Genomic DNA, 144179 nt, shown 5'->3' on the forward strand with positions numbered 1-144179 from the left:
ACTTTGAGTTCTTTGGGCTCAAATGACTGGATACCTTGGTCTTTACATTAACCGAGACTGGGAAGATTTCAGGGGGAACAGAGCGGGGCATGTACGGAAGGGAGGCAGGAGGAGGCCAAATCAATAATTCAATAATAATTCAATTTGGCACATTTTAATCTTGGGATATTTATCAGATATTCAAGAGGAGATCTCAAGTTAGTTGCTGGATATGCAAGTTTAGAGGACAGGAGAGAGGAACGGAGGTATATATAAATTTGGAGGCTTTGCATGTTGGATGGTATCTACAGCCATGATACTGGTTGCAATCACCTAGGGGTGAACATGGATTAGTAAGAGAAAAGGCTCAAGGGCTCCACTTTGGAGAGATGAGGAGGAACCAGCAAAGGAGAACAAAAGTCAGCATCCAGTGAGGAGTGGAATGGTTGCACGATATTCCAGCCTAAGGAGGATCTGTCCTTTCCTTAGCCATGCAGTTAGGGAAGGACAATTAGGTTGTTTTCCATAGTACCCTGAGGACAATTAGGTTGTTTTCCATGGGACCCAGATTCTAGAACTTCCTTGTTCCTTGCACAGACATCAGCTATATGTTAGCACCTGGTGGGCTGGGACCCTAATCGATGCCCTGGGAACACTCATTAGGTCAGTGACTAATTCAGTATTCTGTATAATTTATTATAATTAGACTTGAATTGGGCTGAAGTTAACCTTTACACTGTCTCCAATGAGAGAAATTCATTCAGTTCAATCCAGTAACCCTCATTAATTGTCCAAATTAGCAATAAGTTAGCTGTAAATTAGTTCATCTCTATCGGGTAATGAATAGCGTAAGCAGTATTGGCAGTGAGCATAGCTAATCTGCTCACAGAAGGGAGCCGCTTACACAGGCTGTCAGGCTGTCAGGCTGTCATGGCTTGGCTACAAGGACAGAAACTCTCACACTATGGTTTTAACCTCATCTGCCCTAGAGCTGACTTCATAAATGCTATGAAGAAACCGCAAACAACAGACAGAGTGAGCTCATAGGCTCCGGGACCATCCAGGCCCGTGTAGAATCCCATCTCCCCTTCATTGGTGGTGTGGTCTTGGGAAAAAAATGCCTTAATCTCTCTGAGCCTCAGTTTTCTTATCTCTATAATGGGAGTATAGTAATAACGCCTACGCAGGGAGTTGTTAAGACTTAAAGGAAATATGGTATATAAAAATCATGGCACAGAGTAGGTACTTAGGAAAAATGAGTTTTCTTCCTTTTCCTGCGAGTTTAGTCTTCAAAGCCCTGTTGAAATACAGTCTTCTCTAGAAGGAGGAATTGGTAATTCCCAGTTACAGTGATTGCACCCTTTGGGATGCCTGTTCAACATGCAATCTTTGCCTCCATTTTATTTTACTGCCCTCAGTCTTGAGGTGAACTTCGGTATTTGCAGGCCTCTCACCCTGGAAAGGACCAAGATCTCATTCGTGGGTGTCTTTCCCCCTGAATCGTCTGCGTGGTGTGTAGTCCACAGGGTGTGCTCAGTATTCTTACCTATGACATTAACTGTTTACACAGAGTTTCTATTTGGATTAGTTTAAGTAGTAATTGGTTAGCTGAGGTCATCACATGCGTTTGCAAGTAATACAATGGCATTTTAAAAATTTCTTCAAATTCATTGTCTGCCCTGCTGTCTCTATTAGCCCGAATCAAGGAAGGTTGGCTTGAGAATATTTTATGGGACTTCCCTTTTTAGATGGGTTTTCCTGTATCTTTAGTAATTAAAAACCACTATCTAAACTGAGAACCAACCGCAAATGCTACTTAGAAAGAATTACATGGTTTTAATTTCTCACTAGGCTTGGTTTCCTTTTTTTTCTTTTTTATCTTTTATTTGATTAAGTGACCTCAATCCCCAGCACACACACACAAACTTGAAAACAATGACTCACTTATTAGGTTTACTTGTGTAGTTATTGATAAATTCTAGACGACGTGGTTTATGATTAGGCACAGTTTTTCAACCACAACTGCTGTTTTTTAATGTGTTTTTGGACAGAACAAAAACCCCCCTTGAAAAAATAGATACCTGTGAAAGACAATTAAAATGATAATGCTTCTGTGCATATATTTGGACTAGAATAAGGTACTTCAAGTTATTGCATATTCATAAGACTTCTTGTGTAAAGTGCTAAGAGGGATGTAAAAGAAATGATTAATCACTACGATGTATTAGAAATACAAAGCTACCATTTATTTATTTTTTCCTGCAATTTTATTGAGATATAGTCACATACCATACAATCATTCAAGTGTCAATCAATTGTTCACAGTGTCATCATAGAGCTGTGCATTCATCACCACAAACAATTTTTGAACATTGTCATTACTCCAAAAAAAAAAGAAAGAAAAATAAAAATAAGAATAAAAATAAAAGTAAAAAAAACACCCAAAACATCCCACCCCCACCCCCCCCCCCACATTATTCATTTACTTTTTTGTCCCCATATTTCTACTCATCTGTCCATACAGTGGACAGAGGGAGTGTGAGCCACAAGGTTTTCACAATCACACAGTTACACCATATAAGCTGTATAGTTATACAGTCGTCTTCAAGAATCAAGGCTACTGGATTACAGTTCAACAGTTTCAGCTATTTCCTTTTAGCAATTCTAATATACTCAAAACTTAAAAAGGGATATCTGTATAATGCATATGAATAACCTCCAGAATGACCTCTCAACTCCATTTGAAATCTCTCAGCCACTGAAACTTTATTTTGTTTCATTTCTCTTCCCACTTTTGGTCAAGAAGAGTTTCTCAATCCCATGATGCCAGGGCCAGGCTCACCCCCACGAGTCATGTCCCACATTGCCAGGGAGATTTATACCCCTGGGAGTCAGGTCCCATGTAGGGGGGAGGGCAGCAAGTCCACCTGCCAAGTTGGCTTAGAAAGAGAGGCCACGTCTGAGCAACAAAAGAGGTTCTCTGGGGGTGACTCTTAGGCACAATTATAAGTAGGCTTAGCCTCTTCTTTGCAGTAAAAAGCTTCATAAGGGCAAGCCCCAAGATCGAGGGCTCAGCCTACTAAATTGGTAGTCCCCAGTGAATGCGAGCATATTAGGAATTCCCCAGGTGCAAAGCTACTATTTATTGAAATCTTACTATGTATCAGGCACAGTGCTGAGCATTTTACAGACACTATGTTCACATCCCTGTGAGATAGGCACTGTTTTAAGCCTATTTAAGCCAGCCTGGCCCTGGCATCATGGGATTGAGAAAGTCTTCTTGACCAAAAGTGGGAAGAGAAATGAAACAAAATAAAGTTTCAGTGGCTGAGAGATTTCAAATGGAGTTGAGAGGTCATTCTGGAGGTTATTCATATGCATTATACAGATATCCCTTTTTAAGTTTTGAGTATATTAGAATTGCTAAAAGTCTGTTTAAATCCCCGGCTTCCCATTCCAAGGTTTGTGTACTTGGCTACCTCTGGGAACCATTTTGTGAAATAGATTCAAAGATGCAACTTAAATAGATTGTCTTCCAGGTGCCTTCAGTCTAGTAAGAGTCAAAATAGATGAAAAAATAACTAAAGGAGAAAGTAGGGCCTTAAGGAAGACAAGAAAAATGCTGCAGATATTCGGAATAAGGAGAGATTGTTTTCTAAAGGCTATTTCCTTTTCCTTCAACTAAGTTTCAACCAAGCCATCACCTCCTCTGGGAAGGCATTCCTGACTGACCAAATGCCCCTCCTCTGTGGTTCTACACCTCCAAGTACTTATCTTGTCAGAGCCCTTCCTCCAGAGAAAGTGCTGAAATGCATGGGCGGTTAAATGTCTTTACACATGGTAGATACTAAGTCAGTGACTGAGATGCATGCTTTATGAAGGATGCAGTGTGTGTGAGAAGCTCTGAGGGATGGGGAGCATCTGCATGTGTGGTGATGAGGGTGGCAGTATGGAGATCATGTTCAAAAGAAAGACTAGTTTCACCAAGTACACAGAGGCTGACAAATACCAGGCTTCATGAAGAACAGTGGAGAATGGTTTTCTTTTCCAGGTTAGGTTCAGGAAAGGCAGCAGTGAGATAAGACTTGGGTTGCAGGCTGGGGTCAGATGTCGAGAACCTTAAGTTCCAAGCCATGGGATTCACATTTTTTATTCTTGAATCAAAAGGAGCCCTTGCAAGTTCTTGAGCAGATTTGTGATTCTGAAAGATTAACTGGGCATATAATCTTTGGTATATGTTGGGATGGAGCAGAGCATACTGGAAAGTCTTGGAGCAGAGACAGAGCTGGTTTGTACCCTAACCTGGTGACTTACTGGTTTGCCTTGGACATGTACCATAACCTCTCTCATTCATACTCAGTTTTCTCATCTACAGATCAGAATAATGAGAAATACTTTTAGGATTGTTATGGAGATGAGAGAAAGAGCAAGTCATGGGCTTATCTTAGTCCCTGGTAAGTAGCAAGAGCTCAAGAGAGAGCTCAAGATTAAAATAGATCAGAGAAGGTAGAGACTGCAGAAGATGGATCTCTAGTTAGGAGATTTGTGCAAGTGTCTGGGGAGTTTCCAGGAGGTCCTGAACCAGAGAAATGGAAGTGAGATAATGAGGAGGACAGAGGTGAGAGACTTGCAACTCATGGGAAGTAAGAGTCAGAAAGAGAGCAGAGAGGAGCTCTGAAATGACCGGAAACACAAGTATCAAAATATCTTAGGGTCTTACTGAAAAGACAAATTTCACGCACATGGGAGAATTAGGGCACTGAACCCCAAATGAGACAGTGAATGGTAGGGTATTGGATATACAAAATAACCAATAATAAGTCATCACTAAAGCAGCTGTAGTTTACTGCATACCTGTTTTGTGCCAGGAAGTGTGCTGGAAACCAGCATATATTTTATCATTTAGTACTCATTTTAGAGTTCAGGAAACTGAAGAGCAAAGGGATTTAATATTTTCCATGATAGACATCTATTAGGTGGGTTGAGCTGGAATCCAAACCCACATCTGGCTGACTAGAACATGTACTTTCATAATCATTCTACAAATATGTAGGTTAGACCATGAATGTTCAAGACAAGAATTAAGTTGGGGTCCCTAAAGATTGAGGTAGGTTGCCATAGCATGAATTGGCATGTTTAGAATCAGATCCTCTGTCCATGGAATGATGAAGAAATGAGCATAATATGGCCAGGGTTATATTTTACTATCTTTTCTCCTGGAGAAAAAAAGTAATGTGATTCGTGGTTTTTCAAAAATAAAGTTGACTGTAAAGCACATATATTTCCAGATCGACTCTCATAACAATATAAATTCATGAAGAACAAAATCAGCAATAAAAACCGAGTTAAAAAATTTACAAAAGTGGCAAAGTTTGTGGCAGTGATAGGAAGTGTTTGCACTGTTGTTGTATCCTAGCATTATTCTCTAGTCTCTTCTTGTCTTCTCGTAGTTGGCACTCTTTTTTCTGCTCCTTGGTCCATCAGAATTTCTCCCAGCCTTGAAATTCCTTTGAATATCTCCTATAAGTTTTCCTTGTCTGTGACTCTCTCCTGTCACTAGCCTACCTACCCCCACTCCTCCCCATCCAGAATTTACTTGTCTAACAAGGCTGGGTTGCAGTACAACATTTCACCACTAGGTGCTACCATCAAACACATGAACTATGTCAGTGTTGTTATATTGAAGTTCTTTAAAACGAACCACAGCCATGTTTGCTCAAGCCTTTCTTTCAAAGCTTTGCCAAAAACAATCTTACCTAAATTAGTGGATCCTTTTCAAAAATTGAGTGAGCATACAAAGAAGATATTAGGGAGAAAACACTTTTATTTAACTATTAAAGCTTTAGGCACCAGAAGTAGGGGATGATTCATAGCAAGTGCTGACAGTAACCATGAACAATTTGCCAACGACACATATAGATTGAATTTGGGGGAGCAGTAAAAATAGAAAGAATTAAGTGCATGGGTAAAAGTTTTGGGGAAGGTGCTTTCCAGGAGTCTTAATTTATCAGGAGCTTTGAAAATGAAGCATCACTACCACATGTCAGGAGTGGCTTTCTTAGGTAAGGCAGTGAGGGGCATTCAGCAGAGCCCTGTGGGTTGTCTATGAAGAAGTCCCCCAAGGGTCTGGAAAGTCCAAATTCATCCTGAAAGCAGACACATTTGTTTAGCTATTTGTTTGCTGGGTAAAAATGACCTTTACGGGACTGTTTTTTTTTAAAAATTCATTTTTATTGAGATATATTCACATACCATGCAGTCATACAAAACAAAGCATACATTCATTTGTTTACAGTCCCATCGCATCATTGTGCATTCATCACCAAAATTAACCCTTGACATTTTCATTACCACACACACACAAATAATAAAAATAAAAATTAAAGTGAAAAAGAACAATTAAAGTAAAAAAGAACACAGGGAGCCTTTTTTTTTTTTTTTCTCTTCCCTCATTTTTCTACTCATCCATCCATACACTGGACAAACGGGAGAGTGGTCCATATGGCTTTCCCAATCACATTGTCACCCCTTATAAGCTACATTTTTATTCAATCATCTTCAAGATTCCTGGGTTCTGGGTTGTAGTTTGATAGTTTTAGGTATTTACTGCTAGCCATTGCAATTCATTAGAACCTAAAAAGGGTTGTGCAGGACTGTTTTTAGCTGTTCTCACGGAGGGGCAGTCCAGCTGGTTTGATGGCTAAAACATGTTTGGGTAGGAGTAGGATTGGTCTTTCACAAATACCCTTTTTAATCTTCTGATGCCACAGCTCAAGAATCTTCAGTGGCTCCCCAAAGTCCACAGGCGAATTCATGAGGTTATTACCTAAGAGCCTGACACAGCATGACCTTGCCCTATTTTTCCCATCTTTGCTATTCTTTCCTATCCTAGCTACAGCAGAGCTCTTCCGTCCATCCACCAAACAAAATGCCACATGTTTGCCTCCACCGTTTTGCACTCCATCATCAACATCCATGTCCACTTCCTGCCATGTCCTTGGACCTGACTAGCCACACCTGTCCTTTAAGGCACAGCTTGCTTTTCAATTTTAGAATTTTCCTTCCTGACTTTCTGACCCCACAATGAACTCTCCTTCTCTTACATTGACTGGGTGAACTCAGGGTCCTTCCAGCCCTGAAATCCTAAGTTTGTGAACTGGCACCTGCATCACTACTCTGTCATTCGTATTTGTTCTTCCCAGTTGCCATCTTACAATCTGTAGTATAGATTTCATTTTTAATTCATCTATATAATCAGATCCCAAACTCCTCTGTGGGCCAGACTATATGTTGTATTAACTATGTGGTCCTATTCAAGTTGCTTAATTTCTCTGTTCCTTGGTTTCCTTTTCTATACAATAGAGATCATAAGGCTGCAAGGAAAAGCCCAGCTGCATTTTGGACATTTTGTTTCAAAATCTCTTCAGCTAAGTATCCCAGCTCGTTGCTTTCAAATTCTGCCTTCCATCCAACTTTTGCCAAATTCTCTGCCACTTTAAAACAAGGACTGCCTTTCTGCCAGATTGCTATGACACATTCAATATTTCTGTCTAAGGCCTCATCAGAAGTATCTTTAGAGTCCATATTTCTACCAAGGGTCTCTTCAAAGCAATCTAGGCCTTTTCTATCAAGCTTCTCACAATTCTTCCAGAATCTTCCCCTTATCCATTTAAAAAGCCATCCAAACATGTTTTGTATTTGCAAACTCAGCAGCACCTTACTTTCGGTACCAAGGTAATAGGGTTCTCTAGGGAAACAGAACCAACAGGAGGTATCTGTAAATACGAGATTTTATAACAGTGTCTCACACAACTGTGGGGATGCATGAGTCCAAATTCTATAGGGCAGGATGCACGAGTCCAAATTCTATAGGGCAGGCAGTGAGCTGGCAACTCTGATGAAGCTCTTTGATGAATTCCCCAAGAAAGGCAGGCTGGCTGACTGGAGAAAAAAGAAAGTTCTCTCTTGTCTCCCTTAAAAGTCTTCAACTGATTGGATTAAATCCAGCTGATTGAATTCTCTCATTTCAGAAGACACACCCTTTGTTGATGTAATCAGTCAATTGACTAATGATTTAATAAACCAGCCACAAATGTCCTTGCAGTAATGGTTAAGTCATGTACTTGCTTGACCAGACACCTGGGCACTATCACCTGGCCAAGTTGACAGATGAAACTAACCATCACAGTGTCATATCTGGAAATGTTTTTGAGAGTACTCTGTAAACAGTAAGGCATTCTTATTTCTTATGAATTTAAATGTACTATATTATATTGTGGTCTACATTTTGGAAATCTGGAAATCCATATTTTAATTCAACAGACTATAAATTAATGAGAACAATCCGTCACCTGACCTTTGAGTAAATGGGAGTTGGTGTTTTTATTTCCTGTCTTTTAGGAGCTGGCAACTGGTTAAGTCCATAGAGATTAAATGCCCTGAAATGGATCAGGAACCTAACAGAGTTAGGTTCTTTCAAAGCAAGGACTTGTGACCTTAAGTTTGAGAAAGGATTCGAGGGCTACCTGTGGGTAAAGAGAGCACAGAAGTGATGGGATGTAGATAAGTAGTTCATGAGAATTATGAGATACACTATTTGAATTTTGGATTATCCCAGCACGTCTGAGCTTACCTTCCAGCCCCTGAAACCAGGATGCTGCCCATGATGCAGTAGCAGTCTTTCATTTCTCAGTGTGTGGAATACTCAGATGAAGTCACTGTTCAATTAATGTGGAAAGTCAGGAGTGTTTTGACCTACTTCCAGGGAACTAAATTTGATACAAAGTTCATTTCTTCTTAACAAGGACTCAGACTGTTATTCAGGATAAAGGGAGTATTCGTATGAAGATGCCAAGATATTAAGTAAGAGGATATTAATCCATAAGAGAAATGTGGATGGCAAGTTCAGCTGAATGGGCTTTGGAACCAGACTTGGGTTTGAGTCCTGGCTTTGCCACTTATGAGCTGTGTGATCCTGAGAAAGTTATTTAACCATTCTAAGCTTTATTTTCATCATCTGTAGAATGGAGATAAGTACAGTCCCCATCTCCTAGGGTTGCTTTGAGGCGCAAATGAGATAATGCCTGTAGAATGCTTGGCATGCATTTAGGTGCTCAAAATGTTAGCAACTCTCACCATCATCATCATCATTATCACTATCACTGTGACCTCTATCATCATCATCATCATTATCATCTGCCTTGACTTCCCCACTTGCTCCTGTGGTTCAGTGAGGTCCCTCTAGATTCTTCCATTTCATTCTGGCTTGTCATCTCCCATATCTGAAATAATGTTCCATCTTTATTTCTTTTAAAAAACATTTTAATGTCTTCTAAAAACTTATTTGGACCAGCCACCTGAAGCTGACTGTTGAGGGGAGAAGTGGACTAAGCCTCTTGATCCCCAAATAAAAATGGCCCAAAATCCCACCTGGCTTTTCAAGATTCCAGTAGTTGGGGGAGAAAGTATGGACCCTGAAACAGTTATGATACAGCACTTCTTTGGCTGGGTTTCCCTTGCTTCTCCCTCGCACGCATCTAAAACGGTGCTTGGAATCCCACAGTGCGTACACTTCACATTTCTGGACAGCTAGTCTTCTTGGCTACTCTGTGATAATTTCCATTTGCTCACTATCTTCCACCTTCCATTCTCTCATTTACTCATTCATTTATTCACTTATTCATTCAATGAACAGTTACTTGGTGTATGTTATGTAACAGGCTAGGGGTATAAAGCAGAGACATGGTGCCTATTCTAATGAGACATATAGTATAATGAGGGATGTTAAAAAGTAAACAGACATTGCAATTCAGATAAGATAGTAAAGGCTATAATGAAGCCTTTCATTATAATGATAGGGTGTTGGGAAGCTTAGAAGAGGGGTTCCTAAGTGGTCTCACTGAATCTGAGGAGGAGTCTAGGAAGGATCTGCCCAGTAAAGGAAGGAAGTTGAAAGTGGTCCAGGCAGAGGGAACAGCAGGTAGCTAAGGGAGAACTCCATCTCCCAGCTCCCCCAGGGACCAGCAATCAGTAGTGCCAAGATTGGCTGCTCTCAGTGGTCTAGCCCTTCTTATTTTTACTTCTCTTTTCTTGAGAACTTGACCATAGATCTCAGGCATGAGACAATCCGAATGACAGCCACCAGCTAATCTTGGAATTCTTTCTCTGTGGCCTTTGTGTGGTCCCTTTCATGCAGGGATGCCTAGAGGTCTCAATAAACCCAGCCAGGACTCTCTGTGACATGCAATTCTATATCCTACCTTAAACTGATCTTCTCTCTGTCTTTCTCTCTCTCTCTCTCTTGCACCCCCTCCCCCCATTCCCCTGGTACATGAACCATGCTTGGAACTGGAAATCAGAAAGATGTCTAAAATCATACAGCAAGTTGGTAGCAGGGACAGGGATTTGAGATAGATTACTTCTCTATAAACAAAATCCCTGTATACACAGTGAATTTTCAGGCTTCCAAAAATTTTTCCGTGCTCTTTTCTCTACCTTGACTGCCCTTCCCCACCTCCTGCAAGGCTCATCTCAAAGATCGCCTCCTCTGTAAACGTTTTGCACAATTCCCCATTCCTTCTGCCTCCTGCCCCACCACCCCAAATCCTAGAAAGAATTACCATTTGCCCCTCTGCACTCCCCAGCATTTTGGTGAAGCCTATTTAACCTGTCAGTTATACTCATATACATTGGTCTCCTCTGCTGGTTATAAGGCCCATAAAGACTGACACTATCTCTTAGTCATCTCTGTATCCCCAGCACACAGTAGGTCCTCAATGACTCTGAATGATTAAACAGAAATATCCTAGAGATTCCGAATCTTATTTGTGTCAAGTTGCCTTTCAGATTAAACAGATCTGCAAGAATTGTTTTTTAAACCCCAGAGAAAGTCATATCCCCTTCCAAACAAGCTTTTATCTTGACAGCACTCTTGGAGCTGGAGAGTTGTGTGGACTTGGCTGTTGGGCAATGTGCAAACAGAAAAGTCTTGTGGTGGATGGACGGGAGATTGCGATCAAGTACGTGGACTTGATAAAGCAGTATTTTTACAGAAGCAAACACAAACTATGGTTACCTCAGCAGATAAATCCTGGGACTCCTCTTTCTGTCTTAAACAAGAATTCTTTGGTCTTCTCCCAAATATCACCATGTTATCCTCTGCCTTCAACTGCAGTTTTCAAATCCAGGGGTCTGAGGCTGGGCCCACAGGGTTGGCTCAGTGATGGGCGATTACGCAGCCTGAGCAGGGGTCTTCCCTTACCTCAGTGTGGCATAGAATCAGTGTAGCAAAGATTTTGGAGACTGAAAGAACTGGGTTCAAATTCTGATTCCACCATTTGCAAATCTGGGCCAGTTTCTCTGCCTCTCTAAGCCTCAGTTTCCATAGCTCCAACGTGGGAAAATAGGGCTTTCCTGGGAGGGTTTTGGAGAGGATTAAATGTGGTAACAAAAAGGGTAAAAAGCAGAACCTGGTATATACTTTGCACTTTGTAAAGTTTAGTACTCTCTCCTTCGAGGGCAGTGGGGCTGCAGAGGCAGGCAAGAGGTGGTGAGATACCCCTTCTTGAGAGTGTGAAAGCTGTTCAAAGCAGCAGCATTTTGCACTAGTGGCCACTTCTTTTGCTCTGTTCCTTTTTTTTCCTTTTTCGGAAAAGGCAAAGGTCAGTGCTTTGCCCTCTGGTTGCCGTCTGGTTTCCCTCCTTGCTGTCACTGCAGCTGCCTGAAACCACCAATTGTTCTTTTTCTGAATGGAGCCCTGGGGGGCCTTGCCTTCCCACCGTGGTGGTGGTTTACGCCTTCCCCGCTGTGCATCCTTACCCCGTCCCACCCCCCTGTCGCTGTTCAGTGACCATTTCCCAAATACCCGGAACCCGGGAGGAGTACTGAGAAGAGCGACTATTCTTTGACTTTGGGCCCAGCACTTTGACCCCAAGTAGCACATCCTGTTAGAACAAAATCAGTATTGAAAGTGGTAGGTAATTATAACACCACACACCCCTCCCACCACATCCCCCACCCTGTCACATTTCTCCTAGAATTGCGAGAGAGGTGAGGTTGGGGTGAGGCTCCCTTTGGCAGGTGACAAGGCATCCAAACAGGCCAGCCTTCCCCTGCCCCAGATACTCGTTCCTGTATTTAAGAAGGTATTTTATCTACTTCTTTGAATTGTTCATCTATGCACATAGGACACAATTTAAAAAGGTACTGAGTGGTTTCCAATGAAAATCTCCCTCCTACTCCTGTTCTCCAATCTTAAATTCTCCACCCCGGAGATAATCCCCTTGCTAGTTTCTTGTGTATCTCTGCAGTATTCTAAGCATATATGTTTACATTTTTTTACACATAAGGTGGCATGCTATATACACTATTTTGCACTTAGTTTTTCTACTTTGTGTAGTATTCTGCAGCTCATTTCCATTTGGGTGGTAGACATGGAACTCTCTCCTTTTAAACTGGGGCATAGCACTCACTCATATGCATGAATCAGAGCTTATGCAACAAGTTCTTTACTGATGAGTATTTAAGTTGTTTGCAAAAATGAATAAGCTTGTGCATACAGCATTTCCCCTGATTTGTTTCTATATCCATTAAGAAAATATGGAGGTGGAGGTGCTGCAAGCTGGTCAGGAGTGCAAACAACTGGAATTCCTAGAATGTTTTCCCAATTGGTTGTGTCCTTTTGGAGAACTCTCTCTTCTGAAGACGTGGCTCATAGGTCTTACCTGACCAGCACCAGCCAGGGAAATTTGCTCTTGTATCTTTTGAGTTTCTAAGAGGTGGTTCCCAAACTGTAGCTATGTCAAGATCCCCCAAAGGCGGGCTTATTAAAAATCAAACTGCTGTCTCCCCCACACCAAAGTTTCTTTTACAGAAGGTCTGCAGTGGTGTCTGCAAACAAGCATGTCAAACAAGTTCCCAGGTAATGCAGATGCTCCCAGTTGTCTATCTGGGATAGACAAGTGTGATCCAGAAGTGGTTTCCCCCACTTGCTTAGTGCATCTTACTGACCACTGCTTAGGCATCTCTTACTCAGCCCCTTGCCCATTAGCTGCTCTTGAAATACACACCTGTCTTTCTTCTTTAGGCTAAAAACTCCATGAGGACAGGGACTAGCTACCTGTCTATTCAGCGCTCTATCTTCAGGGCCTGGCACAGCTCCTAAGAACATAATAGGTGGACTATAAATATGTGCAAAATGAATGCATTGAAGTGATTAATTTGCCCTTCTCCTCACAAGGCTCAACTCCTTAAAGCCAGAGTCTCTAGGTCCTTAAGTCTCTCTTCTCCATCTCCGTTGCCACCAGCCTTCTCTTAGCTGGTCTGCTGCTCCTTAACTGGTCTTCCCAGTTCTACTCTCACCTCTCTTCTATTCCATCTCCCTGAGGCAGACAGTAGGATATTTTAATAATGTTAATTAGAAAGATTGACAACTACTTTCATTTTCATCAATCGGGGCTAGTTAAATAAATGATCATATATCCATATCAGTGCATACAGAATTTCCTGATTCTTTTTTATAGCTGCATGACCTCCTGTCTCCAAGCCATTCAGTTAATTTGTGTTGTGCATCTGGAGGGGTAGAACAGCCTGATTTGACTTTAAATGATATGATCTAAATCTCTACATAAATCACATTCTCAGTAAAGTTTTCTCTTTTAATTGATAGTTCTCTATTAACACGAATTGCCCCAGAATCTTCATTAAAGGATTTGGAAACATCAGAGTGCTGGTTGGTGGAGGATTTCTTGGGGGAGCTGGTGACAGGACTGCTGGGGCCAGACATGGAGGACTTCATTGGTCCTGATCAAGAACCTGGCCTTTCACAGGCTCCAGGAGGCATGGAAATGTGCAAAGTGGGGGGAATGGGTTGTCATGCATTTTAGAGATACTCCTCTGGCTGCAGCATGAAGCTTGGCTTCAAAGGAGTCAAGGCTGGAGAAAGAGAGAACATTCAGGAAATTCTCCCAATAGTCAGGTGAGCAGTGAGGAGGGTCAGGCAGAAGAAGGGGGAGGCAAAATTGACAGGATTTGGTCTTTGACTGCATTTGGGGTCTGTGTTTGTGTGTATGAGTGTGTGAGTGTGAGAGAGAGAAAGAGAGAGGATGTGTGTGAGAGAGAAAGAGTGTTGTGGGTTTGTGTGTGTTTGTGTGTACGAGAGAGAGAGAGAAAGAGAGGATGTGTGTGTGAGAGAGTGTTGTGGGTTTGTGTGTGTTGTGTGTACGAGAGAGAGAGAGAGAGAGAGAGAGAGAGAGAGAGGATGTCTGCGAGAGAAAGGAAGCATGTGTGGGTTTGTGTGTTTGTGTGAGAGTGTGTGCGTTTGTGGTTCATATGCACATGTGTGCACACATGCCGCAGAGGTGATGTTTCTGAGAAGGAGGAAAGTTTAACCATGACTCCATAGTTCTTGTTTCCAAGAACTGGATAGTTAGTGGTGTTAGTAGTGTTGCATGTTGAGTCTTAGAATATGGAGTAGGAGGTTTTTGGAGGGGTGCGGAAGATGAATTCAGTTCAGACCATGGGGTCTTTGGGGTGCTTGTGAGAGAAGTCCTGCAAGGACTTAGACATTTCAGTCTGAGGCTCAAAAACGAAGTCAGAGTGGGATCACTATATATTTGAGTTATTAGTATACTCAAACGGAATCATCCAGGAAGAGCACAAACTGAGAGAACTCCAGAGGGCTCAGAGATCACCAATGTTTGGAGGTGGGGAGAAGATGTGGATTCTAGAAGGAGACAGAGAAGGAAAAGTGGAAATGGAAGGAAAACCAGTAAAGGGAAAGCAAAGAAGGGTTGAAGACCAGTGAGTGGTCAGACAAGAGGGTTGCTGGTGCCTTGGAGGAGAGAAACTGCAGTGATACGGAGGGGAAGGTGAAGCCAGGGAGTGAGCCAACCCTCTAGAAAGTTTGGATGAAGAAGGACAGAGAATGATGAGGCTGCAGCTGGATGTTTCTAGTCTGGCTTAATTGAACAGTACTTGGCTTTTGCTTGCTTTGAAAACTGATGGAATTATGTAACTACTTTTATAATCTATAGCTTTACCACAGAAAAATCTTGAAAACATTAAAAGAAATGACAAACCCAAAGCTTAAAAAAAAAAACAAGAACAACATTCCAAGATTATCCTTTGAGTTTTGTGGCATTTTCTTCCAAGTTGTGAGACAATCATTGCAGGGAGGCAGGGAGAGTGATCATTTTAAGCCCTCTTTTAAGCATCTGCTAAAGTAGCCTGGTGGTCAGAATTAATTAAATATCAGTGCTAGAAAGAGCTGTATGAATTGTTTTCTCCAACCTCAGTCTAAGGCCAGTGGCCTTGGGCAAGTCACCTCACCTCTGTGGAAGCTGGGCTGGGTTTCTCACCAGTGCAACAAGGCCCTTGGATGAGGACATCCCAAACATGGCTTATGGAGGCTTGACAGCTGTCAGCTGGGGGGATTCCACTCCGTTCAGCCCCAGCTGGGCCCAGCTCAACAAGGAAGGGATGAGAACTTTAAAAACCCCGTCTCTCCACACCTTTATCCTTAATGCAGCAAACCTGCTCTCCTGTGCCAGGTGCCACATGCCAGCATACCACAAGCTTCATGGCTGATTAGATTTCTAAAAGTTTGCTGGCATTTCACTTTTCCAACTGCTTTCCCCGAGGTCAAAATAAAATTGCTTTCAGAACCATCTCTAGTTGAAAGCAAACTTTAAAATGTATGCATTCCCAACTAGATTTTGTTGTTAACTTAATTACCAGCCACTGCAGAGCAGTGGCTGTCATCTTTAGCGTGCATCAGAATCACCAGAAGGGCTTGTTAAAACTCAATTGCTGGGTCCCAACCCCAGAGTTTCTGACTCAGTAGGTCTCAGCTGGAGCCTGAGCATCTGCATTTCTAGTAAGTTCCAAGGTGATGCCGCTGGTCCAGGGATCACACTTTGAGAACCACTGGTGTAGGGGAAAGACCCCTGGTTTGCAGATCACAGATGGCTGAGCCTCAGTTTCCTCATTCATTAAATGGGGACATAGAGACCCAACAAACCCAGTCCATAGATTAAAGGAGCAGGAAAAGGAAGACAAGGTGGAGGAAAAAAGAAAACCAAGATTATTATTTTGTTTTTGTGGTATTTTCTTCCAAGCTGTGTGCAGACAGCATTGTTTCAAGTGTCTGTTAAAATGACCTGGCAGTCACGATTCCTTAAATATTTGTGCTGGGAAGAACTGTTTGGACTGCTTCACCCAACCTCAGTCTACAGCCAGTGGCCTTGGGCATGTCACTCCTTTCTGTCTCATTGGCCAAAACTGGATCGTGCTTTCGCCTTTAGAACCACCTTAATTTAAAGTTTCTCTTTCTCACTTTGAGACCCCAAGGAACTTGAGGACTGGGACTGCCTTTTAAAAATTTTTTGGGGGGATGGGCATATAGCATAGTGGTCAGGATCAGCAAAACTAGGTTCAAATCTTGGCTCTGCCACTTATTATCATGGGAACTTGAGCAAGTGACTTGCACTCACGGAGACCCAGTATCTCATTGCTAATGTGGAAATAAAAATAAAACATATCTCCCAGGATAACTGTAAGGATTAAAAGAAATAAGGATATAGGTGCTTGGTACGCTTTTGGACACAGAGTAAAGACCAGTAAATGGTAGTTATTGTGCACTTGAAAATGCTGAAAACAATGCAAAGCACATAGTAATTACTCAATAAATGCTGGGACACACCTGAAACTGAATAATGTCCAGGTAGGCAGCTAAGGTATTAAAAGAATAACCCAAACTACCAAGAAAAAGAGCACAAACAAAATAGCCTGTCTTTCCCTTGAAAGTCTTCTGATTCTCCCTTGTCGGCAGCAGTGGGCAAAGACCCCACTACCTTGGGCAGATGAGGAGAAGAGCTGGCTCATCCTATGGAGGCATGGCCAAAACGGTTTGTCTGCAGCAGCAGTTTTTGCAGCAGGCCCTTCGCCAGATCCTAGATGTGGAAGAAAAGTCAGAGAAGCCGAGAAAGGAGGGGGGAGCAAGGAAAAAAGCAAAGGAGACTTTGCAATTATCTCCCCGAGACTGTTTAGAATGAAATGTTCTTCTCCGCCCCCTTTCCTTTTCATGTTGTAATTTTCCTCACAGAATGAACACAATGGAGAACATATTCCAGACTGCCAAGCTTGCTACTAATTCCAACAACCCAGACACAGGAACAGATAAGGAAAAAAAAAAAAAAAAGCAGAGGCAATTTCTTTCCCTGCAGAGATTTGAGAGATGGAAGCTAAGAAATCCAGTTACATTTGAAGATAGCATTACCTGCCCACTTAATGGTTTGGGTATGATCTGTACTTGATGCTCAGCAAGTTTCAGTGGCTGTTTTCCTTGCCCGGGGGGAGGTGGGGATACTCGACCATGAGATCCTGCCCCCCACATTCACTTGAGAGGATGGGGGTGTCTTTCTGGTATGCTCCACTGGGATTCTCATGTAAGTGTTTCATTGTCCAAATTTCCTTCTCACCTTTTTCCAAGAGGTGGGGAGGGATGCAAGCACCACGGCTCCATCTCAGGGTGCCAGGTGGTTCTTGGAGGGCACCGGACAGAGGGGTAAGAGGGGCATCAGGACACAGGTGCCCTCTGACCTCCCGGCCTCCTCCCCTTCCCCCCACTTTATCCCCTCCCTTCCTGTTTTCATGTTCTGCCTTTTACCCTATGCCTAGACTAACACTTCCCAGCCCTTCAACCTGAAGCTTAAATGAGCAGCCAGGTTGGTTTTTGATACCAATCACCAAGTTGCCCTCATGAAAGGTTATGTATTTCCTTCAGCAGCATATAAAATTATATGGAATCAGAACATCCATGTTCCTTATCTCTCTTTGTTTTCATGTGGCCCTGCCTGATGGAGCCGCTTTTGCAGGACATCTTTTGCTGCCAGTGAATAAATGAAGTGCTGCCCTGCCACACCTCTATTTCCCTGAGGACCCACATCCATCTTGCAGGGGTCGTGTGCGGTAAAGCCCAGTGGTCTCCGCCAAGGCCGTCCCGGAGCAGCCAGCCACCAGCTCCCCACTAGCTCCTGGCCAACGCGTAAGTGAGCCCAGCCCAGATCAGAACTGCCCATCCCACCCGCTGCCTCAGGAGAAGTCATAAATGTTTGTTGCTTCAAGCCATTGCCACTGACTGAGTGTATATTATGAGCCTGAAATTGCTAACTGCAGAGAAGACAAAGATGAATAAAATATTATCCCACCCCCTGAGTGGATCATGATGAAGATGGGAAAGAACTACAAGGTCTATTTTACAGATGGGGAAAACCAAGGTTTGAAAAGTGTTATAATTTGTTTACAAAGGTGCTGTGACACTGTGGCAGCACTGAGAGGAGAATCCCAGAGCTTTGCCGTCCTTAGCTTAAGTACTTATTTAGAGGAAAAGTGTTAACAATAGAAACCTGGAAAAGAACACTTCCTTTCTTGTCCCCACCTCTCCCTTTAAATCACGTTTTCTTTCTTTCTTTTTTTTAAATTTTAGCACCTATACGATATGCATGGCACTTACTTGGCAGTGTGAAGGGTATAAACAATTTCTTGTCCTATCTTCACTTACAGTTTATTTGAAGCTATAGAATATAAATTCCCCAAATTTTAATAATAGTGTAAGAGCTAAAGGGGGACATTCATGAGCTAAAATGCAACTGTTGTTTCACATGCATCCCTCATTTAATAATAATTGTATCCTCTAGACTTGAAGCTCCTTAAGTCCAGGGCCTAGCACTTAGCAGAGTACCTGGCACATAGGAGAGGCTCAGAAAATAATTCATTAAGTGAATAAATACATGAAGAGTGAAACTGATTGGGTGATTAGATAGATAATTGATTTGATTTTGCGTTAAGTCCATTTCTAAAGGGCAATCCTTTTTTTTTTCCCCCAACTTTCTTTTGACAAGCAGAATCAGAGCCTTTCTTGTCTATAAAGAGAGAACTGGCACCTGTCAACCACTTGCTATGTTCCAAGCACAGGGCTTGGCCTGTTGCATTCTTGATGACATGTAATCGTCTTAGTGATCATAGGAGTGAGGTTTTATTACAGATATTGTACAGATGTAGATACTGGAGTTCAGAGAGGCTTAGCAACCTGCCAAAGATGAGTCAGTGAGTAAGTGGTATAGACACTTGCACTGATTCTCAAACTTACTCTTTTTTTCCCTTCTTTCTTTCTCAGAGGTAACATTCCATCATGAACGTCACCTAGCCCAATCGCTCACCCAATGGCCTGGGGACCTTGTCAATTTGGTAATTATTTGCAAATACTTTTAATAAAGGGAGAGAAGAGGAAAGCCACAGTCAAGAAGAGAAGCCATGCATTTTTCAGATGGAGAACAGAGTCACAGAGTTTATGGGGTCCCAGTGGGTAGATTAGCATGTGGGGGCTGTAATGACAGGGTCCAAAACATTCCTAGATTGAAGAGTTTGTGCATGCCTTCCTGCTTTCACTGCTGGTCTCACCTCTGATTTAATTATATGCTCATGGTACAGATGCCTCTAGGACTGCAGGTCACATCTTGCTTTCCAGGAAGGGTTATTGGTTAGAGGACTCACAATTCATGGAATGCAGGGGAAAAAAAAGACATTATCTTGTTGTTTTGCAGTGGGGATAGATGTGAGTCAGTGAGAGCCATGAATCATTCATTAATTTGTTCACAAGTTTTTACTGATTCCTCTGGTGGACATCTATTGTCTTTGTTCATCTTAACAGCAAGATGGCCCTTCAGAGTGGACAATTATTAGTTCAGGGCTTGGCATAGAATTTAAGATGAGAATATGGAGTCCAATATAGGGAACTAACAGGCACCTTCAGAGAAAGAGCTGAAAGGATCTTGAAAGACTGGTGCATCCAGGGGCCAATTTACCCACCATGCTGAGACAATCCTCTTGAGAAGGAAGCCAACACAGAAGAAGGCAGAACTGAGATATGCAGAGAGAAGTATTTGAGCACCTGGATCCTGCCACGCTGAATCCCTAGAGCTAGACTTTGCAGTCGCTTCAACAGATATCTTCAGTGCACTCAATTCTGGAGTTGGGAGCAAGCAAAGCCTTGGAGGCAGAAGTTGTGGGTTTGAATGCTAGTGCTAGTGCTGTCATTCATTCTTTCTAAATCTAGTTATGGGATCTTCTGGTCTTGTACCAGGAATAAGAACAATGATAAGCTGCCATTTTATCCCACAGGGATTCTCATCGAGTGGGTCATGTGAGCTTCTAACTGACTGCATAACTTTGGAAAATGAGTTGATCTCTCTGAACCTCAGCTTCCTTGTCTGTAAATGGGGGCTACTGAATTAATGCTTTCCTCCAGGAGTTATGAGACTAAAATGAGCTGGTGGATAGGAAAGCACTTTGTAAATTGTGAAGGGCTCACTCCCATAAACTCTACAAGGGCAGGATCTATGCCAGTCACCCCCATATCATTTGAGTCCTTGGTCACAGAGCCCAACAGGCACACAATTAGTGTGCAACATGTTTGTTGAAAGAGTAAAATGACATATTATTTATCAAATCCTCTTCAGCTTGATACTCATTTCCCCCCCTCTCTTTTTATAGCCTGGTTTAAAATACATCACTGGGGAAGATCTAATGTTCTTTGCTATGGGAAACTCTAATCTAGAGACTCTTTGGGACTTTTTTTTATTACCAATGTATCGGTTAGTTATTGCTGCATAACAAACCACCACAACACTCAGGCTTATAAAAAAACCTATTTATTATTTCTCTCGAGTCTATGGGTTGGCTGGACAGTTCAGCTGATGTGGGCCTGTGCTCAGTGTGCCAGATGAGACATCTGTGGATACCCTCATTCTTCAGCAGCCTGATCTGTTTGAGTTCCAAAAGAAGGCAGAATTGCACTAAAGGCCTCTTGGGGCCTAAGTTCAGAACAGGCCCACTTCCTCCACATTCTGTTTTCCAAAGACAGGCATAGGGTGAGCCCAGAGTCAAGCGATGGTGATGTGGGCTTCACCTCCCGATGGCAGGAGCTGCAGAGGCATGAGGAGGAGAAGAGAGCACACTTGCAGTGACGCTATCAGATAACCTGTGTTCTAGACTGGAGAAATGACTTATGCTGTAAAGTCAGGAAAGAAAAAATGTGGATCGTCTCCTTTCTTGTCTGTTCATCTGTCCCCTGGCCCTGGCCTGGGGAGGCTTTCATGATTTCTGTGCCTCGACCAGTGCAGAAGCTGCAAGCAGATCTTTCTGCCTTCGAACCAATTTGGCAGACATTTATTTAGCACATTCTATCTCCCCAGTGCTGTACTAAGCTCAGAGGCAAAAAACAGAGGTTCTGAGAATATAGGCCCTCCTGCCAGGGCCGCACTCCAGGAAGGGTATCAGACACGTACTCTGCCATCTCTGCAGCAGACTGATAAATGCCCTGCATCTCCACTTTGTCACCAAGGTTATTATAATAAAGTTCAGCTCAAAAATCCTAATGGCTTCATGATGCATACAAAATAATAACTTTATTTCTTAGTCTGACATTGAAGGCTTTCATGAGTTGCTCACAATCTCTCCAGCCTCTTGCCCATTACTCTTTGGAGAAAACCCAATGTTTCTATCCCATCAGAATTCTGCATTTCTCCCAGTTTCCCGATGGTAATTTTTATATATATATAATATTTATACATATTTTAAAAATATATACATAATATTTCCTGTACCTATATATCTCACCCCCTCATTTCTGGCTGTTGAAATCCCATGCATGCTATTAAGACTCTGCTAAAATGCCAACCTTCTCCATAAAGCCTTCCTTTCCCCACCAACTTAGACTTAATCTCTTCTTTTCATGTTCTCCTACCTTCTACTAAAACTGTGATATTACCATATTCCTGCGTTTTCTATTGCACTAGATTGCAGTCCCCTGAGAGCAGACTTCGGTCTTCCTCACCTGGTAGCCAACAAATTACCTGGCCTGTAGGTGCTGAGCTGGTGCTGTCGACCTGACTCGAATCTTCCCACTTCCCACCGCCTGCTCTGCAGCCACACCTGGCGAGTCACGGTCACTTTCCAGGACTGGGTTTAGCCAGAAGTGTAAGCTGCTCTTGAGTTGGGTTCTGCCCTAGGCCACTGAATGGGCATGAGCTACAGGCCTACAAAAAGTCTTTCTCTGTTGCAGGGGGTGAGTTGCTAATTGTAATTCCTCCCCCGGGCACTTTTCTGAGGCTTGAACTCACATTGCCTTGCTGCCTTTATTACTAGGTAACTGGCAGTTTAAAAGAGGCCTGCGACTGTCTTGGTTTATTATTACAGTGTGAACAGCCCTCGAAAACCCAGTGCTCTGATGATGACAAGAATGACTCTTCTTCATTCCTATTTTGAAACCTTTGTTTTTGACGAGTGGCTTTCCAACTGCAGTGTGAGTAAGGGTCATCCAGGGCCCCTGGAAGCATGTGAATTCCTGGGCGTTATCTCTAGAGTTTCTGAATTCATAGGTCTGGGGCTGGGCCTAGGACTATGTAATTTTCTCTGTCTCCCCAGGGGTTCTGCTGCTGACCAACTACAACTACTACAGACTTATAAGTAGTAGACAATGAAGAAAAACACTGACTGCAAGTTGGCAGCTGATGTGATACCAAAGTGCCCATCACATCCCAGAGACAAGGAAGTTCTCCAAAAGCCTCTTTCTTCATGCTACTCCTCTCTGCTCAAGAACATGCAATACCGAATGCCACCTCAGTGTCTCCTCCAGATCAGGTCCAAACTCCTCTCCATGCCAATCCAGTCCCAACCCTTCCTCATCCACTTCCCTCCCAATCCTGCTTAATCCAGATGCCCTGTTGAAATGGGTGAACTCTCCTGCGGTTTATATCACTCACATTCCAGCTCTCCTTGACCCCTCCCCTTCTCTAATGGCATTTAATCTCTACTGCTTTGCTTTCTGCTTGGTTCGTCTCTCATCTCCTCTCCTTAATTAGGAATCACCAACATTTTATTGAATGGCTTCCATATACCAGGCACTGTCCCAACCATTAGTTTATTTAATCCTCAGATTAGTTCTTGAGAAAGATGTTATCATCATCCTCTCTCCTTCAGAAGAGCTTCTGTGACTTGCCCAAGGTCATACAGCTGATAAGTAGACTTCAAACTCAAAATAGACTTGATCTATGTGCTATTTTCCATACCACTACTCTGTGCCACTTATGTGAAGACTATTTCAATCACATTCTTCCCTCAAGTCTCCAGTTAAGCCCTGCCTTCTGCACTGAGACTTGAGCCTCATTTTCCTTTCCATAAAAAGGTCTGGGTATGCCTAGCTGGAAGGTTCCAGTGAGAATTAAGGGCAGTGATCTATCTAATGTACTCTGGATGGTGCCTGGTACAATCTGGGTGCTTAAGTAGTACAATTGCCCAGGCTCCGTTCACCTAGAAACCCACACAAAGCCTCTTTCATCAGGGAAGACGAAAATCACATGGCTTTCAGGGAATGATGAAATTCAATGATCAGAATAAACTTTCTGCCATCCAACACAATTTACTCTTTTCCTGTGGGATGGAGGTAGCATTCAAGGATAAAGATATTAGCAACCAGCCTTCCTGCAGGAACATTTTTTAAAAAAAATCTGTTCAAAGAGCAATCTCAGGACAGCCACAGTCGTGGAAACAGAATCTGGCAGGTGTAGCTGTGCTTTGGATTAGAGGCCTATTTTCTCCCAGCAGGGAGGAGAAAGGCTGCGGTTGGGCAAGATGAATGGATGGGGCTGATTTGTCACGGTTGGCAAAGGGCAATTCTCCCAGCACCAGGGTCAATCAGGCCCTCCTATTGAAGGCTCTCGCTATCACTTTTGAGTGACTTGGCAGCCCTTTTGTGTCACCAATGGGGGCTTCTCATCTGCTTGGGTGATCTGAAAGTGTGATGTAGCTAGCAGCAGCCCCAGTCCACAATGAAGAGCAGATTCACTCGATTCTTTGTTCCTTCTCAGTGCTTGGAGTTTTCCCTAAGAAGGGCTCCTTGCCTGCGTTTTCAGTTTTGTTTGCTTGGTCAAGTGTGGAAGAAGCTGTTACTTATAGTCTCTCTGGAGGAAAAGATAAAACACAACATTGGGAAACAATACTGAATGCTGCTTTGATCATCTGTCATTGTGGTCACAAATAAGAGGGTGGGCTTTGGAGCCAAGCCAGCGGGGATTCAAATCCTGGCTCAATGGCAGACTAATTATATGTTCTTTGGCAAACCACTTTCTGCCTCAGTTTCCTCAAACTGTAAAACAAGGATGGGCACGCCTAACCTCATAAGGTAGTTGCAAGGATTAAAAATAGTTAAGGAAGATATCTGTCTGGTGTATATGAAACTTCAGTGAGAGGCAGGAAATTAAAAAAAAACAAGGCAGGCTCTCTGAGCATTTATGGTTGTATGCAGTGGATATTTCTCTATTTCAATTCTGCCAACATTTACCAAGAGCCTCACTGTGAATTGGGGAACGAGGTTGGCCTCTGTGGACATGAATATGAAGAAGATGCACTCCTCGTGAGGAGTTCCTGGTGAATCTATAACCAGTGTTCACAGAACACCTGAAGACCAGGGGAAAACCAAAGCCCAGATAATTTAAGGGACTCAGCTGAAGTCCCAGAGCTAGTTATTTCCAGAATCCATTTCCAAACCTCCTGACATTACATCCAATGCTTTTCCCACTGATCGGCCGCTCTTCTTTTAACAAAAGAACAAGGCCAGTTACGTCATTCTGAACAAAAGCTCTGCTAGAGGCGAGCCATCTAGGGACCTGACCAGAGTGGATTATTGAATATAATTAACCAAATAAAAGCAAACTGAAGGACTAAATATGATGACACTGGAGAATGGAGTTACCGCTTGCCAGGGGGTAAGCATCGCATTTGCTGGCTCTGGTAGCCCTGGGCTCCCCCTTCCTCCTCCAGACACTGCGAACAGGTCACTGTGATGAGCCAAGAGATGGGCCTCTGGTGATGTCGGCTTCCCCTGGGCACTGGGGCCCATTCTCACGGGCGCCTGACTCTCTCTCTCTATCGCCCCTGGATTTCAGCACAGGAATAACTCAGCACGGGCCAGCCTTCTGTCCTCCTTCAGGCAGAACCTGGTTTTCCCCAGGGCAGAGGTTCCCGGCTGCCTCCCCTTGCCAATCCAGGTGCGTGAAACCACAACTCTCAGCTGGTTCAGACCCAACTGAAGCTTTGCTGGCACTTTCCAGGGGCAGGACAGCAGCTCACCAAATCTCTGTTTCCTTAGGAGAGCTAGGATGAGAATTCATGTTTGCACCTGTGCAATATTTTTTCCCCTAAGTTTCGTTAGAAAAAAATTTCAAACATGCGGAAAAGTTGAAAGTACTCACCTCCGCCACCAATGTTCTACCGTTATCATTTTACTGTATCTTGCTTTATCATGTATCTATTTATCCTTCCATCAACCTGCCTTGTTTTTAAAAATAAAACTCAAAGTACTTGCAGACATCAGAACACTTTTCCCTTAATATGTCAACATTTTTATTGTTATCTGGTGTTCAATATTTGTTTTCAATTCTTTTTTTTCTTTTGAACATATAATGAAATATACAAATCTTAAGTCCATCATTGATGAGTTTTCACAAATGCATATACTTTTGTAACACAAACCCCTCATGAGATAAAAAATATTGCCGTGACTCCTCCAAACTTCCCTCATGTCTGTCAGTCTCCACTCCTGCCCGTACCCACACCAGAAGCAATCACTGTTTTTATGTGTTTGACCATGTAGATTAATTTGTCCTATTCTAGAACTCCATATAAATGGAATCATACCATATGTTCTTTTTTGTGTAAGAGTCTTTTATTCAGCATAATATTATGAGATTCAATTCCTACCTATTTAGACTAGAGGCCACCGAGATTGCTGAGAGGATTAAAAGGGATATGGCTACACTTGGCACATAGCGGGCATGTCATAGGTGCCAACTACTGCTGCTGTAATTATTTTGATTATTATTAGCATTTCATTATGTTTGCTTACGTAGGCTGCAAACATATGTGGGTTTGGTGGTGGGAATCAGCCACCAAGGCAAGCCACTAATTCAATTTCTTCCTCTGGGAAGTTTCCCTTAGAGGATATTCTAGACCCTAACATTCTAACCCTGGTATTTCAGGGCTCCTTGGAATTATTCACCAGCTGTTTCTGTCTTACTTTCCCAAAAAGATTGTAAGCTTTTTAGTGGCAGCAACCACTGTGCTTGCTACTTCTTTTTATCCACTCCAGTACCTAGTACTATGCTAGACATGCATGAGATAATTAATAGATGCATTCAAAGCTAAGTAAAAATCCAGGCTCCACCTGCACAGGAAACACCTGTTTAGGAAATCAAGACCAGGCCCCTGAATGGATAGGCTACATTGCTTCTAGAGTCTTTGCACTGCTCAATTTCATATCACCAGTTTGGGTTTCAAGAGTTTTGGGTTGGAAATCTGGCTCTATAGTGGACCTGTTTTTTGGTGGGGTAGCTTCACAGGCCCATGTCTCTTGATTCTTATCACAACTCTGCAAGATAAATATTATAATCTCCATTTTACAGATGAGGAGACTAAGGCTCAGGGAAGTAGCTAATAAGTAATGGATTTGAACCTGTCCTTTCTGATTTATAAATTTCATGCTCTATTCACAGAAATCTGGTCCTCCTGACTTATTTTAGGTCCATATGGAAGAGCACAGTAAAGGCCAAAGAGTCAAACAGTTGATGACGTTGCTGGAACAGGGTTAATGAATAACTGACTCTAGCATGTACATCCACTAAAACAGACATGAGTCTAGCATTTTCGCATTGAATATTCATTTTTATCCTAAGGCAGTCCCATCAGGTAGGTGGAACAAAAATTACTGTTGCTATGTTACAGGTGTGGAAGCTGAGGGTAAGAAAAGTAAGTGATTTATCAAGGTCATGAATCTAGGACATGACAGGTGGTTACTGGAGGTGAGGAATGGGAGGAGGATTTGAAAACAGGTCTCGTGACTTTAAAGTAGAGGTTGTGTTCTTACCTTCTGGAGGAAACGTATGCTTGAACAAAAAGATTTGAATGTGTTTAATCATTAATATTTCCAAGGAGGTTGTCAAACTAGTTCCAGATACAACACACTTAAAATTATATGTGCCAGGCACTGGGTCCGTTGACCATAGTTTTCAGCAGACTTGACGAAATGAATTCTACCTGTAAATGATGCTGTCCCATCACATATGTGTCTTGTGAATGACTCAGAAGGCTGACGGCTTCACTTCCTTTATTCTGTGAGCTCAAGGCCTGAGTTGTTTCATCAAATGAGAGTTCTGCTTTACTCCCCTCCCAGCCAATAGCTGTAAGATTGGTGCAAAGCAAGCAGGTGAGTGGAGTCAGCTCAAGTTTAGCATCAGGAAAATTGGCTCCTCACAGGCTCCTAGGGACCACTCAGCATCCTCTGGATTCAGCAGTCACCTATATGGCCACTAGACCCAGGAGTGGGGCCTTATTTCAAGAATTGGCAAGTACAGCATGGTTTTCCTTCGGCCACCGTCTACCTGGTTGTGTAGCATGACGCCTTTGTTTAGAAAGCAACATAGAAATTGATGGATGGGGCCCTGGGAGGAAGTATAAGGAATAGAATGAGAGGGAACATAGACTATACATACATTTTCACAGAGTCCCATGACCATCCTGTAAGGAAGGAGCACAATAATGATGAGGAAACTGAGGGTTCAAAGAGGTTTAGGCAAATTCCCAAGGTCACCCAGGAGTGTGCAGTGGATGACGAGGGGGGCTGACTCACCCCAGTTTGTCTGGATTTAGCCCTGAAGGTCCCACATCCCAGGAAATCCTTCAGGCCTGGAAAGGTGGTCTCCAGAGGTGGATCCAACATTCTCCCTCTGCTCCAGACACCATGTTCTTTAGGTCCACGCCCTCTTGCCTTCCACTCACGATGTCATCTGGTCTTCAAACAACCTTGTGGCCTTGGGATTGGGGTAGTGTTTTACTCAGAGAGGTTAATGACTTGTCCAGGGTCTCATGACTAGTCACATGACTCAATCACATGTCTAAGTCACATGATTAAGCAGAGGCGGAAGCAAATTTGGAATCCAGCTCTCTCCTGCTTGAGCCTCCCCTCTACACAACTGTCCTAAAACTATTTGAAAGGGAAAGGTCAACAGGCATAAAGAAGATTCAGTGGCTTCTCTGTGGACTCTGCCATCTGTTCTTGGGAGCCTTCAGGCTATTCTACTTTCAAGATTTCAGCTTTTTATTCTAAAAGGTTTTTTTTTTTTTTTTTGCTTAAAATCATTTTTATTCTGCCTCTCAGCAACACTTCCATTTGATTTGGGTAAAAGACCACAGACCCAAACATAAACGCAAAACAAGACGTCAGTAACAGAAATGAGTGTCCAGCATGCTGGGCTGATGCTAGAGCCTCTATGGGCTGAAAATCACGATTCTGTCCCAGATAGCCTCCCGGGACAAGTGCTGGCACACGAGGGACATCTCAGTGAAGTGACAGATGGAAACTGATGTCCACTTACTTTTCTGGGGGGATAGGTTCCAGTATTTTAACAAACGCCTGAGATTTATAATAATACTGTAAGAACAGTACTTTGCATTTTGTATAGCATGTAATGCCCCAGGGGCATTTGCTTCTCCCCTCTGGCAATTAATCCTCACAGCAACACTGTGAGGTAAGTAGGCAGCGGTTCTTATCTCCATTTCCCAGATGAAGAAATTTGAGGCACAGAGACGTTGGCACACTTGCCCGAAATCAGCTTGCATGGCTAGTTAGTGGCAAAAAGGGACTGGAACCCAGGTCTTGACTCTCAGCTTTTTGCTCATTCAATTAGAATAAGTTACCTTCTCTTTCTGCTTAAAAAAGTTGGTTACGTTATTACGGTGTTTCTAATGTTATTTCTTTGAGTGATTTTTGCCATATATCCACATATCCTCTGTCATGTTATCCACTATTTTTTTAAGTCCACATACTTTTCTTAAATTTATTTTAAGAAGAGGAATGCTCTATCACTTCTGTAAGTGGAAAGCCATACATGAAAGGTAATACACAAAAATAAATACATGAAAATAAAACAATGAGGCCTGCTCTTTCTTTGTTAAAAAGGAAAAAGAGCCCAAATGTCAGAAAAGTGCTAAGGACTTGCTAGTATTAAACAAGAGACTTTCTCCTTGCTATAATCAGAGTTGAAAAAGAATAGAAAAGGGGAAAACTTTCTTCAGGATTCAAAGTCGCTAAATATGTCCGCGAACTATGTAAAATTATCTCATGTACCACCAGTGGTACACAACATGCACGCTGGCAAATGCTGGGTTAGCGTGTTCTGGCAGGCAGAATAACGTAAACCAATACATTCACACTTAAAGGGTTTACATTTGACAGAAAAGAAATACAATGGGTGGCATCCAGGAAAATCAAAGATCTTGCCTGAGGCTTGATAAGAAAAAAAGGAGGTTGAATAAAAGCACATTCTATAATCACCGCCAGTTTATTTCCTAAAATGGGATGGAAAAGTGCTCATGTGCCTAGAATTGACCAGTAAATATATTCTCAGGGTCTGAGTGAAGAGTGAGGTGTGGTCAAGGTGACCCATGGTGGATGCAAGCAAAGGGACAGTGAAATTAGGAAAAGTGAGGACCAAGACAAAAGGCCAGAAAACTCCTTGGCTTGAATCACTGATGACAAGATGGGTGAACTTTGTGGGGGCTGATGGAGGAGGAGATACTGAAGATTGGAGCCAAGCTACATAGGATGTAACAACAAAAGGGAAAAAAAATCCCGCAAATTCACAATTATTTTAGACAACATTAAACATGCTGCAGATGTTTATGACTGGCATTGTAAACACCAGCACCCATTACTCTTCCTAGAAATGTCCCTTGTTCCTCAAATCCGAACCATCCCCTACCTCCGACGTAGAAGCAATGGGATTTTCTGAGGCTCATCTCTGGAGAAGAGGAATGGATGCCACGGCCTTTGCTAAATGGAAACACTGACATTTCTTTTTTTTTTTTTTCTTCATTTACAAGTCAATGATTCTGGCTGATCTGGCCATGATGCCTGGTTTTCCTAAATTTTGGATTTTTTTTTTTTTTTTTTTTTTTTTAGTTCATTTGCCAGGGACCTGCCTCTGGAGAGTTCTGGAGGAAAAGATTTCACAGTCTGAAGTCAAGGATCCATTCCTCAGAAACTCCTTTGCGGCGTGTTTGATTGAGGTCTGTCCTCCCTGCTCACGCTGACCGCTGGCTCTTCAAGCTTTCCTTGTGAAGTGAACTGTGCATGAAATGCTGATGATGAGAAGGCCAATAATGATGGAGGCGATGGCCACCCACTTGGCGTTCTGCCCAAGCCTCGTGGATCCTTTGATGTCCCCGTTGTCGTAGCTGTTTAGAGACATGATGGAGAAGACGAAAGCCACGATGTTGATGGGGTACGCCGGACAAAAACACGAGATGATGCTGAGCCACAGGTAGTGTTTGAGCTTGGGCAAGTCCTCCTCGGTCTTGTCATCCTTGGTGTTGGCTTCGGAACTGCTGTCCAAAGCCCTCCTGAAGTCCGAAATGGGGGGGAACTGAGATATGGGCGAGGCAGGCGGAGGAGCACACAGTCAGCGTCGTCCCGGGCTCTCTCTAAAAGGTTTTTAAGACTTTCTGACCCTGGGCATGATGCAGGGTGGCAGGGCAGGGGGGCAGTGGAGAATGGTGGTAAGGACAGCTGGACTCAGAACTCTGCAAGGAAGCCAGCAGTAATAGGATCTTTATCATCAGGCCCCTGGAGACCACCTGGGCATGGTGGTGGAGCCAGGGCCTTGGAAGGGAGGCCGGCTCAGAGAGCCCATCCATCCTGGGGAGGTGCCATCCTGTGTGTTGGATTTGACCTAACAGCCAAGATCAGCAATGGGAGAGGCCCACACTGGGTGTGTCCTCTTTCCAAAGAGTGTCCTGCACAGGCGTGCCTGCTTTGTTTTTTCCCTCCCAACGTGTTTATCACATTTGAAATGAATTATAATGCCCTATATTTAGTCATCCTCTCATGCAACATTTAATGAGTGGCCATTAGGTACCAGGGCACTGTGCTAAGTGCAGTGGAGTGTGAAAGAATGAAGCATGATTTTTATCCTTAAGGAACATCAATCCATTGAGAGGACAGATACGAAAGCAACAAATAGGCTTTCATATCCACAGGAGTTAATGGACTTGGAAGTTTCTCAAATCTGAATTCCCATTCTTACTTTGTGGCCTTGGACAAGTTCCTCAATAATTCCTGAGCCTCAGTCTTCTCTTCTGTAAACTGGGTTAATAACGCTACCTCACAATTGCTGTGAGGATCAAGGATGATGGTGTGTGACTAGTGCTAAGCCCAATGCCTGTTACAAGGTAATTAATGATACTTAATTTTCCAGTTCTGCCACTTAGCAGCTCTGTTAGCTTGGGTAAGTCAGTTAATCTTTCTATGAATCAGTTTCCCTTTCATTAAGTGAGCATAATGATAGTAACTACCTCATATAATTGTTGAGAAATTTAGATAACACACGCAAAGCTCCTAGAACAATGCCTGGCATAGGATCTGAATTTGATATATAAATAGTTACTATTAGCACCAATACTAATGGTAGTGCATGCTACAACAGCTGTGCACTAAAACAAGGGCATTCTAGGAGAGAATTCCAACAAAAGAGGAAGGAGGGCATTTCAGGAGAGAGCTGGTGTGTAAGGTATGGGACGGTGAAGGCTCATAGCATTCTAAAGATCTGGTGCAAATTGGGAGATCAGGATAACACAATGGGCAGAGGGTGGGTGGGCTTTACAATAGGCCAGAATACAGGTTCTGCTACTTATTAGCTGGGTGAACTTTGGAATGTGACTTAACCTTTCTGAACTTCAGCCTCTCAGCAGCAGTAGATTGTTAACAGTCTAAGGATGAAATGATATAACTTTAGTAGTTGCTCAGCCAGTGCCTGGCACAAAGGAGGCCCTCCAGAGGTGGCAGCCAATTTGTAAATGATTTTTTACTGGAGGATTGATAAAGGGTGGGAGGGGACCAACGGAGGGGGACGATGCTGCAGGAAAATTGTGACCAGGTTGCAAGATGCAGTTTGTGACAATTTTAGAATTGGAGATTTTATTCTGGAAGCCAAGGGGCAGAACGGAAGGGTTTTAAGCTGGAAGCCAAGTATCGACAACTCCCTGATGCTCCCTGATGCTCCCTCTTGATGTGGCGATGTCTACACTGCTTCCAGCTTCGGAGTCCCACATCCCTCGGTTTCGTCAGAGTCTAAATTTACCCTCATCCTAATTATTCACACTGTGGCTCATCAGCTTGGGAGCAGAAGAGCTAGTGGAGGCCAACCCTGGGGAAGAGGGGAGGAAAGAAAAGAAAAGAAAAGAAAGAAAACTCCAGGCAGCAGGGCCGCCCAGTGTTCACCGCAAGTTGCGGTGTTGGCTGGTCCCCCTGAAATAACTCCTAAGGGCAGAGTTGGCTCCTGTGCCTTTGAACGTTAAAATTAGAGCAAACCAAGATTAAATGCTCCCGAGAAGCTGACCAGCCTTAAAATTTTCCTCCTCCTCTCTTTTTATAACTATGACCACAGTAGTAATTCAATTGGAAACATATTCCAACCCTGATTGCGCCAACCCTGGCACCAGATCATTCCCAGGGCTTGAATTTTTTTTTTTTTTTTTTTGTTATTAAATACACACTGCTGTTATTTTCTGCCAGGGCTAAAAATACATCTGATGGAGCAGCAAAGTCTCAGCTGGGGCCTCCTCCCTGTTTTCATGGAGGCCAGGACAGGGCAGAACCAACAGAGTGACGCAGTTTCCAATGAATTTAGGTAGCACATCGTTTCCAAGGAAAATGGCACCAGATATTGATAAAATGGTAAAAACAAAGACAGAGTTCTGCTCTGAAAGGACCAGTAATGAGCGTCCATTCCCAATCTCATTGACCGCCAATCTCATTCTGCTCCCGGTTACCGCACTTCACAGCTTCAAAACACTTGATGCTCGTTCAAACCCCCTAGGCTTTGCTGATGCTGTTCCCTTGCCTGGCATGTTTTTCCTCGTTCTCCCTCTGTGGGTTTGTGATTGTCTGGTAGTCTCAGCTCCAGCACTCCCCCAGCTTCTGAGCCCATTGTCTGATTCAGATGCCCTTGGTCTGTTCCTCTAGGCTCCTTCTGCTTACTCCTGTCAGAACTCATCCCCTGCATTGCAATCACTGGCGTTAGGTAGGCCTGCCCACTAGAGGCTGAGCATCTTCAGGGCAGGGGCTGTGTCTTCTTGAGTGTTACAGCACACCCCCAAGCTCCAGGCACAGCCCTGGGCCTAACAGGGCTGGGAAAAGGGTGAGGCAAGTGAGGCAGTCGGCACACCATTTAGAGAGACCCCCACTCTCAGGTGCTGATCCTGCACTTGCAGGACCCCAAGAATGATGCAGCCTTTTGGTCAAGAAGTCACTTTCAATCCCTTGATGCCAGGACCAGGTTCATTCCTGGGAGTCGTGTCCCATGTTGCCAAGGAGATTCACTCCCCTGAAGTCATGTCCCACGTGGGGGTGGGGGTGGGGGCAGGAGGTTAATGAATTTATTTTCCAAGTTGGGCTTAGAGAGAGAAAGGCCATATCTGAGCAATGAAAGAGGTTCTCTGGAGGTCCCTTTTGAGCATAATTATAGGAAGGCTCAGCCTCCTTTTACAGCCATAAGTTTCACAAGAGCAAGCCTCAAGATTGAGGGCTTGGCTTATTAAGTAGGGGGTTCCTATTTTCACGTGGCATATATTCTTTCCAAGGTAAGCAGTCAGTATCTCACATTATCTTCACTTAATTGTACAGTCATTATCACTCTTGATTTTAAACAATTATCATGACATAAAACATCCCAAAGCTCTTATCAGCCCCTAATTATTCATCCCTAGTATTAGTGTAGTACTGGTAAGGTATTCCTATTAAATGTGGTCTATAATATTTAATGGGTACTTATATTATATAATTTTACATTATGTAATGTGGAATGGGTAGATCCTATGAAAGCAAACATGATCGAAAGTGGTTGTTTAAAGGCATGGATCCCACAGATTAGCACTACAAATATAAATAAGCGTTTGCATGATAAACTTATAAGGTATGGCACTGTTACAAAGAGTTAACAACAGAGTGATATATGGAAAAACTACCAATTCATAGATATTTATTGAGCATTTACTACATACCAAGACTTGCTAAAAGGGGATATAATTGCAGAAGTTGTGTTTCTCTCTGACACCAGAATAGACTTATCTTCGCCATCATTTTGTAATTCTCAGATAGGCCTATTTCTCTTTTTTTCAAGTCCTTGGAACCTATGTGGGAAGCCCTGAGAGAGTGATCCATTTGCAGTGGAGAGGGGATAGGCAAAGCCTCTTCATTTGGAAGCTAAGTAAGATATTCTGGCTTCAATTACTAGAGTCAGAAATATGGTTTAATTTTTAAAAAACCTCACTCTAAGCTAGTATGTGCGTAAGTGTGTATGTGGTTGTATGACTGGTTAAAGTGGTTGCATGTATGTATATGTATGTGGTTGTATGTGTTTTGTTGGTCATTAGTCATTTTCTTCTAAAAGTGATAAAGAGGGGAAATGTCCAAAGTGACAAACCCCTAGTCAGTTAGATTGATTTATTAGTTATTTTTTTTACATCTCTATTTTCACCCCAGTTCTAAAATGCAACTATTCTTTTGTACTGATTTGTACTGAAGAGCAATTCATTTGAATTCATTATAGAGCGGTACAATTCTGCATGCATCTGTGGAACACCTGGTCTGTGTAAGACATGGTATCTGCTGTCTGCTTGGACTCCATGGCTGCTCTTTGGGGGCAGTAATCTAGAGGAGAAGACACTTAGCTACATAACTTGCAAACAAAGCAGCTTATGAGAACTTCTGTATGAGAGAATGACCAAATTCCTGTGTGAGGCAAAGACTCTTACTGAGATAAGGTCAACCCTTAGAAGACCCTATCATTCATTCATTCATCCATCCCTTTATTCAGTGACCATTTATCAGATATCTGCTTTGTTTCAGGCAATAGGTCAGCTACCAGTGATGTTGATACAAACAGTCTCTAGTCCAGCTCTGTTCCTTTACAGAGGTCAACTTTCTCTTTTACCTCTTGGTGATCAACAAGAGAGTAAGATCCATGGACATTGCTCCCTTTCTCCCATTTCCACCATACCTCTGTCCTGAACCTTTCTGTTTCCTCTCACTTCATACTGCATTTTCCTACCTGTTCTTCATCACCCTGGCCTAGTCCATCTGTCCCCGTCTATCCCTGGACTCACTTCACTCCTCTGGAGCTAACACTGACCTTGCTACTGTCTTGGTGGCCCTCCTTGTTTGTGAATTGCATCCTCCCAATTGTCCTCAGTAGAGTGTCTGCTCTGGGTAGCTGTCTCGTCTGCTCCAGCTCCTAAGGAGTGGGGAGTGTCCCAAAGTTTCTCCAGTCATTTTCCCTTGCCCTCCAGAAAACAAAAATTGACAAATAGAATACAATTCCTGACTTCAAGTGGACACAAGTGTACATGGCAACGTATGGTGCAATGCACAAAGTACTGGTTTAGAGAGACGTGCAAAACAATAAGGTGGCATAGAGCCTGCTCTGGTCCTACCAAGAGACCTTTAAGCTGAGTTTTGAAGTAGGAGGTACTGGGTAGACAAAAGATGGGTAAAGGCTTCCAAGACAGAAGGAATAATATGTACAAGGCTTGGGGATGGGAATAAATTGGGTTGTACCTATGTTTCGATGGTATCGATAGAAAAGCTGTAGATGCTTTGAGCTAGCTGTAGTGCTCAGTTCTAGAGATAAGATATTGGAGCATTCATAAGATAGCATTTCATTCATGAAATAATTCCTGCTTTTTCTGGGAAGTTGTAAAGTCTTGAGGCCAGACATACCTCCTGATCCAAACCAAGACCAACTCATTGAGTGTTACCTGGAGCCAATTTTTCATGATTTCTGCTATTTGAGAAGTCAAATATTTAGGTATGTGTGCTGCAACGAGGCACTGTCTTTCAAGAGCACAGTCTTCTGTGTTGGCTGAAGAAGTACTGATGTCAGGATGAGATCCCTGATGGGTGTTGTATACAGCTTGGAAATTTCTGAGGACTGAAACTGTAAAAGCCCTCTATAACATTTCCACACCATTTCCTGTTTGGAAGGTGCAAGGAAAACATTACAAGTGAAAAAGCACCATTTCACATATTTGCATGTGGCTTTCTATTTAAGATTTCCTATATTTAATGCAAAAATTTAATGAAACCACTAGAATGTATACTCGGCTCATTTGGAAAGTGAAATCTATAAATTTGCCACAGGCCAGTAAACACACATGCATTCCTGTACCTTCATGTGGATGTTCAGTACTCTCTCTTCCCTTAGCATTATTAGTTGACACACCTTCATGGGAATGGAAAGAACATTTCATGGGTGTGAATAAGACACCAATCTGGAAGTGAGAAAACCCATGTTTCAGGTCCTGTTCTCTCATTGACTGGCTATGTGACCTTGGACAGATCCCCACTGGTGAGCATTGAGGATGAGCTGGCCTTGCTTGCTATTTTCTCTTACTTCTCCTAACTTTGTCGTTGGAAAATGGAATCAAGTTGGGATGGCAAGAATGGGCTGGGCACAAACAGGTTATGAATGTCACAAAAAACCAAAGTCCCTGTAGTATATAATTACAGGTATTCAAATGTAACAAAAATATTAATGAAAGGAACAAAAATACTAACTCTCATTTACAGTATTCCCTTCATATGCAGCCTCAAAACATGGTTTATAATCTCACAAAAAGACAGAGGAATTAGCATTTTTAAAACAGCTCCATTCATTTGTCTTGTTAACACAGACCTACTGAGTGGCTAAAATGTTCATTGCAATTTTGAGACTAAAATTACTAGGTTTTGAGCATTTGCTGTGGGTCAGCACTGGGTAAAAAATTTACATTCATCATATAATTTAATCCTTACAACCAACCTTATGAGGTAGGTACTATTATTATCTGCATTTTGTAGTAGAGGAAATTGAGGTTTGGCAAGGTTAAGTAACTTGCCCCAAATCTCATGGTTATTAAGCAGCAGAGACTTAAATATTTGTCTGTCAGATGCAATAGTTACCGCTCTCAGACATTGATTCTACTCAAACACTTGCATGTCCAGAATCCTGAACCCCACAGGTTTCTATCTCTGTTCCCAAAGACTTCAGACTTGAGATGGGGTTTTCATTCAATACTCAACCAATTAATCTCTCCCTCCTTGTGATCCGTGATGAGACATCCATCTTCAAAAGAGTCTTCTTCCATAACTCTTCATGTCAAAAACTTCTTTCAGTGGTTTCCTTTTCCCTTTATGATAAAATTTGGGCTCCTTGAGATATTTAGTGGGTTTTTTTTTAAAAAATTAAAAATCATGTCCCAATGTAAGTGTCCAGTGTGAGTGCTCTGTTCCAACCCAAAGTCAGACAGATTTAGTCATTGTCTTTGGACCACCCCTCTCCTTCTGCCTCCTTACTCACTTAGGAAGACTCCCACCCAAACTTTCTATGCTTCTAGAGCATGTCTGTTTGGAATGCCCCTTTGCAAAGTCATTCTCAATTCCCAGTCCTTTGTGATACTCTCTGTTTACATATTAAGACATCCTTCAAATGTTGCATTCATTCATTCATTCATGTATTTGTGCATTCATTCAGTATTCACTGAGCATCTACCATGTGGCATGGTTTGTGCTACTTTTACCTTCGTAAACCAGATGCCATTCCTGACATCACTGTTACTTTTCTTTTTACTTATGATTTCTTTCTGCAGAGGGACTGCACTCTTCTTGATAGTAGATCACTTTTTTTTTTTTCCAGCTTCTGGAACTAGACTTTGCACCTTCTAACAATGGCACATTGTAAGTGGTCAGTAAATATTTTGGATGAATTTCTGAATCACATTTTTTTCCTATTTTATTCATTCAGACAATACTCAAGAGATTAAAAAATACCTAAATCACATGCAAGGATTTTACGCCCACAGAAATAGCATTTGTGGGGAAATTACCATGGTTTCAAAAGGCATTTTTTGCCATTCTCATGCAGAGCACCTAGAAATATCTTACAGAAAAAAATGGCTAGTTTTGGTGATCTTTATTTACCTAGAGATTAGAAGAGTAGAATCCAGGCTACTTGGTCGAAACATTTTCTTTATTTTTCCATAGAAAATGTGTAAGTCATTTTCCAGACAAGAGTCCAGATGGGTTTTGCAGAATTTCAGAGGAGGAGCTCCTTCACTGTGGGAGTTTCAGCCTCAAAATTGACTGGAGGTTCTCTTAAGTCGAATTGATCTCAACCATTGGGGTAGCACTCATAGCCCGGCATGTGAGATTTGTAGTTCAGACATTGACAGACAGTATACTTTCTGGTAATGGTCTCTTAAGGAAATGGTCCCATTGAAGATGTCTTAAAGCTGCATCTCCTGAGCAGCCTTTATGGGAGATGTTAACAGAAGCCCCACACCCCACAACCACACACCCATGCACACGCACTCACACTCATACACCGAATTCAGTGGTCAAATGCATTGGGAAGTACTGCCTCTTGAACCCCCCCCTTGGAGAGTTGCTATGCATATTTGCATACAAAAGACCCTGATAAAGAAGCCTGGCTAGCTTTGTGCCCAAAATTATTGGGCACACTGTCATCCCCCCCTCCCACCCCGTTTGACTTGGACTTCTCCTCATCACTCTACTTCTTTCTTCATTAATTCGGCAAATGTTTCTTACCTGTTACTGTGCTAGGCACTGAAGTATAGGACAAATTCTCTGGCGTTACCAGCTCGTGGGCTATTGGAGTGGTAGGTACATAAATGATGGCTACATAGAAGTAGGTTAGAGCTGTAATAGAGGCACTCTCTGGGGCCTGGGAATCAGCATTAAAGGAGCATCTTCAGCGACTGGCTGTGGGGAGTTGGGAGAGAAATAACATGGAATTAAATTGCTTAGAATTGGTAACTGACCAGGTCATCAATTGGGGAAAGGAGATTCCAGGAAACTGGAAGCATTGTGAGAATCAACACATGAAGAAAATTGAGAAATTTGGACCGATTAAGATACAATGCACAAGGAGATGACATGAAAAAAGAAGTGGAACGAAATCATAAAGAACCTTATTTCTAATCCAGATTTGCCTCTTGCATTTCAGAATGGATCCTAGGAATGGGCTTGGCAGTCCTAGTTTTGTTTTTCATACTCTCATCTGAGTGGCAGGGGGTGGAGGGGCACATTGGGATGATTCAGAATGTGGGAAACCAGGTTCCAGAAGGAGATGGTCAGATCCGGAGACAGCACAAGAGGCCTCTGGAAACTCCCTAAAGAATGATGAGTAGCTCTTGATAATCCTTTCCCTCTCTCTCTCTCTCTCTCTCCCTCTCTCAATGATTTGTGACATAACCAGAGGACTCAAACTTATCTCCCTAAACCACCCTGTTCTCCTTCAGACATTCTGCTCTCTGTTTGGAAACTGTTATGTAAAATGACTTCCATAGATGAGCTGCCATTATCGACAAGAGACGAATTGTGCTCAGTTTCTTTTACTCTCTCCTGTTCCTGGCTGCATGATTTGGTCATTTAGAATTTTATATTTCTGTGAAATATTTTCATTTTTCCCCAGCGGTGTATGTGTATATGTATATATTTGTAAGAAAAGTGGTGATAAAATATTATTTGTAAATGGTATTGTGTCTTATCAAGTCTGGGGGAAAAAAAGAACAACAACATAGAAAAATGATCTAGGGGAAAAAAATGCTACTGCTGCTTTCTTCCTCATCTGTCAAACGATGGGACTGGACTAGCTAGTCTCTGAGGTCCCCTCAAGCATTAGTGTTCTTGGATTCCATGGGAGTTGTAGACAATTGGGGACGGCAGATGGTAACTATAATTGCCTCAACAGGGTATTTGTCTCTCACTGACTCTTTGGGAAACGGTAGGCATGCATTTTATTTGTTGTTATGACTGGAAAATGTGAGCAATAATTATAGTAACATCCATAGAATTTCCCCTGTGGTGTGAAATATGGATATGACCTTATAATATTATCCCTTGATAACTGGTATTCATGATGGCTGGAATTCTCCATGGAGCTTACTGAGACTGGGAGTGTGCTTTTTGTCATCTGGCTCTACTTGTCTGTGGGGATGCTTCGGCCTTGGGGAAGGTTCCAGTCGTTGATTCATGCATCCATCCAGCAAACATTTATTGAGCACCAGCCACATGCTGGGCACTGTGCTGGAGGCTGGGGATACAAGGATTAATCAGACCTGGTCGTTTCCCTCAGACAGCTCGTGGTCTAGAGAGGAACACAGATACTCAGTTTCCTTCAGCAGACATGCATTGGGTGCCTACAATGTGTTTGGCCTTTAACAAGCAAAAACAAATAGGAATGAGAAAAACGAGGACTGTGTTCAGGATCAAAAGTCATTAATTTGTGGTCTTTAAGACTTAGAAGCTTTGCAGAGGAGATGGCTTTTAAATGTGATTTTAAGGAAAGAGTAAGGGTTTGCCAGGTAGCCAAGTGAAGGCCATTCCAGACAGATGGACTAGCATTTTCAAAAGCACATGGGGCATGAAGAACATGGAGTGGTGAGGGAGTGGCACAGTTCTTGTGGTGGCCTGAGTGTGGCTGGAGATAAGACTTGGAGGCTTGAAAGAGCCTCTTGTGCTAGTTTAAGAAATCAGGACTTGAATGTGAGATAGAAAGGGAGCCTTTGCAAGGTCCTGGCAGGAGATTGCCTGCCTCAGTTGCTCATCTGAAATTTGAGGATAACACAGCCAACCGTCGTCAAGCTGTTGAGAGCATAAATTGTAAGAATAGTAGCATATATTGATTGAAGGCTGTCTATAAACCCAGCCCTATTTTAAATAACTGTACATATTCTGGCCACCCTATGAAGTATGTATTATTATTGTCATTCCCATGTTGCAGAGGAAGAAGCGGAGGCAGCCCACCATCACAGGTTAAATGGAGGCATCTAGAATTAAACCCAAGCAGCCTGAATACAGAATCCTGTCACCTTTTGTTTGTACATTTAAAATTTCATTTAAAGTTTTAAACCTTTAAAAATTGAGCAATGTAGAATACCTGAAACTACCAAACTCCAACCCAGTAGCCTTGGCTCTTGAAGACGATTGTATAACAATGCAGCTTACAATGAGTGACAGTAAGTGTGCTTATGAAAACCCTGTGGATCACACTTCCTTTTTCCAGTGTATGGATGGATGAGTAGAAAAATGGGGACAAAAGCTAAATGAAAAATAGGGTGAGATGGGGGGGCGGTGATCTGGGTAGTTTTTTTTATTTTTATTTTTATTTTTATTTTTTATTCTGATTCTGATTCTTTCTGGTGTAAGGAAAATGTTCAAAAATAGATTGGGGTGATGAATACACAACTATAAGATGGTACTATGAACAGTTGACTGTACACCATGGATGATTGTTTTGTATGTGAATATTTCTCAATAAAATGGAATTTTAAAAAAATTGAGCAATGAAATACATGTAAAGAGGTGCACAAATTGTCAATATACAGCTCATGACATTATCACAGTGGTCAGCAAACTATGCCCCATGGGTCAAACCTGGCCGGCCACCTGTTTTTGTAAATGAAATATTATTGGAATGTATTCATCTGCTAATTGTCTGTGGCTGCTGTTGAGCTACAGCAGCAGAGTTGAGTAGTTGTGACCGAGACGTGTGACCCCCAAAGCCTGAAAAATTTACAGTCTGGTCCTTTACAGAAAAAGTGTGCCAACCCCTGTGTTATCACATTGTGAGCACAGCCAACATCCAGGTCAAGAAATAGGACATATCCAGTGCCCAGAAGCCCCTGCATGTTCTCTCCCAAACACTACTCCCTCCCTCCTGCCTAAAGGTAAGCGCTGTGCTGACTCTGACACCATGGATTGGTTTTGTCAGTTTTTGAACTTTATGTAGTGGAACCAAACAGTATGTGAGCTCTGCCTTCTCAACTATTGTGCTATGCTGAAGTGCTTAGTTTAAAACCAGAGTATAGGGGGTGCCGATCACCATATTCTCTGACTACATCTAGGAGAGGAGCATGCCAACTCACGCCTTGCTTCTTCCTGGAAGAGGTGGTTTGGGGTGCACAAGTTGAATTATAGTCCTCTGTGACTACCTGTCTTGGGTAACAAATTATCCCCAAACTTGGTGGCTTAAACAATGGGTCTCACTTGGCTAAAATCAAGGTCCCAGGAGGGTACATTCCCTTCTGGAGGCTGTAGGCGAGAATTTGTTTTCTTGCTTTTTCCAGCTTCCAGAGGCTGTCCCCATTGCTTCATTCATGGCCCTGCATCCCTATGACATCTTCCATCATCACCTTGACCTTGCTGACTCTTATCAGGACTCCTCGTTTAAGGGCCCTTGCAATTACAAGGAGTCCACCTCGATAATCCAGGGGGATTGCCCCAGCTCGCTGTCATTGCTCTACGCCCTTCCTTATTTTTGCCTAGATTTCTCCACTTGTATTCTTGCCACTGTCCTTTCCACATGGTAGTCAACATGATTTTTATGAAGCAAAATCTGATTCTCTCTTTCCCAATAAAGGGTTAACACTTTCAGGACAAGCCTAATGCCTTGTTCACCATCATGCCCCTGACACCTAGCAAAGAGCCTGGTAACAGTAAGCTCCACATTTCACATCTCCGTCTGTTGCAAACTCCTCTTGCCCAGTCTTCTGCTTCCTCACACTTTCCCCATTCCCAATCCTCCATCCTGACCCAGGCTTTCCTCTCCTCTCCATCACCTCTTGGCTTCAAGATCACCTTCTCTCTGAGAGGGCAGATCCTCTGCCTTGTTCACAGTGTCTGGTCCATGGAAGGTTTATAATACATACTTGATGAATTAATGAATCCTTAATCCAATTAATAAATAAATGGGTTTGTAAGGTTGTTAGGGAACATTTCCCAGAGTACACAGACACGCTCGCCCTATTTGTGGCTTCCAGTTGAGTTTTGTATGGAAGGAAATGAACAGCTGATTTGGGCCAGAAGGAACGCGGAGAGCTTATCTGGTCCACTCCTCTGACTCCGGGCAGACTTAAATCCATGTGATTTCAGGAGGGCAGCCTGGTGCAGCATTCCTGTGAAATGCTCCAGAAATCCAGTGAATTTGGGCAATGATTCACTCTCTATAGGAGACTGGCAATGCATATTAGCATAAACAGTTTTAAAAAAAGCTCTTTAACTTTGTTTTTCCCTAGTCTTTCTCAAACTTAGGTGCCCATCGAGTCCCTTCTTCCCAGTAATAGCTACCAATGCCTTGAAGATCCAGTGTCCCAACTGATACACTATGGGGAATCTTCTACTAAGCAAACATTTACTTTTTGTGTAATTCAACTCTTACAAGGTTAAGAAAATTTATTTCAATGATTATTCCTCTCGCTGTACAAGCTGATCATGTTCAGAGGAATCTCACAGTGACATTTTTTTTTAAACCTGCCAGAGCAGAAGCAGGTTTTAATGTTCCCTTTGTCAAAGTGAGCCTTGCCTTTCGCTGGAGGGAGGAAGAACGCCGAGGTAATTGCAGAGTGACGGGAACTTTTCTTTTTTCTCCCACTGAGCTCCAACGTCAGTCTTCTTGAACAAAGGTGCTATTGAAATTGTGAATCGTAAAGTTGATTTTTCCAACTTCTGGGCACCAGCTGTGCTCAGTGGGGAGGGTCTTTGGTAGGGAGATGGGGGGTGGAGGGGCATTTTTAGCAAAAGTTCTCTTATTCTGTTCTTCAAGGACTTCACATATATATTTTCATGTCCTTTGTTCATTCCACAAACATATATAGAACCTCCACTCCGCTGGGTACTGGCAAAACCCAGATCAACAAAACTCATTTGTGGCCCTGAGTGAGTAAAGAGTTGAATAAACTTATACGCCATTTTTGCCATAACCAAGTACTCTCCAGATTAAGACATGTTTGGGGCACCACACATATGCCAGCTACTTTCATCAACATTGTCTTGAAAAACACTAGGTGGTTATCACAGTCCTATTATATTTTGGGATGCTGAGGCTAAAGGACTTGGTCACATGATACACATGATATTAGGGGGCAATTATCAAAATTTGAAACCAGGCAGATCCATTCTATGGCTCATTACTCTTATAGTTGGACAGTGTGATGTTACTGGTTGAAGGTTTGAAAGTTGGACTTCTGCTGAGGGGTCAAAGATGGTGTGGTAGGGAACAAACAAATGCCAAGTCCTTTGTGCCTGATTTTGAGGAGCTATCACTCAGCTGCAGCAGCAGAAGAGGAAAATTTCCATCCTATCTTATGCCTCATGCAAATTCCCACATAGCAACACTGGCTTTGTGAAGAATTACATTTCCTGCTGCAGTGATTAGATAGACCAGACTCATTTAAGTCCTATCAGCCAGGACTTAGCCCTGTGTTTTCCTATAAGTTTGTTAATAAGCTCTTCATGCCAGCTTTCTCCCTCTTTGCAATAGTATAGAATTACGGAGTTCTTTGTTTTCGATTTTGCTTCCATCTACACTAATTCCTTTGAGACAACTCTTGCTCTGTAGGTAAGACAGGTGGTGTTATCCCCAGTTTATGAGTGGCAGAGCTGAGGGCCAGAGAAGCCTAGGAGCACAGCTGAGGACCACACAGATTAGCACCCCAGAAACACCTCCATCCTACTACTCAACAAATAATGTGATACACTTAGTGTTACCTGTCTCTTCTCTCCATGGAACTGAGAGTATCTTGAAAGCAGAACCTTTGTCTTCCATCTGTTTTTCCCTAGGATGTAGCAAAGAATCTGGCATATATCAATGTGTGATAAAGTTTCAGAAATGGATTCCTAAATGGAGTGTGGGATATTGATGACCCTTGAATTTTTGGGTCCAGCCCTGAGCACACCCTAGAACCGGCTATGAGCACACTCTGTATACCTAGTGTCAACTTGACATGTCTACCTGGATGACTCTAGGCATCCCAAGCATAACATGGCCAAAGCAAAACTCTCAATTTCCCCTTGCAAACCAGCTTTGCCCTGGGTTTTCCCATCTCGGTAAATAGCTTCATAGTTTTTCACTCGAGAAATCTAAGTTATCCTTGATTCTTTTCTTTCTACCACCTTCCGTATCTAATTGGTCACCAAGCTCTATCGACTTTTCATTCAAAACATATCCAGGATTGCCCACTTCTTCCAAATCATTTCCACCACAGTCCAAGTCAGCACTTGAACTACTACAAATATTTTCCTAACTGGTCTCCCTTCAACTCTTATCCTACAATCCATTCTCCATAAAACAGCCAGAATAATCTTTTAAAAACACAAATGAGACCAAATCACTCTCCGGTTTAAAACTCCTTGTTGGCCTAGTCTTCCACCGGAAATAAAGACAAAAACAAACCTAAATTCCTTCCCTTGCTTTGCAAAGCCCTCAGTGATCTGCCTTCACCACCTGTTTTGACCGTTGTTCCTGAATTCTCCATGTTCCAGCCATGCCACCTTCTTGACATACCTTAAACATTCCAAGTTCATTCACACCTAGGGACCTTCCACTGGCCATCCCCTAGGTCTGGAGGCCCTGTCCCCTTGTCATTCTCACATGGCTGTCTTTTTCATTCAGATCTCATTCTAGATGTCACCTCCTCAGAGACCTCATCCCAAACACCCAGTTTTAGGTAACATATATCTACTCTCCAGATCTTATTTAAAGTCTCCCTTTGGACACCACTTAACATGATCTGAAATTCATTATTTCTTCTGCCTGCTTGTCCCTGTACCATCTACCTTTCCACCCCCTGAGTTATATGCTCCAGGAGAGAAGGGATCCACCTGTCTTTTCAGTTATTTGCTCCCTATACAGTGCCTGGGACAGAGCAAAGCATGGGCCTAATGAGGTATCACTTCAAATTCTATAGTGATTGCTATATTTCCAGCAGGGTAGATGGTCAAGAACTAGAAGGATGTTATCTAAGTTAATTCTTGAAAGTCTGGGATAAAATAGAGTATTATCCCCTATTTTTCAAATGAGGCCATTGTCTTCAGGGAGGTTAAACAACGTACCTAAGGTCAACTGGACTTGGTGACCAGTTAGATCTGGAAGGTAACAAAAAGAAAGGAATCAAGAATAACTCAGACTTTTGGTTTGAAAAACTATGGAACTGTTTACTGAGATGGGAAAACTCAAGGGACAGCAGGTTTGTAAAGGGAGATCACGAGTTCTGCTTTGGCCATGTTATGCTTGGGATGCCTAAAGACACCCTCTGCATCCTAGTAAGAGGGTCAAGATTTTGGCCCTGTCTTTGAAATCCAAACATCATGCTGCCTTCCCCAACTGTTTTTTGAACTCTCATGTCTTTTTTTCTTCTCTGTAACTAGGGTATAAGTAATTTTCCATACAACTTAGCGAAGTGGTGGGTCATGCGTTTCTGCAGTCTGCAGATAAGAAAGATAATATTACAACTGGGAAGTGTAAGTGATACCCCTTAAAAGGAGGCCAAGGAAGCAGTTTGTTTTGTACTTTGAAGGCTGATAAGTGGGGCCTTTGAAGATCCAGGGGAAAAAGTGGATTTCATGGTCAGAATGGGGAAAAGGGATTTGCAAAGGAAGGGCAACCTTCCCCTACCCCTAGGTCTCGGATAATAGCATTGCTCCTTAAATGTGGACAGAGCTTTACAGTTTCCAAAACACCTCACATAGATTATCGTATGTGAACCTCACAACAACCTGCAAGATGGGGCATCTTATTCCTGATAAACAAAAGAGGGTCAAGAGAATTAGGTGCTTTTCAAATGCCATAGAGTTACAAGTAAGATGGGGCAGACGCTCAAAGCCAGTCTTCCAGCTAAATGTCCAAGCTCCATGCACTGTCCCTCTGGCCACTCCTCTCAGTCACCCTACAGATGACCACTTAGCTCCCTCCCTTCCACCCATATCTGTTTTCTGCCCATCTCAGTCCTGGAGTTCACTTTCTTGACAAACTAGCAGGCAAGCTGAGTTTATAACCTCCTGGGGCCTCTGTTGAAGGGCCAGCTATCAGGCTGCTTCTAGAAAAGTGAGAAAAAATCATCAGTTGAGGTGGTGAGGGGCATGGGAGTTGATTGGTGGCACCACTCAGAGCTCTGTTCCTCATGTGCGAAATCAGTGGAGCTTAAACTTAACTTGGCATAAGAATCACATGGAGAACTTGTTAAGGCACAGGTTCCTGGGTTCCACCCACCAGAGACACTGATTGAGTAGGTCTGGGGTAGGGCCTGAGAATCTGTGTGTCTAATGAGCTTCACATGATGCTAATGCTGCTATCTGAGGACCACTCTTGGTAACACTACTCTACAGCCTGTCCTGCTGCCCTGCTTGGTGAAGATGGGATGAAGTGGATATTCTCAGGTGTTGATAGAAGTGTCAATTAGTACAACATCTTTGGGGGGGAAATTAAATCAAAATTCCAATCAAAATCTTAAAAGTATGCTTTGACAAATAGTTCTACTTTTAGGAACTTGATCTTCAAGAAGTAATTAAGGATGTGAACAAAAAATTTAGATACTATGTGCCTGGAGTTTCAGGTGTTCAGTAAATCTTTGCAGAATGAGTTGTTGAATAAAAGGATACTCATTGCTAAAGTATTTATAATAGGGGGAAATTGGGAAGAATCTAAATATCCAAATGTCTATGGGATTAATTGACTATGTTCACATTTATTCTTTCAACTAGACACCAACCAGTCACTAAACTGCTAGAAAAGATGATTACAATATAACAATATGCAAAAAACATTAGTATGACTTCCTTTTGTAAAATACTTTAAAAATATTAAGAACGATGGGATAGTAATTAATTCTGTTTGTGACTGCTGGTGAATTTTTTTATTTGCAATGATCAGGTATTATTTTTGTCATTAAAAAAGAAGACTTGGGACAACACTACAACTGAGAGCTCAGTGCGTTGGCTCACCACCTTTTTCTGTATCCACCACCTTGGAGGGAACAGGGGATTTTAAGTGTGGAGGAAGGAATGTTCTTTGTCTCTGAAGAGACTATTGCAATTCCTGTTAATGGAAACTGGACATGTTTGAACCTCAGCTTTCTTGCCAGTTTACTCTTTGTCTTCGAGCTCATGAGCTGTCCTTCCCTGTAGGGATGATGTGCACGGCTGGTTTTTAGTGGAGGTGAACACCTTGGGGTTGTAAACATTAACTGGATTGGGCATCGTTTTGAAGTCAACTTGGGCAAATGGTGTATGTCTCCTTTGAAACTCTTAATTTAGTGGGTCAATATTTACCAGCATTGATTGTTTGATCAACATTCAAGGGAGGTTATTGATTACTGTTTGATAATTTAAACAATACAGCAAGAATGTTAGCATCTCATTTTTCCGTGAAAAGTAATATTGAGAATCTAATCATGGACATGCAGAATCTGGTAATAAGCTGTATGATTATTGACTAACTGCTTCAGGCCTCTGCCTCAGTTTCTAAATGTGAGCATTGAATGGTTTTGAATTTAGACATTCAGATTTGTGTTGTGGGCTCAGCATTTAACAACTGTGTGACTTAGGCAAAAAGTTCTCAAACTCTTTGGACTATGATTGCCTTATTTGCAAAAGGAGGAGGGGATAAAAGTTTCTCTTTTGCCAACCTCACAGGGTTATTATGCCAAGGATCATGAAAGTGGCAGTTCTTAATGTGGAAGTAGACATTAAGGATAGATTAAATAGTGAAGTTTTACATTTGACTTTTAGGATAAAAAAATCAGTCCAATATCAGTTCTATAGAAAAATAAGAGAAAGCATTTCATGAAGCTGTTTTGACAAGTCTCCAAACAATGCAGAAATTGTATTTTAGGCAGAAAGTTATATCTTACAATGAAGTTCTCAAATCTGGAAGCATTATAAAGGCCTTTGGATAGTCCCTTCATGAATTTCACGGACCTGCCATACTAGACATGCTCCAGCGAGAATGGAAGCACATGCATTATTATCATTTCAACCATCACATCCACACATGTCCCTCTATAATTATATTATGGCTGAGTTCTAGTCTCATAGCTACTAAGACCCACCATCATCCAAACTCAGTCCTGTTCCAATGTTTCCATTTCTAGGTAGGGTTCCATCATTGTACCCATTCCTGCACATTGCAGTCAACCCTTTTCTCCCACTTTACCTTCAATTAGTCATTAATTCCTCTCAATTTTCCAACCTTTGAAGTATCTTGAAATATTACTTCCTCTTGCATTCCTACATTCAGTAGCCTAGTGAAGATCATCATTGCCTGTCCTTTGGGACAGACTCCAAATATACCACCCTTTCTCTAGTTACTTCTCCTCCCAGATCATTTATTCTCTCATTGCATCAATTGTTTTATATAGTAAGAGTATAAAGATCAGTAAGACATTATTCTTGCCTTTTAATCACTCCAGTGTCAAGGGAGAGGAAAGCAGTGAGATAATTGGCAATTACCAATCAGGTGTAACACATGTGTGGTGGGAAGGCACAGGAGAAGCATCCAGTGTAGCTTCATTGGGTGGAAGGTGCCAGAGAATAATTCCTGGAGACTGTGACTCTTGAGTTGAAACTCAAGCAAGAATTGGCAGGGGAAGCAAAGTTGCTGGAGCAGGAGGTATGTCAGACATAGTAAAGACATGGATGTAAGAAATAAAAATGGCTTTTCTAAAAACAGGGAAGTAAGAATTAAAAATGTGGGCTGCGGAGTGAGATTTGACAGGTTTACTCTGTGGCTAGGTACATGGTAGATTTAAATGGAATAAGACTAGGATAGGGAGTGACATTTACTAAGCCATCACAATAGTCTAAGAGGTTGCAAAGGACCTAGTAGATGTAGGAATGGGTAAGAAGTAATAGATTTTTAAAATATCAAGCAGGTTGAATTGATAGTATTTGTGTGGGATTAGAAGGCTGAGTCAAGTACAATTCCCAAGATTCAACTGTGAGTCTGGGTTCATGGTGGTGCCATCAACTAAAATGAAGAATCTAGGACTTGTTCCTCTTTTGTAGTTCGGCCATAGTGATATGTTCATGGGTATTTATTTTTCTGTGTCTCCAAATAAATCATAAGCCCCTCAAGAGCAGAAGCTCTGTTTTACACCCTTCTGTCTCACTAGAACCTCAAATTAAGCAGATTCCTAGTAAATGTTTATTTATGGTAATGATACTGATTGTAATCCAAAATCACTGCAAACCTTTCCTATCAAACAGAGTCAATCCTATTTGCTTTCTAAGCCAGGGAAGTGAAAATGCATTTACATGTATTATTTTCATTGTAAGAGTAATAAAATAATCAATTGGAAGATATTTAAAAGGAAAGAACCTTTTAATTCTACTATTTCAGCATAACCACTAACAGATGCTTTTTATAAAGATTGTTACCAAGGTTCAAAAAAAGGAAAAACTTCAAATTTCCAAATGTAGGTTGGATGAAAAGGCTTTTACCTTTCCTTCCACTCTGAGTCCCTTGATTCCAAAGTTTTATGTATACTTCCAAAAACCCAGAAAATTTAATTTGGAGATCTCCTACTTTCCAAGTATTTTTTGAGGTTTAGCCATGACAGAATAATGAATAATGCTTTAAGACATTAACCTAAACATTGATTTTGTAAGACACTGATGATACAATGACTTCTTGCATTCATGCAACAATTGAACCAATATTTATTTAATGACTTCTGTGAATTTGGAACTAAGCTAAGTGTTGAGGATACAGTGGTGAACAAAATAAATACAATCTCTGCTCTCGTAGGCATTAAATTTGATTCAGGAGACAGACTTTAAACAAGCAATCACATAAATAAACATAAAGTTTCTAACTAATTAGGATTAGTAAGGAAAAATAGAGAGCTCTAAGGGAGGATGTGATAAGGCGGCTAATTTCATTGGGGAGTTGGAGAAAATCTCCTGAGTGATATTCCTGATAGAGGATGGGTAGGAATTAATTAGCCTAAGGGACAGGGTGGGATGAGGTTAGATTATAGGATCAGGGGAGTGCTGGAATGAAGATTCTGAAATGAGAAATACTGGGTGTTATTTGAGGATATGAAAGATGAGCAGTGTAGTTAGAGCACAGGGAGTTGGAGACAGGGTGATGCAAGGAGAAGCTGGGGAGAACAGCCTGGGCCAGGTCATAGGGGACTTTGAAAGCTATGGCATTGTATTTGGATTATTTCTTAAAGTGCAGTAGGGGAAACTGAAGAGTATTGAGCTTGTAAGTGACTTGATCTCTTTTACTTTTGTTTTTTAGAGCAGTTGTAGATTTACAGAAAAATCATGCACAAAGTGCAGAGTTCCCATACACCTCCCACCCCTCACCCCCCGACACGCACACATGCAGTTTTCCCTACAGAGAATCTCTCTGCTGCTGTATATGGACTGGAAAAAAAAGAGGCAGAGAGGATCGTGAGAAGGCCCCTGGAGTGGTCCAGAGAAAAGATTATGGTGTCTTGGCTTAGAATAAGTTCTGTGAAGAGTTGAAAAGTAGATGATTTGAATATTTTTGAGGTCAACTTGACAGGGATTGATGAAAAATAAAATAGGAGGTTAGGGAAAGAAGGGTCAGGAATGACTCAAGTTTCTGGCTTAAAAAACTTGATGCATGGCAGTTTCTATCCCTTTCTCCATCCTGTCTCTTCTTCCTCCTCTCTCTTTTTCATCTCTCCATCTATCAATCACCTATCTATCATCTATCATCTGTCATCATCATCATCATCTTTACTATCTACCTTTATCATTATCTATCATCTGTCATTTATCTATGTAATCTATTTTTCTGCGTTTTTCATCTATTGATCCATCAACCTATCTCCCCAGAAATAGATACATCCCCAAGAACTGAAAGGAACTTGAAAGATCATCCATTCACTCTATAGATGAAGAAATTGAAGCCAGTGGAGAGAAATCTCTTGCCCAGAAGTACTCAGAACCAGTTAAAATGCCACTTCTGCTCACTGCATCTACCCCCAGTTTCCTTAACCAGTATCTTTTATCACTGTGCGTCGTCACAGAATGTCTCTGCCCCAAGCTGAAAGACAGCAGGCCTCACTAGAGTTCAGATCAATAAGGCATGAGTCTCACTAGATTTTGCATCTATTTGCAGCATTCTCCCCTCTGGTTTGAAGGCAGGGGAGTCCCCTTTGAAGTCCTGCCGAGTGAAAGCGTCAGCAGGCAGCCTCCAGTGACTCTGCAGTCAGTCTGCTAAAGGGAAGTTTGTCTCCCCTGCTGTCTGGGCAAGACAGAGAATGGGTTTATAACAGGGGACAAGATAATGATCAAAGCGAAATTCAGAGTAAGGGTTTCAGAACATCACGTGTGATTGACTTAGAGGTGGAGACAGAGGAAGCTGCAGGCCTCATGGGCTACAGATTTGGAATCCTGCCAAGAATGATCTCTTTGGGAGCTGCCGGCCCCACTACCTTAGAACCCGGCTGGGGAAACAACAGAAGAGAGGCATTGGGAAGCTACTGTCCTTAAACCAGTCCTGCCTTTATTTCTGACTCATCTCCGCCTCAAATTATCCCCAAATGTCAATGATAGGGAATTTAAAAAAAGAAGGAAAGGGAAAGATGATAAATCCATTGCTCATTTGTGTACAGAATATATTTAACCCAAGAGTAAAGTTGATACTAATATGTCCATTGGTGAAGTCTTTTGGCTTATTAATATAGTGCAAGTTGATCAAATGCCTGCTGCGTGCTAGGCATCGCTGGGGCATGGGGGATCAACAATGAACAACATTTCTCTGATCTGGCTCTGGGCTCCATGCTCAGTCCTGTTACCCCACTATTCTCCTGCTCAGACCATTAGCTAATCTCAAAATACACCATGCACCTCCAGCCTCGGGCCTTGACATGTGCTCTGGCCTCTGCGGAAGCCAGTCTGCCCCCTGGACTGCCATCTGAACTTATGTCTACCCTACAAATCTCATTTCAAGGGATGACTACCCTGGACCTTCTTTGTTGGGCTCTTCTTCCTTCATGTTTCCATTGCAACCTGGCATACACTGAATTGCTCTTTTGAAATTGTTCACGTGTCACTCTCACTGGATAACCTTGCAATCTCTTTGAGCTAGACACACGGTCACTGGCACATAGTAGGTGCTCAAGAAGTGAAGGCTGAATGAAAGAGTGAATGAGCCACTCACTGGTGGAGATGTCACCTCTATTCTCTCCCAGTCCTAACATACTGTCATAGGTACTATCTTGGATGAATGTAAATTGAGCTTTGGGTACCCGAGGAGGAGTAATCACCTCTCCCCAGGAATTGAGGTGAGAAGCATATTTCATAGATAATATTTTGCACTGTGTCTTGAAGGGTAAATAGATGGAGGAGGAAGGGATGGACCCTCCAGGTGTAGGAACAGCAGAAGAAAGGCAAGCAAAAGACGTTGGTTAGTATTAAAATACTATAGGAGTTTCAGGGGTTGGGGGGCAGGTAGCATTAGTAGAGTGGGAAAAGGGGAAGAAAGAGAAAGAAAAAAAGAAGGAAAAAAAATTAATATTACTTTTCAACTTTTTGTTACAAAAAATTTTGAAATGCTTAAAAATAGAGAGAATACTGTAATAAACTCCTATGCTCATCACCCACCTCAACAATTATCAACTCATGGCCAATGTTGTTTTATCCACACACCCACTCACTCCCCACCTCTATCCTGAACTTTTTGAAGCAAATTTTACATGTCATAATATTAATCTATACGTATTTCAGTATGAATCTTTAAAAATAGGTATTCTTTTTTATTTTTTAAAACATAACTACAATCCAATGATCACATATAAAAAATTCTACAATACTTTTTGAATATCATTAAATATACACAGTGCGCATTTTTTTATTGCAACATAATTTTTTTACAGTGTGTTTGAATCAGAATCTAAATAAGTTCCATACATGGCAATTGGATATTTGTCCCTTTAAATCTATATTTTCTCCTTCCTTTTCTCTTTTCCTGTTTTTGAAAATTTTCATTTTTATTTATTTGCTGCGGCTTTTGCTGATGTTGAAGAAATGTGGTTGTTTGCCTTGCAGTTTCCCACAATCTGGGTTTTGAAGACCACATGCCTGTGAGATCATTGAACATGATTTTCTGTCTCAGATACAGGTTGTTTTACTTTTTTCTTTTTTTTTTTTTTGGCAAGAATACTTGGTAGGAGCCATAGATGATTATTGTCTTGAACTAAAAATTCCAGGGAATTGCAAATGATGCTACTCTAATTCCATCATTCCTTTTTCATTTATTAGCTGAAATATTTCTATGAAGAGAAATTTCTCATCAACTCTTTGGTTGCCCTGAACTATAGGGAAGGCAGAACAAATGCTTGATTCTTTTTCTTTTGATTTATTGGTTTTCAAAATAATGAGTTGGTTTCCTAGAATTCTCCAAAACTGCTCAATGACTTTTTTCTGGTTATCATTATAAATACATGGATTTAAATATATTTAATATATATTTATACATTTCCATTATTATCCCTTATTGATGCATAAATTAATTTTCTTTGTCCTGTGGGAGTCTCTTCATGTCGTCTCCTGATAAATTTTCAAATCATTCTATTAGTCTTTAAATGCTTCCTTATTCTGCTACAACAAGCTAATCCAGGATTATCTCGTATATTGTCTTTCCCATACACAGTACCAGCTATTTCTGCAAGGAGCCTTTCCTCTGAGTAGGAAATGAGACTTAGAGACAGCAATCTGGGAATTAGGAGTGCTCATTGCTATGGGTTAGTCATCATTCCTTGACATTTTCAGTGGTATTGTGATTGTAAACTATTTCCAATTCAAATTAAAAACTACAGGTTTTTTTCTTAAACTCATCATTTCATATGTGTAAATAAACTTAGTACTAACTTATTAACCTGGAAGGTCTCCATATTTACCACTAAACACATTTTTTCCTTGCTAAAATTGTGTCACAATTTGTCATGTCTTTGGTGAGTTCCAAGAGCAGGCCAGCACAGAGTCAAAATGGCCATGGTGAATCAGAATTTTGCTATACGTCCCTGTGGTTGGATCCATTCTCTATATCCCAGGGAATGGAATGGCAGGTCTTTTGTTCACTGGCCTATACCCAATAATATCAGGCCTGATAGATCAGGGACTGGGAAGAGGCGCTCCATGAAAGGAGCCTGAGAAGTCTTCAGAAATCGCATTATTTAACCTCCTCATTTGCTGCTGAGGAGAACAAGACTTAAAGAGAGGAGATGGCTTTCCTAAGGACAATAACCAGTTTTGCGGCCAAGCTGGGCCAAGAGCCCGGGCCTCCTAGTGCTTAGCCAGCCTGCTTCCATCTCTGCCATGTTGCTTCTCTTTCATGGTACTGCCTTAGAAGTGGGATGACGGTGGTGGGTAAGCAGATTGGGCAAGAGTTGCCCAATGCAAAGGCCCTATAGAAAGATTTCCTTATCAGCTGTTCTCAGTGGGGAGAATGTAGATTCTCCCGTTCTTCCCACCATGGAAGGAGGGAAGCAAAGAAGGGAGGGAGGAAGGGAGGGAAGGAGGGAAACTTCCAACAGTGGGAGCTTTTTAGTATACTGGCCTGCTCTACCCACCCACAAAGCCATGGGTAAACTTCAGTAGAATGGCTTCAAAAAATATTTTCCCAGGTTCATTGCAGTCATGATAGCAGATGTATTTTGTGCCATTATTAAATATATTTTAAGGCTATAACTTATGAGTCTCCTGCCCCAACAAGATTTGAAGTCTATGTAGCTGAAACTATAAAGTAAGTCCATTTTAGGACTCATTATAATGAGGTTTGTGGAGGGAAATGTTTTATCATCTTCCTTTTGGATTATGAAACAGCTTCCTTACTGGTGTCAATTATTTCCACCTAAGAAAGTGTTCAAAAATATAAACCTGACACATATTGTCCCTGCCTAAAACACTTCAAGAGCTCCCCATTGCCTAGGAATAAATTCCAGACATTTGACTTTGACTAGGATAATCTTCAACTTCTTCCCCTTCCCGTACTTGATTTTGTCAGAGTTCTTGGTTGCAAGCAACAGAAATTTATTGGGCCTGAAGCAGAAAATAATTTGCTGAAGGAGTGGTATTGCAGCCTCTGGGGTGCCCCACTGTATCCCCTTGGCATTCCTCAATCTCGTGCATGCTAGAGGCATCCTGCTGCAAGCATGTAGGTCTCTGCCTGAGAGCTTTCTCTTGGCCCACTGTGGGGCAGACTGGAAGTTTCAAAGAGTTGATGCTCAAGAGCAGGCCTCAGCCAAAGTTGGAAATTGGAGGGCAAACATTGCAGCTTCCTAACTCCTCAGGTAGGACAACTCTGAAGAGTATTTCATACTATTTCTTTGAGGTCCCTGGGAGGATTAAGTTCCAGATGCCCCTAGCAGTCACCTGCTCCTTTATGCTGCACCCTCTGTTGGCTTCTTTCCCTTTTCTGTCTCACTTCTTCACTCCTCTACTGTTTCCTCCCAGGATAATTTCCCAAATAGTTGTCTCAAGGTCTGCTTCTGGGGAATCCAGTCTAAAGAGATAATGACTAGCTCTCAGAATCACCAAAAAGGCCAAGGAATTAGGCATGGGAAATAGGTTGGAACAAAGGAAAGTGATGTGGCCATGACCATGGCCAAAATTTTCCCGTAGACTAGTCCAGTGAAGATACCCAGGCTAGTGCTACTAAGCATGGCCACCGCAGCTTGTACTGCATGTGTTCCCATACTGGAGACCTCACATCACCCTCTGGTTGCCACTGTCCTCAGTGGTCCTGGAAAATTCTTGTTACTGACACAACTGTTACCACCAGAATGTGATTCTCCCTTGTCCCGTCCCTTAAGTCATTTGCTTCAAGTTCAAAATCCTTGCCAAATGCATCTTATTGGATGAACAGAGATCACATGTCATGACTCAGATGCCAGGAATATGAGAAAACAAGGACACATTTTTAGACTCTATTGTGAGAGGAGGGAGTTGGTCTCTGGTCATAATTCAGAAGTAAGGAAGTTCCAAAACATGTTGATGGTTTCAGACACAGAGGAGCCTAAAAGGGAAACAAATTCCACCATATCCTTGTTCTAACCATACCAAATGATGTGGAATTCCTTTACTAGTACCTCTCTGTCATGATATCCTGAGTCAACACTCGCTTATCCTTCTGCCTTGAATGTTCTCCTTGGTCTGAAATCCAGGCTCAAATATTATTTCTGCAATGCCTTGTCTGGTGTCCCAGGAGAGATTATGCCTGTCCCTTGTATATACCCCTAACTACCCTGTGTCTACCCTGGGCATGGCACGTACTGTATGGTATTGCAGTATAGTATGTGTGTATCTTCCCCACACTCCACAGGGCTTCTTGAGGACAAGGGATAACTCAATTCATACATCATTAGTGTCTGACACAATACTAATCACACAGCGAGAACTCAAAGATCTTTGCCTCATAAGAAGCATGTAAGCTGTTAGAAGAGAGAACTCCTATCTCTGTTAATGACTTTCAACGTGTGGCAAGCCTTCAGGATGTCTTTTGCTTGAGGGAAGGCTGAAAGTTGCTTTATTTTTGTCAAATCAGCTGAACACACCAGAGGTGTGATCATTTGAAAATATTCCGTGTTGACAGACAGAGCTTGCTGGACCTAAGTTCAACTTCGTTTTAGATGTTGTTTTAAAGAACCGTCATTCATCCAGTCATTCAGCCAGCATGAGGAGATGGAGAAGGCATTTCTCCTTTTCTCAAAGGGCTGCTGAGGCTGGCGGTGGGGCAGGCACACACAGGCATTTGTGGTAGTGTAGGTGCGCCCCTTGCTGCACAGCTTGGGTGTGTGCTGTTGGTGCACAGGGGAGGGAAAAGCTGACTCATTCTGGGAGACTTTGCAAAGTATACCCAGAGACAGAGAGTTCAAATTCAGTCCCGAGGGATTTGATAAGGCAGAGACAGGAGTGAAGGAAGGGTCGGTGGAGGGAAGAGGCAAGAACGAGGCAGGTCCATTGGGGGTCTGCATGCCGTCCTGTGGGGCTGGAGCCTGGCTTGTGCAGAGCTGACTGGACAGAGCTGGGACACATGAGAGAGTGGGGCTGTGTGTGAATCTTGAATGCCATACGGAGGAATTTGGACCTTATCCTCTGTAAGCAAGGGGAGGATGATTTTAGGCAGGAGAGTGAGGTGGTCTTAATGGGTCTCTGTCACTCACCAAACACGTGCCCTTCCTTGGGTGAGGTAGGAAACCTGTCTGTGTCTTCATTTCCTCATCTGTGAAATGAGGCTAATAGAGTTCTTTGAGGTTTAAATGGCATAATCCAGTCCAGGGTTTGCACAGTGCATGGCAATGCTGAGCATTTATCAGTTATTACTATTATTATTCCTATCATTATTATTGATGTACTTTAGACCAATGATTTTGCCAACAATGGGGGCCGTGGATTGGAAGGAAAGCAGAGACAGGGGGCAGGGGACCTGGTGAGGAAGCTACTACATAGATCCCGGGGAGAGATGAGGGACCCTTCTATCCTAAGGCTGTGGCAGATGGAATAAAGAAATGGAAAACAGACAGCAGCTCGTGGAAGTGAACTGAGAGGCAGTTGGAGGTACCAAGGGTGACTAAGGGTTTCTAGAGTCTTAGCGCAACATACAGTGTGCTCCATGGTTTTGCCTCATGTCCTGCGATGCTCTGTCATTGTCCATATGCTCTAGAACTATCACCTGTCTTAATTTCCAGGGCTGCTGTAACAATGCACCACTTACAGAGTGGCTTAAAACAACAGAAATATGTTTCTCACAGTTCTGGAGGCTAGAATTCCAAAATCAAGGTGTCGTAGGGCCACACTCCCTCTGACGTCTCTAGGGAAGAATCTGTTCCACGCCCCTCTCCTGGCATCTGGTGGTCTGCCGGCAATCCTAGGCCTTCAGTCTCTGCCTCGGTTGCCCCATGGCCTTCTTTTTCTCTGTGTTCAAATTTCCCCTTCTTATAAGGACACCAGACATGTGAGATTAGGGCCCACACTATAACCCAGTTTGGTTTCATCTTCAAAGATCCTATTTCCAAATAGGGTCCCACTCATGGGACCAGGGGTTAGGGCTTGAACATATATTTTGGAAAGGACACAATTCAACCCACAGCAACCCCAAAACTCTATGCCTCTGCCTAAGCCGTTCGCTCTGCCTGGAACACTCTTTTCAATATCTCTTCTCGGCCTCTCGGCCTCCTATTTGTCCAATCTGGTTCCAGGAGACTTTCTTACACCTCAAGACGAGATTAAATCCTCCACATCACCTTGTCCTTACCCTGTCAAATACTTGTCATACACTATTGTGATTGCTTCCTTACTCATCTGTTTTCCCTTAGAAATTGTGAACTCACAAAAGCAGGGACCACTTTTCATTTCAAGCTGTATCCTCAGCAGCTGGCACGACCTAGTACATAGTAGGTGCTCAGTAAGTATTTGTTGAACTGAACTTAACTAGCTTAGACTATCAGCTATTTGGTAAAGTCCTAAACTAGTGGTTCTTCACCAGGGTGAGCTCTGCCAGGTCCCCCAGATGCCGTATTAGAAGGCAGGGTGGGGACTAGGGAGTGAAGCCTAGGCCCGGGCATTTTTAAAGTTGCTGGGTGGCTCTAAGGCACGCCCTGGGCATCTGTCAGAATCCACACCTCGTCCCTCGGGGTGGTCTGTGAACGCCCCGTGGCCCTGCCTTTTTCTCACTGAGGATAAGAACATTCATCACAGTGATAACTGCTCCAAGTGCTACCTTCGCGTGGGAGGCACCGCGCTGAGCTCCGAGCCGTGGAGCGCCGCCGCTGGGAATTCCTGGCCAATGACTGGAGCCGCTCTCAGGAGACCTGTTCTTCTGCCTCATGTCCCTCCTGGCTTCTTACACAGCCTCTCGTTTCCTCCTGAGAAGGACCAGGTTTCAGGTTTCAGAGTACGACTTTAGCTGCCAACTCCCTGGGATGACGCCTGATACCCTGGAGGCCACAGGGAAACATCCCCTGGGAACCCTGACAAGAGCTGCGCAGCATTCAGGAGAGTGGCCCGTGAGCTCCGGCGGGAGTGGAGCTTGGAGAAGCCAAGAGCGTCTGGGGGGTTGGAAGAAGCACAGCACATGTGAGTCATTTGGGTGGCAGGAGGCAGCATCTTCATTATCAACCACGTACTCTGGGGCAAGCCCCTCATCTCCATTGGGCTCAGTATCCCCCTCTGTATGATGGAAGTACAAATATTTACCCCTCCAGGTTGCTAGGATAATTCAAGTAGGTGATGATTCTGAAGCAAATAGCACTCAGTGGGTCCCTCTATCTTCCCTTTGTCATGTTGGGTCCTCTGGGAAGCAACTGCCAAGACAGAATTAACTGGAGATGAGATTTGTTCAGGGTAACATGAAAGCTAAAGGGGAAGAGGAAGCAGGAGTAAGTGGGAGAGGCTCAGATGGAGGTCTGACACCTGTGAAAGTGAAGAGGGAAGGAAGAAAGAGGCAGGGAAGAGCCTTACATTGCACTTAAGCACCAATGAAGACACAGCCAGGCTGAAGGGGAAGGCCAGAGCAAGGATTGCCCATTGGAGATGCCCCGCCTTGGGTGGGAACGGCCTGGCTCTAGGCACCTGCTGTGCTCAGGCATTGTCTGGAAGCAGCCCGAGGGGAGCGTGGGCTCCCTGTGATCACTGTGGCTGATAGGGGTGGCAGCTGGAGGCTCTCAGCTCACTACCCTCCTACCACCAGGGTCTTCGTTGAGAGGAGATCTGAGCAGGGGAACTTCATAGCTTCATACCCCTTCTTCCTCTCTTCTTTCCTTGTCCATGCTGTGGGGATAAAGACTTGTGTGATTCATATACCTCATTCAGTAATGCTCCTTCCCTCCCTCTCTCCTTTCTCCTCTCCCTTCCCCTCTCTCTCCCTCATTCCTTCTTCATAGTAAGAGCCTGCCAAGTTCCACCCATGTGCTAAGGATGCAGAGACAAAAAGTACAATTCCCACCCTCAAAGAGAACACACTGATAGGAAGGAGGTGGTCGGGGGAAGCACCGTTTCCTGATAGCTGCTGTGATAAGAGTGAGCCTGGGTGCTGAAGAACACAAAGGAGAGGACCCTGATCCTACCCAGGCTTCCTGGAGGTAGTCAAAGAACACTTCCTGGAGGAGGAGGTATCCAAGTGAGTTTTAAAGAATGGGTAGAATTTAGAAAGCAAAGAAAACGGGAAAAGTGCCCGTGCAAATACAAAGAGTCCTGAGAGCCTGTAGCCTGTTCCAGCAGCTGTTGTTAGCTTAAGGTGCCTGGGGCCTGGGAAGCATCAAGGAAGGGCTGAGAACCAGGATGAGGGGGTAGCCGGTGCTGGTGCTGATGCTGATGCTGGTGGCAGAGGTGATGGTTGAGTGCACATTATAGAAGTTCTGGATGCCTTGGTCAGCGTTTGGGTTTTTCCTGAAGGCTTGTGACAACTTTCCTCTTCTTTCCCTCCCTCTCTTCCAGTCAGTTAGTTCATTAGCAGACTGAATCCCCGATGTTTCAAGGTACATGGAATTGACCGGAGGCTCCCAGTGCTTTCTCTTATGTCTTTGCAAAACCACCGATGTAAATGACATTCACATGGCAAAGGCACCTTCCCCCTGCCCTCCTGTGCCCTCCTTTCACCCCACCTGCCCACTCCTACACAGAACCTGCAGCTCACAGAGACACAGCTGTCCCTGTGCTAGAAAAACAGTGGCAGTGCTGCCATCCCCTGTTATTAGCGTAGCTGCCGAGCATGCCAAGCAGATGCTCCCCTCTTAGGAGCTGCATGTGAAATGGCCCAGAAACATCATATTAAGATCTGAAAGATGCAATTTGAGTTTCCTGTGGCTGTGGAGATACCACCAACATGGTGATTACATATGTCGAGCCAGTGCAACGCAGCAGGGTGCTCTGCAACTGTGGGTCATGGATGTGAAGACCTGGCAAAAGGGGTGTGCCCTGCTAGGCTGTGTGGCAGGTAGTAGGTGTACGACACACATACTGGGTGTTACTCAGACAAGAAGGGCCTGAGGGAGCAGTGGGTCCAGCAGGGTTGTTGGTGCCTAGGAGGAAGCTTAGGTCCAGAGAGAAGGTTTCGGCTCAAGTTCACGGTCACACAGCCAGGCAGTGACCGAGCCAGACTAGAACTCAGGGTACCTAAATGCAAGTCCAAAACCCAGTCCTTTGTTCATGAAACATATTTTAAGTGTGTACAAATTTTCAGGCTCTGAGCAAGGTAAACGCCATCCATGGGAAATAAGAAAAAGAAATTTCCTTCCAGGAGTTTGCAGTCTGCCTGCATACTAGAATTTTAAAAATACATCAAAGTACACACATAGCAGAATATTATTGGCCTTAAGAAGGAATGAAGTTCTGAGACATGCTGCAACACGGCTGGACCTTGAAGACGTTATGCCAAGTGAAATAAGCCAGCCACATAAGGACAAATATTGTATGATTCCACTGACATGAAATATCTGGGGAAACAGCAAATTGTAAAGACAGAAAGTAGATTAGAGGTTACTGGAGGATGGGAGAAGGGAGAAAGGGGGTAGAGTACTCGTAAGTTTTGGGATAAAAAGACTGTAAATAAAGTAGAAAGATAAGAGAACCAACAAACAAAACCCACCAAAGTCTGGACCCTGGCCCAAGTTTCTGATTTCATAAGTCACTTTTTTAAAAGCTCCCCAGGGTTGAGAATCATTGTTCTAGAGCCCGCACTGCCCAATCTGTTAACCACTAGCCCCATGTGGTTTTGAAGCACTTGTCACATGGCTCATCCATATTGAGATGTGTGTGAGACCTAATATGAGCACAAGAATGTGAACTATCTCATTAATAACTTTTTATATTGTTTCTATTTTGAAATGATAATACTTTGGACATACTGGGTTAAATAAAATATATCATTAGAATTAATGTTTCTTTCTACTCTTTTTAATGAGACTTCTAGAAAATTAAAAATATATATGTGACTTTTGTCATAATTCTTTTGGACAGTAGTCATCTAAGGAAGAAAAAGAGACATCTATGTCTTTCTTTAATGATTGTACAACACGAGGATGACAAGTGGTGGGAAGCCCTTGGGCAGTGTAGCAGAGGTGGAAAGAACTTTGTCCTATATTCATGCTTCCTGAGTTCTAATCCCAGCTCCAATGATTACTTATTGGATGATCTTGAATAAGTCAATTCTTCATGCCTCTATTTCTCCATCTGTAAAATGTGGGAAACGAGGTTATTTAAGGTTTCTTTAAGATGATGTTAACTCTTATTTACTGTCCCCTCTCTGGACCTTTTCTTTTGAGACTTGGTTCTCTATCTTGGTTCTCCAGCTGCCACTGAGCCTAAACCAGTCATAGTCACTTATGGAATGCTTAATTGCTTCCAAGTGAGGCAACCCACAAGCATCAATTTAATTCCATTATCAGAACTCATAAAATGTAGTCCTTTCCCCCAGATGACTGCCTTGTTGTTAAGTTCCAGGGGAAGGAGAAGTCAAATGAAAATGGTGGTAGGGTAAGATGACATCTCTGGTTTTCTCCTCCCAGCTACTTCACCGTCTTCAAATGGCACTTTGGGTTGGGGATGTTCTCAGTGGAAGCCATGTGAAAAATATTTGGGCAAATTTCATTTTGAATAACTTTCACTGAAACTCCAGATTTCATCTTTGGTTGCAGGGACATCCAATGGGATCTGAACTGGGCTAAATTGATTGGTCATGGCCCAGCCTGTGGTGGCATTCTATGCAACTTTAGGCTGATGATCTCAAAGTAGAGACAGCCCAGGACCTCCAGGAGCCTGCATTGCCAGCTTCCCTCCATGCTACAAGAAGCAGGATGTTCTTGCATTCTTGTTACAAGTCCTGTCCTTTCAAGACCTCTGGTTCCCATAGGAAGATAGGAAGATCAAAGGATTACAAACAAACTTCTTTTGGGGGGAGTGGTGGGAATGGACAGGAGTTATTATCTCATCAAAATATTCCTTCAGAAGTCCTTGGCCTGGGGCTTATCCTGCAATAAAGGAGAAGAGCAGCCAGAGTCTTAGGGAATGAGTTCAGAAAGAGCAATTCTCTGGGTGGTTTTAGTAGAAGAGAATGCATTCTGGAGTCTGTGATAGTGTTTGCGTGTTCATGTGTGGGCATGTTTGTGGGTACGTAGTATCAGCCAAGGCTCTAAGCTTAGCTTTTATTTTTATAAATCTACTTCTACAAAAATTACCCTGACTTTATCACAGTATCTGCTGAAAGAAAGAAAGAAAGGAAGGGAGAAAGAAAGAAAGAAAATAGAATTACTTTCAGTTGAATAATCTTAGCAAGATCTGTTGGAAATCTAAAGGACTTCGTTCGGGTCTTTTTCTAAGACTGTTTAAGATTTCCATAGTACACTTTATATATACAAGTCACTTTTATTATGAATTCTCTGGGCAAAGTCCTGGATGATTTGACTTCATTTGCTCTATCTCTGATTCTCACTGCCCTCCTGTAACTACTTTGGCTTCAATCAGGCCAGCGTTGGCCTTATGTATGATTCTCAGTTCACTTTCATGTTGTTTTCGTTGTTGTTGAAGCTATTCTCACTCATTTGCCTTTCTTTTTTCCTAGTTCAATAATCATTCTATACATTGATATAGTGTTCTCTCTTTATGAATGTAATGACTTCAATGACCTTGCCCCTTTCAAGTGCTTCTTTCTCTAAAAATTTCTAGAAAGTTGAGCAGAAAGAACACTAACTGGTGCCAAGACACTTAAGCTGTATCAAATGACAACTCCACGCTCACTCAGCAGTGAGCCCTTGGGTCATAAGCTCCACCTTGCAAAGCTTTAGTTCTCTCATTGGGTAAATGGTAGTGGGAGGGTGGTGGCGAGGTTGGTGGTTGGAAGGTTAGACTGTGAGCTCCTTGGGGGTGGAAGCCATGTCTTATAGGGGCACCCAAAAACATAAGTGAAAGAAAAACATAATATCAAGACACTTACTAGCACTAATGCTCCCCAATTCTAGTTCACCTTGATGACGTTACTGTTGTGTGCAGTCCTGAGGTCTCTTACCATGCAATATGTCACTTGGTTGGGGCAGCTTGGGATTGGAGAAGGAAAGCTGAACCAGAGTCAGGAATCTTGGCATTTGTCGCCCAGAAGTCCAAGTGACTTCATTGGGTTACCTTCCTTATAACATGACTGGAATAGATACCTCAACTGAGTGTTACAGCCCCAAGGACTCATTGAGGAATTCTAGTTTCATACATATACACACATACATATACACATACAGGTACAAACATGTACACTTACAAGTACATGTACATATGCATATTCTTAAGCATTTCCAAAACTAGTACCTCATTTGCTTTCTGAATCCTGAGACCAAGCATTCCTCCTTTGGAGAGCAGTAGGCATTGTTAAAAAAAAAGTCCCGCTCCTGCTCTGTTAACTCTAATGGCCTCTAATCCAGGAAAGATGAGTTTGAGTCTTGAGTCTGGCACTAAATAGGTGAACACAGGGAACGTTGCTTACCTCTCTGAGTTTTCCTTTCCTTATCTGTAAAATGAGAGCAATTACATTAGCTTGCAAGGTGGTTATGAAAGCTAGAGGAGAAAATGGGTATAAAAGTCTAAAATAAAATAAATAAAATGGGTATTGAAGTCCATTTAAAGTCTAAAATAATTACTGCAAAAACAAAAAGTCCTGGTGATTCTGAGTAGGCAGAGGTTAGTGTGATGTGGAGTCTGACTGATCTGAGGGTGGAGCTGGGCTAGGCATAATGGATTTATCGGATTTCCACTATTTAAACATGTTTTAAATCTTATTATTACAATGGTAATACATGCTCTTTGTAAACGTTTTGGGGAAAGCATACAAAAGAAACTTAAAACCATTTCTAATCTCAGTACTTAGAAATTGTACATGTTAACATTTTTGGGAAAATCAATACCATGTATGACTTAGTTTGATGAAACAGAAGAGAAAGAAAATACTCATCTTTTAAGACTATCTAAACAAAGGTGCTTGGTTTGAGCACAAGGGTCATTTAGGATGGGTCAGGAGCGCGGGAATGAAGGGAAAGATCTTTGGAGACAAGTCAGATGGACTTGTGTATACAAAGGCACTCATAACCTTCCCTTCTGACTTACTTTTCTGGGAGGAAATCATAAAATGTCAATTTTCTCAGTCTCTCCTTCCTGCACTCTCACCTGATTTTTACCAATCCCTTCAGCCACAATGGCATCATTTGCCACTGGAAGGGTGTTATCCCACCCAACCAAGAGAACCGAGGGCTCGAGGGCCCTTCCTCCCTCACAGAATTGTTGGGCCACAGTGAGAAGTTGTCTCAGGTAAAACGAGTTCCTTCCTGGGCTGTCCACCAGGTTGGTAACGATCAGAACATGTTGGAAACTTCTGGCCCTGAACCTTGATTTACTCAAAAACATCTTCTTAGGAGGAGGCCGGGGGGTGCCTTTTCCGACTCCAGGCCTCCTCTAGCCCCTCGGGAATCCTTTATAATGGGCTTTGTCGTATGTGACTTTGTGGCTGAGAATTCAATGGGATTTAGATACCTTTTTGATTTGAAAGGGTCAGGTGCGGTAATGGAGCAAGGGATAAAGATGGGTCTGTGGTGTTTGTATGCGTGTGAGAGAGAGAGGGAAGGAAGGAGGGAGCGCAGAAAAGTGTGAAGGATGGAGAAAGGACAGGGGAGAGAGAAAGGGAGGAAGTGATAACCAGAAGAAAATCAGAGCTATGGCATGAAGAATGAATAGCAGAAGAGAGGGAAAAGAGAGAAAGAGGAAGAGTGGCAGGAAAGGATGCCCGAGCGACAGAGACAAAGCGAGTGTGGAGAGACAGTCATTATGACTCAGTGATTAATACAGGAATTAATGAAATATTCATGAAAGGAAATTGGAGCTATAGACAAATCTAAATGCCACTTTCCTGATCTCCGCCTCCGCCTTCCTGCACCAAAGCGAATTCCTTGGAGATTCATGCCTTCTACTGTCATTACATGGAAACAGTTGTTAACGTAGCCAAGAAGGGAAATGTGTTCCTTCGGTGGCATTTGGCTCCATTAAAAAGCACCCTACTGATTTGCCAGGTGGTTCCTGAGCTTCGGAGAGGCAGGCACTTCAGAAAAGGCCCGTGGCATCTTGGAGGTGATCTGGTCAGCACTTCCCTCCTCTGACAGAAGTCTCCATGTGGTCAGAGTCTACCTGTGTTTCTGGAACCAGGGTCTTCCTCCCCTTCAGGAAAGAATCAGAAATATTCTGGAGGCCAGTGACCACCCAGGTGCACTCCCACAGAGCCCAGCTGTGATAAGTGACACAGATGCGGTAAATCCGTGTGGACCACCGTTTGCCTGGTAGCCAGCCCCAGGCAAACAGGAAAGTGGTCTTGTTACAGAAAGTCGTTTTGTTGCTGCAGGCCCCAACTTTCTCATCTCTCTGCACACTAATCCTTACCTTGCTGAAGAGCTATCAGGAGGGGATGTGTGTGCATTCTCCCTGGACTTAGCCTAGGGTGGAGGACTTGGTATTCTACCCGTCACTTCCTCATGCTTTCCTCTCTCATCTCTGCTGGTTGAAAGTGATGCCACACTAGATACTGCCTTCTGGGGAAGGATGTCCCTGGAGCAGATGTCTCGCGGGAGAAGTTTGCCCTTGGAGAGTGGTGCTGTGAGCGTGCTGCTTTCCACCCCTACCCCAGGAACATTCTTGAAGAACGTTCTGTTTTCATGGCAGAGAAGTTATTTATGTGTTACACTGTACTCTGCTTTTGCCTAGTTTTTAAAACATGGTATTTCCTCAGCTCCAGAAGAGGAGGGTGTCAATTCTTTCATTATAACCATAACTTTTGCTGTCAATTTCCTCTGGGCTGTCATAATGATGTCTTAAATGGTCTTGTTACTTACTGACTTTCCTTGCACACACTTTGGAATTCAGGCTCCTTATTAAAAATGGGGATGGTAATGTCACTGCCACAGGCAGTTTGAGGATGAAGGGAAAGGTTTCTAAACTGTTAAACCTTTACAGATGTTATATATTGTTGTGACAGTGTGTGTGCAATCTTGTCTCAGTCTGAGGGCTCTGGATATATAAGAAGCATCTCCCCCTTTTCACTCTGTGTCCCCAGTACCCATACAAAATGGCACTAATAGAAAACGTTTTCTGAACGAATGACTGACCTCAGATCTTCAGAGGTTCTCTGTCCTACCTCATACTCACTCTCAGCACTGCTTTCTTAGAGCCTGTGGCTGACGACACCCCACCCCAGCCCCTCAGTCTGCAGCTCCCATCCCCTTGCCTATGTTCTGGAGTGGAGTTCATGGTTAATTCAGCTGTTCAAGATTAATCTGGGCCTCCCAACACGGGGCCATAGGAAATTCAAGAGGCGGACATAAGGAGACTGGAACACTGCAGGCTGTTCCCACACAGACGACACACACCCTTCTGCTGTTCTCAGGAATAGAAGGCTTCCTTTCTAGCTTCAGGAAAAGGATATGTAATTGCAAAACAGGAAATAATCTCTCTATATACAAAGATGCATGTGTGACAGGCCAAGGATCACTGGACATGGTTGGACCTTTCCAGACCTTTTCCAGGCCTCAGATCATTCAACCACTATTGGTCCCAGCTTACTAAACAGGACCTGTGCATACAATACCTCATTTATTCAGCCTAACTAGGAAATATGCTGTCTGCATAGAAGGCCAGCACAGGCCTGCTTCTCTAGACATGTTCAGTGGAGTTGATTGATTAAATAACTACATGAATTAGATGTGACAACAAAAGCATGAGCAGCAAAAGAACCAATAGATACATTTGATTTCATCAAAATTAAAAAATTTTGTGCACCAAAGGAAACTATCAAGAAGTGAAAAGACAACCTACAGAATAGCAGAAAATAGTTTGAAGCCCTAGATCAAACAACAGTTTAATATCCAGAATATATAAAGAATCCTATAACTCAACAACATAAAGACAAACAACCCAATTAAAAAATGGGCAAAGTACTTGAATAGACATTTTGCCAAAGAAGACATAAAAATAGCTAATAAACACATTAAAAGATGTTCAGCGTCTTTTGCTGTAGGGAAATGCAAATTGAAATCACGATGAGAAACCACTACACATCCACCAGAATGGCTATTAAGAAAGAAGGAAACTATCAATTGTTGGAGAGGATGCGGAGATATTGGAACTCTAGTGGATTGTTGATGGGAATGTAAAGTGGTGCAGCCACTCTGGAAAGCAATATGGTACTTCCTCAAAAAGTTAATGGAATTACCATATGATCCAGCAATCTTACTTCTCGGTATACACCCAGAGAGAGCAAGAACAAACAGGTATTTGTTCACTAATGTTTGTAGCAGTATTTATTCCTCTGTAGCCAAAAGGTGGAAACAACCGGAGTATCTATTAACAAATGAATGGGTAAGCAAAATGTGGCACATACACACATGGAATATTATTTGGCCATAAGAGAAAATGAAGCTATGAGACATGCTGCTACGTGGAAGAAACTTGAAAACTATTATGCTCAGTGAAACGAGCAAACATCGGACAAAACTTGTATGCTATCACTTATAAGAGGTGACCAGAAGTAGCAAATTCAGAGACAGAAAGCAGAGTAGATAGAAAGCTATGGGGGTGGGGGAAGAAGGAGGGAGAAGTGTTTGTTTGTAAAAATAAAACAAAAAAAATGACTACATGAAGATGTATTATTCTCATTCCTGCATCACTTTTTCTCCCTAGTCTATATTACTCTCTAACATGCCATATATTTGCCTCATCTATCTTGTTTATGGCATGTTTACCCCCAAAATATGTAAGCTCCATGAGAGCAAAGATGTTTATCTTTTTGTTTTTGGATTTTGATTTTTTCCCATTGCTATATGCTCAGTGCTCAGAACACTGCCTGGCATATTTTAGGCATGCACTAATGTTTATCTAGTTATTAAATGACTAATTTTCTACATAAGTGGTGCTTATTCCTTTATGCGAAACAAAACCAAACAGAAACATTGAAACACGTCTCTTTTTTTCTGATGGAAATGACTTAGAATGTCTCATCGGATCCCTCTGCCTTCGTAAACCGAGTTTAAATAATACTAGCTAAACTGTTAAACACGTTTCATGTTGGTTATAGTGCTTTACAAGATTAATTCATTTCATCCTTGCAATAACCTGTTTCTATAGATAAGGGAAATGAATTTCAGAGAGGTTAAATGATTCATTCAAAGTCACACAGCTAGTAAGTTTCAGATCTGGGATTTAAACCCAGGCAATCTGGTCCCAGAGCCTTTGTGCTTAACCATTACACTATACTGTTTCTCAATATGAGTTAGGCTGTTTGCAACAAGTCAGTGTCACCATCACGAACACTAAATCTATTACAGTCAACCTCTCAAGGGATATTGGGATGTGAGAGGCTTGTCACCCTGCAGACCACAGAGTAGTGTAATTTTCTAATTGTCAGTTTTTTTATTGTCAGCTCTTGCCAGTTGATGTTGTCTATCTACTTTTCTCTCCTCCTGTAATGCTGTCTCTGATCTGCTATCTCCAAGAGGACACCAGATCATGAGGACCTTGTTTTTATGTCCCAAAGGGATATTCTACTAGATCTCACTAGCAAGGTTCTGGAGAACTCTATAAATTGAATAAAATCAGCAACCTCTGAAGGGCAACCCCTTCACACACTGCAACAGTTAAGATCTCTGCAGACTCGAAGGACAGAGGTGTCCTGGTATCAGAAGTCAAGTGTCTTCAGCAAGCACCGTGTTGCTCATACCCTTTACCCTGCAGCTGTCATTGTGTTGTGTGCTTTAGCTAATGTTAATTGTGTGTTTGAGGAGGGGGTGGGGTGGGCAGGGAGGGTGTGATTAACCGTTACTACTCTTCTATTCTCATTGTGTCCCAAAGGGAAGAGATGCCTGCATCTTATGAGCACAAAGCCCTCCCTGCCCTCTTAGTGAACCAGAAAAGAATCTTCATCTTTGGGGTATATCAGGTCCTAATGATCCATGTATATTAGGTTGTTTTGTAGGAGAGACTGAAACACTTACGTTTTTTCATGTGTACTCCAGGTGGTATTGCACATGGGCTTCGTGACAGCCAAAAAGCACTTGCACTTGCACCTGGGTTTGTGGCTGGGGGTGTCGATGATGATGGAAGCCTGACCTTCAAGTACATATATGTTCAGCAGGTTTACCTGAACCAGATCACTGTCTTGACCCTATGAGGTTCATTCTCCAGACAATAAGTAAAAATAAAACAAATGAACAAACAAACAAAAAATGGCTAAATAAAATACAGATTCATAGTCAACTATTCTTTTCTCAAACATAGTGCTTTTTTCCTCTTAAGAAATAAATATTGGAAACTATGGGAAGAAATTCAGTTACCACCAGTATTTTCCTTAATCAGAATCAAAGATCTATCCTATAGATCTAACATTGTTAATACTTATAACACATCAGGTATAGACTAAGTGCTTTGCTGGATTAACTCATATCATCTTCATAATATGAATTTAAAGAATGAATCTAAAATATGTGGGAAAGTCTTTAGGAAAAATTTCTCCTTTACTCAACATTGGAGAAGCCAGACTTGGAGAAACCCTGAAAATGTTCTCTCTGATGAGGAATCTCACTGCCGATTTCTACTCTCTAAACCTTTCTAGTTCCTCAAATACCATCTCCTCCATGAAGTCTTTCTCATGTGTTAATGTGATTTTTACCTCATTTACGCTCCCAAAGGAAAAGTATCCAAATGCATTCTTTCGTGGCATTGATTGTGCTCTGCCAGGCCCTATGGTTCTCCAAGGATACATGATGTGCTACGAGCAAGGGATTTGGAGTCAGAGAGTAGTTTGACCTTTCCTAGGCTCATTGGGTAAATGGCACGAGTAGCAGTAAAATCAGGGGCCCTATGAGACCTACTTAGAAAGCATATAGATAGTACTGTGTTAACTGGAAATATAGCTTCACAATATTGGCCACTGTCATTGAAACAAGTACTGGGCTGAATGCGTCTTCCTATCTCTATGACACCCTGCACAATGCCCAGAACCTAGCAGACTTGTTAATGTGTGTAGAGTGAATATTTTTGGAGACAACAAGATTCCTTCTTGTTCTAGCCAAATTGCTCTGAAACATCTCTAGAGTGTCTTTCCCGATACTCAAAAGCAGCTCAGCAGACCCCGGGCTGGTGCTGGGTTTTTTGAGGCAAAGGAAGCAGGGCACTTCCATTTGCTGGCTGAGAGGAGACAGGCTGAGGGAGACGCTTTTGTCAGCCAAGGGGAAGCTACTCTTTTATTTATTTATTTATTTTTTTATCTTCCTTAATGTGACACAATCTTTGATCATGAGATCAGAAGACTTAACGTCAGAGCTGTAAGACATATGCTCTCTACGGGGCAAAATGACAATATTTGGCCAAGTTTGACTCCCAAACACAGGCGTGCTTAGTTATTCTGCACCTTCAGAAGGAAGACTGTATTTGCAGGGTGGTAGAACAATTTCCATGGCAACAGACTGTCTGGTATCAAAAGAACAGAAATGAAAGCTCCGTGTGCCAACTCCGTATTTATGTGATGTTTATCATGCTGCCTTCCACCACGCACAGAGGGCTCGATCTCTCAGCAGACATCCTTCTCCATCCACATGTAGAAAAATACCCTTTCTATCGGTTTTTTCACATCTAAAGGTTGAGTGCACTATTTTTGTCTTACAAAGTTTTTGATATTCTGAATAGAGCTGTCAGGATCTTTGTAAACATGTTTTGCTGGAGTGTCAGGGGGTGACATCAGGGATGGTGACGAGGTGGCTGGGGCCTGGGTCTTGGCTTCCCAGGGAGTGCTCACTGCCATTGATCTGCCTCCTTGCTGGAGGATGAAGGTAATGAGGAAGCCCAGGCAGGGGACCTGGACAGATCCTTAATGCTGGAGGACTGGCAAGGCAGAGTGGGACTGTGCAGGGAGGCTGGGCTGCCCTGCTTTAAGCCCTCTGCTCCATACTGCCCTCCGCAGCTTCCCTATCATTGGCTACCCCAGAGAGGCTCTGCCTTCACCCTGGGTCCCAACCTCTGCAGCCTCCAAAGACTTACTCCCCATGATCTGTGCCTTGGAGCCTTCAAACCAAAGACTTTGATCTTGGCTCCTTTCCTACTCCAGGCCTCTCAACAAACCACAAAACCCTATAGTGTTGCTTTTAGGACTTAACCCTTTCTGACTCATTCCTGTCTGCCCAAACCTCAGGCCAAATGCATCAGGAGAAGCCCAGACATCCCCACCTTGCTCTGTACCTCAGAAGGACATACCCAGCAATGCTTCCCAAAGGGAGGTTTCTTTCTATCCTTGCTGGTTACAAGATGAAAACAGGTAGCATGTAGATGACCATAAACAAAACAAAACAAAACAAAACAAAAACAGTTAAGAGTGAGTTAGTAGCGGAAATACAAAGATCTCATAAAGCTAGTGGGATCAGATTTATTCACATACGTTGTAGGACAGGTGGCCTGTAGATATGGAAACAAAGTTTAGGAAAAGCTGATAGAGTGGGAAAAGCTTGGGCATCTCCTCTGGTGACTCTTTCCTGAATTCCTTTTGCTTGATCATGTGCCACTGGTGTGTCCCATAGCATTGTGGGCCCATCCTAAATCAGTCACTTGTCAACCAACGTGGTTATTATCTGTTCACATTGTCCTCTTCTTCACTAAAGCTTTTGAGGGCAAGCACTGAGTCTTGTCACTGTGGTATCCAGGACCCCTTGTACAGTGTCCAGTATCCAACTTGTAGATGCTAAGACAGGGTATCTCAAGCGCACCACTATTGGCATTTTGGGGCTAGATACTTTGCTGCATTTGAGGGGTGGTGGTGCTCCCTGTGTACTGTAGGATGTTCAGCAGCATTTCTGCTCTCTACCCACTCCCTCCAGTTTTTGTCACAATCAGGAATGTCACCAGATATTGAGAAGTATCCCCTGGGGGCCAGAATCACTCCCACTTGAGAACCAGGGCTCTAAGTAAATAATTGTTCTGCATTCGTTAAGTACTTCCGATCACTTTCTATGAGCCAGGTATTATTCTTGGCAATGGGACATCATAGTGAACCAGAAAGACAAAGTACCTGCTCTCAAGAGGTTTATATTCTGTAGAAGGAGACAGGGAGAGGATTAAGCAGGGTGATGGGATACAAAGTGGTGTTTGGTTAAGGACAGTCTTTCTTAGGAGGTGGCATGGACGTGAGAGCTGAGTGTCAAGAAGGGGCCGTCATAGGGAAGGACAGGGAGAGCCTTGCATTCAGAGGGGCTGGTTGGGGGAAAGCCCCACACTAGAGAAGGAACTTGAAGTCTTCAGGGAGCATAAAGGAGGCCAGAGTGGGTGGAACCTAGTGAGAGAGGGGAATACGGGTCCCAGATCATTTTGGGCTTTAAGTGCAGGGGAAGGCCCTTGGGTTTTGTTCCAAGTGCGATGGGAAGCCACTGGTGAACTATGAACTGGTGTGGAGTGATTCACTCTGACAGCTGCTTGTGAATGTCTACAGGATGCACAGATGGGAGGAGCAAGGTCAAAAAGGAGACTGTGGCCGTCATCCAGGGAAGGGGTTTGGTAGCTTAGACTTGGTTGGTCATGGGTATAAATGAAAGGACTGAAAATTGATGAAGATAATAGTTGAGGGAGGGTAGTGACATCAATAAAGGGATGAATGACTGCTGTGAGAGAGCAAAAGAGCAAGAAGGAGAGTGATCAAATTCCATCCTGAAATTGGATGTCCATTTATCTTAACTAGGCTAGAGTTTTTTGAGAGAAGAAACATGACTGGCTAATCAAATTAGACTTCATTCTCATAAGATTTTCCAGACGGTGGTTCAAGTTGAGTTTCTTTTATGGAAAGTCCATTATTTTGTTCCTATAAAAGGGGTTAATAGACTGTAACACCAGCTTAATTATACCTGTTTCGTTGACTGCTTCCTTGAGTTTAATATTTACTCAGCCTGGCATTTATCATGTATCTCAATACGGAAAGAGCCATTGAAAAAAAAATCCCTGAATGCAAACTGTCAATATTATAAACCTTGCCCATCACAGAGGTGTTAAAAACAGGTTCATCTTTTATAGCATATCTTGGGGAAGAAAATAACAAGGAGTTCCCTAGCCTTCTTAAGTGTCTGATTATTGCTTCTCTTTAATTTTTGTGAAATTAATAGAATTTATTTTAAAAGTACCTACAAATACTGTTTATTGAGTACCCACTAAGCACTAGTTTTTAATATTATTTTTGGTTTAACCCTCCTAACAACCCCACAGCTAGGTGTTACTATCCTCGTCTAACAAATGAGGGAAAAGTGGCTCAGGGAGGTGAATTTACACAGCTGGTGTATAGTTTTCCAAGACCCACCTAATTACCTCAACTTTGGTGGCGCAAAACAGCAGGGATTTATTCTCTCACAGTTTTAGGGACAGAGGTCCAAAATCAAGGTGTCGTCAGAGCCCCACTCCCTATGAAGGGTCTAAAAGAGAATCCATCCTTGCTTTTTCCAACTTCTGGTGGCTCCTGGTGTCCCAGGCTTGTGATTGCAAAGCTCCATTCCCTGCCTCCGTCTTCATGACCCTTGCCTTCTCCCTGTGTCTCTCCTCTGGACATCTCTCATAAAGACACTTGTCCTTGGATTTAGGGCCCACCCAGATAATCCAGAATGAGTTCATATCAAGATCCTTCATGCAGTTACATCTACAAAGACCCCTTTTCCAAATAAGGTCTCATTACAGGTTCCAGGGGTTAGTTTGGGGTGTCACCACCCAATCACTACAACCAGTTGCTTGTTAGAGGCAGAATCTTCTCCCTGTACAGCAGAGCTTGCTTTGTGTTAAACTTGCATCATGAAAGAAGTAGACGTGCCCAGCCTTTTCTATGACTTTCATTCTTGTGGTTTTATACATTCTCAAAGCCTGTTTTCAGTGACTATGGCCAAAGAGCCAAAGGAATTTTTCATATAAAATAAACTTAGAAGCATGATACAGTAAAAATTATAATTATAGGGTTTACAGGGGTGGAAGCCTTCAAAATGCAGGCAGGTATTTAAAGAACATGCTAGCATAAGAGATGCTGGTCTTGCTAACACTAATTACAAAGGAGAGTAAATAATTTCAAAATACATCTTAGGAGTTTTAGGTGCAATAAATTAGTAAGAGTTAACTAAATGGCAACTGACATCTGGACAGATTGATGATACATCTTTTCTCTTTCTTTTTTTTTTTCCCCTGGTGTTAAATTAAAAGTTATCTGTACCTTAGAAAGTTAGGCTGTTTTTAACCCTTAACACAGCTTCCCAACTTCACATTAAATCTCAGTTCTAGAGAAAACCCACAACAACCAGGCCTGTGCGTCACATAGCAGGGCCCTGGGCAAATGAGTTGTTTTCTCAAGTGGCATCCTAGCAAACCAAACCTACTGGGTGGAGGGGAGTTCAAGGCAGCCTGCTGGATAAAGCTAGCTGGTTCAATTTGTCTGTAGCTTGAGCAGTAATCTTTCAGACGGTTGATCAGTTGGCCATTTGTTGCTTGCTCTGCAGGGCTTCTCTCTCTCAGCAATGTGAATGGTTCTGTCCCCGGTGATGAATGGGGCTGGGAGCTCCAGGCAACCAACAGCCAGCCTCCTCCTCACCATTGCAGGGATGTCGGCGTCCCTACCTCCTTGTAAGGTTTAAAAGAGAAAAAAAGGGTGGAAACTGGGCACAATTAAAACTAACCTGAACCCTTGACTTGAGTTGACCACTAAGATCAATGGTCTGAATTGGTACCTTGTATACACACACACATCCATACACACACACACACACACACCCATACACATATACATGCTCATACATATTTATATGTATATGTATGTGTATATAATTATAAAACACGTGCATGCTCTTTAGATAATATTTGGAAAATGAAATACCTAGAAAGAAATGTGTTCCTTGGCCATAGTGTTTGTTTGCTTTAGATATCTGCTTTTCAAAAGTAACATTGTATTATAAGCATTTTTCAGTGTTGCTGCATAATCCTAAACAGGGTCATCCTACATTGCTGTCCACAATTCTTTAGAATTCTTTAGACGAGTTATGCCACAATTTAATCTACCTGTAGGTTATTTGGATTGTTTGCATTTCCTTGCACTTTTAAGTGATGCTAGTATGAATATCCTTACACTGAAAGCCTTTATATATATTTATTTCCCTAGGGAAGTTTCCCAGGAGGGAGATTATGAGATTATTGGTCAAAGAGGATAAATCAGCTTTACAGGACTATGGTTGGGTTAGAGGTCCCTTCCCCTCTCCCTCCCTTCCACCCTCCTTCCTTGCCTTCTCTCTTGTCATCCTTCCTTCCTTCTTTCCTATCTTGGAAATTACTGAGACAATAATCTCTCTCCAGTAATCCCAGTGCTTTGGCTGTTAGAAACATTCTAAGACGTGAATATAGAAATTATAAGAGGGATTTATTTTTTTGAATCAACACCCAAGAACTTATACATCTAAATGACTCAAAGAGGTCTAGAGCTGGACCTAGCTCAGCAACCTCTTTTCTTTCCCAAGTGTGGAAATTTAAGACAGAGAGGTAAAGGAACGTTACCCAGAGCACATGCGGGCCTGGATTTATAATCCCAGTATCCTCCCTTCTTGAGGGCTGACGTCCCAGGCAGTTGTTTTGCTCTGTGCTTTACCTGCCTCCACTCCTGTATTTCCCAATGACCCTCACACAGGGCTTCTGCTATTGTTCCCACCTTACAGATGAGGAAACTGAGTCACGGGGTGGTAAAGATGAGTTGCTTCCCTGTCAGGGCAGACAGGAGGGGAGAGGAGACAAGCATTCCTGAGTGGGGATGAGGGTGGGGGAGGGACCCACCCAGCCAGGAGAAGCAAAGCAGGCCTACTGAGCAAGTTTGTGTAACTTGTTATGAAAACAGAAAACAACCTCTCCTTATCCTGGTGATAAACACAGATGGGCAAATCCATTCCCCCTTTTATGTCTCTAGGTGGGGGTGGAAACACTCGATTTGGTTTCCCCTCCAAACAAACATCCAGGCAATTGGGAACCGTTTCTGTCTTCTTGATTCTCCAAACAAGCCAGGCTCATTGCAGATAGCAAAGGCTTTGCCAGATGCTCGGCACAGCTTCTGTTATGTTTCTCCTCCAGAATCCTCTTTTCTCTTTAGCTGCTCAGTTTCTCTGTGGTTTTTAGGGCTTACTGATTTGTGTTCTTGTCCACAGGTCTTGCCTGAACTTTCTTACCCCTAGTCAGGGAATGATCTGCTCAACCGATGATGACAGGTGGCAGCCACCGTACTAGGCAATGGGGTTCAGAGCAGAACAAGGCAGGCTCTGCCCCTGTCGTGGGGATGTTGTGCCCTTCCCAGACCCCTGGGACTGTCTAAGAGGTGCAAACTGTATTCGTGTTTCTGGGGCATCTTCCCTGGTCTGGGCTGTCCAAGAGAAGTCTGGGATGTAGCCCCTGCCTTACAGGAGGCAGTGTCTTATTTTAGAGGGAATAGTGCATGGCACCGGATTTAATAGGTTTCCTCCAAAATTCATATCCACAGCATTCATGTATGGAAATAGAGTCTTAGCAGATATAATTAGTTAAGATGTGCACATATTGGATTCAATGATTGGTGTCCTTTTGAGAGGGAAATTGGGATGCAGAGACACACAAGGATCATGCCATATGACAATGAGGACAAAGATTGGAGTGGTTTGTCTACAAGCAAAGGAACACCAAGGATTGCTTATTACCACCAGAAGCTAGCAAGGATTCTTCCCTAGATTTGATATTTCCAGCCTCCAGAACTGTGAGAAAATAAATTTCTCTTGTTTTAAGCCGCTCGGTTTGTAGTAATTTGTTACGGCAGTCCTGGGAAGCCAATGCAGACATCAAGCCAAGACCACAGAAAACTAGCAGACAAGGGGGGACTATTATATACTGGAAGCTTTGCTAATATTTTGCCACTTAATCTTCACAATAGCCCTTATGGCCATTTTGCAGATGAGAACACGGAGGCTCTGAGACCAGTAGTAGAGCTGGCATTCACATGAGCTCCCTCTGGCTCTAAAGACCAGGCCCCTCAACCACAGAATTCTGATTCATGCTTTCATTCGTTCATTCTGAAGTCTTTTCTGAGGAATTAACATGTGCCAGGGACTCTCCTAAGGGCTGTGGATACAGAGATGAATAAAAAAGTCCTGATATCATGGAACACACATTCTAAGAGGGAAGACAGACAACCGACAAATGGACAAATAAATGTATAATATAGTTTCACAGAGTGATAAGGCTTCAGAGAAAAATAAAGCATGGCAGGGACTGGAAGGCAAGGGAACGGAGCACAAAGACTCCTTCAATTGCAAGAGCCACCACAGGGAAGCAGTAAGAAGCACTTTACTGATAAGTGATGTGAGCTTGTCGTTCCCAGATCCTGAAATCCATGGCTCAGTAAAATTATGAAAAAACTGACAAGAAGACAAAGAGTTGACAACATTTAAGTTTGGCAATTAAGAATATAAATACACACATTAAAAAAACACAAACAACTGGTATTCCTATCATCATTAATTCATAAAGGGCATCTTAATACCACAAAAAATGAATACATTTAACTCCATGAAATGCTAGCTTCATTGAACTTATTTTTCTCATTTTGCCACAGATTGGTGAATGTTTCAATATGGACTGGCATTTGGAAACCACCAGTTTTGCCCACAGGTGCTCTGCATTTACAGGCTGGAATTACTTCCTCGTAGTTTAGTTATAACAGTGATAACTAATATTTATGGAGTCGTTTGAATGTTCCAGGTTCTGTGCCAAAAGCACTTCATGAATTAACAAATTGAGTTCTCACAGTAACCCTATAAGCTAGGAACTATAAGAGCTCAGTACTCACCCTGCTGATTGGTGGAGAAACTGAGGCTTTAAGAGGTTTAGTATATTCCCTGAATACACATGGCTGGTAATTGGAAGAACAAAGCTCAAGCCCGGGTTTGTCTGACCCTATGCTCTTGAACAAAGGAGGGATTTGAGCTAAGGCTTGGTTCAGCTTTGGGAGGGGATAGAAATACACCTTTTGATGTTGTGTTGGCCCTGTAGCTTTTAGTAGACTGGGGATAGAACACATGTTCTCTTCTAGTTTGCTAATGCTGCTGTTACGCAAAATACCAGAAATGGATTGGCTTTTATAAAGGGGGTTTATTTGGTTACAAATTTACAGTCCTAAGTCCATAAAAGTGTCCAAACTAAGGCATCAGCAAGCGGATACCTTCACTGAAGAATGGCTGATGGCATCTGGAACACCTCTGTCGGCTGGGAAGCATGTGACTGGCGTCTGCTGGTCCTTTGTTCCCAGGTTGTGTTTCAAAATGGTGTTCTCCAAAATGTCTCTGGGTTTCTCTTAGCTTAGCATCTCCAAACATCCTTCTTTGTATGTCAACTCTTAACTTCTCCCTTAAATACTCCAGTGAACTAGCCAAGACCCACCCTGAATGGGTGGCACCACACGTCCATGAAAATAATCTAGTCAAAAGTATCACCCACAGTTAGGTGAGTCACAGCTCCATAGAAACACTCAATCGAAGGGTTCTACCTTAATCAAAAGACTAATAAGTCTGCCCCCACAAGATTGCATTAAAGAACATGGCCTTTCGGGGGACATAACATAACTGAACCTGCACATATTCCTTTTGTATCCTGCTGTAGAGAACATATCTTGTTTAGCTTTCACAGTGCCTGTCCCCCCTGATTCTAGAAATAGTATCCTTGGTTTATCAATGGCTACCTTATCCCACTGACTATGGCCTTGTTGGGACTTTCACTCATGGTGTCCCATTCACTCCTGGCCAAGTGTGCACATGACTTGAATGAGGCCAGTCAAAGTCTTTTGGAATAGAATTTGAATCTTAAGGAACACAAACACTGAAAATAGATGGAGTTGATGCAATCCAATTCCAGAGCCCTCTTTGAAGAGGCTGTTTATCAGTCTTTACTCCCTGCATGCCAGGAGCTGCTTTGACCCCTGCTCCCTTTGTGTTTTCTACTTGTTTGCTTGTTTTTCTTACACCTGCTTTCAATCCTTTCAATAATTTCTTTTTCAGTTAGGTTAGCCAGAGTCTGTCTCTGTTGTTTGCATCCACATGGCAGAGCCTGGAGATTAGAAACACAAGCTCCTAAAACAGACAGACCTGTGTGCTTATCCCAACTCTACTATTTATTAATTATGTGGCATTGGACAAGTTATTTAATTTCTCTAAGTATTTTTTCTTACCTGTGAAATGGGGATAATAGGGTTATTGAAAAAATGAGCTGATGCATTTGTTTTGGTTTGCTAAAGCTAACAAAATGCAACTTACCAGAAATGAACCAGCTTTTAACAATGGGTCCATTGCTAGCTTCCAAATTTACAGCTCTAAGGCCATGTGTATGTCCCAATTAAGGCATCAACAAGACGATACTTTCTATGAAGACCTGTTACTGGCAAACTTGGGCTCCTCTGTTAGAGAGCAAGGCTCATGGCGATGTCTGCTGGTCTTTCTCTTCTGGGTTTCATTGCTTCAGCTCTGGCTTCTCCGTCTGTGGCTTTTTCTCTAAACTTCTCTGGGTTTTTTTTTTTTTTTTTTTTTTTTAATCATCGTTTTATTGAGATATATTCACATACCACGCAGTCATACAAAACAAATTGTACTTTCGATTGTTTACAGTACCATTACATAGTTGTACATTCATCACCTAAATCAATCCCTGACCCCTTCATTAGCACACACACAAAAATAACAAGAATAATAATTAGAGTGAAAAAGAGCAATTGAAGTAAAAAAGAACACTGGGTACCTTTGTCTGTTTGTTTGCTTCCCCTACTTTTCTACACATCCATCCATAAACTAGACAAAGTGGAGTTTGGTCCTTATGGCATTCCCAATCCCACTGTCACCCCTCATAAGCTACATTTTTATACAACTGTCTTCGAGATTCATGGGTTCTGGGTTGTAGTTTAATAGTTTCAGGTATCCACCACCAGCTACCCCAATTCTTTAGAACCTAAAAAAGGTTGTCTAAAGTGTGCGTAAGAGTGCCCACCAGAGTGATCTCTCGGCTCGTTTTGGAATCTCTCTGCCACTGAAGCTTATTTCATTTCCTTTCACATCCCCCTTTTGGTCAAGAAGATGTTCTCCGTCCCACGATGCCGGGTCTACATTCCTCCCCGGGAGTCATATTCCACGTTGCCAGGGAGATTCACTCCCCTGGGTGTCTGATCCCACGTAGGGGGGAGGGCAGTGATTTCACCTTTCAAGTTGGCTTAGCCAGAGAGAGAGGGCCACATCTGAGCAACAAAGAGGCATTCAGGAGGAGACTCTTAGGCACAAATACAGGGAGGCCTAGCCTCTCCTTTGCAGCAACCGTCTTCCCAAGGGTAAAACTGATGGTAGAGGGCTCAACCCATCAAACCACCAGTCCCCTATGTCTGTGGTCATGTTAGCAACCATGGAGGTGGGGTAGGCGAATACCCCTGCATTCTCCACAGGCTCCTCAAGGGGGCACTACATCTTTTTTTTTTTTTTTCCTTGTTTGTCTTTTTTCTTTTTTCTTTTTTTTTTTTTTTAACTTTCCCTTCTTTTTTAAATCAACTGTATGAAAAAAAAAGTTAAAAAGAAAACAAACATACAATAAAAGAACATTTCAAAGAGACCATAACAAGGGAGTAAGAAAAAGACAACTAACCTAGGATAACTGCTTAACTTCCAACATGTTCCTACTTTACCCCAAGAAAGTTACATAATATAGCAACATTTCAGTGAACTTGTTCCTACTACATCCATCAGAAATTAACAGACCATAGTCATTTCTGGGCATCCCCAGAACGTTAAATAGCTTATCTGTTCTTCTTGGATTATTGTTCCCCCTTCCTTAATTGCTCTCTACTGCTAGTTCCCCTACATTCTACATTATAAACCATTTGTTTTACATTTTTCAAAGTTCACATTAGTGGTAGCATATAATATTTCTCTTTTTGTGCCTGGCTTATTTCGCTCAGCATTATGTCTTCAAGGTTCATCCATGTTGTCATATGTTTCACCAGATCGTTCCTTCTTACTGCCGCGTAGTATTCCATCGTGTGTATATACCACATTTTATTTATCCACTCATCTGTTGAAGGACATTTGGGTTGTTTCCATCTCTTGGCAATTGTGAATAATGCTGCTATGAACATTGGCGTGCAGATATCTGTTCGTGTCACTGCTTTCCGATCTTCCGGGTATATACCGAGAAGTGCAATAGCTGGATCGAATGGTAGCTCTATATCTAGTTTTCTAAGGAACTGCCAGACTGACTTCCAGAGTGGCTGAACCATTATACAGTCCCACCAACAGTGAATAAGAGTTCCAATTTCTCCACATCCCCTCCAGCATTTGTAGTTTCCTGTTTGTTTAATGGCAGCCATTCTAACCGGTGTTAGATGGTATCTCATTGTGGTCTTAATTTGCATCTCTCTAATAGCTAGTGAAGCTGAACATTTTTTCATGTGTTTCTTGGCCATTTGTATTTCCTCTTCAGAGAACTGTCTTTTCATATCTTTTGCGCATTTTATAATTGGGCTGTCTGTACTATTGTCATTGAGTTGTAGGATTTCTTTGTATATGCAAGATATCAGTCTTTTGTCAGATACATGGTTTCCAAAAAATTTTTTCCCATTGAGTTGGCTGCCTCTTTACCTTTTTGAGAAATTCCTTTGAGGTGCAGAAACTTCTAAGCTTGAGGAGTTCCCATTTATCTATTTTCTCTTTTGTTGCTTGTGCTTTGGGTGTAAAGTCTAGGAAGTGGCCTCCTAATACAAGGTCTTGAAGATGTTTTCCTACATTATCTTCTAGGAGTTTTATGGTACTTTCTTTTATATTGAGATCTTTGGTCCATTTTGAGTTAATTTTTGTGTAGGGGGTGAGGTAGGGGTCCTCTTTCATTCTTTTGGATATGGATATCCAACTCTCCCAGCCCCATTTGTTGAAAAGACCATTATGGCTCAGTTCGGTGACTTTGGGGGCCTTATCAAAGATCAGTCGGCCATAGATCTGAGGGTCTATCTCTGAATTCTCAATTCGATTCCATTGATCTATATGTCTATGTTTGTGCCAGTACCATGCTGTTTTGGCAACTGTGGCTTTATAATAAGCTTCAAAGTCAGGGAGTGTAAGTCCTCCCACTTCGTTTTTCTTTTTTAGAGTGTCTTTAGCAATTCGAGGCATCTTCCCTTTCCAAATAAATTTGATAACTAGCTTTTCCAAGTCTGCAAAGTAGGTTGTTGGAATTTTGATTGGGATTGCATTGAATCTGTAGATGAGTTTGGGTAGAATTGACATCTTAATGACATTTAGCCTTCCTATCCATGAACATGGAATATTTTTCCATCTTTTAAGGTCCCCTTCTATTTCTTTTAGTAGAGTTATGTAGTTTTCTTTGTATAGGTCTTTTACATCTTTGGTTAAGTTTATTCCTAGGTACTTGATTTTTTTAGTTGCTATTGAAAATGGTATCTTTTTCTTGAGTGTCTCTTCAGTTTGTTCATTTCTAGCATATAGAAACATTACTGACTTATGTGCATTAATCTTGTATCCCGCTACTTTGCTAAATTTGTTTATTAGCTCTAGTAGCTGTATCGTCGATTTCTCAGGGTTTTCTAGATATAAGATCATATCATCTGCAAACAATGACAGTTTTACTTCTTCTTTTCCAATTTGGATGCCTTTTATTTCTTTGTCTTGCCGGATTGCCCTGGCTAGCACTTCCAGCACAATGTTGAATAACAGTGGTGACAGCGGGCATCCTTGTCTTGTTCCTGATCTTAGAGGGAAGGCTTTCAGTCTCTCACCATTGAGTACTATGCTGGCTGTGGGTTTTTCATATATGCTCTTTATCATGTTGAGGAAGTTTCCTTCAATTCCTACCTTTTGAAGTGTTTTTATCAAAAAGGGATGTTGGATTTTGTCAAATGCTTTTTCAGCATCTATTGAGATGATCAATTGATTTTTCCCTTTCGAGTTTTTAATGTGTTGTAATACATTGATTGTTTTTCTTATGTTGAACCATCCTTGCATGCCTGGAATGAACCCCACTTGGTCATGGTGTATGATTTTTTTAATGTGTCTTTGGATTCGATTTGCAAGTATTTTGTTGAGGATTTTTGCATCTATATTCATTAGGGAGATTGGCCGGTAGTTTTCCTTTTTTGTAGCATCTTTGCCTGGTTTTGGTATTAGATTGATGTTAGCTTCATAAAATGAGTTAGGTAGTGTTCCATTTTTTTCAATGTTTTGAAAGAGTTTGAGTAAGATTGGTGTCAGTTCTTTCTGGAAAGTTTGGTAGAATTCCCCTGTGAAGCCATCTGGCCCTGGGCATTTATTTGTGGGAAGATTTTTGATGACTGATTGGATGTCTTTGCTTGTGATGGGTTGGTTGAGGTCTTCTATTTCTTCTCTGGTCAGTCTAGGTTGTTCATATGTTTCCAGGAAATTGTCCATTTCTTCTACATTATCCAGTTTGTTGCCATACAGTTGTTCATAATATCCTCTTATAATTTTTTTAATTTCTTCAGGATCTGCAGTTATGTCACCTTTTTCATTCATTATTTTGTTTATATGGGTCTTCTCTCTTTTTGATTTTGTCAGTCTAGCTAGGGGCTTGTCAATCTTGTTGATCTTCTCAAAGAACCAACTTTTGGTGATATTTATCCTTTCTATTGTTTTTTTGTTCTCTATGTCATTTATTTCTGCTTTAATCCTTGTTATTTCTTTTCTTGTACTTGGTTTAGGATTGGTTTGCTGTTCATTTTCTAGCTTCTTCAGTTGATCCATTAGTTCTTTGATTTTGGCTCTTTCTTCCTTTTTAATATATGCGTTTAATGCTATAAATTTCCCCCTTAGCACTGCTTTTGCTGCATCCCATAGGTTTTGGTATGTTGTGTTCTCATTTTCATTCGTCTCTATATATTTAGCAATTTCTCTTGCTATTTCTTCTTTAACCCACTGATTGTTTAGGAGTGTGTTGTTTAACCTCCAGGTATTTGTGAATTTTCTAAGTCTCTGATGGTTATTGACTTCTAATTGTATTCCATTGTGGTCAGAGAATGTGCTTTGAATAATTTCAATCTTTTTAAATTTATTGAGGCTTGTTTTATGTCCCAGCATATGATCTATTCTGGAGAAGGTTCCATGAGCACTAGAAAAGTATGTGTATCCTGGTGATTTGGGATGTAATGTCCTGTAGATGTCTGTTAAATCTAATTCATTTATCAGATTGTTTAGGTTTTCAATTTCCTTATTGGTCTTCTGTCTGGTTGATCTATCTATGGGAGAGAGTGATGTGTTGAAGTCTCCCACAATTATTGTGGAAACATCAATTGCTTCCTTTAGTTTTGCCAATGTTTCTCTCATGTATTTTGTGGCACCTTGATTGGGTGCATAGACATTTACGATTGTTATTTCTTCTTGCTGAATTGCCCCTTTTATTAGTATGTAGTGGCCTTCTTTGTCTCTCAAAACATCCCTGCATTTGAAGTCTATTTTATCTGAGATTAATATTGCTACACCTGCTTTCTTTTGGCTGTGGCTTGCATGAAATATTTTTTTCCATCCTTTCACTTTCAGTTTCTTTGTGTCCCTGTGTCTAAGATGAGTCTCTTGTATGCAACATATTGATGGTTCATTTTTTTTGATCCATTCTGCGAATCTATATCTTTTAATTGGGGAGTTTAATCCATTTACATTCAACGTTAATACCGTGAAGGCATTTCTTGAATCGGTATCTTATCCTTTGGATTATGTTTGCCATATTTTTCCCTCTCTCTATTAATATCCTTTATTGTACCCATACCGAATCTCTTTAGTACTGAACCTTTCTCCAAGTCTCTCTGTCCTGTCTTTGTTTCTCTGTCTGTAGGGCTCCCTTTAGTATCTCCAGTAGGGCAGGTCTCTTGTTAGCAAATTCTCTCAGCATTTGTTTGTCTGTGAAAAATTTAAGCTCTCCCTCAAATTTGAAGGAGAGCTTTGCTGGATAAAGTATTCTTGGCTGGAAATTCCTCTCACTCAGAATTTTAAATATATCATGCCACTGCCTTCTCGCCTCCATGGTGGCTGCTGAGTAGTCACTACTTAGTCTTATGCTGTTTCCTTTGTATGTGGTGAATTGCTTTTCTCTTGCTGCTTTCAGAACTTGCTCCTTCTCTTCTATGTTTGACAGTGTGATCAGTATATGTCTCGGAGTGGGTTTATTTGGATTTATTCTATTTGGAGTTCGCTGAGCATTTATGATTTGTGTATTTATGTTGTTTAGAAGATTTGGGAAGTTTTCCCCAACAATTTCTTTGAATACTCTTCCTAGACCTTTACCCTTTTCTTCCCCTTCTGGGATACCAATGAGTCTTATATTCGGACGCTTCATATTATCTATCATATCCCTGAGGTCCATTTCGAGTTTTTCAATTTTTTTCCACATTCTTTCTTTTATGCTTTCATTTTCCATTCTGTCATCTTCCAGGTCACTGATTCGTTGTTCAACTTCCTCTAGTCTTGTACTATGAGTGTCCAGAATCTTTTTAATTTGGTCAACAGTTTCTTTAATTTCCATAAGATCATCCATTTTTTAATTTAGTCTTGCAATGTCTTCTTTATGCTCTTCTAGGGTCTTCTTGATTTCCTTCATATCCCGTACTATGGTCTCATTGTTCATCTTTAGTTCTTTGAGTAGCTGCTCTAGGTGCTGTGTCTCTTCTGGTCTTTTGATTTGGGTGCTTGGGCTTGGGTTATCCATATCGTCTGGTTTTTTCATATGCTTTATAATTTTCTGTTGTTTTTGGCCTCGTGGCATTTGCTGAACTTGATAGGGTTCTTTTAGGGTTTGTAGACCAGTTGAAGTCCTTATCTCTAATTTATCAGATCTACAGCTTCGTGGAGTACACTTTCTCTAACTAACCAGCAGGTGGCGTCCACGAGCCACCTGTTCTCCACAAGCCAGATCTCCCCTGCTTAGCCTTTTTGGTGAGTGGGGGAGTGAGTCTTGTGGGGCCCAATTGGTGTACCAAGCTTGCGTGTGTAGTTGGTGTTGCCTGCCCTGTATGTGGGGCGTGTTTCTGGGCAGTCGGGGAGGGGGGGTGGCCCTAACAATCAAATCTCCTTGATGATCCTAGAGTTTTAAAGCTGCTGCAATAGTCTAATCTTTCAGTTCAGTCCTGCCACAGTTTGTCTCTGCCACTGACCCACAAGTCTTTGGTATTGGCGTATGGCTCCTGAGACTTGCAAGTGGGCCCCTCTTCCAGGCTGTGCACCCCGGGTCCTCTGTTGAGGGATGACTGTGCTATGTCACGGGTGAGTGCCGTCCCCCCAGGGCAGTTCTGGGCTGCTGGGCTGTGTTGGGAGGCTCCCAGTCTGCTCAAATGATGGCTGAATGGGGCTCTGTTAATTCACACTGCTCCCCCTTCCCAGCTCTGGGACATTCAGCTGAGGTTGCAGGGAAGGCTAATGTCCACGCCCAGTTTTGTGGTGTGTGCCTGTTATTTGAAACACTTCCGTCACACTGGGTTGTCTGGGGCAGCTCTGGGCTATGGGGCTGGCGATGGGCAGGAGTGTTTCCTGTCCACCAGGATGGTGGCTGTGAGCGGACACCCCCCTTTTCTTGGGAAGTTGTGTTGTTTAGTGAATTTTCTCAGCCACTGGATTATTGCCTTTTGTCTCAGAGCTCTCTTAGTTCTGCTCTTGACTTGACGTGCCCAAATTTCAATTCTTTGAAGCTTTCTGTATTGAGCTTCTTAGAGTAATTGTTTTAGAAAAAGCAAAAAGGATTTAAAAAAAAAAAAAAAACGGCCCTCCTCAGAGATCTAATGGGTTATTGAAATGCTAATAGACAAAGCAACCAGGGCCATTAAGGAAAGGTGCACAGGGCAGAGAGATCAGCTTTGCTTCGGGATTTGCATATGCGCCTCAAGGCCTGATCTCCGCCCTTCCCCTTTCTGAGTTCACCAGAACTCCAAAAATCCTCTGCTTTTATTTTGGAGTTTTTCGTGTTGTTTTTTTTCTATGCCTGTCTCTTCTCTGCTGGGCTGGCTGCTCTCAGAGTCTCTGGTGTCTGGTCTCAGTCTATCTATGGTTGGAGTTTGAATCAGTAGAATGAGTTTCCGATAAGAGCAGCCACTGCAATTCTCCCTTCTCCTTCCCGGAGCTGACAGCCCCTCCTCCCCCGGGACTGAGCCTGGCAGGGAGGGGCGCGGGTCCCCTGGCCGCAAAAACTTACAGATTTCGCTGATCTCAGCAGTTCCACGTTTTCATGAGTGTTGTATGAAGTATGCCCAAAGACAGATTGCTCTGTGGTGTCCAGTCCACACAGCTCCTGGCTTTTTACCTACTTTCCTGGAGGAGTAACTAAAACATACAGCTCACCAGTCTGCCATCTTGCCCCGCCTCCTGGGTTTTTTTTTTCTCTGTTTCATCTCTTTGCTTCTGTGTGTGTTTTATCCTCTTATAAAGGATTCCAGTAAGCAGGTTAAGACCCACCCAGGGGCAGGCCTCAACTGAAATAACCTAATTAAAAGTTCCCACCTACCATAAGTCTACACCCAAAGGAATGAATTAAAAGAACATCGCCTTTTCTGGGGTACATAACAGCCTCAAACTACCACACTCCACCCTCTGGACCCCCCAAAGGCATATTCTTTCCATATGCAAAATATATTCATTCCATCACAATATCACAACAGGCTTAAATCATTTCAGTAAAATTATTGTTCAACATTTCATCAAAATCAGTTTCAGGTGTGATCTGTCTGGGTGGGGGGGGGGCAAAATTATCCTCCAACTGTAGACCTGTGAAAGTTAGAACAAGTTATCTGCTTCCAATATACAAAGGAGGGACAGTCAGAGTGAAAGTGTCCATTTCCATAGGGAGAAATTGAAAGGAAAACAGGGGTCACTGGATCCAAACAGTTACAAAAACCTGCATGGCAAATGCTATTAGATTTCCAGGTCTGAGAGTCATTTATAGAATGATATTTCATCCTCAGAACAGCAGCCCCACTCTTTCCGAATGCTGGGGTAAGGGCTCCAATATCACCAAACTTTGGGGAGACAGCCATGCTCTCTGCTCTACCCTCTTCAAGCATTGGGGCAGTAACTGAAATCGAGGCCCCTCCTCAAGCACAGGGTTGGCAGCCTGACTCTGCCATCTCTGGGGCACAGGCTCAAACCCCTGAGAACAGTGGTGGTGGCCAGATATTCCTAATCTCTGGGAAATGCACCCCACCTTCTCTGAAGCCTGGCATGGCAGCGCTCTGCCTGAACAACGGTGTGGAAGGCCCACCCTCTGCAAGCTCTGGGACAAAGTCACCCTTTCCACGCTCATGGGTGGGTCCGTTCTCCTGGTCTGAGACATTTTTGCTCCAGACCTCAGCTTTCATGGTTCTGCCTTTGAAGTCATTTTTCCTTCAGTCTGTCCATTTTCTGTCCCTTTTAGTCCACGCTGGCAGTGGTTCTGTTTATACAGATATGGCAACAATTTTGTTGGTTTCACATGCAGTGCGCAGACGTCCCAACTGTCAGACAATAGTACTGTCCACAAGTCCTTTCCGGATAATTCCATCTCCAGTCTGAAGATGGCTGACTGAAACAGCTGATTGGTTCCATGTTCAGTTAAATCCTCACATGGGGCACTATTCTCTGGGGACTCACTTTCCAGCAGCTCAGAATTTTCCAAATCATCAATTTCTGGTATCTTTGTGCCCAGGAGTTCAATTCTCAGCTTATCCCTTTCCTCTTGCCTATTACTGTAAGCTACAGGGAGAATCCAGGCTGCATTTTCCACATTTAGTATGGAGATCCTCTCTGCTAAATATCCAAGCTCATCACTTTTAAATTCTGTCTTCCATCCTACATCAGACTCAATTTTGCCAAATTCTCTGCCACTTTAAAATGAGGATGGCCTTTCTTCCGGTTTGCAATGACATACTCATCATTTCTGTCTAAGGCCCCATCAGAAAAGTACCTTCAGCATCCGTATTTCTACCAACAGGCTCTTCAGAGCAATCTAGGCTTTTCTATCAAGCTGCTCACAATTCTTCCAGAATCTTCTTATTCATTTATAAAGCTGTTTCAGCATTTTTGGTATTTGCAAATCACAGCATTCCACCTCTTGGTAACAAAATCTGTTTTGGTTTGCTAAAGCTGATGAAATGCAACATACCAGAAACGGACTGGCTTTTAACAATGGGAACCAGTTACCAGCAAGCTTGGGCTTCACTGAAAGAGAGCAAAGCAGATAGCGATGTCTGCTGGTCTTTCTCTCTTGGGTTTCATTGCTTCAGCTTCTGGCTTCTCCGTCTGTGGCTTTTTGTCTAAACTTCTCTGGGTTTTTTTCTCTGTTTCATCTCTTTGCTTTTGAATGTGTTTTATCCTCTTATAAAAGGATCCCAGGAAGCAGATTAAGACCCACCCTGGGGCGGGCCTTAAATGAAATAACCTAATAAAAACCTATAACTTACTATAGGTCTACACCACTGGAATGGATTAAAAGAACATGGCTTTTTCTGGGGTACATAATAGCTTAAAACTACCACAGCATGTAATTTGCTTAGCTGAATGCCTGGACTTGATAAATCCTCAATATATATTAGCTGCTCTGAGTTGCCTTGGAAAACCAATGAGAACTATATTCTCCCTACCCCAAACCAAAAACAGATAGTTTATCCAACACAAAATATAGATAACTATCACCAGGAAAAAACAAGAATGGAATTTTATGAAATCAGAGCCAAGGACAAACTGAAAGCACACAAAAGCAGAAAGAATATAGAGAAAGATTTATTGGACAAGAGATTACATAGATTTTAGAGCATTAAGAACTCACAAAATCATATGGTTCAGTATCTTGCTTTCAAATATTTAAAAGATGCTGATTCCCATTTTAGAGTTGAGGTAACAGAAGACCATTCATTCAACAAATATTTATTGAGTACCTACTATGTGTCTGGCATTGTGCTAGGTTCTTTAGATAAGGGGGTGAGAGACACAGCCAAGAGTGGATATTTGCAATCAGGGCTGGTCCAAAAATACCAGGATAGATGGATGCTATAAACATTTCAGAATAATGGCTTGGATATTGAAATTTGATTTCTAGTCTTGGGTTTGCTACTAATGACCAGTGCTACATAGGGTGACACTAGTCAGTGCAACGAACAAAATCCCCATCTTTTCAGTGGTTTATCATAAAGTTATTTCTTGCTCAGAGAACTGTTCAGTATGGATGTTCCTGGTTGATGGTGAGTTTTTTTCTATCTGATGATTCAGTGACACAGGCTTTTTCCTTAATGTCCTCTGTACTGATGCAGGAGATGAAGAAGATGCTTATCAGAAAGTCCAACTTGTTTCTTAACCTAAAACAGTTAAGATAGTTGGATGCCTAAAAGTGACACTTTAAAAATTTCACTCCCGGTATATTGATAAGGGCAATCACCTGGCCCCACCAAGACTCAGGGGCTGGGAAATAGACAGCCCCTTTCCAGAAACATCCTAGAGTAAGAGGGAGAGCAAATGCCATCGGTAAAGATCCAGCTGTCTCTGCCTCTCAGAAGGCAGAGCTCTCTCAGATTCAGTTCTTTAATATCAAAATGATGGCTTTTGACCCTGAGACGACACAGTCTACAGTTCTTAAAGTATCTGAAAATTAAGAGATAGTAGGCCATTATCTGCCTTACTACATTTGAAATTCATCTTATACATCAATTTAGACACACACAAACATCTACATACACTGTGTGTGTGTGTGCCCGTGTGTGTGTGTGAAAACAGAGGGGATATTGAATCAGCATATTTTATTACCTGGGTGATTCTTTGTAGTTTTTATCTAGGGGATACTTTACATACCATAGTTTAATACCACACATACCTCATACCTTGACAGATCAATATTTTTTATTTATATATTTGTATATGTTAGGAGAGGTATAAAGTTTGTTGCAACTCAGGAAATTTTTTTCTGGCTTTATTCAATTTAAGGGAGAAAATAATCTGATATGGTGACTATCATTAAAAACCTAAGCTTTAATTCTGAGGTTTTCTTCCATTTCTTCTCCTTCTTCTCACCCTTCTCTTCCTCCTCCACCTCTTCCTTCTTCTTCTTTTTCTTTCTCTACTTCTGCATCTTTCTCTTCTTTTTCTTCTTTCTATTCTTCATTTCCTTCAGTAGCTGGAGTGAGACATGAACCAACTGATGTGGCAAAAGTCAGTTTACTTATGTTAATCAAGAGAGGATGTGGATTTTAAGTGGAAGATCTTTGGGTGTGTACATTGAACTGGGCTTCACATAATGTCAAATATCTAGCAAGAAAAGTAAAGGAAGATTAAATATTACTTCTAAAATCTTACTTTCAACATTTCCCTACATATGACCTTTTATGAACAGGAACTAAATATTTTGACTTTTACCAGTGTTTCTTGTCCTGTGTGGACCTGACCTCTGTATTCAGCTGGTATTTCAACCACAGTGTGTTTAAGCATTTCCTTTGTCCCATGCATTACTCAAAAAATAACTTAAACACTAAATTATGATGGGATCTCTCATTTTCTCCTATGGCAGCTGACTCACTCATCATCGGGGATAGCTTTGGCAATACTCCTTCTGGGCCCCTCTCTCTCTCTCTCTCTCTCTAACTCTAACCTAACTCTATCTCTATCATGCTATGTACAGTGTTTTGTCTAGGATAGTTTCAAATATTATCATTCTATAACTTGGTAAAATTCTGGAATTCCCATTCCACTCTCATGGCCATACAGTTCAATTCAATAAATATTGATTGCTTGTCTTTTGTATTCCAGACACAGTACAAGGTGCCTGGGATATAAAATGAAATTAAAAATGGACCCACCCTTGAGAATTCACAATATACTGGAGAAAGAAGATGTATAAACATGATTACAATGAATGAATAATGAATTCAATAGACTGGTATGTAATGCAAACCAGGTACCAGACTGTAGACATCATACAGTTAAGCAGTAATACATCAGCTCTCCCACCAGTAGCAGAGGAAGATATGTAAAATGCAGTTTCTAAGCACTGAGATGAGTTATTCATTCATGGTGCTGTGCAAGTGTCAGAAGAATAATGGAGGGATGTGATGGTTTATTTTATGTTTCATCTTTGCTAGGTTATGGTATCCAGTTGTTATGTTGAATATTGGCCTAGTTGTTACTGTGGAAGTATTTCATGAGTAGGATTAGCATTACAATCAGTTGACCTTAAGTAAAGGAGATTACCCTCCATAATGTGGGTGGACCTCATCCAATCAGTTGGAGGTTTTAAGAGCAGGTATGGAGGTCCCCAGGATCAGACTGATTTCTGTCTCAAGACTGCATTCTTAGTAAGAGCGGATTATTAGAAGATGGCAGAGTAGGAAACTCCTGGAATCAGTTCCAGGCAGGAACTGTCTGAATCAACTATTTCTACACTCCAGAGTCCAGTAAAACACTGCAGCATCCAGGGAAAAGCAGGAGGAAGAGTCTGGTAAAGTGGGTTAAACACCAGTAATTTGCACTCTCTGCATGTTGGCTGCCATCTGCCATCCCCCAGTATCCTAGCTGGCAGTGGTGAGGTAGTCAAGCCTGCCCCTGGTGCAGCACACTGGTGCCAGGGTGGGACATAAAGACATAATTCCTCAAGATCCAGGGGAGTACGGGCTGATTACCAATCATTGCTGTTAATTAGCTGCTTCATACAACTGGGGGCCCAGCTTGGAGGGCAGGCACTGTTCCAACACACCTGGACAAAGGCAGTGGAGGAAACTTAAAGACAGTCCTCAGAGCTACAGAAGACAGTGGAAGGGCTGGAGTTACTGTGCAAGTGCCAAGTCAAGAAAGCACAACTTTGGGTAGCTGTGGGAGAAACTCCAGGCACTCTTCCCCGCCCCACCCTCATTCTCTCTCCAGGACCATTGGGAGCTGCCCCCTTTGTGGCCTATGTTCCATATGTTTTTCTAAGTTCCCTAACTTAAACACACACTCATTCTGTTGGTTCTGTTTCTCTGGATAACCCTGACATACAGAGGGACAAACTGCTGTCATGTCTGAAATGTCTTCATAAAGTAGGTGACAGTTACATACGTTGCCTGGTTGGAAGCCGTTCACTCATTTAATACCTATTTATATGCCATTTTCTGTTCTCAGCACTGGGGCTACAAAGTAAACAAAGCGGATATAATTATGGAATTTTGTAGACTGCATTATACTGAGACATAAAGACATTCCTGGTTGAGGGAACAGAATGTTCAAAGACAAAAATATACGAAAAGAGCTATAATCAAGAACTCCCGAAGAGTTTGGTGTGATGCTAATGTATTATACATTGTGGAGAATGGGTGGGAGAGATCCTTAGGCCATGGGAGCTACAGAACATTTTATATCACAGGAGTAAAGAATATTATTAGAATTTTTGAAAGTTAACTTCAGTGGGAATATGGAAATAAGGGACTAGAGGCATAATATTGGGAAAATACAGGGTTATGTATGCAAATACACACATGCACACCTCGGTTTGGTGTCTACAGTGAGATTTCAGGAAGCACACATCTAGAAAAGACACTAGAAATTTTCCCTGCTTTACTTTAGGGTGAAGTAGAAGATTGAAGTTAGCAGTTTCAGGGTGATTCCAGGTCAAGAAATGGTAAAGGGGATGAATGGCTAATGGGATTATGTCCATAGATAAACTATCTCCTAGTCACAATCAATTGACTTGCTATCTGCAAGATATCAGTGGCACAGCCTTCCCTGTGATACCTCTGTAATTCCTGGATATCAGCTATTTGGAGGCTGTGCTGTGGCTGGAACATACAAAATGATAGAGAAACAACCAAAATTACTGTGCAGTATGACCACAGTCTTAAAAGTCCTTTAAAATCTCACAGAATGCTAAAAAAGAAAGTGAAAACAGATATTGGCTTCTTGAATTTTGTCCCTTTTTTAGGGAAAGTGCTTTTCATCATGATTTCAAAGTGCTTGTTTAGAAAATGAGGCGATTTACCCTCCTTGTGTTGAAAAAATGTTATGCAGGCATTTCTGGCCTAAGGCACTTTTGTGAGTGAAGATGGACCTTCCCCAGCACCAGGACGGTGTCAGGCACTTAGCATTTTCTGTATCAGTATTTTATGAATAACACACACAAACACACTGTTCACTCATTCTTATCCCTGATGTGTTGGGGCATTTCATAGTAACTCAGTTATCAGGCATTTATTGAGCACTTGTTACATCCTGGGCACTGTCCAAGGTACTAAGGATACAGACATAAATGAGACTAGGCCTGAGCTTATGCGGAACTTGCATTCCAGTGGAAACTAGACAGGCCCATGGAGCTAAAAAAATTAAAGAATAACTTTGGATAGTGACAAGAACTATGAAGAGAATGAAAAGGACAGAGGTGGAGAGTGATTTAGCTCTGTGGTCTATGAAGGCCTCTCAGAGGTAAAGATACCAAAAACAACAATAATCATGGCTAATACTTTTGAAGCAACTCACTATTCTAAGAGCTTTACATATTTCATCCCTTTCAATCTTCTTTTTCACTATATGAAAAAAAAGTATGGGGGCTTAAGAGTCCACTCTTACTGCTCTTACTTAATAGATGAGGCACCTGAGATCTCACAAGGGGCATGTCACCCAGCTAGACCCTGGAATTCAGGTCTCCTAGTTCCCAAGGCAGTGTCAGTTCCATTAATCCAGAATTAACTCATGAGTCTGGGGGTAAGAGAATGTTCCAAGCCATAGGACTCATTTCCTAGCTCTTTGCTTTCATTTTAACAAACAATGGCATCAGGGGCTCTGGTCTCAATCTGTTTATATCCCATACCCTAGTTTCTTCCCTAAGATGGAGTCATTTGTTCATTCAGCCTTTACTGAGCACTTTAGCTTCACATCTTGGGCCTGGGGCAAGACAGGGGTTCTAACACGGAAGTAACAGAGTCTGGCTCCATTGTTTATTAACTATTTAGTCATGAAAGTATCATTTAACTTCTCTAGCTTTTGTTTCTCCCACCTATAAAATGGGGATAATGATAGTACTTACCCCATCATGCTGTTGCAAAGATAAAATGAGTTATACATGGAAAGAATTTAGAACAGTGCCTGCTACACATTAGTGTAAGGTAATATTAAATCCTTATTTGAGGGGCTTTTAATCAAATGCAGGAGATTGGCATTACAGAGACTTAAAAACTATGTGGCAGGTTTTGTGTGAGAGGGAGAACCAGGGTCCTGGGAGGCCACATGGGAATCCAGGAGGAGGTGTCATCTGGCTGAGTCGCAGGGAAGACAGTCTATAGAGAGAAGGCCCGTAGGTGAGAAGAACATAGTACTTCCAGGGCCACGTGCTCCTTCAGAAGCAGGTGCCAGGTGGGGCAAGAAGGAGGAGTTATAGGAGCCAGGAAACACACAGAGGTGTCTTATGCAGAGCCTTTTGTGCCACGCTAAGTACTTCAGCCTTGGTTTTCAAGCCGAGACAGTCAGATTGCAAAATCATGTAAACCAACTGCCTTGCAATGGGGAGCACATACAAGAGAACCGATATTCACTGGATGCCAGCTATGTTCCTTATGTTTTTCTAAGTTCCCTATGCTTAATGCTCACCATAGCCTTGCATAGGACACATCACTACAGATGAATAAACTGAGACTCAGAGGAGGTTCCAGGAGGTTACACAGTTAGTGGCAGAACTGTGATTTGTATCTTATTCTGTCAGATGGTGGAAGTTTCTTCTTCATGTTTTAATTCCTTAAAAAATATAAAAGCTGAATGAACAAATCTGTAAAAGAACCCTCACATATGATATGCAGGGTTTGTGTTCCAAAGAATCCAAAAGCATGCCTAAGTTTCTTAATTATGCAATGATGATTATTTAAAATATTAATAATTGGTTTGCACTGTAAATGCAAATAGGAGAATTCATGTTCTTCTGTAATTACTTGCCGCAAAAGCAACTAATTCTCTTAGCCTATTTAATGTCATATTTGGTTAACAGAAAAAATTCATTATAAAATTCAGGTGCACAACCAGTTAGTGGTGATTTTGCAAGAGACAGAACAGGGAATTTCAGTGTGAGACTGCAAGGATGACTTTGATGGAGTTTTACAAGACTTCTTGAAACACTTGCTATTACGAAGACAAGAAGTATGAGAAGTGATACTTAGTATCAGCTGGTGTGACTATTGCTAAGGTGACTAGATGGTGTGTATACATGTGTGTGCTAGCTACTTTACAATGAGATACTTCCTCTCAGGATGATTCCATTAAAACACACACATGCATAAGAGTACAGGCGCTCACACTCACACATCCAAACAACTAATTGTTTCTGTCATTAACATTCTGAATAGAATTGCAGGCAGTCTACAAATTCCATGATTTGTTGGATGTCACTGCTCACACAAAAAGGATGGCCGTTATTCCAGACATATTTATGGACCTGGTTAATACTAAGCATTAAAAATATTATTGGGGGTTTAAATCTAGGCAAGTGGCTTCCACCCAACACCTAGAGATTTGCAGTTTGCTCACTCCACCCTCCCGCACCCCCCAGAGTGAGCTGGCCAGATATGGAAAAATTATTACATGATTGAATGAAAAGGAAATAGAAAAGCCTTAATAGCCTTTCCTAGGAAAGAGCTAAAGGGAATAAGGAAATGCAGTTTCTCAATTAAAAAAGAAAATGAAAAACTAAGTATACAAATAGAGCTAGAGGGTAATTCTAGGCATTGAGAGACTACAAGTCCACCCTTGTAGCACTCTTGGAATTCTCCTGTCCCTTGGATACCTGTTGCACTTACATACCTTGCTTGATTTCCTCTCATTGCTTCCTGCAACATCCATAGTTTGTTTTAGAATATCTGTTTATGGTGTACTGAAAACCTTTACATTACCTTATCTCATTTTCACAGTCTCATGAGTTTGGCCTTATTTCCAGCCCCAGTGTACCCAGGAGGAAACTGAGGCTCTGAATAGGTGAGCAATGTGCCCCTGTCATGGGACTGGCAATGGGCAGAGCCGGGGGTCAATCTCAGATCATCCAGTGTGCGAGTATGTGTGCTTCTACCTATGTCAAGGTGCCTATGACATCAATTCCTCCCCTCTGTCCAAAGATCATATGTTCTTTGATGGAAAACCATGTCTTATACTTCACTGGTATTCTCTGGACAATCTAGCATCTTCTAGCCACATGGTTGGAATGCAATATATGTTGATTAATGCAAAGGTTTATTGGCCTGGGTGTAAAAGGACATCTGTTTTCCACTTTCTTCCTTTCCTACTCCTAGCTCCACAGTTCTTGGTATCCTCGTCTTATTCCTAGAAAATCTCTTCTTAAAAAGGATGCTTACAACGAGTATGTTGGAGGGCCACAGTTCACGTCCGGGCAGAGCTCAGACTTTTATCACTTTGCTTATTGCTATATGCCCTTGTTCAGGCTTAAACCTCTCTGAGCACCAGAACATCTCATCTTTAACTTGGGAGCTACTTTGCCTCAGAGAGTTGGTGCGAGGATGAAATCTGATTATAATCTAGCCCCTTAGCGAAGTTCCCAGAATTTACTGGGCACTGGTTCAACGGTAGCTAGTATTACTGTTGTTGGTGTTTGCTGCTACCTTTCCACTACTAGAACAACTATTTTGGTCTGGAACTTCACAACGTAATGAGTTCCACAGCTTCCTTCCTAGACTGCCTCTCTTTAGGCCATTTTTACTTTGCTGAGTCTTGTCCATGCCCACTGGTCATGCCAATGAAAGCCAAGCTTCGCAGCTGAGCTTTCATATCCTTTCTTCACGTCATTTCCTGTTGATCTTTTCCATTTTTCTGTTGGCCAGACAATACTTCAAGTTTGGCTGACCTTATGATTTATCACCATAACCAACATGTTTTTGAGAGTAAAAGGGGAAAACAGGTGTTGGGACCATCTAGGGCAAACCAGAGCATGTGATCCCCTACCCATAATCCTTTGCAGGACTTGGAATTCACAGATTTGCTCCTGTGAGCGTATAGCAATTTTTCCTTGTGGAAAGCCCATGCCCTGTGTGTCTATAAGATGCCTCCCAGTAAACAAAGCCTCACAAAGCAGGGTTTCTAGCAATTTCTTCTAAGAAGTCTTAAATCACAGGGCCTTTTGAGCCCCTTTACTCCAACTCTTGTGAGAGCCAGGGCTTGATGCTCTGCTCAGCTTTACTGGTTGTTCAAACACTGAAACGTTTTCATGCTATTTGGTAAATGGCTGCTGCCCTGAGCTTCTTCACGCCCATTGGCCCCACATACCCCTTCCTGCTCCAACCACTTCTCCAGGATCTGTGGATCTTGCTGCTATCCAGCAGCTAAAGAATCGATATCCAGCCTAGCACTATGATTGGAATTCATTACAACTGGTTAATGTCTGTACTTTGGAGCCTCCAAAAGCCCAGCCTCATAAGCACTGCCACCAGCATCCCAAAGGTCTGGGGAAGATCTGACTTGTAGCCCCACCAGGGCTCCCCTCTAGTCCTGGGGGGCTCCAGGTAGGCAATACCAGGAGGGCAGTTCTATTGCTCATGTCCCTCTAGCCTGGTAACCAAAGGGCAGTGGTCCTCATGCACCATCTTCATCCAGTTTGCCCCTTGTCCAAAGGGTGCACAGATAAGAGAGAAGGTGGTACTCCTTGTTACCCTGATGTGGGAAAATGCTCATCCATACCATTCTGGATGCCATTCCTGATTTTGCCATTAATGTGCAATGAGATCTTATGCCACAGTCCCTTAACCACCCCTTGGCTTTCAGTTTCCCCCGTATCTGGCTTAGCTTATAGAGTTGCTTTGAAAATTGTGACAAAATAGGTAGCAAAACACTTTGCAGATGGTTATATGTTATGTATATATTGGATGTTAATGTCACTGCTGTAATTATTACTATTCAGCATCACCTTATGATCTATAGGCCTATTTTCAGGCAGTGCTGCAGTACCAATGTGCATCTCACAGCATTTTAGAATGTCAGAGCAGGAAAAGAAGGTAGAGATCATCTAGTCTAGAAGTGGAAAACTGCCAAATATTTAGACAAGGCCTGTTTTTTTTTTTTAAGCCACACAGAGTTGTTTTTTTTTAAATTTGCTACTGGCATTTAAAAAAGAAGAGAATTCACATAATATTACAGACTTCTGGAATCTCTTTCAAAAATGAGCCTGTGCTCTGAATGGATCCAGTGGGGTAAATACCAGCTGGAGCTGAGTAGGGGTTGACTTTTGACAAAGTATGCATGTACTGCATTGTCCAAGTCCCCACTGTGCCCCATTTCCTGACATCAGGTGGTTTCCCAGGCTGGGTTCCTTACAGACATTTGAATTGGCCCACTGCAGCCACCCTCCCCTTCCCCTCCAGTCTGCCCTCTCATTTTGGAGTTGAGGAAACCGAGGCCCCCAGTCCACTCTTCCTTTTGCCCTATGTTTCCTCATTTATTACGTTGCTTTTTCATAGTCGTCTGGGTCAAAGTTCTATTTTCTCAACTATATAAGCTTCTTAGAGCAAGACCATATCTTTTGCTTTGTTTTATTTCACTTCACTTTATTTTAATCTAAATCAACTGCAAGTTACATTAGAATGGTTTGAAGAAAGAAGTATTGACAGGCTTTTTCTGTCTCTATTACTGTCTTAACCTATCTCTTCGGAAAAACCTTTTAACCTCTTCTGGAAACAGACTACTGGGTCTATGTAAAAATAGTATGGGGAAGAAACGATTCTTTTATATTACTCTACTTGGTAATTACCATATCATTTACATATTCATGACCTCAATTGATATGCAAAGAAACTATAAGATAGATAGGCCTTAAAACAAGCTAATAAATGTAAAAGGGGGGGGGGTCCTCAAACTCCAAAGCATTATGCAAATGTTCAACATTTTATCCCAACTTGTAAGAACAGGAAATGAGGGACAGAGGCAAAGGAGTTGAGCCGAAAATGAGATACAGAATTGAGACCAGAACCAGGTCTTCTGTTTTTGTCTAGAGCTCTGGAAATATAGACAGAGCTAGAAACAGCCTTGGGAATAACTGATTCCAAATTCTCCTTTTGGCACAAGCAGAAACCAAAGTCCTGAGTAGGCGAGTTACTGCCCCAAGTCTGTACAGCTGAGAATTTTACAATATGGAACTTTTAGCATTTCACCATGAGTTATTTTTGAATTTTCAAGCCAAGTTTCCAAATCCATGGTGAGATTTCCATATTTTATAAATGTGGAAACAGAGAGAGCTAAAGCTAGTAAAGTTTCAAATGGCTAAGACGGTTGGTCTGACTCAATGAATTTTAATGATGCATTGATTAATGTGCAGCAATTTTTCTCTGTTGCTGAAATCTGTTTTTTTTTAAGTGAATCGGTAAGTATTTGTGTATTCTGACTTTCTGCCTTCCTTTGCCCTTCCTTTCTGCCCTAAACCTCTTATACTCTCTTTCTTCTGGTATTTTTCAGTTCTGCCCAATTTAATCTCTATAGGGTGGTATGGTAGAGAGCATACAGACTGGAATTCAAAGGGAACTGGATTCAAACACTTTATCTGACCCTTACCAGGTATGTCAAGTTGGACAAATCACTGATCTTTGGCATATCGGTGTCTCTAGAAGTGCCACCATCACCTGAGTAATGGCATCCCTCTTTTACTTACAGGTTGATATCTACTCGCTAACTCACTCTCAATAAACTGTTTGAGTCTTTGCCTAGTTTCAGGGTTTGTGTGCTGTGACTACCTGTACCAGCTACCTCCAAGGTCTGGGAGAGACAGATAGGTGGCCCTGTCATTTACCATCTGTACAAAATAGAGCACCTTTTAAGCTTCACTGAGTCTCAATCATTCACTCATTCATTGAGTAACTCGAATGGGGCAGGCAATGTTCCAGGCACAATGCCTAGGTACACAAGACAGCTGATCTCTTATAGTTTACATTCTAGAGGAAGAAACAGACAGCAAGCAAATAAGCTAGGAAAATATCAAATTATCACAAGCATTATGCAGACATTATGAAGTGTGTCCCAGTGCAATCTAAGGCATTCATTTTTCTTTGTTTTCCTTAGGTCTTGTATATTCTTTCCAACCTTTCCTAGTGCCCTGTAATTGTTTCAGTTTGTATTTATTTCCTCGAGTAGAATCTGAGTTTATGGAGAGAGGGGACCTTGTCATTTTACCTCTTAATCCCCAGTTCCTACATGGTGTCAGACACAGTGACTGTGCTCAATAAAAGCTTGTTTACATTTTGAAAATTAACTTCATCCTTGGCTTCATCTTATTTTCTTTACTCTTATTTTCTTTCATCCTGATTTCTTAGTGTACCCTTAAAATGCATGCATTCTTGTAAACTACTGTTGATCTTTCCAGAATGAGGTGAACTTGAACAAGGAAATAGCAAACACATAAATAAATAAGTACATAAAATACCTAAAACGTATCGAAGGGGTCAGTGAGTGAATTAAGAAATAGGTAAGCCTACGTAAGACAGTGTTTCAGCTTTTGTTCAGCCAACACTAAGCGAGGACTTACAATGTGAGGCAGTAAAATAGGTAAGAGTGAGGACCTAGGTCAGACAGACTGAGTTTGAATACAAATTCTACAAAACGAATAGTTTTGTGACCTTGAGAAAGTACCTTATTTTTGTCAAGCCTCAGTTTTCTCATCTGTAAAACTGAGTTCAATTTTAATGCTATTTCCATCATAGAGCTCTTGAAAGGATTAGATGATATATATATATATAAAGGACCCCTATGTAGGATGATGACAGCACTTGTGTGTTTGAGGCTTACTTTGTGCCAGTGCTTTACATTTATCACAGATGGAGGCACAGAGGGCCGAACATCTAACAGGTTGTGATATGCTTCGTGTGTTCTCAATTATTACTCAGACCCTCAGGACCACGTAGTAGACACTCAATGAAAGGCAGCCACTGTAAGTATTAAGTTTATTAACTTTTATTGCATTATCTCTTTAACAATATGAAGCAACCTACAGAAGAGTATTTAAAAATAGACCCAAGCACAGGCCAACACCCCTGATGCAAGGCATGATGGCCCCAAACTGAATGGACACAGGCCCTTGTTTGGCGGGAACTGTCCCCATTCAGTCCACTTGTCCTGGTATAAGAATAGCCCCTCTCTTTTGCAGAAATATCCTGATTTGTATAATCACCCTCTCCTAACTATGTGATATACATCCAAAGCCAGGTCTGCACAAGCAGACAAAAAGGAGAAAGAGGAGGTAAGAGAAGCACAAAGCAGGTTCATTTTGTAAATATGTCTTCCTCCTCAGAACATATCCATAAAAGAGGCTTTGATTTATGTGTCCTGATTCACAGCAATTGGAGGATGGAAGATTTGTCACCTTGGGTTTTGAGAGTCTAATTATTTACACTCTAAAACTATTTCTTCACCTCTGAGGAATGATACAGGGATGGTATGTGAAGTATCATGTTAATGGGAGGGTTACAAAAATCAATGGCAGGAATGGGGATGGGTGCCATTTAATTTCATTTCTGCAGCTTGAGATGCCAGCACACTTGTCTTTCTCAAGAATATGCACACAGCTCTATTAGGTGTTGGGCGTGCTATAATTCTACTATAATTGCAATAGCATTATAAATTATCATCGTAGCACCATGGAGTGAGCGCCTGAGAGCTCTGGTTCATGGATCTGTTTTCTCTATGTGCAACCATTTATTTTTGGAGACAGTACAGGGAGCTGTGAGCATAAATATGCCCATATCCTCATGTCACATAATTAGTCTGCTGTCTGCTTCTCTGATCAGCTTTGTGAGATCCTTCAGTGACCTGAGAGAAGAAAGTTCTGTGTTCTTTACTCAGCATTGCTGCTAACTAGCTCTGTGACCTTGTGAAAGACACATTCCTTCCCTCACTTTCATGGGATGTAAAGCAAATGAATTGAATCAAATCACAGATTTCCACATTTCAGCCATTTTCTTGCCACCTCATGTTTTGGCTCTTTTTGCATGTTGCATGTACTAGTAAATTTTAAAAGTGTTTGCCTGTGCCCAATGCAAAATCATCGTAAACATTCTTAGTGTTATGCAGATGGTATGACTGTTGATGTGGAGGGGAAAAGTATTTTTCTCCAGTTTTAAGTGTTGGGTTGATAGATGGAGACAAAAGTGCAAATGTCTCCTTTTATTAGATTTTATCAAATGTCATTGCAGTCTTTTCTTCGGGTTTCCAAAACTTCTTTCTAGCTCACTGTCACTCTCATGAGATCTGCTGCTGTGGCCCAGCAGACCCACAACTGGTGCCAAGAAAGCGCCTCTGATATCTTCTCCTCTATGTGCTCCCCAGACCCACCTTGTGTTTTAAAGGCCCCCAGGGTGATCCCCAGCGCACTATGAATTTCCAATCTCTTGAACTTTCCACGACTAACCCTTGAGCCTTCAGGCATTCTTGGGATTTGCCTTCTATACTTTTTGAGATTCAGTTTGGAGGCAAAGTGTTCTTGACCTTCTCTTCCCAAAACTCTGTTCTTTACTGTTAGGACTTGAAGTCTTCAGTTAGGCAGATAACAATTCAGGGAATGAAATCCTTTTCTTGAAGAGATCTCCTCTGTAGTGTAGCCCCTCTTTATGACCACTGTTCTTTCCAAAGACAATCTCTTTCTAACCCAGCCTCTCTTTTGAACTGGCAAGGAAGGCATGGGAAGCAGCAGAGGGAATATTTTTGGAGGGGCCAATTTTCTAAACTTCCAGCTCTGCATAAACTTTTGAGAAGGTGGAAGTCCCAACTGTTAGCAGTGATCTTAATAAAAGAATGTTTAGCGCTTTTGACCTCAGCTTAAGGTAGTAGCTAAGCTAGCACAGCACCCAGAGTGATGCTTTTAAGATAAAATGGAAATGAAATCATCTCACCCCTCTCTTCAACATCTTCCCATGTCACTCAGAGGAAAAGAAAAAGTCCTCAAAATGATCTTCAATGTCATATGTAATCTGGTCTCTATTACCTCTATTTGCATCCCCCCGCCCCATCTTCCTTCACTCTGGCCATTCTAGACTTAAAATTTCTAGAAAGCCAAGGTGTTTCTCCCTCAGGTCTTTTTACATCGACCATTCCCTCTGCCTGGGGTGTTTCTTCCCTCCCTCACTTCTAGGTCCCTGCCCAAGGGTCGCTTTATCAGTGCATCCTTCTCTGAACACACTATTTAAGGTGGCGACCTCTCTATTTCTTTAACACGTTCTACCCCATTACCATGCCTTATTTTTCCCCATTCATCACCATTTGTTATGAAGTTTTGTTTTAGTTGTCCTTCTCCCGACACTAGCATATATGTTCATAACAGCAGAGATTTTGTCAGTTTTCTTTATCGTGCATAGTCAGGGCCTAGAACATTGCCTGGTATAGAAGAGGCTTTCATACTGAGTACACGAATGACTGAATCAATCCTGCTACCTCTCCTTCCTTCTTCTTGTGTTGCTGCCTACCTGGTGTTTTGTTTCTGCTTAACTGTTTTTTGCTTATCATAATTGATGTTATTAAAAATCTTTAAATAATACATAAAATGATATGTAATGGAAAGTCTCCCTTCAAACCTTATGACTCTTACCAACATTTCTGTGTGCATATACAAGCATTATACATAGGTTGGAACTCCAATGCCTGTTCTCTAGTACTATGGCTTTCTCTCTGCTCTGCACAAATTAATCTTCCCTTCCTTCCTTCCCCCCTCCCGTCCTTCCTCCCTCCCACCTTCCCTTGCTTCCTTCCTTTCTTTCTTCCTCCCTCCCTCCTTCCCTCCCTCCTTTCTTTCCTTTCATTTTTTTTTTATTTCCTCATTTTTCTCCTTTATGACTCATTGTATTTCCTGCAATATCTATTCCCTTTGTTTTCCTTCCAGTTTTCCCCCTGCCCCCCAGGTTACCGATTTGTTTCTTCCTCCTATGCCTCTCCTAAGCTTTGTTAGCTCATGTTTAGTCTCTTCCAGTCCTCTAATTGTATCTCTCTTGAATACTATTTACCTGCTTGTGGTCTTCTTAAATAACGTCAATTGCTTTACTCGTGTATTTTGATTCACGGCATATTTGTCCACAATTTTCTTCAAGGGGTATTCTTTATCTCATCATAAATTTGCTTTTCTTTTCCTTACTTTTTAATAGTATGTTTCAATCATTTTTTTGTTTCTGTTGTATTACTTGTCTTTTAATGAAATGGATTTTTTCTCACAGCTATTTTCAGAAGATTCGATTCTTGCGGGTGGGAGAGCAGCACTAGAGCTTTACCGCGTGCAGGCTCACTCCTCGTAGGCTGGTGGCCTGGTCCCTGCCAGCACGCTGACCTGTGTGACTCCTGGTAGGTCTTATTCTCTGTTTCTCCTCCCCTCTGCTCACTCAGTTCCCCTGGGTTTGCCTGGAAGGATGCTGGCTTTTGCACTTCAAGGCAGGAATCGCACATTTAGGGTATGTGTCTTTTCTGGTACTTTCTGAGATTTGATAATGCTGGGCCCTCTTGTCACTCCCTGTGCTTCTTCTCATCTCTTCCTTTCATTTGGAATTCATATAAATTCATTTATATGGATTTTGGATTCTATAGATTATAAGTCTCTCCTAGTTTATTGAAAATGGAGGTTTCAGGTTTTTGTTTTGTTTTCTTGTGTTTTAAGTCTTCATGGTGCTTTTAAAACAATGATTTCCCTGAAGAAAAGTGAAAACATGCTGACTACCCCATTCAGTTCATATGGGAAATACTTGCTCCTTGATTTTTTTTTTTTAATTAGAGCAGTTGTAAGCTTACAGAACAGTCATTCAGAAAATACAGAGTTCCCATATATCCCACTCTGACACCCAGTTTTTCCTATTAACAACTCTTTACATTAGTGTGGTACCTTTCTTACAATTGATGAAACAATATTATAATTATAGTATTAACTATAGTCCACACTTTACATTAGAGTTCACTGTTTGTGTTGTATAGTCTTGAGGTTATTTTTAAACTTTTAATCTAGTAACATATATAACCAAAAATTTCCCCATTATCCACTTTCCAATATAAAATTCAGTGGTGGTAATTATAGTCACATTGTTGTGCTACCATCACAACCATCCATTACTTAACCTTTCCATCACCCCAAACAGAATCCCTCTACCAATAACATTAATTCAACATTCTCGAATCCCCTGGCAAACTATATTCTAATTTCTGACTCTATGAATCTGTCCTTCTATGTTTGGCTTATTTCACTCAGCATAATATCATACAACCCATTTTAAAAATGGGCAAAAGACATGGATAGACACTTTTCCAAAGAGGAAATACAAATGGCAAAAAAGCATATGTAAAAATGCTCAATTCACTAGCTACTAGGGAAATGCAAATCAAAACCACAATGAGGTACCATTTCACACCTAATAGAAAAGCCATTATCAAAAAAAAAAAAAAAAAAAAAGGAAAATAACAAGTGCTAGAGAGGATGTGGAGAAATAGGTACACTTATTCACTGTTGGGGGGAATGTAGAATGGTGCAGCTGCTCTGGAAGGCAGTTTGGTGGTACCTCAGGAAATGAGGTATAAAATTGCCATATGATCTGAAAATCTTGTTACTAGTTATATACTCGGAGGGATTGAAAACAGGGATATGAATAGACATTTGCACACTGATGTTTATAGTAGCATTATTTCATCAACTGATGAGTGGATAAACAAATGGTGGTGTGAATATGATGAAATATTATGCATCTATAAGAAGGAATGGCATCCTGATGCATGTAACAATGTGGATGAAACTTGAGGGCATTATATTGAGTGAAATAAGCCAGAAACAAAAGGACTAATTTTGTATCATCTCATTAATATGAACTAACTACAATGAGCAAAATCTGAGAGTTAAATTTGAGAGCACAGATTATCAGAAGACAGAAAGAGGGTAAAGATTGGGCAAATGATGCTGAAGGAGTACAGAATGTTTAGTGGGTTGATTGTAAAGTTTCGGAAATGGAAAGCACAATGCTGTGTGATGGTAGCACAAAGCTGAGTGTTGGCATGGTTGAAAGAAAAAGTCTAGGGTATATATATCACCAGAAGGAAAGCTAGAGGATAAAAGCTGGGACTGTATAACTTTGTGAAACCTAGAGTAGATGAGGACAGTGGTTGATTGTACAAATATAAGAAAGTTCTTACATGAACAAAAACAAATGTACGTCACTATTGCAAGGTGTTAATAATAGGTTGGTATATGGGAAAAAGACAATATAAACTAAGGTCTATAGTTGACAGTAACATTGTAATATTCTTTCATTAATTGTAACAAAGGCACTATACAAAGCTAAATGTCAATAAAAGGGGTATACAAGGGGTAAAGTTTTTTTTTTTTTTGGAAGAAATGAGACTGTTCTCGTATAGATTATGGTGGTGAATGAATAACTATGTGATTATACCAAGAGCCATTCACTGTATACTTAAGATCAATTGTATGGTGTGTACATAAAATGATAAAACAGAACAAAACAAAAAAAAATAGCAAAATAAAATAAAATGTAAAAATGAACAAGTGTTCTTATTTCTACAAATCCTAACGCTTGTTAGTTTCCATTTTTTAGTGGTAGCCATTTTAGTGGGTGTGAAGTGGTATCTCATTAGGTTTTAATTTGTGTTTCCCTAATGGCTAATGATATTGAACTTCTTTTCAAGTGCTTTTTGGCCATTTGTAGAGCTTCTTTGGAGAAATGTCAATTCAAGTCTTTTGCCCATTTTTAAATTGGGTTGTTTGTCTTTTTGTTGTGGAGTTGTAGGATTTTAAAATATATTCTGGATATTAAATCGTTATTGGATATGTGATTTCCAAATATTTTCCCCATTCTGTAGCTTGTATTTTAACTATCATGATGAAGTCTTTTGATGCACAAGGTGTTTTTTTTTTTTTTTTTTAATTTTGATGAAGTCTCATGTATCTCTTTTGTCTTTTGTTGCTTGTGTTTTTGGTGTAAATTCTAAGAAACTATTGCCTAACACAGGGTCCTAAAGATACTTTCCTATGTTTTCTTATAAGATTTTAGATTTTGGTTCTTATGTTTAGGTCTTTCATCCATTTCAAGCTAATTTTTTTTATATAATGTGAGGAAAGGTTCCACCTTCATTCTGTTATATATGGATATCCAGTTTTCCCAGCACCATTTGTTGATGAGAGTATTATTTCCTCATTGATTGGATTTAGCACCCTTCTCAGAAAATCTACTGGCTCTAGATGTGAAGGTTTATTTCTGAGCTCTCAATTTTATTTCATTTTTCTGTACAATTGTCCTGTGCCAGTGCTGTGCTGTTTTGATCACCAGAGCTTTGTAATAAGTTTTAAAATTAGGAAGTGCGAATCATCCATCTTCGTTTTCTTTTTCAAGATGGTTTTGGCTTTTCAGAGCACCTTACCCTTCCATATAAATTTGATAGCTATTTCACCTGAATCTAGTATAGCTCTCCCACCTCGCTTTTGATTTCTTTTTGCATGGTACATATTTTTCCCATCCTTTCACTTTCAACCTACTTGTATCTTTGAATTTAATGTGTGTCTCTTGGAAATAGCATATAGTTGAGTCATGTTTTTTAATCTATTCTGCCAATCTCTGCCTTTTGACTGGAGGGTTTAATCTGTTCACATTTAAAGTCACTACAGATAACGCAGGATGTTCTGCTATTTTTCTATTTGGTATGTGTAAATCGTATCTTTTATGACCTTCAATTATTCTGTCAATGCCTACTTTCATATTTATTTGATTTTGAGTAGCCTACCATTATGGGTTGCTTCTCCTTTCCTTCTGTTTACATTTTTCATATAGTTTTTCTGTGTGGATACCATGGGGCTTAAATTTAACGTTCTGTCTACAACAATCCTATTTGATTTGATACCAACTTAAATTCAGTACAATATACATACACTGTTCTTGTACCCTTCTGTCCCCCCACCTTTTGGTTATACTTGCTAAAAAATTATACCTGTAAACATGGTAAAAAACCATAGATTCATTGTTACCTTTTATGCATTTACATTTTAGAAACTGTAAGAAATCAAAAGCGGAGTTACATACCAATAAAAATACAGTAAAATAATACTGGCATTTATAATTACCCATATGTTTACCTTTGCCAGAGGTCTTCATTTCTTTATTCTGCTCTATATCACTGTCTAGTGTCCTTTCCTTTCAGTTTGAAAACTCCCTTTAGCATTGCTTGTAGGGTAGATGTATGGTGATGAACTCCCTCAGCTTTTGTTTTCTGAGAATATTTTAATCTCTCTCTCGTTTTTGAAAGGCAATCTTGCCACATATAAAACTCTTGGTTGGTAATTTTTTTCTTTCAGCATTTTAAACATTTTGTCCCACAGCCTTCTTGTCTCTGTGGTTTCTGTTGAGAAATGGGCACTTAATGATATTGGGGGCACTGTTGTATGTAACATATCACTTTTTCCTTGCAGCTCAGAACTCTCTCCTTGTCCTTGGCATTTGACAGTTTGACTACTATGTATTAGGGCATGGTTCTCTTTGAGTTTATCTTGTTTGAGGTTCATCAGACTTTTTGAATGTGCATATTCATGTCTTTTGTTAAATTTGGAAAGTTTTCTGCCTTTATTTCTTTGAATATTCCTTCTGCTCCTTTCTCTCTTTCTTATCTTTGGAGATGCCCATACTGTGTGTATTGGATACTGATGGCGTCCCACATGTTTCTAGTCTGTTTGCTTTTTATTTAAGTTCTTTTTTCTTTCTGCTCCTCAGCCTGTCTCATTTCAATTGTTTTATCTTTGAATTTACTGTTTCATTCTTCTGCCAGCTCTAGTCTGCTGTTGATACCCTCCTGGGGATTTTTCATTCCAGTTATTGTGGTCCAAAGTTCCAGTATTTCCATTTGTTTCACTTTTAAACTTTCAAGTCTTACTCTGTTGTATGACTTAAAGCAGGTAATCATTTGCTCCTGGTTCCTTTGACTTAATTGTTTTTTACACTGCTTTTGTACTGCTTTCAGTGCAAGTTCTGGGAGCGCACAGTAGACATGAGTTTCCTGGTTCAGTCTTTCAGGCTGCCACCTGATAGACTGGCACTGACACAGAGGCACAACAGTATGTGCACAGAGGGTACTCTACACCCTCTGGAAGGGCCAGCGACCTGTAACGGGAGTGTAGGCTGGTTCCACCCTATACAAAAGAGGTAGTGAGGGAGGGCCAGCAAGGACATAGTGAGGTTCTCCTGCCATTTTTTAAAGCTGCTTTGTCCTTGATTTGGCATGTGCCCAGTTATTGTAATCCTTTAACTCTTTTCTAGAATTCTGAGAAAGATGGCTCTGTCATTTATTGCTAGTTGTTCAAAGATTCTGTAGGGGAATAGCACCCTTGAGTGTCTTATGCTGCCTTTTGGTCAATTGGAACTTCCTTGTTTTTGACTATTTTGATTCTCATTAGAATTCTCTAGAGAGCAGTTTGGGCAAGTTTCATAATCTTAATATTCTCTGCTTTCTGAATTAAGGGCTTCTGGGGATTTCATTTCAGGAGTGGGAATAAATGTTTGCTGAATCAACCACCCTTTCTCCTTCAATCTCTTATAAATAGTTGCCTAGGGATGGAAGTGTGGAGACTTTGGAAATACAATTTACTTCCAAAAGGAATTGTTTTTTGCTGTTGGGAGAACTATCAGATATCAGTGTTACTCTTTCTTTATAGAAAGTAATATTTATTTACCGTCCCATAGCATAACATCCAAGCTGGAAAGAACCAGAGATGCATCTTAACCAATATATCACTTGAAAGATGAACAAATTGAATTCAGAATCTAGAACTGACTTGCTCCATGGTTTCAAGGACAAAATGTTGACCCAGAAGAAGTCATATGTAGAAGTAAGTTGGAGATTATTGGGGAGAGATAAAAGAAGTTTTCTTCTCTGTATCCCTTTAATTACTTTACCCCAAGATTTGGCAAATCAGATTCTGAGACACCGTCCAGCTAGGTACACTAGCAAGAAGGATAACTATGCATTGTAGGTTGCCTCCATAGCTGTAGCCCTCTTTCTTTGTCTTACCTTTGTTAAAGGCTGAAGCAGAAAGTTGAGTGAAGTAATAAGTTCAGCTTGGAGGAGTTCTACATCTTATTCCTGCTATGCTCTTCTCGAACGTATGCTGTTGTGTTTTTCTCTCTTAAGTCTCTTTAAATGGAGCCACCAAGAAAGCTACAAAGTTGTGTCTGTTTTTGAAAAGCAGATAAAGTTCCTTAGGCCTTTGCTTACTATGTGCCTCAAGCCATGTCTCCAGCCTAGCTAACCAGAGAATTATAATAAAGTGGCATTTTATTTCTTATTCACCATTGTCTCATGTGCATATATCTCTCTAGGGACTTCATTAGAAGGAAGGGTGACTAGGCCTTGGCAGGGTGAAAGTATTCATGAAACCTATAAATACCATCTGTAGCATCCCCAAGTACATCATAATTCCAAACAGAAATGGTCAGTAAACTTCAGTTATCTGCCCTTTTCTTTTATCCACTTACCAAGGCTAGTTGAGAAATAATATTTTATTGCTCATGTGCACACAGCAGTCTAGGAGGGCACTAGGAAGAAACTACCCTCAACCTTAATTGCAACCACATAACTACTTAAGCAGAATTATTTGTTTACCACTTCCCAATATTTTTAAAGTGTTGGTTCAATCTGCGTTGCAGATGCATTTTAAGACGTATTGTAAGTTGGCCACACTCACGTCGGGAGTGCTTAGATTACGACCACATTAAAAGTGCAACCAAATAGGCCACAGTGGGAATGTACAGAGCAGCAGGGCTGATGAATTCATAATGGATCCTCTTTTTGGTAAGCATATTGGCACCTGCTCCTCTTTGAATATCATTAGAGCAGATTATTCTTCCTTTGCTCTGTGCGTGTTGAGACAGGAGTTCCTTGCTGTAAGAAAGAATCATTATTTTGGTCCAACCTTTTTGAGGATAAGAATGGAAGGAATGTTTTAGGTAGGGGGAAAAATAAACAGAAGGGTGTGAGTAAATGGAAGGAAGTGTTCAGGATTATCACATGGTTCTGTGTGGCTGGAATTTCAGAACAGGGACAGGAAATTGGGGGAGTGAGAAGGATGGGAAAAGCTACTAGAGGAGGATGCAAGGGCTTGATTTTGAAAGGCCAGGTCTGGCATTTTAAGAATCATGGACACTAGTCTATGGACAATGGAGAGACATTAAATAATTTTAACTTATTAAAGGAGGGATTTGATCAAGTGGGTATTCTAGAAAAATTTTTAAAGGGGCCAAGATTGGACACAAAGTAGTTTTGAAGCTATTTTAGGTGATGATGGTGATGATGATGATGATGATGAGAGCATGTGTCAAGCACTGTGTTAGTCATTGTATGTACCTTATGTAATTTAGCTGTCATCCCAACCCTGAGGTAGAGAATGTAATTGCCACTGTTTTATGGATGAGGACATGGAGAAACACAGAGGACACGCAGAGTGAGAGGCAGAAGTGGGATTCTGCTTCTGCAGATCTAATTCTGTTGAGTCTATTTGGGAGTGTCTGAAATAATCCAGTCCTGTGAATCACAGGTGGCTGTATCAGAAAAGCCCTCTTTATTGGATTATTTATTTAATCTATTTACCCATTCCAACTCTGATTAACTCGAAACTTAGTTTTTTTTTTTTTGTTTTTTTTTTTTAACAAAGATATTGTAGAGATAAGAAAGATAATTGACTTCTCAAACTTTTTTTTTTTTTTTTTTAAATCCATCCTTGGAAGATTTCCCATGAAGCTGTAAAGTGTAAGATGGAAATTTAATCCAGTATTTACAAAGATTTTCAAATGAAAGGATATCTTCCCTTATATTTATGGGAACTTATGGAAAGTATTGTCCCAGAAGTGCTTTGAAACCCTCGAAGGCAAATAAAAGTCAAGCAAATTACATTTAATAGTAGGTCTGATATTCTATGAAAGCATTAAAATTTGGTCTTTTTTTCACTTCCATCAGGAAAAATTAGTGCCCACTGCTAGATCTAATAGCTAAAAATAAGTCTCCTACAGGTTAGGTTCAGAAAGTCACATTTTAGATTATAAACTTGGAATATCAATTAGATATGCAACTTGCACAGAAAATTGATTTTTTTAACCTTTTAATAACTGAGTTGCTGTTTCCTAAAATGAAAATAAGGAGTGAATTAATTTCCCAAAACATCTTAAAAGAAATTTAGTAACTTTTTCCTTCATTCCCAACCCCCACTCTCCCTCCCTTCGTCTCTTTTTCTTTAAGCATTAACCAAAAGCAAGGGAAATCCATCTGGGGGAAAAACCCAGCTCTTCTCTTTTCCTTTTACACTGTACAATCCTCACATCCATGACAGAATGTTGATTTAGAATTATACTAATTGACAGTGAAAGACTTCACATAATCCTACTTATATGACCTCCAATGATGTTGAAAGATCAAATAGAAAACCTACCATAGCAATTTTCAAAAGCTGTCAAATACTATAACAGAAATGATTTATTTGAATGAACTTCCAGTTTCCACAAAATGTGAATTTGCATTTTACACAAAACCTACTTCATCAGTCACCAGGCCTGCTCCAAAAGGGTAACTGCTATGGACACCAAGGGCTTGCTTGTCTTTGGAGGCACATTCAAGAAACCCTTATTCATTATACTTAATCAACTGCAAAGAATGGTAACTTCTCCAGAAGAATTATCATCAGGGTTTTGTGTCCTTGTTCAGGAGGGACACTGGTTTTCAATGTCAATGCAGCTTTCTTTATTAACATGATTGGAAATAGCCCTTGATTTTAGTAAGGGTCATCATAGTCTTTTAACATGTAGACATTGAAAGAAGGAATAACATCCCTAAAGAATAACCTAAAAATATATGTAGTGCCATGTTATAGAGTTCTCATTCATACCTTCTAAGGACATATCCTTTTTTCACTTTGTTAAAAAATAAAAAGTGATAAAAGGAATATTGTTTACACCACCTCCCGTGTTTTCTCTCCTCTCAAAATAAAAATTTTGAGGAAAAAGTATTGTTATTTTCTGTGTTCTCTTTGGACAACATAGTATAGGGCATCCTATGGACTGTCCTCAGATTTCTTAAATGAAACTTCCTTCAATTTATTTTACTTTTTGCCAGTGAAATGCCCTAGAACTGCTTTTTGATATAAGAAGGAGTGCCACCATCTTGGAAAGCAATTTAACATAGAAGAAATAGCATGCCATTAGGTTGTTATTCTATCTTTTTATTGATAATGTCCAAAACTAAATTTTCTGGATTACAAATTTAAACAGAACAGTACTTGGCATATACTAGATACCAAATAATGTTTGCTGAATGATTGACTGAATATATAGTCAGAGGGGTTTTTATTTATTTTCATTTTTGACTTCTCAAGCACTAAATGCTCTCCTGGCATACCATAGGGAAATCATTGTTTTTACACTTTCACCCTTATAATGTCGCCTTGCTCCAGCAGGCTTTAGCTACAATCAGACACCTCAGACCAGAAAAATGTACGAAAGTGTCTGTTACTAAAGCTTCAAGTCAGTTCTGCTAATCCATCTAGAGACTCTGGAGGAGGGAGATTCATGAGTAGACCTTTAACCCCTCATCCCTCCTGTTCCCAGCAGGCTTGACCCTTTAGCAACACCACCCAGGCTTTCCCCTTGGCCACCTCCCTCCCGATCAGCAGAGGAACTTCTTTTCCTTGGGACATCTATTGTCTCCTTCTCATCCCGTCATGGTCCCTTTCACCACATTTCTTTGTTTGCTCCTCTACCCACCTCTAACCCTCAGCTTCTGGAGGTGGGTGGCCAGTTACTAAGCTGGTTGGGAACTGAGTCTGGGAAAGAAGGCTTGGAACATTTAAATGGATGAGGTGTGGAAAAGAGGCCCTAAATATGGCTTGGTTTCAGGACTGAATATTTCTAAGACAATCAGATCTTTCAGAGACTGTCAAAATGGACCTATTCTCAGTTTATCTCCTCTGGTTTTTTTCTAGATCTTCTGATTTTTCCCCAACCTAAAGTAGTGCTATGGATTGAATTATGCCCCCCCAAAAGACATGTTTAAGTTTTAATTCCCAATCCTGTGATGTGGACTTATTTGTAAAGAGTAACATTGAAAGATATTACTAGTGAAGATCAGAATTAGATAGGCCATAATCCAGTATAAATGGTGTCCTTGTAAGGAGAGGAAATTTGGATGGGGGGGTGGGTAGAGGGAGGAGGGAGAGAAGGAGGGAGAGAGAGAAAGAGAGAGAGGGAGAGAGGACGCCACACGATGGAGGAAGAGATTGCGTTATGCTATCAGAAACCAAGGCCCTCCATGGATTGCCTACCACTTATCAGAAGCCAGAAGACAGGCATGGAGAAGATTCTCCCCTTTAGTAAGAAGCATGATCCTGGGATACTTTGATTTCAGACTTCAAGCATCTACAACTGTGAAATTATAAATTTCTTTTGTTTAAATCAACTGGTGTTTGGTACTTTTTTATAGCAGCTCTGGCACACTAAGATGAATAGCATTACGAAATAACCCTATTTTCCAACTTTGGTATAAATTATACCCTCAAACGGAAGAGCGAAAAGGAAGATCCAGTTTCACACAACCACCTTCAATGTTATCAACACTCATCATCATCATCATCATCATCATCATCATCATCCCATAGGTTTCAAAGTGAAGGACTGTCTGGTATCAAGGCACATGTTTAGGGAATCCTATATAGGAAATGATGGCAGAATGGTAGGAGAGATCATGTGTGTGTGTGTGTGTGTGTGTGTGTGTGTGTGTGTGTGTGTGTGTGTGTGTTTGTAAGAGCAATTTTGCCAATGGGATGGATGATTTCAAGGAACCATTGCGTCTGTCTCAGAATTTGCTCTTCTAATCAGACAGCAACCAAATACTGGCTTGTAGTGTGTTCAAGAGAGAGGAGTTGAAAACAGGAAACTAAAAATGGTATTTCATCCAAATTTCTTTGAGATTTTGGGTTCTCAAGGCAACACTCTTTTCAGACCCTTGGAATAAGTGGCTCCATGAAATGAATGAGAGGTAAAGTAGGGGAGGAGTTCTCTCTGAAATAGAAGAGAGGATTCAGTGCAGTGGCAGTTGTCATGGACCACTTTGGAGGTTCAAAAACTCAAAGCACCGCCCATCAATGAATGAAGCACTGCAGCGATAGCTGTGAAATGCCATCTGTATTCATCTTGGTGAACAAATTGATCCAGTGCAAGACAGAAGGAGTGGGACGTCTGCCATATTGTTTGTGCATGCATGTTGCAAGCCCTGGGGAGCCATTCCTTGGAGAATTTCCAGAAATAATCAAGTATATTTGAGGGGGAACCAGTGTTCGACTATAGCAGGTGGTTGTGATTTACAAAGTATAAAAAAAATTTTTTTTCTCTTGTGGAGGTTGTTAGTTCTACGGAACCAGAATAGTTTTTGTTTCTAGAGAGGCCTGTGACAGGAATTACCCAACAGTTTTCATTTGAGATGACCCTCATTTACAATTCAGGATAAATAATCTCATGGCATTGATTCATGGATGCTTCTAGATCACTGACTACTGTGCTCAATGGACACAGCTTTGCCCGAGTCATCCTTCTCCATCTTTCCTTCTCTTGCACCTCACTTCTTTATCCTGCCTTTTGTCTCAAGTGTTTTGTTCCACGTCATGTGTCTAGGCAGAAGACATACATGAAGACATTACTTTGAAAATCTATTTAACATCGTATCTATTTTTACTGCTGGATTTAAATGGATGGGGAAAGGCAGGGAATTCACTGATCCTTGTAAGAAAGCGAAGAGGGTTGAAATATATAGATTCAGGAATAAGAGCTGAAGTAAGGGCTGCTTTGTGGAAACAAAGACCAACTCACATTCCCTCATTCTATGAAAGAGGGATTCAGGATTCTGGAGTAGATTGATTCAGAAGTTGGTGAAGGGTGGAGGAGTGCAATCCAAAAGCCAAGGTTTCTTGAGACTGGGAAAAAAAAATGAGAAATCTCTTGGTGGCTGTTATGCTCAAGAAGCTTTTAGTTTCTTCCAGTTTCTTGACCACTAAAGGTGTACCGATGGTGATTCAGCCTCATTCTGAATTTGCTGCCATCTCAGAGGCAGTGAGGACTCAATATAGCATCAGTCAAGGACCATCCTTTCTATCAAGGATTGGGCTCTGGTTTGCCAGGGAATGAAGAGCAAAATATGTGCACTTGAAATGAAGAAGAGTGGAGGCTGGTGCTGTGGAGGACAGACAGAGGGGCATTGTTTTACATAGAGTTGCCAGGGACTTGCCTGAGGCAAGAGTATTCCTGCCAGAGAGAACACTATATGCGAGAGCCCCCAGGTGGGAGTGGGTGTGGTTGGAATAAAAATTCTCTCACAAGCACGGGGCTAAGGTGAAGATAAAATGTGACAACATACATTATCATATCTAAAACAGTGCCTGGGCTGAGTAATCACTTAAATGAATGTTTAAAAAACATGAGAACTCCCCTTGATTGCTGATTTGCAAAGAATTAAAATGGAATAAAATATATCTACAGCTAGAACAGATGAATTCTTCAGTGATTCAAAAGCTGAACACTTCAAATCTGATGATATTTCTCACCAGAATTGATGTTGGTTGTCCAGGTACAGTATTGTGAGAAGATGGTATAATTATAAGAAACTGTAGCATGTATAGATTCTGAAAAAGGCAAAAATTATGCCATTTATAATAGCTACAATTTACTGAGTGCTTACTGTATTAGTTAGACTAAATAACAACAGCTGCTATAACAAACAATCCCCTAAAATATGGTTTAACACCAAAACTTTTACTTCTCACTCACAGAATCAAATGTGGATGTGAAAGTCAGGTGGCTTTCCTCCAAGTGGTGATTCAAGGATCCAAGCACCTACTATTTTGTGATGCTACCGTCTTCAACTTGTGGTCTCCAAGGTCATTGCGGAAAGAGAACAGGAGTAAAGTGGAGCATGGGAGATTCCTGGAAGTGGACACATCACTTCTGACCACATTTCATTGACCAGAGCCAGTTTCATGGCCCCACAGGTGTGTGTGGGGTCTGGAACATAGAGCTGTCCTTGATGCCCAGATGGAAATTAAGCACCTGGTGAACACTAGGCACCCAAACTCTGTGCACAGGCTTCAGAGGCATTATCTCATTTAAATCCATGAGACAGACCAAAGGTCATAGATCTGGTGAGTGTCATGAAGATTCCATCTCAAGTCTGTGTGTTGATAAATCCCTTTCCACCCAAACTGTCCTTAATTGCTGCTTTACTCTGCCTCTGGATCAACAGGGTATGATATCAGGAAGATGCTGCAAATAGTGGACTCTGGTTAACTGGGTGTCCTTCTGTTTTGTTGTTAAATAGCTTGGCAATTTTGGGAAGTCTCTCTGCATCTTTCCACATCAAATTTCCTCATGAGAAAGGGACTATTTGATCATTAAGTTCCCTTCTCGCTTGAAAATCTGTTTACTTTTTATTATTTTTACATTTTTAAACATATGTCTACTGGAGAATCACTTCTGTGTCCATTGAATGGTCCTTTCAGGGGCTAGAGGATATTGGGGAAATGCTCTGCTGGAATTCTATCCATATGGAATGCTCAGAACCTTCTTAGTTTCCTCAACCTCTGTTCCCCTTGAAGAATTTTCCATCTGTTAGCAGATCCCACTGTCAAATAGCAGCTGATTCCTGTTGGTTTAGGAAAGCTTCCAGCCTGGCTCATGTTCAACAACCCCTTGTCTCTTTTCCTGAGCACCCTGGGAATGTTACCTGCCAAATCGCTTTCACCCTAAACTCAGCATGAAATGCATCCGTCTGGGCTTCAGAGCATCTTAGCTAATAAAGCAAGAGATGGCTGAGGAAAAATGGATGCGTGTGCCGCTCATGAACTCTGTGTGCCAAGAGGCAGCCCGTCCTGGATTCCCCGGGGGAAGCTGAGGTTTCTCAGGTTTAAAGTCAAGTCTGCGAGTGTGGCCCACTGCCAGCTTCCTGAAAGGGGATGAAAGTCCCCACCAGAATTTCTCCGCCTTCTCTTTGCCTTCTCTTCTCTGTCTGGTTGGAACAGAACCTGCCTTTTGCCAGAAATGGGGGGCCATTTTCCATTCACAGGAATGAAGAACAGTGGCAAAAAATTACGTCAGGCATGATCCAATGCTACCAGGACGAGACGGTGATTTTTGCAAGCCTGTGCCGTGTGAAATCTGGGTCTGCAATGGATGAGGAAATTGTGCTTTTTACCAGATTTTCAGCATAAGTAAATTTCTGTGGTGATGGGGGCGGTAGAGGGGATTCATAAACAGAAGCAGCCAGGGAGAGTACTGAGTGGCCACAATTCTTCTGAAGTCCTGGAGTGTTCTAACCCATCCATCCATCCATCCATTCATTCATTCCAAACACTTTTATTGAGCACTTCCAGTGTGTCAGTCACTGTAGTTGGAGGTGGGGCAATAGCCTCCCAATTGGACTCTCTACTTCTATCCTTGTCCCCCTCAATCCATTGTCATTGCAGATAGAGATCAAAACGCTTGACCATGGCCTCAAAGCCCTGTCTGATCCATCCTGGGATTACTTTTACTGTGTACTCACCTCGCCTCTTTCTGTTCTCCATGTTTCTTCCCACATCCCATTATGCCAGGCTTCTTCTAGCGTCTCATGCATACCATGATCTTGCTGTGGCAGGGATTTTGCCCCAGATACTCCTACCACCTGGAATGTTCTTGATCCATTCTCCGTGGGCCTGACGTCTCCTCTCCTGGAGGTCTCGGCTTATGTTCTGCCTGGCTTGAGAGCTCTTTCCTGACCACTCAGTCTATTTTGGTTGACACCTGCCATTATTCTCTACTCTATCACCCATTTACTTTCCTTCCTAGCAGTTCTCACAATTTGTGGTATTTTGCTTATTCATTTGTTTGCCTTCTTGCTCACTGCCCATCTCCCCTATTGGAATGTAAACTGCATAAAGATAGAAACTTTGCTTTACTTTTTCAGCAGTGAAGAAGGCATCAAAGGATATCTTGATAAGATAAGATCTGGTGTCCCTAATACTGTCAGTCTAGTGGGAGAGAAAGATGTGCCAAGACAGAACTCAAAGCAGGGCGATACCATGCCAGAGGGAAGCCGGACACTACACAGGGCACCCAGGCTGGGCAGCCAGGAAAGACTTCACCAGTAAGGTAACTTCTGAGCTGGGACTTAACAGCTGAGTGGTTTTGTGGCTGGGGAGAGTGGGACAGAGCTTTTCAGTGTGTCGAGTAATGAAGGGACCATTCTGTGCCATGAAAGTAAAGCACGTTTGAGATTAAGGAGGGAGAAGGGATGGGTTGTCAGCTGTGGCCAGATCTGACATAGTTTGGGATGATGGAATATGGAGAGAGTGTCAATCGCCCCTAACCCCTTGAATCTAGTGAAAAGCGCTGTTCCTCCTGCCACTGGCACTCAGGGCGTCGAGGCTTCTGGGGAGAGGAGTCTCTCTGGTGTGCCTTTGATGGGCAGAGAATCCATTTGTCTACAGCTAATTTCTTCCCCTCAATATTGTACCCAGTTATACCCTTCACATGCCTTCAAGCTTGTCTGTATTTGACTTGGAGATCTTTAAGTAAAACTTGGGAGAAAGGGACGAGAGAGAGTCTCTTATTATTTTATTCTACATTAATGACATTCAAATGTTCCTTCTGAAGAAGAATCACATTATCATTACTGTTTGATTAGCAGCTGTTTAAAGTGGTAGAAGGTGGCGTACACTTTTAGAAATGAGCTAATCTGCTGTCATAGGAACTGCTTGAATGCACTGCAAGGATAAAGGCTTGTGTGAATGACAGTGTGAACCTACAGATGTGGCTGCTGCAGGATTTGCATTTTCTTCACAGGGGAGGACCAGAGACCATAAAGGAAGATGGATCTGTACAAAAATGGTAGACTGGATGGTCAAAACGGAGCTGTGATTCTATCTGGTATAATTCCCTTTTAGCATTGATTGGTGAAATTCTGCTATTTGTTAAAGCCATTTAGCCAAACTCTTGTTTTTACAGTTGCAAGTAGAGCGACGGGTAAGGGAGAAGGAGGAAAAGTAGCGCAATGGTTAGGAGGATGTGTCTGGGTCAGAAAGCTGTGGGTTTGCTGCTTGGTTCTGTCCCATTTTTAAGTTACGTAACTTTGCCCAAATTTTATAAACTCTCTGAGCTCCCATCTCTCCTCTGTAAAAAGGGATAATAATGCAGAAGATTATTAAAAATGTTCAAGAGATAGTGCATGTAAAAAGCTGATTATTGTGTCTAAAATATAGTGAGCATCAATATAGGTTAGTGCATTACATTTTTATCATCATCATTATTTATTACTCCCACTCTCACTACATTTACTAGACACTAAATTGTGGGCCAGCAGAATTCATATCTAATTCCTTCTTTTATCCCCCATAGCAACACAATGCTATAAACAGTCCTCAATAAATATTTATGATATGGTTTTTAATGATCAATATAGGAATTTCATTTACTAAGAATTTATTCATAACTTTTATAATTTTTAAATTTTTTATCCAGTGATCATGTGACTCCTTTCTTTTTCCTCTTCTGCACTTTTTCAATGGATTACAGAGAACCCTGAGGAAAGAGGAAAGACACAAGGAGTCAATATTTTGATGTGGCTAGGAATAGGGGTTGTGGAACCAGACAGACCTGGAGGAGAGACCCTGCTCTGCCACTTCCTACCCTCCGTTTTTTTCATCTATAAAATGGGGATAATAATGACGGTAATAAAAATTATAACGATGCAGTCCTCTTAAGTTTGTTGTGCCAAGAGTTAATCTACAGTATTTCACTGAGTGTCACAAACACTCTGTGAAGGAGATGTTATGATCACCTGCCAAACAGGGATAAACACATTGCCCTGCTCTGGTAGAGATAAAGATAAAATGAAAGGAGCCTACTGAAGTGCCTGGTTCCTAGGCCCAATAAGAGTCACCCTTGTCTTCTCCCTTCCTCTATTTTACTTCCTGGGCACTGAGATGCCAAGTTTCCCCAGGGACCATCAGCTGCTGAGGGGCTGGGCTGGGGTTCAGATTTCATTCATCTGACTCCAAAGCCTGTGCCATTTCCACTGGGCCTAGAGCTTTCTTCAGAGGTAAGGGGGACGTCGTCATTGCATTCGTGTAATGCCCTCCCTCTCTTCTTCTGTCGTCAAAGCTGTCATCACCTTAACTGTTTTGGGGCTGTGTGCAGTGAGTCAGCCTGTCACGCCACCTGCTCCCAGCCACCTTCCACGTGACAGAGGCAAATGCCATGCCCAGCCTGGACCCGCAGTCCCTCTGCTTTGCCCCGTGTAAGTGCTCTGCCATTTCGCTCACGGACATGCCAGCGTAGTCTGCCCTGCAGCTCCTTCTTGGCAGAAGCTTGCTGCGGGATCAAATCCAAGTCCCATGGCAGCTGCCTTGGCTCTTTTTTACCAGCCAATGGGAAAGCATTGCTGAGAAGGCCAGAGCTGAGTCACCTCCGATGCAGGCATCCTTCGTGTTTGCTGCTGGTTGCCAGAGTTTCTGTTTTTCTGATGCAAGGAGCAGCAAGCTCTCATCTCTGCCACAATGTCACCCCGCTGACCCATTTAGCCAGTGGGGAGAGAGAGGGAGGAGGGAGAGAGAGGTGGAAGGGGGAGGGAGGCAGGGGGAGAGAGACAGAAAGGGAGAGAGCAAGACTCTTTCAACTCTGCAATGAAACCTGCTTCCTCCAAGCAGTGGATAGATGGCTGGCATGACTAGACAGATGCAGGAACTCTCATCTGGAATGAACACCCTCGGACACTGCTGTGGCCACGCGCAAGCTGGGATATTCTGCCTTAGCAGGAGGTTTAGCTGCCTACCCCTAGCCTTTGTTTCTGCAGCTGTAAAATGCTGACTAATATCATCTAACTCAAGGTGGTTGGGGGATTAAATGATCTAACCAGAGAAGAGAAATTGCCCCCACCCCTGACTGCCACCCTCAGACTTTCACAGGCCATTAAACTCCTCCTTCCTAGAAACCTTCATTCCCACTATGTGATTAATTGTGTGCTGTTGTTTAATATCTGGCATCCCTACTGAAACAGAAGATCTATGGGCTTGGGACAGTGTTGGGCTTGTTCTTCACTCCATTTCGCTGTCTAGCTGAGTGTCAGGCAACAAGTGTGGGCACTCAATTAATATTTGTTGAATGACTAAACTTCCAATTGTTTGAACAACTTCTAGCTGGTTTCCACTAGTCCCTTGCATTTGTTTTTGCCCCTCTCCAAACCATACCGCTCAGAGGTGAGAGTGCAATCTTTGTCAAGTACAAATCCAGCCTCCCTTGCCTTTCCGTATAGTCCTGGTCTCCTCTTTACAGGCAAAGAAAGCTCTAACTCCCCACCCTTAATCTCTGGTCTTTCCTCTTTGTAATCCGCTCTCTTCTCCTCCCAGGGTATTTGTGCAGCCCCAGGACACCTTGCTTGCCATTTAGGCTTTCTTTGCCCTCTCACATGTTATTCCCTGTGCTTTAAATATTCTTCCGTGCTTGGAAGTCCTCTTCACTCTCATTCTTCTTGGAGAACTTCTACATGCCCTTCAGAGCCCCTTTAAAATGTTCACCTCCTCTATTAAGCCTTTGACCAGCCACCCACCCCTCCCAGTAGAGTTGACCACTCCCTCCTTTTTGTTCCAGCTCTATTCTACCATTCATTTCTGAATTGCCCATTTCATATTTATCTTCCTACAGAGACAATAAACTCAGGAGTGGCTTGAGGTGGGTGGGGATGTGTAGGTGGGTGGGAGGGGTTGGGGAGAGAAACCATAAAACATGCTCAGTTGTAATGGCTGAATGAACACACAGCGAGAGGACTGAAATGCAGGAGGCCACAGGGGCAAGTCTGCAGCAGAAATAGTGGGACTTTAATCCAGGGCAAATGCCGGGCATGCAGCATTTGTCAAGGTTCCCGCAGCAGCGGCAAGGGGGAGATGTCCTGAAATAGACGGCACCAGGTGAGGTTGTGCGTGCCTTCCTGGGCAGGGGTCCTGGCAGAAGGCCCAGAGTCAGGCACTGATCCAAATGAGGCTTGAATTCCCTCTGTAAGCAAACCGCAGGGCAGGGAACAGAAGAGCCTGCTAATTTTGAGTGGATCAATGCTTTCTGTGCTGGAGACAGCCTAAAACAACTTGGGAATCAAACCAGGCCCCTTGCTGAGTCAGCTGGGCCTTTGGCAGTTGCTGGAGGTGTGGGATTGGGGTTTGCCTCTGACTTTGGAGACCTGGTCATTTAGCCCACATTATCCATTTGAGTTGTAGACATTTTGAAGAAGAAAATGGAAATTAAAGGCATGATAGAAAGCATAGTCTTTGCAGTCAGACAGATCTGGGTTTTTCCTACGGAGTGGCTGTGGGTAAGTCATTTAACTCTCTGAGCCTCAGTTTACTCTTCTACAAAATAAGAATAATTATAATACCTGACTTACAGCCTACTGAAGATTATGTGTGATTCTGTGCCCCCTGTGTAGAGCTTACCACAGAATAGTGGTTGGCAACTGGGGACTGTTTGCCTTCCAGGGGACGTTCAGCAATGTCTACAGACGTTTTTATTGTCACAATTGGGGAAGGGATGTGCTACTGGTATCTAATGAGTGGAGGCCAAGGATGCTACTAAACATCCAATAACACACATGGCAGTCCTCCAGAGCAAAGAATCATGAGCCTGAGATGTCAACAGTGCTCAAGTTGAAAAACTCTGCCTTAGAGTAAGCTTGGCCAGCTGGAAGCACCAAAAGTGGTATCTACTGAAATACAATTACTATCTCTTTCCACTTATGTTTATTGAGTGTACATTTAGAAAATCTGGCATGTTAGGGATGGCTATCATTTCTTTGACCCTCCTCTCACTGGGAGGTGGGGTCTTTGTTGCCTCCCCTTGGACCTAGGCAGGCTCTGTGACTTTTTTTTTTTTTTTTTATTAAATTCAGTTTTATTGAAATACATTCACACACCATACAATCATCCATGATATACAATCCACTGTCCACAGTTTGATAACATAATTATGCGTTCATCACCACAATCTCTCTCTGAACATTTTCCTTACATCAGAAAGAACCAGAACAAGAATAAAAAATAAAAGTGAAAAAAAAACACCCAAATCATCCCCCCATCCCACCCCATTTGTCCTTTAGTTTTTATCCCCATTCCTCCACTCATCCATACACTAGATAAAGGGGGTGTGATCCACAAGGTCTTCGCAATCACACTGTCACCCCTTGTAATCTACATTATTATATAATTGTCTTCAGGAGTCCAGACTGCTGGGTTGGAGTTTGGTAGTTTCAGGTATTTACTTCTAGCTATTCCAATACATTAAAGCCTAAGAGGTGTTATCTATATAGTGCATAAGAATGTCCACCAGAGTGACCTCTCGACTCCATTTGGAATCTCTCAGCCTCTGTGACTGTTTTGAACAATCAGATAAGGTGTAAGGGATGCTACAGCACTTCATGAAATTAACAGCATCTTAGTTTGCTGAGGCTGCTATAACAAATACCATGGGGTAGTTGGTTTAAACAACATAAATTTATTGTCTAACAGATTTTGAGGTTAGAAGTCCAAAATCAAGGTGTTGGCAGAATCATGCTTTCTCCAAACTTTGTAGCATTTCACGCAAGTTGGTGGCTTGCCAGTGGTCCATAACTCGGTGTCTGCCTCTGTCACATGGCCATCTGCCTCCTTCTGTCTCCTGCTCCTACCCTGTCCAGCTTCCTCTGCTTATAAGGCCTCCAGTCATGTTGGATTAAGGCCCACCCTGATTCAGTTTGGCCTTATTTTGTTAGGATCTTTGAAGATCCTATTTACAAATATAAATGAGTTCATATCCACAGGACCAGGAGTTTAGGACTTGAATGTATCTTTGTGGGGGACATTGTTCAGCCCATAGTAAGAAATTTCTACTTCTTGTCTCTTGGAAAACTCTTGAGCTACCACATGGGAAGTCCATGATGCTGGAGAGTCCAAGCACAGGTGACCTGCTTGACTGTCCTGGTTAAGCCCAGACTTCCGGCCATCCCTGCCAAGCCCCGGCCATGTGGTAAAGCCTCTTGGATTCTCCAGAGCAGCCCATCCACCAGCTGACTACCACCGGGCAAGCAGCCCAGTCAACATCACAGGGAGAAGAAGACTCACCCAGATGAGACCTGCATGAATTCCTGACTGATGAAATTGTGAGATGCAATACAATGGCTATTGTTTTAAGCCATAATTTTTTGGGATAATTTGTTATGCAGCAATATATGACACAAGTATCAGATGTCCTCAGGTAATTTACAAAGTCTAGATGAGAAAAGACCCCATGATTGAACAAAGAGAAAAATGAAAACCAGATATTTGTGTTTATTTATTGTTAAGAGACACTCATTCAGTGGAACCCAGTATAGTGGTGTTGAAGATCACTGGATTTGAGTCTCAGAGATCAAAGATCTTACTACCTATGACCTTGGACAAGTTTCTTTAACATATTGAGGTCTTTAACTTCATATGTGGATAGTAATAATGCCTACCACCTGGAGTAATTCTGAGTATTCACTGGGGAAATATATAAGAAAGTGCCTAATGCAGTCATTGGCACACAATTGGCACTTGTTAGGTGTCTGTTGAATTTTAACACTTCCAGAGATTAGGAGGGGAGATGTTAACAAAAACTTGTGTTATGGCGAATAATTCATGAAGAAAGGAATCTTGAGGAAAATGTTAAATTATCATAATTCTGAAGCACTTCCTGCTGTGAAGTAGACAACATGCTTGTTTAAGGGTGGCATGGAAATGAGCTATAGAACTGTCTGGTAAGTGGCCTCAGGTGACTATTCTAATAACCCATTTGTACATGGGTTAGGGGCATTCTGAGAAAGAACTCCATCAAAGTGCATATTGGGTTTCAGTCAGAGGGAGAAATGAAGACGGGCTAATTAGGAGTGGCAATAGAAGCTAAATTTCAAGGATAAATTGTTGGTCACCTGGGAAGAAATCTTCTAATGCATAAAGAACAAAGTCTAGTAAGATGGCTTTCTCAGCCTAACCCAGGGGTGCAGGGGAGTGGGCTTCTCGGTGCTGGCTTCAATGCAGTAACTGTAGTGTTTGAAGAACTGAGGGGAAGCACTTGCAAATGGGAAGAAAATGGTTCCTGTCAGCTCTCAGAATCCAAGAAATCCTGCTGTGGGATTCCCTTTGAAAAGAGGAAGATGGAAGTAAGAAGCATTTCCTTACTTTTAGAAGAAAAGTGATCTGGTAGCCTGGAGCTGGAGCTGACAGCACTGTGTGAACAGGGGTAGCAGTGGAGAAAGGCACGGAAGCCAATGTGAGATGGTAGGACTCAGGAGCGCTGGGAACTCTGGCTTCTCAAATGCATTAGGAAGGACCCATGGGAGCATGAAAGTCTATGTCAGGATTGACAAGGAGTCAAAGGGCTGGGGAGTGGGGTCCTTGAAGGTGCTGATAATGTCATGAACCCACAAAAGAGGAAGCAACTGAGCTAGAAAAATTTAGGTCTAAATTTGAGTCCACAGTGATGAAAAAATTTGGTTTCCAGAGAAATAATATGAAAATAACCCTTAACTGACATCATAGCGAATTCCTTAGTCTTGAAGGTCTTTTATTTTCATGGTTAAAATCTGTCAAAATGAGTGTGGAAAGGACACTTTTCAGAGAACTCATGCTCTTTCCAATCTCTCTGCAACTCCAGCTGCACGTTTTGTGTCTCTTGTTTCTCTGAGGGCAATTATGGTAAACTGAGTTATGTATGTCAGAAAAGAAAAACATGTTCTTGTTCTTAATTCCATTCCTATAGGTAAGAACCCATTATCAATAGACCCTTCAAAGATATTATTTTTAGTTGCGTTTCAGCCAACCAAATCAGGGTGGGTCTTAATTCTATTACTAGAAGCCTTTTAGAGAGAAAGCCATGGGGAAGAGCAGGATGCTGGAAGTCAACAGAACCTGGGTGAGAAAGGAGAGGACATCACCATGTGATGGGAAAGTCAAGGAACCTAAGGATTGCTGACCAGTTAGAACACTACCAACCCCAGAAGGAAGCAAGCCTTCTAGCCTCTGAAACCATGAACCAATGAATTCCTGCTATTTAGGCCAACCCATTGTGTGGTATTTGACACAGCAGCCAGGAAACTAAGATACTAATATTTGGTCTGTGAAAGTAGGCAGATGATATCTCCTTAGTTCCCAAGAGAGTTGAAGAAGAGTTAATGAAACTACCACAGAGCAAGGCATAAACATTGTAGGAAGAAAAATACACCACATACCAACCAACACACCATGGCCAGATGAAACATGAGCTTCAGCTCCCTCCCTTGGCATGTAGCCCTCACCTTCATTTTACCACTCAGAATTTCTCCCAGATGCTCTTACTATTTCTATTCCCCCTAACTGAGTAAGGAGCAGTATGTTTGGAGGGTAAAACCTAGGACTTGTAATAAACAAGCAAACATGTATGTGTCAGTTCTTAGTGCATTCATTTAACAACTCTATGACTTGAGGAAATCTGTAAAACTTTCTGAACTTTGCTTTTTTCATCTGTAAAATGAGGCTAACAAACAAATCTTTTCCATGTGTTTATTGAAGGGATGGCTGTTAAAATGCCTTGCAAAAGTCATATATATAAATATCATTTGGATGATTTTTTGGATGAATGATTCATTATCTTCTCACCAGGACAGCTAGAATGGTCCCATGTGGAACTCAACACAACTGTAGAAGTCAGAATTGCCAATTACTTTTGAAGCTACATCCTTCTGAAGAGTTGTGTTGAGTAATCTTGAGGCTGATTAGCTCCAAGATATTTAGGAACATAAACAAATGAGATTAATATAAGCTGTGGTGGTTTGGACCTATCTGGTTTTTCTCAATGCCTACCATGGACTGTGGAATGACTGAAGAGAAAAATAAGAGTACAGGAAACTGTTTTGCTCTTTCCAAAGAGCATTAAAAATCATTATCTGATTTGAGTCTTAAAATTACTCTGCAAGGTAGAAACAGTAGAAATTATTGTATCCCCTCAGGTTGATGGTGAGGGAACTAAGACTTAGATTCTGCATTTAATACCTGCTTAATAAACAAACTTTGGGGCATGATAGTATTCTCTAGATAAAGTGACCCACTTGTCCCGATTTTTACAGCATTGACACAAATATAGGTTGGAGAAAGGGGCTAATAGTTTATAAAGGAACAAATATGTTTCAGACATATATGTTTCCATTTAACCCTTACAACATTTCAAAGAAGCGCCTACCACCACCATTTTACTGACGATGAAATCTGATGCTCAGAGAGGCTAAGCAACTTTGCCAAGGTTACAGAGAAAATAAATGGCAAAGCCAGGATTTGAACCTTGTTCTGTCTGATTCAAAATCCCATGCTCCTTCCTCCCAGTGGGCCTTATTTTTGTCCAGTATTCCCTGTCAACAGAGTGCTATTGCATGTCTACAATGACCTTCCAGAAAAAGTATTTCTCCATACTAAAATGACATGACTCTTCAGCATAAAGAGATCTCACGTATTGGCAAGTCACACATCCACTGGCATTTCTCTTTGTTCTGTTAACTTAATTCATGAAAACAAAAAAAGGTTACGATCAGCTATTTTGCCACTAGAGTGGAGCTGACACCCTTAGCCAGCTGCAAGCAAACAATCCATTATTCATGTAGCCTACATTCTCCATCATTCCTCACCACCTCCTCTGTGACCAGCTCTCATTTTCACCCATCCCTTAGGAATATGTGAGCACACAGAGCATGTGAGCACACAGAGCAACCTGTCAGTCTAGTTGCATCTAACCAGGATCCCTATTCTCTAGTTAGACTCAGAAGGAGGAAAAGCGTGTCCATTTCAATGCCACAGAAAAGATATTTTTGTTGTTGTTAATTGAAGAAATTTCTCATCAGAATTTAAAATTGGAGTTTTCTGCAGAACAACTTTAAGTCACAAAAAGCAAGAAAAAGTGAAAGAAGAAACCATAGCAAGAGAGCAAGTGGACAGTTTTAAATTTTAACTTTTGTGGCTGAGATGACTTTTGGTTGTGGGGGCACATATAGGAACCATGGAGGGAAGGTCTTCTCAGAAAAGCAGGAAAATACTCTGAAGTAATATTAAGTTTGGAAGTTGTGTTTGGTGTGTTTTGCCTAAAGTTAGGAAGTTATGGTGAGTTACAAAATCTCTTTCAGCAGAAAGGACTTCATTTTGCATTTTCAAGTCAAGAACAGAGGATTTGCTGAGCATATAGTGTTGGTAGGATCTCAATTTGGGCCTTCTGTATGTGCTATCCTCTCTAATCCCCCAACAATTCTTTCCTAGAGAAGGGGTTACTATGCACTGATAGATGAAGTAATCTGGTTAAGATCCCATAGCTAATAAGTGGCAGAACCTGGGATCTATACCAAAACTCCCAAATCTATCCAATGCTCTTGTCACTCTACATATTACATTCATAAGCACTCATAGACATTTTGGAGTAGGTATTTTGTAGAAGAAATTATCAGGATCTGGTGACATTGGAGGACAATAATATCTTGACTGTTCCATTACAAATCTTGAGACCTGGGAAATAGAAATAAGTCTGCTTAGTTCAAGGTGGAAGACCTTCGAGCCTGATGACAGAATGCTGAATGAGTGCAGGGAAACAGCCTGACAATTCTCTGTGATGAGCTCTCCTAGAAAGATGTGGTGCTACGCATATTGGCAAAGGCAGGGGACTGGTGTGGATGGAGAAGCCAGTCAGAGGAGTCAGAACCCAGCAACGAGGGAATTTAGACCAGGGATGGAAAGAGAAAAACAATGCAACCACCGCTGGCTGAAGACTTACTAATGCCACGTGAGGAGAGGTTGGGAGAGCTAGCACTGTGGTTGGATTTCATTTATTCTTTTAATGACGTTTCTTTAGCACATTTTATCCAAAGATAGCAAACAATTCCCAAAGGTCCTTTTCTTTATTGCGTCCAAAATACAAGTGACTGATTATATATACTTATATATACGTATCTGTGCTTCAGTATATTACCTGTGCAAGAGACTATATAATTAACTTTAAGGGGTGTGGCCTGTGAGTCTTCTCAATCAACCCTTTTGTTATGTTTTTCAAGTCCTGAGTTAAAAAATCCATGAAGATATTACTAAGGAGAGAAACCTGAATCAAGCAGAATCAGCCATCACTTTAATTTGCCCCTTTGGTGACTAGAGTGGATCAGTAGTGGTCTCTCCTCAGGGACAATTCTTCTTTGGATATGCCATTCTTGATTTGGTCTTTTGAGATAGCAGGGTCACCCGCCCATCAGAGGCTGCTTGGTTCAACGGGTTAAAGATTAATGTTCAGGCCAGATTGGAGGTTTTAGAATCTGGGCAGGTCTGTAGCCCTATCATTTGTTTGATAAGAATGACAGGGTTCAGGGTAAGGGAATGTGAGCGGATCCCAACAATAATTGATTTTTGGTCTTGAAAGTCATCAGCAAGGAAACCCAGAAAGTTCCAAAGTTCTGGAGTCAGCTAATTCTGGGTTTCAAGCCTGTTTTGGCTACCTACGTGCTTAGCAAGCCTGAGCAAATTACTTAATCTTTCCCAGCCTACCATTCTAATCACATGAATAACTGTATTCTCTTATAATGTGGTGGCAGAGAATAAATTAGTTTAAATGTATAAAACATATGGTACAGTATCTCACCTGTGGGAGGCAGTTAATGAATTCTGTGTCTGTTTATCTATCATCTATTTATCTATCTATCTATCTATCCATCTACCACCTATCTATCTATCTCGTACTTAAGTGTTGTTTATCAAAATTCAGTCTGCCAGGAATTCCAGATGATCTTGGAGGCAATGAACAAACAAATCTCTAGTTGATACTTTAATATCATGATTATTGATTTGTAAAGTTCGACACTGACAGGTACAAGTAAAGGATGATTGGATAAAATTGCATACATTTTTGAGGACTTACTTAAAATTTTTAAATGAAACAATTCCTACAACATGTATTATTAAACACATCATGTATTTAGAACTTAATGAAAATCACTTTCTAGGTTTTTTTAATAGAAAATTCACTTATAATTTCTGAAATCTTGTTAAGAATAACTATTTATTGCCCTCTCAAGAGTTTGTTCATTAGTCTCATTAAATGTTGCCTTGGAAAAGAGCAAGACTATTAATTGCAATTACAACAAAATACATCAAAAATATGTAAGATGGATTAATTTACTATTAATAACCATTGAGATCATTTGAAATGCTTATCATATGCCATGTACTGCTGGTTACTATTGCTTTTCATTGACCAGCCCTACTTCTGGATTTCCATTTCACTTGGGATCTGTATCCCAAGATACAGCTTCCACTCACATTCACACTTCACATGGTGGTCTATCATTATACTTTAAATTTTTTCATATATATATATATATATATACATTAAGTTTATTCAGCAATATGTTGATTACCTACTTTGTTCGTTCTTTCAGCCTCTTTTGGGAGTTTAATATCTTAAGACACTACATTAGATTTTGGAGACAGAATATAGAATAAGCCATAGCTTTCACCTTAAAGAAGTTTATGATACAATGTGCATGGGTGGGGAGGCTGCACAAACGTGCAAGCAATTACAGTATGGTTTGGTAAAGGTAAGAACTGTGAGTCATGGATCATTTGGAAGGGCCAGTTGACCTAGGCCTGGATTCTGGGGAGGATTCCTGGATAAAATGAGTCTTAAACAGAAATCTTTAAGATAAAATAGCCCGTCACCAAGTCACATTGGTGTAAGCCTTCTACGTAGAGAGAATAGCATACCCAATACTCCGAAGCAGAAGAAAGAGCAGCATTTTGGAGAAAAGGTAGTCCAGCATAGGGGTAATAGACATTGGGGGTATAAAGGTGAATAAGACAATTACTTCCCTTGAGGAGTGTCCAGTATGCTGTGAAATAGAGAAATGGATCAGAGGATAAGGGCATAATGTGATTTGTTCTACAGTATTGATATGTACAAAGTCCTAAGGGGGAGAGAAGAGAGTATCTCAGTCTTACTGGCAGCATCAGGGAAGGCTTCCTAGAGGAGGTGACTCCTCTCCGCTGCTTTATCATAAGCTCCTTGAAGGTGGGGACTAGGTCTTTTGTTTAGTTTGCATACCTCATTTTGCCCAACATGGTAACAGATGCCCAATAAGCGCTGGACACATTCTGGGTTTAATGTTATTTGTTTTGATGATCCCTAAGATGCTGGAGCAGGGGCTGGTGGGATAGTACATGGGTCATGGCAGTGACAGGCCAGGGTAACATGAGGATACTTCCAAGCCATACTGCTGCGGCTGCTACCCTGGGGTCACACAGTTCCCATTAATCCATTTTCATGCTTATTTATTAAATACATATTGAGCAACTATGTGTTGGGCATTGGCTCAACACTTGGTGAATATAAAGATTAATTGCTCACAGCCTTTCACTTGACAAAGTTGAGCATACAGCTGGGAGTCAGCTATGTAAACATATTATCAGATCAATGTGATGTGAAAAATACTTTACAGAGGACGGTAGGCACAAGATACTAAGAAACACAGAAGGAGAAGCGATGGTCTTTGGGTTTAGGATGAAGAAGGTTGATTTAGGACCTGTTCTTAGTTTCCTTCTCTTCTCTTTCTAGAGCCTTCCCCTCTAGAGCTCTTTCACTGTCATGTCTTCCACTAACCTTGATGTGTCTGATTCCCAAACCTTGATGTGTCTGATTCCCAAATCTATTTCTACAGGCATGGCTTCTTTCCAAAGCTTTATCCGTATATATTTAATACTGGCCTGACATCTTCACCTAATGTCCTTCTGATACCTCTAAGTCAATTTGCCCAAAGCTGAATTTATCTTTTTCCTACAAAGCCTGTTCATCATCCTGCCCCCTATTTTGTTAATAGATTCCCCAATACCCTGCCTGGACCCAGGGATGCAGGCTCCAGTGTTCAGTGTTAACTTAATATTCAACCCCTTTCTTCCCCAACTCCTGCATCCAATCAACTGTGCTATCACTCCTGTCATTTTCTCTCCATTTTTACCTCTGCAACCACAATCCAGGTCTTCATTTCTACTCTAATGGAACCAACAGATTTTTAGCTATGAGAGAAATGACATGGTTCTTTATGAAGCAAAATCAGACATCCAAGATTTACATTCTGATGGAAACTTTCCAGGAGAGGAGAGGATATCTGCACCAGTGATTCTCAACCTTGGTTGCTATTGGAATTACCAGGAGAGCTTTATACAATACTGATGCCTGGGTTCTACTCCTGAAGACTCTAATTTAATTGAACTGGTATGTGGCCTATGGCATCAACTAAAATTTTATTTATTTACATTTTTTTGGTAAGTCTCCAGGTGATTCTAATGTGCAGTTAAGGTCAGACCAAGAGGACTAAACTCTCTACTCTTTGATTGACATTACCACTACCTCTACTTCTGCTCCAGGAGTGGGCAAAACTCTTGCATATCAATACGGGATGGAAATTTCTAAAGTCTTTTAAAAATTAATCAGAAGGGGAATAAATATGAAATATATGAAGCACAAAAAATGTTCTGATACTATGATAGTTTTCTCCAGCCTGATAAATGATATATGAATGAAGTACAAAATCCATAGCATCTGTACAAAATGTAATATAAGAAACATAGGAACACCCTTATCACATATTAGTTTCCTCTACCTTCAATTTTACTCTTTACTCCTAAGTTAATTTTCCTGAAAAATAATTTTTAACATATCAGTCCCTTATCCAAAATCTTTCAGTATCTCCCCATTACCTACATAAAGATGCTACGAAGTTCTTTCCCAACTTAGTCTACAATTCACCCTTCCAGCTTTATTTACTATGACTCTCCTTCATCCAGTTCTGAATTCAGGAATTCAGGGTTTTGCTTATATTGCTCTTTATCATTAGTTTCTTCTAACTCCACATATATGAAATCTCATCCTTAAATATTTCCATTCCCGTAATATCTCCTCCACAGAGCCTTCCATGATCATTTCAGCAGGAAGCAATGTTTCCATCCTTTAAAATAGCATAGTCCTTTGTAGTCTACAAAATTAATTTATTAATAATAAAAATATTTCACACTGAAATTATTCAGTTCATAAAATTAATGCACTCAATCATTCAGCATTCATTGAGCACCTGCTCTATGGGCTTTGTACTAGAGATATACCAAGACCAAGGTAGACATAGCTCCCGCCCATAATGAGAGGTTGAGCAGAGTAAAAGGACTTTCAATAGGTAAACGGCTTTATTACTTGGGTTATATCTAGGAATTTGAGGGGGAAATGTAAATGAGTCTCATACTATGACCCTTTATGCTTTTATAAGAAAGTGACTCATGCTTCTAAATGAAGCAGGGAGTTAAGCCAATGATGATTAAGCCCCTAGTTCTAAATATTTGGTGTTAGGAGTGAGTGATCTAATAAGAAGTAGCCCTTGATTTTTATGAAACAACTTGGAAGAGATGGACCAGTGAGGACTGGTTTGTTGTTTCTGGTAACAGAAAGTTTTGGGGACAGGGGAATCTGAGAAGGTTTAACCTTGATCACAACGAGGCCTTCTGCAATGCTCATCCTACTGATTTGAATGTGCAAAGACTCCACTTGATCTTTTGGGCCTTGCCCAGAATAAACCCTGTTGGTGATAACCCAGCAGCAGCTGGGTTGTGGATTGGGAGGGGTCACTAACATCACATCTGTCACCAACTGCATCACCAGGTAGGAGTACGGTCAGGTCAGGGGTAACTTTACTTGAGATCAAAGGTGGGAGATTGGGGTAGGGCTTCCAACTACTGCCTGCTTTGCCCACTAAACCAAATAATAAATTGTCCCCTTTTATTTTATAGAGCATGAAACTAAGTCCTCATTGGAATGAGGCCCCATAAGAGGTTTGGGAGGACTGATATGAGTTGTTTTCCCTGACCTGATTCTTCTAGTTAATTCAAGGGAGAACAAGACCTTTCACAAGGCAATTATCATTTTCTTCTTTAGTTATAGACTATTAGACTGTAAGTGTCTTAGAGGAAAGATCAAACTGTTATGGTATTCCTTAAAATGCCCAGTGCCATGTTAACACAAAGTGTTTCATAGCCATTTTTTGAGGCAAGTGAATGAGGGAATGAGTAAATGTCTAAAACCCCATGTGCTTGTATTTCTTCTACTTTCTTCATTTATCAGAACTCTTCTAGAGCAGTGCTATCCAATAGAACTTTCTATGATAATGAAAATGTTCTGTATCTGAGCTCTTCAGTAAGAAAGACACTAGCACATGTGGCAGTTGAGCCCTTGGAATATTTTTCCTTTAGCTGAGGAACTGAATTTTTAATTTTTAAATGTTATTTAATTTTAATTAATTTAATTTCAAATAACCACAAATGGCTTGTGGCTACCATATTGGATAGGACAGTTCTAAGGGTGGGGAGGTTGGACCAAATTCCTGATCAAAAGTGGAAACTTTGTATTTCTGTGATTTGAAATGGATAGAATTATGTGAATTTAGGTCTCAAATGACTTTTAATGTCAGAGATAAATGGTAGGGATATATAATCCCCATAGGGAAAAGAAAGAGACAGGTTAGTAGTTAGAAAATTGAGGTTGCAAAGCTATAAGCCTATAAGGACCAAGTGGTAACATGAGCAGGTGCAATGGGTTGGGTGGGAATCCCAGAGAACTGAAGCACTTGGTTCTGTTGAAGGGCAGCTATTGGACTCTAGCCAGCCAAATATTGCCATGAGGAAAGGTAGTCAAGTAATTTGGGATCTTCTGTTTCTCCACAAAAAGCTGAAAATCTTCTGTGGAATCTCCTGATTGTTTTTCTTAAACAATGTGAATCTATTGGCTCAGGGTTTTGAGGCCAGAAATAATCTAAGATCAAGATATCAGCAAAGTAGTGCTTTCTGACCAAAGACTAGCATTCTGGTGTTGGCTAGTGTCAATCTTTCAGGTTCCTTGGCTTTTATCTTTGACTCCCATCATATTGTGAGGTCCCCTCCTGTCTTCTCTCCTATTTTTTTTTTTTTTTTTCTTGCTGGCAACTGATTAAAGATTCTCCAGGCAGTCTAAATCTGGTTAAAGTAAACATCAACAAATCATCCTGTTGGCTTGATACAGCCTTGAGTTTTCCCATTTGCAACCCCAATTTTGAAAACACAGTTTCACAGAGACTTCCTTAGAGGGGTTTTCCTTGATCTTATTAATCGAATGTCATAGAAGTTCTGTAAAACATCGAATGATGAGTTCTTTTTACACACTCCAATTTAGAAAGAACCAAAGCGATGGGCATTTGCAATGAATATGTTGTGAATTTCAGATTCAGCTTGATTCCACAAGCTTTTAAAACTTGCACAAGGCAGCGATGTTCCCAGCACTGACAGATGTGTTCCTGTCTCTGATCTTTCCCCATCAATTCAATTCAGAGGGGAGAAAAAAACAAAAAACAAAAAACAAAACTCAAAAAGAGCTAACAGGGGGAAGGTTGGGAATTGCCAGTTTTGTAGATGCTCAGATCTCTCTCTTGAACATAGAGGAACTCTACAAAAAGACTGAAGGTGAGAAATATAGTAAATTCTTCCTCTCCTAAAAAAACATTTGTTTTTACCTAAAATTTTTGTGTTCATAAAATTAGTATTTCAACCACTTGTCACTTACCTAAACCAGCTTCACACCAGGTCCTGGGCGACATGTTTGGGATGAAAGTGCACTGATCAGGTAGGCGTGGCCCCTGCCAGGGGCAAGCTTCAAATTTGAGCAGAGTAGCAAGACTTTAAGCAAAATTTCTTCTTCCAGTTATGAGAAGTGATAGGAGGTGGAAGGACTGGGTGGTAAGAAGACCTTAGAGCTGGGAGTCCTAATGAGTTTGAGGGAATGAGGGGGAGTGTGAGAGACAGTTCCACAAAGGGGGCGACATGGGCAGGTGTGGGAAGGCCTGGAGAAGGGGAGGAGCATGGCGCTCTCCAGGAACTGAGAGTGGGCTAGAAGGTAGCAGAGCATACAGAGGAGTGGGGTCAAGGTGAGGTGGCCAGGTCTGTCCGTATGTCAGTGCATATTCAGACAGTGGTCTAAGAAGCACACTGTGCAAAAACAACAGGGCCCAAGGAAGCATCCTGTAAAGGCTGTGGGGGAAGATTTGGGCTCTCAGGGCTGAGCAACCCTTGGAGTCAGGGCTATGCCTCAGTGGAGTTTAGACCTCAGAACAAAACACATGTCCTCAGTGCATATCTCCCCTGTGTTTGGACAGTTTAAATCTCATTGTGGTACTTCTCAACCAGGAGCAATTTTGGCCTCCAGGGGACATTGGGCAATGTCTGCAGACATTTTTTATTGTCATGACTGGAGCAGGGTGCTGCTGGATAGGGGCCAGGGATGCTGCTAAACATCCTGTACTGCACAAGACAGCCCCCCACAACAAAGAATTATCAGTTCTAAAACATAGATAGTGCCAGGGTTGGTTGATGTTTCGTTTAATTGTAATTTTATAACAAATAGATCATTTGCCTCTTGTTGCCCCATTTTTGCAAATCCTGGAAAATGAATGACTATCTCCTCACTTGGGATAGGTGGAATCGTTTGGGGTTCCTTTGAGGATGTGCCCTCAAATTTCTTATTTGGTGGAGTTTTTAAAAAGTAAACTCAAATAATGTCAGACCTGATTCTGGGTTTGCATCCCAGCTTTACTTTGTGATCTGGGCATGTTACTTAATTTCTTTGTCTTATTTTCCTCACCAGAAAATGTAGGTTATGACAATTGCACATGATCATGGTGACAATGCAATGAGGTGATATTATACAGCAAGCCTCACAAATACTTTGCATTTGTTTTGCACCCCAAACACCTTTGTCCCTTTGGTGTCCACATTGCTCTCCTCTGATAAATAGCATGAGATCGGGAGTGGGAGGATTTGATCATTGAGAGACCAATTTTAACAGAAACCCTAATAGAATGCATGACACTTTAGAGTCTTTAAAATTTTTCAGAGTTTTGAATCATTCTTTGTTAAAAGTGAGGAATATGCTGGTGCTCAGTTTGTCCTTTGAAGTTTCAAAACGATTGGCGAACAACTCAAAGCAGCTTTATAGTGCCTCAAAAACCTCAGAAACCCCCACTGTCTCTGCAGGTGTATAAGGGGAGGGGTCCAGTGAACTGGAAAGCAAAAGGCACTTGTAGGGTCACTGTGATGGATGTGACGAGATAAAGAATTTCTTTGGAAAAGTCTTCATCAGGTGGTCATAAGGCCAGTTTCCTTTTCATTCCCCCAATGCCTCAGCCAAACCTGGCTGGCAAGTCTGGGCTGGGATGCTGGCCGAACCTGCCATCTTTAGCCACAGGTCCCCTGTCCTATTATTTTGTCTTGCTCAGAGTTCTTGGTCCAGCATCCAGGAACCTCCTGCCTTGAACCTAACCATAAGATACAATGACCCACCGGTGTGAAAGAAACAAACCACACTGCATAAAATGAATTTGTTGAAATTCATTGTTTGAAAGAAAAAATATTCTATTTATGAAAGAACTGACTGATTGGTTCTAAGGATTAAAACAGGATATAAAAACTTCTCGGATCTTGTTTCCCTGAAGATAGCTCTGAGCGATAAGCAGACATTGTTCAATGAAAGAGGGATGGCTGGAAGAGTCTGGTGATGCACAGACTCGGCCTCCAAGGCAAAATTTTCTCAATTGGATTAAGACTGTCCCTGAGTGTTTTTTTTTTCTTTTATGGAACCCAAAGAACATTGCATAACCCAATTTTCTAACTGAAATTATATTCTGTCCATGGAGGGGAAAGGAAGTAGAATTTGCAAGCAAGTGAGAGAGATTTTTCACCTCATAAGAGAAGTTGATCAGGATTGGAATGCTAGAAGGATCCTTCTGTGTGATGGGGTGTCTATAGTCAAGCTGAGAGACATATTGGAACTCCCAGACTAGAGAGACGTCTGAAGTCTAAAACATCGCTCAAGGGATTAGACTAGGCTGGCAAAGACAGATGGGTTAGTCCTCTGCATTGGAAAGTAGAAATTGTTTACCACACAACGCCTGGATCATATGAAGAATGAATGAGAGAATGCAAAAATCAGAACTAGATTAAGGTATGATTGATGCTAATTGAAGTTTAGTATAGGGAAAAATTACCAGCCTAGACTTAAGTGCTCATATTTCTATAAATCTTGCTCTAAATTGTGACATACATTTATACATTCTAATAACGAACAGACAAATAATTTATTCCTTTCATATCGAGATATATTTTATAGGGAAACAATCAGAGACCGTGGCAGTCTTACCTTTAGGCCCAGGAAGTCTGGCTAAAAACATCACAATTCATCTGCTGGCAACTTTCCAATTTGTGTCTTACAGAAAAATAACGTTTCTTCCAGAGAGGCCATGTAACTCAAAAGCCTATTGGCCATTATAGCCGGCCTGAACAATAGAAAGCAGTAAGTTAGAACAATACTTCTAGAAGTATGGTCTGTGGATGGATACTGATGAGATATGTACAGAAATTGAAAGTAAGCACTTAGAAACTTCTACAGCAATTTGACATTGCCATGGTATCCCCACTACTCAGGTAAAGTAGGACCATCTGTGATGGTTTGCAAATAAAAAACAAAACAAAACAAACATGCTAAAAACCGAAACAACTGGTCCTTCATCACAGAAAGTTTGAGAAGCACCAAGTTAGAGGAACCAATAATAGTTGACTTGCTCCCACTAGCATTTTGGTTTCTAATTCATGAACCTGATTGATGTAACTAGTCAATTACTTGCCCAAGTTGGAGTTATTTGACCTCTACTTGGGGAACTGCTCCAGACTCTGATAGCAATTCTTTTCTCGAGAATGCAGGATGGGGTCAGGAATTTAAGAAGCCAAAACTCAATACTTATCCTTCCAATAGCTATGTATTGGTTACTTATTTGTTACCAGCCTCTGTGAGTTCTAGGTATATATGAATAAGAAACCATCCCTGAATCAAAAGTCCTAAAGTCCAGTTGAAAAGACATATAAACAAATGGTTGCAATAGAGTTTAAGGCAATTAACCTTTTCTTTCTCCTTCCTTTCCTCTTCTCCTGTCATCCAGAAATACTCAACTGCTTACTATGTTCCAAGCAGTCTGTGTTGCATTGAAGTTACGGTGTTGAATGAAATCACTACCCTTCCTCCCACATGGGGATTTCAGTTTTGTCAGAGAGACAGCCATCAAATAGATCATCTCACCATTTAATTCACTGATTAATTAATTGTATGTGCAGCATTTGCTACAAGTTAAAGAGATCTGTGAAAACATGTGGTACGAAGACTTAGACTCGACCTAAGTCAACAGAGTAGGCGGATCAATTGGGGAAGGCTTCCATGCAAGTGAAATGTTTAAGCTGAGCTCTAAAGCATGTGTGGGAATCATTTTGGTGAAGAGGTGGATAGTGTCCTAGACAGAGAGCGGCATGTGTAAAGGCCCTGAAGCGGAAAGGAAACAGATGTTGCTGGCGTGGTGTGAGAGAGGGACTTGCCTTGCAAACCTAAGGCTGTTGCAGATTACAGTTTACTTATTTCTGTTAGTTTGGCTCTCACTTCATGCTTTTTTCCTTCCCCTTAAACCAGAGACTCCAAGTAATTGGGTTCATGCCTGTTCTCTTATTCAGGAAACCCTTTGTTGAAAGGACTTGCTTTCACAAACGGCAGTCCTTTCTTCCTTCTGAGAACCACACTTCTGCTAATCCATGGCTGGGGTCTGCTCCTTATTGCTGGCTTTTATTACTTCATTCTTGATCGTTGGACTAAATTCACCCATCCAGAATGAGGTTACCCCCTCCTGCCCTGCCCCTCCTTTGCTTTGGCCAATCAACACTCCTGATCAATTGTCCCTAATACTAAAAATGCTGACTGCTTGCCTAGCTCCTATCTAGTATATTTTCAAACTCTATAAATAGAATGCTGTGATGCCTAGAACACTTCCTTCCATGCTAGAAGTGGAGCCCACCTCCTCAGCATTATCCCCAATTCAGTCAATGAGTTACTTTAAAGCAAAAGGGTCTTTCTTGGTCTTTCCTACCCCCTTCTACCATCACTTCTATGTTCAAATCTCACACTGACTTATAATGTGTTCTATTAACATACGGTACAGTAGAAAGCGATTGGAACTTTGAGGCCAGATAGAGTCTCAGGTTCAAATCAAGCTCTTACTATCTGTGTGACTCTGGGAAAGTGAAT

The 144179-nt window shown here is 41.6% G+C and overlaps 1 protein-coding gene across 1 annotated transcript; it reads right to left on the reverse strand.

The window, feature by feature from the left end:
• Window positions 1-30191: 30191 nt before the first annotated feature.
• LOC119508901 (transmembrane protein 233-like) lies at window positions 30192-30545 on the reverse strand (the record flags this gene model as incomplete). The annotated part of the gene is made up of 1 exon (XM_037802615.1): window positions 30192-30545. A coding segment is annotated over one exon (354 nt), but the record flags the coding sequence as incomplete, so codon positions are not given.
• Window positions 30546-144179: the final 113634 nt, after the last annotated feature.

The sequence above is a fragment of the Choloepus didactylus genome, chromosome 14, assembly GCF_015220235.1.
Source record: "Choloepus didactylus isolate mChoDid1 chromosome 14, mChoDid1.pri, whole genome shotgun sequence".
NCBI lineage: Eukaryota > Metazoa > Chordata > Mammalia > Pilosa > Megalonychidae > Choloepus > Choloepus didactylus.